Source organism: Lepidochelys kempii, chromosome 23 (genome assembly GCF_965140265.1).
Source record: "Lepidochelys kempii isolate rLepKem1 chromosome 23, rLepKem1.hap2, whole genome shotgun sequence".
In the NCBI taxonomy this organism is placed as follows: Eukaryota; Metazoa; Chordata; order Testudines; family Cheloniidae; genus Lepidochelys; species Lepidochelys kempii.
The window spans coordinates 14,751,976-14,885,898 of NC_133278.1; the positions used below are offsets into that span (position 1 = coordinate 14,751,976).

Sequence of the window (133,923 nt, forward strand, 5' to 3'; positions counted from 1 at the left end):
GTGATGGTTCTCATCCCGGTGAGAAAAAGCAAACTACGGGCCGCCTGGGAGGGCCCTTTCAAGGTCGTCAAACAACTTAATGAGCTTGTCGTGGAGCTGTCGAACCGGGCGCACCGCCGCCGGGTGTACCATGGTCACACGATGAAGCCGTATTACGGCAGGGGGAACGTGGTGTTGGCCGTGTGTGGACAGTGGGAGGAGCAGGGAGATGACCCTTGAGTAGATCTATTCCCTGAGACAGGAGCTGGCTCTTCCCTGGAAACAATCCCCCTCTCTGATCAGTTAACCCCTGGCCAGAAAGCTGAGATCAGAGGGATGCTACATCTGTACCGACAGCTGTTTTCCAACCAGCCAGGACTCACTAATCTGGCTGTTCATGGGGTACAGACGGGATCGCACCTGCCTATAAGATGTTCCCCCTTCCGAGTCACAGGGAAAACGGCTCAGGAGGTGGAGCCTGCTCCTGCAGAATTATGACATGGATGTGGTCCATGTGAGGGGAGCGCCAACACGATAGCAGATATGTTGTCCTGGAGAGGGGGGCCTGAACTTCCCCAGGTCACTGGTTAGAGTGACCGCGCTCAGTTCAGTCTCGAAGCAGGGAGAGATGTGACGGAGTAGGGAGTATTAACCTGGTAATGTTGCAAGACCCACCCAACCATCCACCCAACCACTGATCCATTCATCCATCGACCCACCATTGACCCATCATCCATCCATCCACCTACCCACACACAAACCAGCCCACCCATCAACCATCCATCCACTGACCCACCCAACCATTGATCCATTCATCCATCGACCCACCATTAACCCACCATCCATCCATCCATCCATCCACCCACCCACACACAAACCTGCCTACCCATCATCCATCCATGTATTGACCCACACAAACATCCATCCATTGACCTAGGCATCACTCCACCCACCCACCCACCTGCTGCCATCTGTCCATTGACCCAACTAACCATTGATACATCCATCCACCCACCCACTGACCCATTCATTCATCCATTCACCCATCCATCCATTAATTCATCCATTTCTACTTGCATCCATCCCAATACATACCCCTCCATTCACGCATCCATCATTTTACTGTGCTTTCATCCATTCCCCCCTCCTTCTCTCTGTGCATCCCACCACTTTTCTACCTCTTCATCCTCTTCCTGATCCATCCATTCTTCTTTTCCTCTATACCTCCATTCCTCCACCCCTTGCCTCACCCCTCCATCTGCCCTCCCCTCCAGGGACAGCGGGTGTCCTCTCCCCACTCCAATGCTCTTTGTCGGTCCCTGCCCCCCTACCTGGGCAGGGTATTTTGGTGTTGCAGAAATATGACCGGGTATTGAGGCCAGGACAGGTGTTCCCACCTTGCCGTGGTGCTGGGTTGTTGCAAAGACGCTTCTCCATTACCCGGCCCATGCCACAGGTCACTGAGCAGGGACTGGACTGCTGCCAGTCACTCCAGCCACCGTGCACTGGGCAGAGCGCAGAGTCAGAGAGAAAGAAACACGGGTCAGCATGGGAAACCTAGCCCGAGGGTTGGGGGAATGGGAAACGGGAGATTTCCCCTTTTGGGGGCACCGGCTCCCATATGGCCCCAGGACAGGGGACTGGATGTCTTGGGGGTGGGGGGGGCAGGAGGATCTTTCTCACCTGGGCAGAAGGGGAGCCCAGTGCAAGACTGGTCCTCACTGGCAGATCCAGAGCAGGGGAATCCGGGAGGGCTGAAGGAAGGTGGGGGGCTGTCGCAAACCCGTGAGCGACGCTGCTTGGGCTTCGGCCCCGCTTCCTCCGGAGAACATGTGGCAGAACAAGGACCCCATTGCCCCCAACTGCCCCAGTTACCATGAGCTACAGAGAGGGAGAGATCAGGCCTCAGTGTTGGGAGGGGCCATTCAGCCCCACCTGCCCACCTATCCCCCACCCAGTGACCCAGCCATCCCCCACCCAGCCATCCCCCCATTCCACTACCCAACCATTGCTTCCAACCCATCCCTCATCACCCCACCCAGCCATCCCTTCCCACCCATCCCCCCATTCCACTACCCAACCATTGCTTCTCACCCATCCCTCATCACCCCACCCAGCCATCCCCCCATTCCACTACCCAACCATTGCTTCTCACCCATCCCTCATCACCCCACCCAGCCATCCCTTCCCACCGATCCCCCCATTCCACTACCCAACCATTGCTTCCAACCCATCCCTCATCACCCCACCCAGCCATCCCCCCATTCCACTACCCAACCATTGCTTCCAACCCATCCCTCATCACCCCACCCAGCCATCCCCCCATTCCACTACCCAACCATTGCTTCCAACCCATCCCCCATCACCCCACCCAGCCATCCCCCCATTCCACTACCCAACCATTGCTTCCAACCCATCCCTCATCACCCCACCCAGCCATCCCCCCATTCCACTACCCAACCATTGCTTCCAACCCATCCCCCATCACCCCACCCACCCATCCCCCCATTCCACTACCCAACCATTGCTTCTCACCCATCCCTCATCACCCCACCCAGCCATCCCTTCCCACCCATCCCCCCACTCCACTACCCAACCATTGCTTCCAACCCATCCCCCCATCACCCCACCCACCCATCCCCCCATTCCACTACCCAACCATTGCTTCCAACCCATCCCCCCATCACCCCACCCAGCCATCCCCCCATTCCACTACCCAACCATTGCTTCCAACCCATCCCTCATCACCCCACCCAGCCATCCCCCCATTCCACTACCCAACCATTGCTTCCAACCCATCCCTCATCACCCCACCCAGCCATCCCCCCATTCCACTACCCAACCATTGCTTCCAACCCATCCCTCATCACCCCACCCACCCATCCCTCCATTCCACTACCCAACCATTGCTTCCAACCCATCCCCCATCACCCCACCCACCCATCCCCCCATTCCACTACCCAACCATTGCTTCTCACCCATCCCTCATCACCCCACCCAGCCATCCCCCCATTCCACTACCCAACCATTGCTTCCAACCCATCCCCCATCACCCCACCCAGCCATCCCCCCATTCCACTACCCAACCATTGCTTCCAACCCATCCCCCATCACCCCACCCAGCCATCCCCCCATTCCACTACCCAACCATTGCTTCTCACCCATCCCTCATCACCCCACCCAGCCATCCCTTCCCACCCATCCCCCCATTCCACTACCCAACCATTGCTTCCAACCCATCCCTCATCACCCCACCCAGCCATCCCCCCATTCCACTACCCAACCATTGCTTCCAACCCATCCCCCCATCACCCCACCCAGCCATCCCCCCATTCCACTACCCAACCATTGCTTCCAACCCATCCCCCATCACCCCACCCAGCCATCCCCCCATTCCACTACCCAACCATTGCTTCCAACCCATCCCCCCATCACCCCACCCAGCCATCCCCCCATTCCACTACCCAACCATTGCTTCCAACCCATCCCTCATCACCCCACCCAGCCATCCCCCCATTCCACTACCCAACCATTGCTTCCAACCCATCCCCCATCACCCCACCCAGCCATCCCCCCATTCCACTACCCAACCATTGCTTCCAACCCATCCCCCATCACCCCACCCAGCCATCCCCCCATTCCACTACCCAACCATTGCTTCCAACCCATCCCCCATCACCCCACCCAGCCATACCCCACCCAGCCATCCCCCCATTCCACTACCCAACCATTGCTTCCAACCCATCCCCCATCACCCCACCCAGCCATCCCTTCCCACCCATCCCCCCATTCCACTACCCAACCATTGCTTCCAACCCATCCCTCATCACCCCACCCAGCCATCCCTTCCCACCCATCCCCCCATTCCACTACCCAACCATTGCTTCCAACCCATCCCCCCATCACCCCACCCAGCCATCCCTTCCCACCCATCCCCCCATTCCACTACCCAACCATTGCTTCTCACCCATCCCCCATCACCCCACCCAGCCATCCCTTCCCACCCATCCCCCCATTCCACTACCCAACCATTGCTTCCAACCCATCCCCCCATCACCCCACCCAGCCATCCCTTCCCACCCATCCCCCCATTCCACTACCCAACCATTGCTTCCAACCCATCCCCCCATCACCCCACCCAGCCATCCCCCCATTCCACTACCCAACCATTGCTTCCAACCCATCCCCCCATCACCCCACCCAGCCATCCCTTCCCACCCACCCATCCCCCCCATCTCCCCATCCAACTTACCATCCATCCACCACCTGCCTCCATCCACCAGACCATCCCTACCCAGCCACCCACTCCCCACCCAGCTGTAGATCTGTTCTGACCAAGGCCACAGAACAACGAACAAAGCCTGAATTCCCATCAGCCTTGTAAATATGTAGTTAGTAGATAAGGGAACAGCAGGCGGATGGCGAACGTGTGAACAGCCGGTCACTTGTCCGGGGATTGGCTCCCAGGAACTAAGGAGCCGATCAGAGAGCGTGCGAGGGGATGTAGAACAGAGAGTGCGGGCGGCGTCTGTGTGAGGGCGTGTTTACCAGCTTGTGAATGAGTTTGTACTTTGGGTGCGTGGTTCACCCTGGACCCCACCCCCTGCCCCTGAGCCTCAGTAGTTCAGTGTCGGGCCCCTGGGTGCCAGGAGAGAAACCTCTGTGATGAGCCTGACGTCGAGCTGAGTTCTTGGGGACCGAGTGGATAAGGTCCCAACATCATCCACCCAACCATCCCTGTCCGCTCATCCACCCATCCAGGTGTCCACCCGCCATTAGACCCATCCATCCATCTACCCATGCATCCCTGCCCCACACATCCCCCCCATCCGTCTATCCACCCACCCTTACCCCAACCCATCCCTCCACCCAACTACCCATCCATCCCTGCCCCCACACATCCCCCCATCCATCTGTCTATCCACCCACCCTTACCCCAACCCATCCCTCCACCCAACTACCCATCCATCCCTGCCCCCATTCTCCCATCCATCCACCCACCCACCCAACCACCCATTCCTATCCATCCGTCCAGCCACCCAACCAGCCATCCCCCCTCCCCACCGCAACCCATCCCTGAATCCTTCTGTCCAAGCACCCAACAACCCACCCTCCCAACCCCCACCCACCCACCCATGTATGCACCCACCCAACCCCATCCACCTATCCACTAATCTTTCCACCCAACAACCCATTTCCCATCCATCCATCCAACCATCCATCCCTGCCCCCACCCCCCTATCCAACCATCCACCTACCCAGCCAGCCATCCTCCATCCATCCTGTCGCCCACCCATCCCCCTACCCACCCAACCAGATACTCCGTGACGAATGCAGTATAAAAACATCTATGGAATAGAATGAGATCATAGAAATGTCGGGCTGGAAGGAACCTCAGGAGGTCACTAAATCCAGCCCCCTGCGTGGAGGCAGGACCAAGTCAACCTAAACTATCCCTGACAGGTTTGTCCAACTTCTTCTTACAACCCTCCAATGACGGGGTCCCATAGCCCCCTTGGGAGCCAGTTCCGGAGCTGAGCGACCCTGAGAGTTAGAAAGTTTCTCCCATTATTTAACCTCCATCCCGCTGGCTGCAGATTCAGCCCTTTACTTCTTGTCCTGCCCACAGCAGACATGGAGAACAATTGTCAGTATCCTCTTTAGAAGAGCCCATGAGGTATCTAAAGACTGTTCTCAGGTCCCCCCTCACTCTCCTTCTCTCCAGACCAAACATGCCCGGTTTCTTTTAACTGTCCCTCCTAGGTCAGGTTTTCTAAACCTACGATCATTTTGGTTGCTCTCCTCCGGACTCTCTCCAATTCGTTCACAACTTTCCTAATACGTGGGGCACCCAGAGCCAGACACCGTCCTCCCGCCAGGGTCCCACCAGTGCTGACCCAAGCAGGACCACGACCTCCCGTGTCTTGCATACGACCCTCCTGTTAACACACCCAGAATGAGAGTAGCCTTTTCCACAGCCACATCCCATTGTTGACTCATATTCCATATGGGATCCGCGCGAGCCCCCAGATCCGTTGCAGCCATGTGACTGCCTAGTCCCCACGTTGTCACTACGCATTTGATTCCCCGCCCCCCACACCTTCCTCGGCGTTGTATTCTGCACTTCTCCTTCTCGGGTGTGGCCTGGTTGATTTCAGAGCAACTCTTCCCTAGCCGGCTTGTGAGGATGTCAGCTGGGACAGTGTCAAAAAAGAACCACACACAACCCCGTCCCCCCACTCCCGCCCACCCCCCCACACACACACACACCCATCACTCACTGGGGCAGATCTTGTTGGTGTCGCAGGGCACCGTCTCCGAGTTGTGGCCCAGGCAGGAGCCCCCACAGACAGGCGCCGGCTCGGTGCACCTACGGATTCGCCTCTTCACCCCCTCGGCACAAGTCACGGAACAGGAGCTCCAGGGGTCCCAGGACGACCAGCCCCCCATCACTGCAGAGCGATGGGGGAAAGGGGTCAGCATGAGATTAGGGTGAGGGTGGGGACCTGAGGCTGCCCCCTCCCGATTCCAGAGACCCCCCATCCCCATCTGAGACCACCTACCCACCTGCCCCTCCCATTTGATCCCCTCCTGCTACGCACCCCTCCCCAGAGACCCCTCCTGTCTCCTGCCCACCCCTCAGAGCCCAGCTCCGATAGGGGGTGACCAACCCCTTCCCCTCCCAGCCCCCCATCACTGCCATGGGCCTCTCTGCAGCTCAAGCAGCTGTGAACAGGAAGTTTCCATTTCCAGCTGTGGTAGGGGAAGATCATGGGGGGGGGGAGCTGGGAGGAACCAGCACCCCTAGGAGGGAAGTGAAAGTGTTGAATCTGGGTGAGAGAGAGAGAGGGAGGGAGAGAAAGAGGAAGAGAGAGAGAGAAGCCCAGGGAGCTCCCAGCTACTCCAGCCTCAGCCTCTCCCACTAGGGGGTGCTGTGGGGTACAGGGCTGGGTGACGTGGGGTGCTGTCTGCGTGAGGTGGCGGTGTCCAGCAGTGGACACCGTGGGGCTCAGGGGGCACTGGCCCTGGGGGGCGCCATGGGGCACAGGGGCACTGGCCGTGGGGGGGCGTCATGGGGCGCTGGCGGAGAGGGGTGGGGGAAACTCACCGGGGCAGCAATCCTTCAGGCTGCAGGCTTGAGTCTCCCACCTCCTCCGCAGGCCACCTGAGCACTGCCCCTGCCCCTGGCAGGTCTGGCTACGTCTCTGCACCCCTTCCCTGCAGGACACAGAGCAGGGGCCCCAGGGCGTCCAGTCGCTCCACTCGGCCTGGCTGCGGGGAGGGCAGCGGGGTCAGGGGGGTTGGGCCAGGTGCCTGTCGTAGCCTTTGGCGGATTGCTGGGCCCAGCGTTAGGGGCTGAGGCGAGGGGTGGATGGGCTGGGGTTAGGGGCGAGGGTTGGGGTTCGGGCAGGACTGGCAGGGCGCCCCGGTGTGGGGCCGGTACCCGTACTCAGGGTTCAGGGAGCAGTGGGGGGGGTCTGGGGGGGCACTCACCGGCAGGACTGGCAGGGTGCCCCGGCATGGGGCGGGTACCCGTACTCAGGGTTCAGGGAGCAGTGGGGGGGGGTCTGGGGGGGCACTCACTGGCAGGACTGGCAGGGTGCCCCGGCGCGGGGCCGGTACCCGTAGTCGGGCTTCAGGGAGCAGTGGGGGGGCTCTGGGGGGGCACTCACCGGCAGGACTGGCAGGGTGCCCCGGCGTGGGGCCGGTACCCGTAGTGGGGGTTCAGGCAGCAGTGGGGGGGCTCTGGGGGGGCACTCACCGGCAGGACTGGCAGGGTGCCCCGGCGTGGGGCCGGTACCCATAGTCGGGGTTCAGGGAGCAGTGGGGGGGCTCTGGGGGGCACTCACCGGCAGGACTGGCAGGGTGCCCCAGCGCGGGGCCGGTACCCGTAGTCGGGGTTCAGGCAGCAGTGGGGGAGGTCTGGGGGGGCACTCACCGGCAGGGTGCCCCGGCGTGGGGCGGGTACCCGTACTCAGGGTTCAGGGAGTAGTGGGGGAGGTCTGGGGGGGCACTCACCGGCAGGACTGGCAGGGTGCCCCGGCGCGGGGCTGGTACCCGTAGTCGGGGTTCAGGCAGCAGTCAGCCTTGGGCACGTCCTCACCCAGCAACTCCTTGCACTTGCCGGCCCCGAACTGCTCATAGCAAAGCCCCTCCTGGGCATCTGCGGGGGGGAGGAGGGTGAGAGGGTGAGACCAGACGGACAGACGGACGGACAGACAGGGGTGGGGGCCCACTCGGCTCAGACACACAGAAACCCCCCCATCCCGGTACCTGCAGATGGGGCCAGCGCCCAGCACAGGGCCAGCAAGAGGCCAGAGGTCACGGCCCCCTCCATGGGGCTGGGATGGACGGACAGACAGACGGACGGAGAGCGGCTGCACAGATGCCTCGCCAGAGAGCGACTGAGCCGCGGGTGTGGAGCGGGGGGGAGGATATTCCCATCAGCCACTCCCCCCGCGGGACTTCCCCCTGGCACTTGCTCTGCAAAGGGGAGGGGAACTGGGGGCTTAGGGGGACCCTGAGCCTCCCCAGCCCTGGGCTGTCTCCTTCCAGCTCCCTGGGGGGGGGCAGCACGGGGGGACCCTCATTCTCCCCACACCCAGCCAGGACCTTGGACTTTGCTCCCTGGCTTTGGCCTCTGAGGGGCCGGCCGGGCCTGGGTTCGCAGGGGGGGAAGTGTGGGGGGGTGTCCAATGCCCCCAGCCACCTCCGCACGGTGAGGTCTCAGAGATCACCAGCAATGGGGGGCGGTTGTCACCCCCCCGCCTTGTCACTTGGGGGCATTTCGTGCTACCCCACTATGGCTCCAAGTGCACAGAAAGTTCCCCCCATCTGCCTCCCCCTCACCATGCAGGGCCCCCCCCATCTGCCTCCCCACCCACCACACAGGGCCCCCCCTAAATCTGTCCCCCCCATATTTGTAACTGCCGGGCTCTCGGGCTTCCCCCTCCAGTCCGTCACCCCCCCCAAAGGAGCAAAATACCCCCCCCCATTATCAGCTCACCCTGGCCCCCACCCTCCCGACTGCTAGGACTGGCCCTGGGGGCGAACCAAACGACCAGCTCATGGAGTAGAAAAAACTCCGGGGGGCCCAGGGGAGAGCGGGCAGGGGATGAGGCCCCCGGGCACATGGTCACAAAGCCCTGATCTCCGGCCTCACCCAGCGCCTGGCTCGGTGCCCGTGGCTCAGAGCAGAGGCCCCAGGGCCACGGAGCAACAGGGGGCCTAGCCAGGCAGACTAGCCCCTTGGCTCCCGCCCCGGTCTCTGGGGGGCCCTTGGGCCAATGCGGGACGGGGCCCCCCGGGGAAGGGGGCAGACGGGGAAGTTGTTTCGGAGAAGAGCGACACCCGGTCAGCGGGGCAGGCGAGAAGGAACCGGAACCAGGTGGGGAGGGGGCCACACAGCTACATCCTGGACCTCGGCTGGGAAATCTGCTGGCCGGGGCCACGGCGGCGACAGGGCGGCCTGTGAGCAGGGAATGAGGAAGGACCTGGCTTCCAGGGTAACCAAATCCCTTGAGTCAGCAGCTGAGTGAAGCCAGACCCTGAGCAAACAAGGAAACGGGCGAAGGGCCAACCCCAGCGACAGGAGCTCAGTCCGGCTCCACCAGTCCCCTGTATGGTCAACCGCTTCCCTGACTTGGGCACCGTCCCAGGCAGCGCAGCCGTCGCCTGGACCCAGCCAACGGACGGCACCAGGTGGCCCCCGGGGCCCGTGGGGTCGGAAGAAGAGGCACTTTTTGAATGGGGGCGAGGGACTGAGCGATGGGAACGACCGACCTAGGCCGGTGGAGGGTTCTCCTCACGTGCCAACCTGGCCCAGGTCGCCCTGCACGGCGACTGGTCCCCGCGGGATCGGGGCCCCCTTGCCCCGGGAGAGTCACCGCAATGGAGCGAGGCGGGGTCAGCCACCAAGGTGGCCGGGGGGGACGTGGCTGGTGGAACGTAGGCGCCGGGGGGACGTGGCTGGTGGAACGTAGGCGCCTGGGGGGACGTGGTTGGTGGAACGTAGGCGCCGGGGGGACGTGATTGGTGGAACGTAGGCGCCGGGGGGACGTGGTTGGTGGAACGTAGGCGCCGGGGGGACGTGGTTGGTGGAACGTAGGCGCCGGGGGGACGTGGTTGGTGGAACGTAGGCGCCGGGGGGACGTGGTTGGTGGAACGTAGGCGCCTGGGGGGACGTGGTTGGTGGAACGTAGGCGCCTGGGGGGACATGATTGGTGGAACGTAGGCGCCTGGGGGGACGTGGTTGGTGGAACGTAGGCGCCTGGGGAGACGTGGTTGGTGGAACGTAGGCGCCGGGGGGACGTGGTTGGTGGAACGTAGGCGCCGGGGGGACGTGGTTGGTGGAACGTAGGCGCCGGGGGGACGTGGTTGGTGGAACGTAGGCGCCTGGGGGGACGTGGTTGGTGGAACGTAGGCGCCTGGGGGGACATGATTGGTGGAACGTAGGCGCCTGGGGGGACGTGGTTGGTGGAACGTAGGCGCCTGGGGAGACGTGGTTGGTGGAACGTAGGCGCCGGGGGGACGTGGTTGGTGGAACGTAGGCGCCTGGGGAGACGTGGTTGGTGGAACGTAGGCGCCGGGGGGGACGTGGTTGGTGGAACGTAGGTGCCTGGGGGGACGTGGTTGGTGGAACGTAGGCGCCGGGGGGACGTGGTTGGTGGAACGTAGGCGCCGGGGGGGACGTGGTTGGTGGAACGTAGGCGCCGGGGGGACGTGGTTGGTGGAACGTAGGCGCCGGGGGGGACGTGGTTGGTGGAACGTAGGCGCCGGGGGGACGTGGTTGGTGGAACGTAGGCGCCGGGGGGGACGTGGTTGGTGGAACGTAGGCACCACGGTTGTTACGCTTATAAGCAGCACACAGAATCTTTTTAAAGGGGAGAAGGCAACACGCCGCGTTACTTGAGAGTACAATTTAAGCATTGAAATCAGCACATGCTATAAGCATATTCACCCCCACCCCCTCCACACACATACCCCCGGACAGCCCCCCACCAAAGGTCCTGCAGCTGGGTCATACAGTGCTCCGGGAGTCCCCGTGACAGTACCCTGCACGCGAGCTTTTCCTGATTGTCTGAAAGACCAAAAGAACCTGGTTCTACCCCGTTGGGGGTGGCAGATTATTGCTTAAAATATCCCTTCCTTTTACAAATACCTTTGCTGATTGCAGGCAAAACAGAGGAATTAACCCCCTACTTTCCTGTGTGTTCGGTCTATGGGCTGGCCAGGTTGCAATGGCTTCTACCTTGTAAGGGTGGATTATTCCACTGTTCAGTTATTAAGTTCAGGTGGTGGCATGCCTCAGTTTCCCTTCTTATACAGCAGACCAAGTTTGTAATGTTTTTTTCTGCTGTGCAAGGCTTTAAGTTTATTCACAGGTAATAGCTGAGAAGGATCATTACCCTATGACCTTAAAGGCGTTTTCCAAAAAACATACACACCATCCATGGTTACAGGGGTGCTTATGAACATGAAATGTATCCCGATGTTTAATATTAACATCAAACCTATTAAAAGCAGCTTGTTATACCCTTGCCTTTTCTTTAGGCCATTTGTTTTTGAAGCCCTTGTGCTCAACGTCCTCTTGAAATCTTTGCACGGGGTTTTTAAATTTAATTATATCCTTGGGGTTTGGGTGAATTAAGAAGTAGGGGTGCCAGGCCTGTCAGCAGACCCCTTTTGTACCTGTCTTCAGATTTCAGCCCTGATTTTTGATTTTTTTACTTACAGTTAACCTGTCTTAGGTGTGACTCTGTTTCCTCTGGAAGGTCATACTTTGAGCCTTTTAGTTTCAGGTAGTTTGTTTGCTGACCGGGTCTGTCCTTTATCTGCGGCATCTTTGTGCTGCCAATGGTGGACAGTTCTCACCTTCCTCTGGCCAAAAAGTTTGCCCACCCCTGTTTTAAGGACCTAAACCAACACTCCTGGCTTGTAACCCTCTGTTTTGTAGGTTTAAAACGAATTGGTTTTGGTTTGGTTTGAAATAATACCCCTAAAAATCCACTTGGATCTTTCGGTCGAAGTTGCAAAACTGACCGGCACTTGTTGCCAGACCCAAGTGGTGTGTGGCCTTGGGATTTGGACGCTTTATAACGGTCAATCTGTATCTGTCGCCTGCCTGCTTGTCTGGTCCCGATCCTGCTTTCCTCACTGAGCCACCCCTTCCCATGGGCACAGGCTTCGTCCCACTCACCATTTAGCAAGGAGGGGGGACTCCTCATCTAGCCCCCACCCCACCCCTCCTGGACTTTCCCCTATGGGGGGCCAGGCCCCAGCAGACCCCTAGCCCAAGCCTGGCCGGTTTGCAGCCGCATCGGGACAGTCCCACAAGCGGCCACGCGAGGGCGCCCCTGACCACAAAACACACATGGGCCTAAACCCTGGGCCACAGATGGGCTCCTAAAAACCGAGGGGAAGCTCGGCTGGGAAGAAGCGAGGGTCACGGGGGAGGAGGGGGCAGGGCTGGGCTGGCAGGGGGCTGCGGGTCGGGAGTGAGGGGCACCGGCAGGGATGGGGGGAGCCCAGGGCCGGGCTGGCAGGGGGCTGCGGGTCGGGAGTGGGGGGAACCGGCAGGGCTGGGGGGGGCGGACCAGGGCCGGGCTGGCAGGGGGCTGCGGGTCGGGAGTGGGGGGAACCGGCAGGGCTGGGGGTGCGGACCAGGGCCGGGCTGGCAGGGGGCTGCGGGTCTGGAGTGGGGGGAACCGGCAGGGCTGGGGGGGCGGACCAGGGCCGGGCTGGCAGGGGGCTGCGGGTCGGGAGTGGGGGGCACTGGCAGGGCTGGGGGCGCGGACCAGGGCCGGGCTGGCAGGGGGCTGCGGGTCGGGAGTGGGGGGCACTGGCAGGGCTAGGGGGGCGGACCAGGGCCGGGCTGGCAGGGGGCTGCGGGTCGGGAGTGGGGGGCACTGGCAGGGTCAACTCCCTGCAGCCCCCCCCCCGCCCCCCACCGGATCCCTGAGATGTGAGGTTTCCAGCCACTCCCTGATGATCCCTGGGGGCAGGTTCCCAGACCCGGGGGGTGGGGGAGTGAATCCCTGGAAGTCATCTGGCAGCATCACCCCTGTGAATCCGACAGTCTTCTCACTATGGGTGGATGGGACAGAATGAACCCAGGTGTCCGGGCTCCCAGCCCCCACGTGCTCTAACCACTAGAGCCCGCTCCCCTCCCAGAGCCGGGGAGAGAACCCAGGAGTCCGGGCTCCCTGCCCCCAATTTTGTCACCCTCCAAGGGCTGAGCCGCTCCCTCGTGACATCATCCCCCCTCCCCATTTCGATGTGGTCTCTTTGTGGGTGGCCCCTCGTCCCCCATTGGCCGGAGCCGCCCTCCGTCACCCAGGGGGGCGTGGCCAGCCTGTTTCCTCCCCACCCCCCAGCTGCTGGTGCCGGGACTCCGAGAGGCGTCTGGGAGCCGGGGAGGCCGGAGCCGCCTCGCGGGGTCCCCCCCCCGACGGCCCCGACGGCCACCTGCCCCTGCACCCATCTGTCCGTCCATCCACCTGTCCGTGCACCCATCTGTCCGTCCATCCACCCGCCTGTCCACCCGCCTGTCCATCACCCGTCCGTCCGTCCATCCACCTGCCCCTGCACCCATCTGTCCGTCCATCCACCCGCCTGTCCATCACCTGTCTGTTCACCCGTCCGTCCATCCACCTGTCTGTCCACCCGCCTGTCCATCACCTGTCTGTCCACCCAACCGTCCACCCACCTGTCCGTGCACCCATCTGTCCGTCCATCCACCCGCCTGTCCACCCGCCTGTCCATCACCCATCTGTCCGTCCATCCACCTGTCCGTGCACCCATCTGTCCGTCCATCCACCCGCCTGTCCATCACCTGTCTGTCCACCCGTCCGTCCATCCACCTGTCTGTCCACCCGCCTGTCCATCACCTGTCTGTCCACCCGTCCGTCCATCTACCTGTCTGTCCACCCAACCGTCCACCCACCTGTCCGTGCACCCTTCTGTCCGTCCATCCACCTGTCTGTCCCTCCATCACCTGTCTGTCCGTGCATCCATCCACACACTGCCTGTCCATCACCTGTCTGTCCATCCACCCGCCTGTCTGTCCACCTGTCCGTCACCCGTCCATCCATCCCTCCATCCACCTGTCCTTCTGTGATGAAGTGGGACTTTTCTTAATGTTTCCTCTGAATAGTGTAGGGGTGCCTCAGTTTCCCCTAGGCAGTTCTTAAGTCTCTAGGGGGTGGGGTAAGGGTGTATGATCATTGCAGAGCCCTAGAGGGCAGGTGTGTGCAGGGGTCTGGACACAGAGAATGGCCGACACCCTGTTTCCTGGCCACCGATGGCCTGGGCCCTTCCCCCCTGCAAGGTGAGAGCTAAAGGGTTGGAGAACAAAGGAATCAGGTGACCTCCTGGCCCGGGAAAGGGACAAAGCCCAGAGGAGGGGGGGCTGGAGGGGGTTTCAGTTTGGGGCTGGCTGGGGACGAGGAGTGAAGTGCAGACGTGGTTGTCTGGCTCACTGCCCCCCAAAATGGACCCGGCTGAGGGGTCCTGTTCTCTGCACCTACAAGCTCTGTGTTAGACCATGTTCCTGTCGTCTAATAAACCCCTGTTTCCCTGGCTGGCTGAGAGTCCCGTCTGACTGCGGAGTTGGGGGGCAGGACCCTCTGGCTTCCCCAGGAGCCCCGGACTCGCTGGGGGAAGCGCACGGAGGGGCAGAGGAGGCTGAATGCTCCGAGGTCAGACCCAGGAAGGTGGAGCCGGGGGAGCTGTGTGTCCTGCAGACAGGCTGCTCACAGGAAGGAGACTTCCCCAGAGTCCTGACTGGCTTCATGGGGAGCAGGCCCAGAGCATCGCCCGGGGACTCCGTGACACCATCCATCCATTCACCTGTCCCCCCCATCCACCTGCCTGCCCCTGCATCCATCCGTCCGTCCATCCACCTGTCTGTCTGTCCATCCACCCACCGCACATCCATCCACCCGTCAGTCTATCTGTACATCTATCCACCCACCACACCATCCATCACCCGTCTGTCCATCCCTCTGTCCCTCCATCCATCCACCCACCATGGTGTCCGTCCATCCATCCCTCCATCCGTCCGTCCACCACCACGCCATCCGTCTGTCCATCTGTTCGTCAGTCCATCTGCGTCCATCCGTCTGTCCATCCAAACACTGTGCTGTCTGTCTGTTCACCATCCATCCCACCGGTTGCCTGTCCATCCCTCCCTCCCTCTGTCTGTCTGTCCATTCTCCCCCGGCCCGCACCTCCATGTCTCTCTCCAATTAGCACTTGGGAAGGACGGGACATGGGGGCAGGGCGAGCCCCGAGCTTGGGTTTGAAAGTTTCCATCACTCACACCTGAGCCTCCCTCCCCTCCCCCGCACTCTCCATCCCTGAATATAGTGCAGTGGGGGTTGGGGGGGGGTCAGGGGTTGGAGGTATGTGTGGTGGCCGGGGGGGCTGGGATCAGGGGTCTCAGCCCAAACTGACCTTCTGGTCACAGCTGCTGTGAATGATAGGACAAACCCCAAAGAGGAAGTTTGAGTCAGTGGGTCAGAGCAGAGGGGGCTGGGAGCCAGGACTCCTGGGTTCTCTCCCTGGCTTGGGGAGGGGAGTGGGGTCTGGTGGGTTAGAGCAGGGGGAGCTGGGAGCTGGGACTCCTGGGTTCTCTCCCTGGCTCGGGGAGGGGAGCAGGGTCTGGTGGGTTAGAGCTGGGGGGCTGAGAGCTGGGACTCCTGGGTTGATAGATGACTTGCTCCACTGGGGAGGTGCACTGAGGCCGGTCTGGTGTGTCTGTCCATCTGGTGTGTTCGTGTCCCCCCCCCCGCCAAAAACCCCCACCCCAAACCTCCGTGGTTTTCACTAACTTTCTTCCACTCTTTTCCCGACGAATTTCTCCTCCTCCCCCATTGGCGTCACCCTCCCCCGCTGGCGTTTCACGGCGGTCTCACCCCCCCCAGGTGACTTTCGCTGCTTGCCTGGGATCTCAGAGCACCCCCACAAACCAGGGCCCGGCAGCTCTGGGCCACAGACAGCCCCCCGGAGGCGGCGGTGTCGCCCGACGGGCGCTAATTGGCACTTGACCTCATTGTGCCTGGGGATTTCTTTTATTTTCCCTGAGATTTGTCCCCCCCCCCCGAGTGTACGCAGGGTCACCGGGGTATTTTGCCCCCCGCTTGTCTTTGCCACACCCAGACCTCACCCCCTGAGCCCCAACCACCTTCACCAGACCCCCCTGCAGAGTCCCATTACCGTCGCACCCAGATCCCCCCAACAAGCCCCTGTGCATCCAGATCTGCCCCGCCCCTGGATCCCCCACTAAGCCACCTGCACCCACACAGAACCTGCTCACCCCACACCTGGATTCCCCCCACATTGAGCCCCTCCACACTGGGATCCTGCCTTCCTGAGCCAGCCTGCCCACACCTGGTGCGCCTGGCACAGAGGGAGGCCCTGGGGCAAGCCCAGTCCTTGCGCTGTGTCAGGGTTGGGTGCAGCCTCACCGCTGAGTCCGTGGCCCGGGGTGGAGGTGGGGGCAGGTGCAGTGCGATCTCCCCCCTCTGTGCTGCCAGCGGCCGCTGCTCCCCAGGGCCAGGATGGAGCCACCACATTTATTTGACGAATAAAATTTGCAGAATCTTAAAATATTGTATGCAGAATTTTCTGTGTGTGTGCGCAGAATTTTTAATTCTTTGGAGCAGAATTCACCCAGGAGTACCACACACCTCCTCTAGCCATCTACCCATCCATCCATCCAATACACCCCATCTATGCCCCATCATCCCCCTACACCCCATCTACCCATCCATCCATCCAATACACCCCATCTATGCCCCATCGGTCCCCTACACCCCATCTACCCATCCATCCATCCAATACACCCCATCTATGCCCCATCATCCCCCTACACCCCATCTACCCATCCATCCATCCAATACACCCCATCTATGCCCCATCGGTCCCCTACACCCCATCTACCTATCCATCCATCCATCCAATACACCCCATCTATGCCCCATCATCCCCCTACACCCCATCTACCCATCCATCCATCCAATACACCCCATCTATGCTCCATCGGTCCCCTACACCCCATCTACCCATCCATCCATCCACATACACCCCATCTATGCCCCATCATCCCCCTACACCCCATCTACCCATCCATCCACATACACCCCATCTATGCCCCATCATCCCCCTACACCCCATCTACCCATCCATCCACATACACCCCATCTATGCCCCATCATCCCCCTACACCCCATCTACCCATCCATCCACATACACCCCATCTATGCCCCATCGGTCCCCTACACCCCATCTACCCATCCATCCACATACACCCCATCTATGCCCCATCGGTCCCCTACACCCCATCTACCCATCTCCCTACACATCCATTCTCTATCCATTCACATACCCGACCATCTCGCTATAAACATATCTGTGAGCAAATCAGACTCTGTGCCCCCTAGAGGGGCCAGGCCCGGTGCCCCATTCTTCACCCCCTTAGCCAACCAGTCCCCGTCCTGGAGCCCAACGGGAGCCCACACACGGGGTAACCAGCAGGGGGACCCCCAGGCACACGCCCTCATTGCTCAGCCTCCCCCACCCAGGGCGTGCTGATGCAGCATCAGGAATGGGGTCAGCACAGAGCAGGGGCTGCTGGGAACTGGCTCAATTATTCAAAAGCCTCATCAATATTCATGAGCCTTCTGCACCCAACTGTCAGACCCTGGCACAGGAAACCAGGCAATTGTGGGCGTGAGATTTCCACCCCCACCCTCCGTAGAGCTGCTCCCCTGCCCCCCCCCATCACCACCAGCTGAGGAGAGAACCCAGGAGTCCTGGCTCCCAGCCCACCCTGCTCTGACCCACCAGCCCCCACTCCCCTCCCAGAGCCAGGGAGAGAACCCAGGAGTCCTGGCTCCCAGCCCCCTCGCTCTAACCACCAGCCCCCGCTCCCCTCCCAGAGCCAGGGAGAGAAGCCAGGAGTCCGGGCTCCCAGCCCTGCCCGCCCCCCATCTCCGCATTTTCCCTTTGATACTTTGTTTTTGTTTTTTAAGCTGTTTCCTGCTCCTGGCCTCCCCCAGCAGTCCCACAGCCCAGAGCCTGGGAACGTGGCCATAGGGCAGAGCTGGGGGGAGCCCAGGGCAGGGCTAGCAGGGGGCTGCGGGTCGGGAGTGAGGGGCACCGGCAGGGCGGGGGTCAGGGCTGGGCTAGCAGGGGGCTGCGGGTCGGGAGTGAGGGGCACCGGCAGGGCGGGGGTCAGGGCTGGGCTAGCAGGGGGCTGCGGGTCGGGAGTGAGGGGCACCGGCAGGGCGGGGGTCAGGGCTGGGCTAGCAGGGGGCTGCGGGTCGGGAGTGAGGGGCACCGGCAGGGCGGGGGTCAGGGCTGGGCTAGCAGGGGGCTGCGGGTCGGGAGTGAGGGGCACCGGCAGGGCGGGGGTCAGGGCTGGGCTGGCAGGGGGCTGCGGGTCGGGAGTGAGGGGCACCGGCAGGGCGGGGGTCAGGGCTGGGCTGGCAGGGGGCTGCGGGTCGGGAGTGAGGGGCACCGGCAGGGCTGGGGTCAGGGCTGGGCTGGCAGGGGGCTGCGGGTCGGGAGTGAGGGGCACCGGCAGGGCGGGGGTCAGGGCTGGGCTGGCAGGGGGCTGCGGGTCGGGAGTGAGGGGCACCGGCAGGGCGGGGGTCAGGGCTGGGCTGGCAGGGGGCTGCGGGTCGGGAGTGAGGGGCACCGGCAGGGCGGGGGTCAGGGCTGGGCTGGCAGGGGGCTGCGGGTCGGGAGTGAGGGGCACCGGCAGGGCGGGGGTCAGGGCTGGGCTGGCAGGGGGCTGCGGGTCGGGAGTGAGGGGCACCGGCAGGGCGGGGGTCAGGGCTGGGCTGGCAGGGGGCTGCGGGTCGGGAGTGAGGGGCACCGGCAGGGCGGGGGTCAGGGCTGGGCTGGCAGGGGGCTGCGGGTTGGGAGTGAGGGGCACTGGCAGGGCTGGGGGAGCCCAGGGCTGATGCGCCTCCATCCCAAATCCCCCCCCCGCCGCCTTCTCTGAGGGGGTCTATTTTTAGACGCCCCTTCATGACATTTGGCTTCTGTTGCTTCCGCTCCAGGATGGAAGCAAATCGGCCCCCTCACGCCTGGCATCCAGCCAATATCTAGGTCCTGTGCCCCCAGCCCTGCCGGTGCCCCTCACACCCTATGAGCAACGGGTTGGGGTTGAGGCCCCCCGCCAACTCCTCCTTTATGTGGTGCTGGAGGGAGGGGCCGGGAGTTGGGGGGTGCTGTGGGGTGGGGTGGGGTGGGGGGAACTGGTGCTTTGCAGTGATTTAAATAGGTCAGCAATTACCCAGCATTCCCTGTTGCTGCCAGCCCCCTATGCCAGCAAATCTCCACGAGTCGCCTGGAAAGGACAGATTGGGGGCGCAGGGCCCTGGGTGGGGGCAGAAACACAGCCATCTCCTGACAATAGCAGGAAGAGCCGTGCGCTGGGGGGCACCGTGGGGCAGGGGGCTTGGCACAGGGCTCTCCCCTGGCAGCCAGGGCTGGGCACTAGGGGGCGCTGTGGGGCAGGGAGTAGGGTGGGGGTCTCGGCATGGGGCTCTCCCCTAGCAGTCAGGGCCGGGCACTGGGGGATGCGGTGGGGTGGGGGGGCTCTCCGTGCCGCTGTCCATCGAAGTGTCACCCTCCCTCTCTCCCAGATGCCCCTGGGGCGCAGTTCCCGTAACGTCTCCTCCTCCGGCCGCACCCCCTGCACCCCCGTGCCCCCTCCTCCGGGGGGGCTGCCGGCCGGCCCAGGACAAGGGTGCCCCTCCGGGCCCTGCTGCGCCAGGCTGGCCTCCTGCTCGCCGCAGTGCGTGTGCGACACCCGGCCCTGGCTCACGCCGCAGTCCCTCGCCCGCCAGGCCCGCGCCGTGGACGGCAACGACCGGCTGCTGAGCCGGGTGCCGCCCGCCCTTGCCCCGGACACCCAGGTCCTGCTACGGCAGAGCCACGAGGTCGCCCGGCCCAGTCCAGCGCCTGCCGAACCTCACGGAGCCGGACCTGTCCCAGAGCCGCCTGGCCGGCCTGCCCCGCCTCCTCACCCTCCACCTGCAGGAGAAGCAGCTCGGGGAGCTGCCCGAGGGCTGCCTGCGGGGGCTGGCGGCCTTGGAGCAGCTTTACCTGGATCACAACCGCCTGCTCTCCGTCCCCCCCTCGGCCTTGGCCGGCCTGGCCCGGCTGCTCCGCAACGCCAACCGGCTGCGGGCCGCGGGCCCCCGCTGGTTCCTGCCCCTGCCCCGCCTGGAGCTCCACGTGCTTGGCGAGAGCCCCATCCTGTGGCTGGAGCCGGGCAGCTTCCGGCCCCTGGGGCGGCTGCACAGCTCGGTGCTGGCCGGCGTGGGGCTGCGGGACCTGCCGGCCGAGGCCTTCCAGGGGCCTCTCGCTCTTCCGCAGCCGGCTGGCCCGGGTGCCGGCGGCCGCCCTGCACCGCCCGCCCCTGCTCAAGTTCCTGGACCTGAAGAAGAACCCCATCGGGGAGCTGCGGGCGGGCAATTTCCGGGGCACCCCGCGCCTGGAGCAGCTGAGCCTCGGTGCCCTGGAGGAGCTCACCGGGGCGGCCGAGGGGGCCTTCGCCGGCCTGCCCCAGCTGGCCAAGCCGGACCTGAACCCCCACCCTCGCCTGGCCTACCTGCCCCTGGCCGCCCTGCAGGGGGCGCCGGCCCTGCGCACCCTGCTGGCCACCGACGGGGCCCTGGGGCTGCTGCCCGGCCGGCTGCTGGCTTCCCTGCCCAGCCTGGCCGCCCTCAGCCTGCGGGGCAACCCGCTGCGCTGCGACCGCCCAGCCGCCTGCCCGGCTGCGGCGGGTGGACCCCGGGGCCACCCTCTGCGCGGCCCCCCCCGGGCGCGGCCGGCCGGCTGCTGCGGGAGGGGCTGGAGGGCGGTGGGGGCCGGGGCTGCCCCCCGGCGTTACTCCCCCGGGGCTGGCCCGAGAGGCTGGGGGTGGCGCCTGGCGGCTCCGTCACCCTGAGTTGCCCGGCCAGCGCCGAGCTGCCCCCGGAGATCTCCTGGCTGGGGCCGGCCCGGGGGGGCCCTGGAGCTGGTCGGGGGTGGGACTGGCCCATGCTGGGCAATACACGAGCGTGGCGCAGAACGAGGTGGGCTCTGGCAGCCGCGCCCTGGCGCTGGAAGTGCTGGGGGGTGGAGGGAGGGGGGCAGGGCGCGGAGCCCAGAGGGGGACTTGGGGGCGGGGTGGTCCAGCCTTGCGTATGAAGAAGGTCCAGTCCCATTTGGTGGTGGTGGAGTGGACTGGGGGTTGGGGGGGGGCCGGTCTCCATGGGCCCCCCCCAGGGCCTTGCTGGCCTCCCAGAGCCCCGGTCCGCGCTGGGCCTCGGCCACCATGCACATCCACAGCCCCCGCCGCAGGTGCCTCTGGGCAGCCAGCAGGTCAACCTGACGCACCTGCAGCCGGCCACGCGCTACGAGATCTGCACGACCCTGGGGGCCACGGAAACACCCACCCTGGCCACCGCGGCCTCGCCCCCAGCGAGCACAGCGTCCACCCTGGCGACCGCCATAGCAACAGCATCCTCCAGAGCACCGGCCTCCCTAGCAACCGCATCCTTCGCCACAGCAATCGCCACCTCCCTAGCAACTGGAACCTCTCTGGCAACTGCTGCATCTTCCTTAGCAACCGTATCCGCTGCGGCAACCGCGGCATCCTCCCGCGCGACCGAGGACTTCTCCCTCACAACCGCCTCTGCCCCAGCGGCCCCGGGCACGCAGCGGGCCTGCCTGAACGTGACTAGGGCGGGGCTGGGGCTGGCAGGGCGGGGGCCGGGCGGCGCGGCCCTGGCGGCCGTGACGGGCTCCCTGCTGGCGGCCCTGTGCACGGTGATGCTGGCCCGCTACGCTGGCCGGCGGCTGAGGAAACTGGGCTACCAGGCTGCCCTCGAGCCCTACCGGCAGCCCCCGGCCACCCTCCTGCTCAGCTAGATCTATGCCCCCCTCATCAGCCTGGGAGAGGCAGAGGGAGACCCCCTGCCCCTCCCTGCCCCCCCGCTGGCCCCCCACTTCGACACCTCCAAGACATGCCTTTGGCAGCCCTGAACCTGGGCAGGAGACACATGGAAAAATTTGCAAGGGGGGGGGGATATCACTGCCCCAAACCCTGCCTCCACACACACACCCCAGGCCTAGATTTGGGGTGTCAAGGGGGAGCTGCCCCTCCCTCAATCGCCCCTCCGATCTGTACACACACACACAGAGAAGTAGCACAAAGGTGCGTCTTTCCCAAGGCCTCGCAGCCAGGCGCGGGGGGAGGGAACTTCCCAGGGCCAAGGCATGCGGTGCTGGAGCCGCCGGGGGGGGGGGGGGGCTGCAGAATAAAGCTCTGGAGTTGGAAGAAGGAATGTGGGTTTTTGTCTGTGTCATTGAGGAGATGGCACCCCCCCACCATGCCCCGCTCAGAGCCACGGGGCCAGCCTGCCCCTCTAGGGACTAGCTGGCTCAGGGGGTGGGGAATGGGGCGTAGGGCCTGACCCCTATAGGGGGCGCCGGCTCCCATCCAGACTGGCTGGCTCGGGGTGGGGGGTGAGAAAGGAGATTCCCCCCCGTCCCTCCCAAGCTCTGAGGGGGCCCCTCACTCCCGACCTGCAGCCCCCCACCAGCCCAGCCCCCACCCTTAGTTCCCTGAGCCCTGGGTCACATGCCCAGGCCAACGGGCAGGGTGCCCAGCCAGCCGCTGTGGGCGGACAAGGGGGCTGGCCGGGTGCTCGTTGCTCCGGCTGCGTGGGGAGGCCCAAACCCAGAGCCCCCGGTTCTGCCTCCCGGTCCTGGAGAATGGGCCCCCCCCCAATCCGTACCCACCGCTGAGGCGTCTGGAAAACCAGCCCAATGGGCAGGACGGAGGCACCTGGCACCCCTCGGGGCTGGCCCGGTGGCTAATTCCTCGCGCCCGCCAACACCGATGCCAACTTCCCAGGCTGCCTTTGTCCCGTTGCAACCTCCAGCCATGGGCTGGGGTTTGCCCGGCCGCTGCTGGCCTGTGGGGCCCGGCAGTAAATGTCTGCCCCCCACCCCGGGGCTCTCCGTGACACCAAACAGCTGGCGCGCCTGGCATCTCTCAGGCCATAAGGCGTCCTCATGGCTCCCCCCTGACCCCTCCCCGATGGATCTCCCCCCCCTCATTGGGGGCCCCGGACCGGCGGTCGCCCCAGGCCCAGCCATGGCCCCACCATGACAAGGGGCTTGAGGCCGGGAGCAGACGGACGGGGGGGAGTCAGCAACCTCCATCCATTTCCCGCCACACTGCCCCACTGCCAGTTTATCCCTGCCCAGGGCCCCGAGCAACTCGGTCCCCACCCCGCACTGCCAACCTGCCCACCCCTCCACCAGGGTCCTGGCGCCCGGTGCCCCGCCTCCCCCCAGCTGAGAGACAACGGTGGCCGATTAGATCAGATTAGATCGTTTAAAAATAGATTTATTTACAGGGCAGGGTCACCAGGGGGAGTCATCGCGCCGAGCGCGTGCCCCATCCCACCCTGGGGGAGGACAGACGGTGGGCAGGGCCGGGGTTAACAAGGCAGAGACAGGGACACGGATGGGGAAGAACAGGGGGGAAGGGTGTTGGATCATATTAAAGAAGTTCTGTATTAAAATCACAAATGAGTTTGATTCCCCAGAGTTTAAATTCCAGGGTATTACTAATTAAGAGGTCTCTTGGTTTTTGGTGCTGTTTCTCTCCCTCTATGTGTGAAACCTGCAAGCTGCTAATTGTGTTCGTACATTCTAAGACTGAGTCTGTTCTCAAAGCAATTCACAGAGAGAGAGACTCAAAGCAATACCCTGTAACAACAGAAACATCTGTTCTGATTTTGATCAGAACATCTGTTCTGATTCTGATCTGATTTTTAGCACCCAGAGACTCCCCGCCCTTTTGTTGTATTAACCATTGTGATTAAAATAGAGATAGAGGATGTATGTGGATGGATGCTTGGTGTGGATAATAACTGAATGATCAGGGAGGTGCCAGCCTAAGAATCCAGTGTCCATCGGCTGAAGAAGGCGTCAAGTGGAAATAACCAGAGGACCCCCCCGGAGGGCAGACTGGAATCCACCCAACAGCCTCAAGGATGGGAGAACCAAAGAACAAGATAACATCTTGGAGCCGTCAGGAATGTGCTATCTGCTGATTGATTCAGCAACAGCATGATGAAGCAATTCCCATAGACTGGCATAGGAAGAAATTCCTATAAAAATAGACTCTAAAAAGTGAGAACTTTGGGGTCTGATTCTGCAAACCAACTTCCAGGAGCATCAGATGAGCATCTGACAAGGCCCTGCTCCCTCCTCATGTCCAGGCCACCTGGCCAGTGGCTTGGCATGAGCAACTCTAAGGCTGGTAACTATGATAACAACCTTGCAGAACCTGTATGTGTGTGGGTGTGTGTTTGTATGAATGAATGTGTGAATAAATATGAGATTGAATGGAATGTTATAGCTATAACTAACTGCTTACTATGATTCTTTCTGTATTTACAATAAATGTGGTATTTTGCCTTTTCCCTTTAATAAGATCCTGCTGGTTTTTATTTTATTGGTACAACAAGGGTTGCTGCCTTCGGATCCACCACAGCACAGCAGGATCCTGGGATCTGCTCCTCTTTGGCAAAACAGGATCCCAGCATCAGCTCCCACATGGTACCTGGGATCCCAGGATCTACTCTCACAAAGTGTGGTGGGATCACAGGATCCACTCCCACCCTGCATGGTAGGATCCTGGGATCCACTTCCACACACCACGGTAGGATCCTGGGATCCACTCCAACACACCATGGTGGGATCCTGGGATCCACTCCCCATTCTGGATTAGAGCCTGGGATCCTACCATAGTGTGCAATACATGGTTAGATAAATTCCCCAGGCTGGAAATCTCCAAGCCACATCAGTCACCAGCCAGGCCCAGGTCCCCACTGGCCCCCCCCGGCCACTGGCCCCCAAACTGCTCCCTCCTTGCCCCACAGGAAGCTAAACAGCTCAAACCCTCCACATTGCAGCTTCGGGACGGAGGGTGCGTCAGGGTGCGGCAGCTGGCGACCCCAATGGGGGTGGCACGGGGGGGTAAAAACAGGGCCAGGGTCTCTCCCCCACAGCAGAGAACAGCTCTGAAAACCCAGCGAGCTGGCAGAGAGAGCACGTGGGGTCCACTCATGTCCAACACATGGCAGCACGTGTTCTGCTCATGGGTTACTTGTGGTTTGCTCATGGGTTACACATGGTTTACAGATGGCTTACTCATGACTTTCCCCTATTTCACACGTGACTGACCCATGGTTTACACGTGTGCTCCTCGTAGTTTACTCACATGTTGCATGTGTTTTATTCATGGCTCATCCATGTTGGCCTCACAGCACCATGTGTGTGACTCATCGTTAGCGTGTCTCAGCTGGGGCTTCGCTGGAGCCCATTCCCCGGCACCCTCCTGGCCTCACTGTGCTTGGCTCTAGGCTCAGCCATGGCTCGTGCATGGATTCGGCCCAGCTCGGTCTCCCTGAAGCCGCTCCTGGGTGCCTCGCCAGTGTCTCACAGGTCGTCCAAAGTGCCTGATGCACCGGGCGGAGACGGCCAGAGCCGAGGGGCCTTGCCAGTGCAAATCAGCATGATTACGACAGTTCAAAAGCACCCTGAGGGGAAGGAGGTGGGTCACCCCAGAGAGGCGGACGACACTGCCTTTCAAGCAGAAAGGTGTCTGTTGGCCCATTAGTGAGACAACCGGGCCACAGCCAACAATTGCCATCCAATTACACCCCCCTCCCACCCCCATTCAGCTGACGCCACCTTCCCAGACACAGGAGTCCTGCTCCATTAATGCCAGCAGCGACAGCGTCCCCCGATCTACACCACGGGGACGGAAATTCAGAGCTCATCGCCGTGTTACTGCCTCCAATCGCTCTGTGAATCCCTCCCCTAAATCCAGGGAGTTCACTTCCCCCCCTTCCAATTCCCCCACTTCTGTTGTAAAAGCCCCCCCTCTTCCCCGTTCAAAAATAGAACCATTTTATATATTAAAAAAGACGGCCCGGCAGGTAATTACCACCGAGTCCCGTAGGTTTGTATATGATAAATGCACATAGCTCAATAATATCAATATACTCTCTGAAAAATAGAAAGGAGCCGGGAATCCCGTGGAGCACTAAATAAATGACATTCGGAAATTTCAGCCCCTTGGGATGGCCCCACAAAAATATAGATCTATATCTCGAGCAAGAAGCTCACAGCCCGGGAAAATTTTGGTATCAAAACAAGAAGACAAGGCAGCCCTTTCCCATATGATGCAGTGCAGGCCTTGCGGGACTAACAGGAAGTCAATAGCAGTGAGAAGGGCGGGACGTCCTCCTTCGCCCTGTCCACAGAATCGGTGGCCTTTGACTCACAGGAAGTAGATGAGAAGTTAATAAGGCGGGACTTCCTCCTTTGCCACGTCCACAGAATAGGTGGCCTTGGATTCGCAGGAAGTAGATGAGAGGTTAATAAGGCGGGACGTCCTCCTTTGGCACTTCCCCAGAATCAGCACGCTTTGAACAGGAAGTAGCAGAGTGGAAACAGGGCAGAACTTCCTCCTTTGCCATTTCCATGGCTGCACAAGAGGCGCTCAAGGGCCAGCAGAAAGTCAAAGGAGGAAACAAGAGGACGACTGTACTGAAAAAAGCGGGACTTCCTCTGCTGTCATTTCCCAGGCAACAAATGGGAGGCAAATGAAGGAATCCTCCCTAGGAAAGGTGTGAGGGATGGGACTCCTCTGCGGCCATTTCCACGGTGACCTTTGATCGTCAGGAAATAAATCAAGGAAACAGGCTTTGCAAGGAGGGAAACGGCCCCTGAAATCAGTGGGTGGGACTTCCCTCTCGGCCGTTTCCATGGTGACGAACAGGCAACCTTCGACCTTCAGGAGGGAACTAGGGCAGGACTTCCTCCGCCTGCCACTTCTACGGAGACTCAAGGAGGTGACCTTTGACCTCCAGGAAGTAAATCAAGGAACAAGAAGCGGAGAGCAGGACTTCTTCCTCCACCGGAACCACGGGGATGTGGTGTCAGCAAACAAAGATGGCCGACACACACACACCCCCCCATCCAGCCACAACAAACATGGACAACACGGCTACCCTTTCAAAACAAAGATGGCCGACGTAGAGCCCGCACAAAGAGGAGCTCCGAGGAAGCCATGGCATGGGGGGGGCCAAGAAAGGCTACCCACAGAGGGTTTCAAACCAGGGCCAGGAGGCCCTCGGTAATAAATAAAATCAGCCCCACAACTAGCAGCCAAACCACACCCCAAGTCCCCGGGGGACGTATCCTTCCACATCGAAAATACACCCTGAGCCATCAGGGCGGGGAATAAACACAACGACCCCAGAAGAATGGGGTCAGAGCTGCAAGGCCCCAGGAACTCTGTGTGTGTCGGGGGGTGCCGCTCAAGGCCAAGCAAGCACCAAGGGGAATGTCCCACATTGCGCCCCCTAGGGGCGGAATGGCGGCGTGCTCCGGCTCCCATTTTAAACGAGACAGCAGGCGCATCCCATCGCTGACACCAAGCAGGGCTCTCTGCCCGAAGCAGGACACGGACGTATCCAGCCACCCTGGTAAATAGTCCCGCAAGGCTGGGACAAGAATCCAGGTGCGGAATGGGCGCCCCCCTCCCCCCACCAGCTCCGTGAGCAGCAGAGAGAGACAGACGGACGGACGGACGGACGGACGGACGGACGGACTCACGGCTTCTGGGGCCCCGGGGACAACACGACCGGAGTGGAGAGTCCATCCATGCTCAGCGAGGGGATGTGGACTTGCCCGCCAGAGTTAGAGGGAAACTGTGGGGAGAGGTGGGGAAGTGACCCACTGACCATACCCCTCACTCCCGACCCGCAGCCCCCTGCTAGCCCAGCCCTGGGCTCCCCCCAGCCCTGCTGGTGCCCCTCACTCCTGACCCGCAGCCCCCCATTCGCCCAGCCGTGGGCTCCCCCCGCCCCAGCCCTGCCGGTGCCCCTCACGCCCGACCTGCAGCCCGCTGCATACCTGGAAGGAGAGCTTGGCAGGGCTGTGCGGGGCGATGGGGCTCAGGGTGCTCCAAAAGTGGATGGTGGGTGGCAGGGAGCTGGGGGTCAGCAGGACGGGGGTCTGCATAGGAGAGGGGGGCGGAAAGTGAGAGAGAGAGAGAGAGAGAGACCCCCATCCCCCATCCAACCCCAGCTCCCTCCCCACAACCTCTACCCCCCAAGGACCCCTTCCCCACCTCCAATCCCCTGGCCCTGCTCCCACCCACAGATCCTTCCCCCTAGTCCCCTCCCTCACCCACAGATCCCTCCCCCTATGCCCCAGGCCCTTCCCCCTCTGTCCCATAGCCACACTCACTAGCGCGTGCGTGGAGATCACGGTGGTGGGCGTCAGCCCGCTGCCCGCTCCCCCGCTAGGCGCCAGCAGGCAGCCGCTGGCCGCGCTGATCTTCTCCTGCCCGGGCAGGGAGGGCAGTGCCAGGTCCTTGGGCTTCCGCCCCTTCGGGCCGTGCCCCTCGCTGGGGGGCCCCCCCAGGCACCCTCTCCCCCTTCTCCTCCTGAGGCCCCGCCCCTGCTGGAGGCTCCCCCTCTGTCCCCCTGGGAGCCTCCTCGGCGGGCGGGGCTTCCTGCTTCACCCCCGAGTCGATCAGAACCAGGAGCGGGGACCCCTCGGCATCCCCCTGTGCTTCCACTTTCACCAGCACCGGCCGCAGCCCGGGGTCCCGCCGAGGTGTGTCCCCTTGGTGGGGGTGATCTGCATCCAGGGTCTCCGGTGCCACAAAGACCTGGGGGCAAGATGGAGAAATGCAGACAGTGCTGGGGCGGGGCAGCTGGGGAAAAGCTGTATATAACATCACATGGGAATGGCTCACCCTGCACTGAGATGCAGCCACCTCTGGGGCAAGGCAGCTGGGGAAAAGCCGTATATAACATCACATGGGGATGGCTTGCCCGCTGCTGAGATGCAGCTACCTCTGGGGTGGGGTGACAGGGCCATCTCACCTGCAGGGGTTCGCTCTCGTCTGCTCCTTCGATGCTGATCTCCAGCTGGGGAATCTCCTCCATCTCCCCGGGGGGCAGGTCGTGGGGCCCTGGGGGCTCGCTGCACAGAGCTGGGGGGTCCTGGCGGGGCGCTCGCCCAGGGGGGGCCGCCTGCAGCGACTGGATAGTGAAGGTGGAGTACAGACCCGAGCGCATGTACTCGTTACGGCTACTCCGGGGGACACCCCCCCCACGCAGGGACTTGGGGGGCCCGGAGCTCCCATCCCCCAGCCGGGAGTCAGCCAGGGCTGGCTCCACCCGCCGGAGCGTCCCTTCCTCCCGGGCCCCCTCCACGCCGGACGGCTCTGGGTATGAGACGAATTTATAGACAAACTTCTGCCCGTTGACCTTCCGGATGATGTTCTGGAAACAGAGAGGATAGAGCGGAGCGGGGGCTGGGAGCCAGGATGCCTGGGTTCTCTCCCCGGCTCCGGGAGGGGAGTGGGGTCTAGTGGTTAGAGCACGGGGGGTTGGGAGCCAGGACGCCTGGGTTCTCCCCCCGGCTCTGGGAGGGGGGTGGGGGCTAGTGGTTAGAGCAGGGGGCTGGGAGCCAGGACTCCTGGGTTCTCTCCCCGGCTCCGGGAGGGGGGTGGGGGCTAGTGGTTAGAGCAGGGGGCTGGGAGCCAGGACTCCTGGGTTCTCTCCCCGGCTCTGGGAGGGGGGTGGGGGCTAGTGGTTAGAGCAGGGGGCTGGGAGCCAGGACTCCTGGGTTCTCTCCCCGGCTCCGGGAGGGGGGTGGGGCCCGGACGCCTGGGTTCTCTCCCCGGCTCTGGGAGGGGGCTGGGAGCCAGGACGCCTGGGTTCTCCCCCCGGCTCCGGGAGGGGGGTGGGGCCCGGACGCCTGGGTTCTCCCCCCGGCCCCGGCGGGGGAGGGGCTCACCTTGTCGTAGTAGTACCGCAGGGCGCGGCTGAGCTTGTCGTAGTTCATGTTGGTTTTGTTCTTGCGCAGCCCCCAGAGCCGGGCCACCTCCTCGGCGTCCACCAGCTTGAACTCGCCGTCGGCCGAGGTCCAGGCGATCAGGTGCCCGTTGCTCTGCTGCGCCAGCAACTGCAGCAGGAACTGCCAGAGCGTCACCGAGGGGTCCATGACTGCGGAGGACGGGGAGAGCGTGGGACAGGGGCCTGCCCCCCCGCCCCGCCGGTGCCCCTCACTCCCGACCCGCAGCCCCCTGCCCCGCCGGTGCCCCTCACTCCCGACCCACAGCCCCCCGCCGGCCCTGCCGGTGCCCCTCACTCCCGACCCGCAGCCCCCCGCCAGCCCAGCCGGTGCCCCTCACTCCCGACCCGCAGCCCCCCGCCGGCCCTGCCCTGCTGGTGCCCCTCACTCCCGACCCGCAGCCCCCTGCCAGTCCGGCCCTGCCGGTGCCCCTCACTCCCGACCCGCAGCCCCCCGCCCCGCCCCACCGGTGCCCCTCACTCCCGACCCGCAGCCCCCCGCCCCGCCCTGCTGGTGCCCCTCATTCCCGACCCACAGACCCCTGCCAGCCCAGCCCTGGGTCCCTGCCCTGGGGGGCTGCCGAAGGGACCAGGACTCTACATTCCTACTCTCGGGTTCCTCTTTCTTCTTCTCCCCACAAGGAAATTTCAGGATTTGGCCTAAAATAAGATTTTCTGTCGTTGGACCAAACCTTGAACACACCGTGTGTGGGGCAGGGCTGCGCTGGCAGGGGGCTGCGGGTCAGGAGTGAGGAGCACCAGCAGAGTGGGGGGGTTATTTCCTCGTAGTTGGTGCTGACCCCAAGGGCAGCACTAGGGGGCACTGTACTGCAGGGAGCGGGGCGGGAAGCTAGGCAGGGGGCACTCTCCCCTGGGAGTCAGAGACAGGCACTGTGGGGTGCTGTGGGATGGGGAGGAGAGTGGGGCAGGCACTGGGCAGGGGGCACTGGGGGGTGCCGTAGGGCAGGGAGAGGGGTGAGGGCTGAGCAGGGGGTGCTGTGGGGGGCGCTGTGGGGCAGGGGGTTCTGGGGGCAGGAGGCAGGGCAGGGGTGCTCTCCCCTGACAGGCAGGGCCAGGCGCTGTGGGGTGCCATGGGTCAGGGGGCTGGGCAGAGGGTTCTGGGGGGCACTGTGGGGCTGGGCAGGGGGCACTGTGGGGTGTTGTGGGGCAGGGGGCTGGGCAGGGCGCTGGGTGGGGGACACTCTTCCCTGGCAGGCAGGGCCAGGCACTGTGGGGTTCTGGGGGGCGCTATGGGGCAGGGGCTGGGCAGGGGGCACTGTGGGGTGTCGTGGGGCAGGGGACTGGGCAGGGGGCTCTGGGAGACAGGGCGCTGGGTGGGGGGCACTCTCCCCTGCCAGTCAGGGCCAGGCGCTGTGGGGTTCTGGGGCGCGCTATGGGGCAGGGGCTGGGCAGGAGGTGCTGTGGGGTGTCGTGGGGCAGGGGACTGGGCAGGGGGCTCTGGGAGACAGGGCGCTGGGTGGGGGGCACTCTCCCCTGCCAGTCAGGGCCAGGCGCTGTGGGGTTCTGGGGCGCGCTATGGGGCAGGGGCTGGGCAGGAGGTGCTGTGGGGTGTCGTGGGGCAGGGGGCTGGGCAGGAGGCTCTGGGGGGCAGGGGGCTGGGTGGGGGGCACTCTCCCCTGGCAGGCAGGGCCAGCCCCTATCCATTGGACGTTCTGTGCGGTTTTTATCTGCCCGAGGTGGCTACATCCCAGGGCCACCCACTCACCTGTCAGCGCGGCCGCGGGGCCCGGAGACGGAGCAGCCGGCTCCATGGGACCCCCGAGCCCCCCAGGCCCGTGCTGGCCGGTTACTGGTCCCCAGTGGCTGGTTTCTGGTCCCTGGTGGCTGGTCCCTGTCCAGTTACTGGTTCCTGGCCGGTTCCTGGTCCCCAGTGGCTGGTTACTGGTCCCCAGTGGCTGGTTTCTGGTCCCTGGTGGCCGATCCCCGGCCGGTTACTGGTCCCAGTGGCTGGTTACTGGTCCCCAGTGGCCAATCCCGGCCGGTTACTGGTCCCAGTGGACGATCCCCAGCCGGTTACTGGTCCCAGTGGCCGATCCCCGGCCAGTTACTGGTCCCAGTGGCTGGTTACTGGTCCCCAGTGGCCGATCCCCGGCCGGTTACTGGTCCCAGTGGCTGGTTACTGGTCCCCAGTGGCCGATCCCTGGCCGGTTACTGGTCCCCAGTGGCCGATCCCCGGCCGGTTACTGGTCCCAGTGGCCGGTTACTGGTCCCCAGTGGCCGATCCCTGGCCGGTTACTGGTCCCAGTGGCTGGTTACTGGTCCCCAGTGGCCGATCCCTGGCCGGTTACTGGTCCCAGTGGCCGATCCCTGGCCGGTTACTGGTCCCAGTGGCTGGTTACTGGTCCCCAGTGGCCGATCCCTGGCCAGTTACTGGTCCCCAGTGGCCGATCCCTGGCTGGTTACTGGTCCCAGTGGCTGGTTACTGGTCCCCAGTGGCCGATCCCTGGCTGGTTACTGGTCCCAGTGGCTGGTTACTGGTCCCCAGCGGGTTCTCAGCTCCGCTCCGAGCGGCGCCCCCGAGCTGGCCGAGCTCCGCCGCATGCGCCGGCCGGGAAAGTCCCTGGTCCCGCGGCGCCAGCCGGGTAGGGGGCCCCGGCCCCGGGCTCCCGATGCGGGCGGCAGGTCCGAGCCGGGGGCGGGGGGGCGCCGTGGCTCGGATCCAGCGAGAAGGGGGATGCGGCGGCTGCTGACGGGGCCCGTCACATGCACCAGAGAAGGGGGAGGAGACAGAGCGGGGGGGCTGGGCCAGGACGCCTGGGTTCTCTCCCCGGCTGTGGGAGGGGAGTGGGGGCGAGTGGTTGGAGCAGGGAGGGGGGGGCTGGACCAGGACGCCTGGGTTCTCTCCCTGGCTGTGGGAGCCCAACCCCTCCCCCCCCACCCCAGAGCTGGGAAAAGAAGCCAAGCGTCCTCGCTCCCAGTCCCCTCTCCCCACTAGACCCCCTCCCCTCCCAGACCCGGGGAGAGAACCCAGGCGTCCTGGCTCCCAGCCCCACGCTGAGCTTCCACGAATTCTGCCCTCGCTCTGGGGGCTGGCTGGGGATCCCACCTTGAGGCAGAGAGGAGGGGCTGGGGGCACATGGGGGGCTCCCCCCACCCCCAGGCCAGGCCAACAGAGACACAAAAACAGAAACACAGACCCTAGTCAGAATCTTTATTCTCACAGTTCAAATGAGATGACAGGACACTGCAGCCAAGGACAGCAGGGGAAACTGAGGCAGCAGTAGGGCGACTGGCTGGGGGGAAACAGAACTGGGGGGAGAACCCAGGAATCCTGGTTCCCATGGGACAGGTAAACACAGCAGGAAAGGGATGGGGATTCCCCCAGTGCCCCCCCCACTCCCCAGGATCCCCTGCTCCCCTGCCAGTGGGTAGCTGCCTCCCCAGCCCTGCTGTGAGCTGGGGCAGGGGAGGGGGAATGAACCCAGGCCAGAGCCCGAGGGAGGGGTAGAGTCCCCCGGGAGGGGGGTCCTAGAGGGCGAGGTCTCTTCTGGGGTCCTCAGGCAGGTCCTGGAACCCTTGAAGTTCCCGTAGGCCCTGGGGGGAGGAAAGAGAAGTGGGGAGTCATGGGGGGTAGGAAACATCAGACCCCCCCCAGCTCCCCTCTGGATCTAAACAGCTTCCCCCCTGCTCCCCAGGACTAACTGCCAGGGAGATGCCCCCTGCCGAGCCCCCCACCCCATGGCACAGTGCCCCCAAGTGCCCACCCTGACTACCGAGGGCAAGCGCCCCCTTCTGGCCTCTCAATCCCTGCGACCCCGTCCCGCGTTACCTCCAAGACCATCCGGATATTGGCCTTGATTTTGGCCGAGTCCTTGGTGAGGGATTCGCTGAGCCTGCAAAAGAGAGATGCCCGGCGGGGCAGTGTTGGGAGTTGGGAGCGGGGGGGCCCTGCACATTCTGGGGTCCCCTTTCGCCCCGCATGGACCGCGACTGAGGTGGGGCCACCATCTTGCTGGGTCCTGCACAGACCCAAGGAATTCCGGCCTGTGCCCTGGTTAGCGCTCAGTGCCAGAGTGCAGCAGCCTCTGGGGTGGGGACAAGCTGGGGAGCAGCTGCATATAACGCCACAGGGGGATGGCTCGCCTGGCTCGGGGGAGGGGCGGCTGGAGACCAGCCGCATAGGGGGTGGGGGGGGATCGTCTCCCCCACTCACTCGATCAGTAGCTTGGTTTTCCTCTCCACAAAGCGCAACGCCTCCGTCAGCGTCAGCTCCGCGAAGAACCCGTAGCCGAGCGCCACGAAGATCCTGGAGGTGTCAGGCCTGTGACATGAGGAGATTTGGGGGGGGTCACAAGGTAGAGGGGGTGGGGGCCCCCAGCCACACTGGGCACCTGCGGGGGCAGACCTGGGGAACTGCAGGGAGCTGAACGGAGCACCTGGCAGGGCGGCGGGGGGGGGGGGAGTTTAGAGGATCTGATGGGGACAGAGGAGGGTTCTGATGGGGTGGGGGGAGCAGGATCAGATGCTGGGGTGTAGGGGTGCAGCTCTGGGGGTGGGAATTGGAAGATGGGGGTGCAAGGGAGGCCTAGGGGGAAGGGAGGGGGGTGAGAGGATATATGTGGGGTCCTGGGGAGCAGGAATATAGGGAGTTCCAAGAGGGACAGAATCAAGGTGGGGCGGTGAAGGGGGATCCCAGGAGGTGGGGGATATGGGGGAGGGGCCCAGAGGCTGTAGAGGGATCCGAGGAGGGGCCAGAATTGGGGTAGGGAGTGAAAGAGGGACCCAGTGGGGGCAGGAGATGCGTGGGTGGGGGGGTTCCTGGGGGCAAGGGGTAGGGGGGCCAGGATCAAGTTGGGGGGCTGAAGGGGATCCCGGGGGCCCGGGCACTCACACATCCGCATTAACAAAGAAGTTATAGCCCAGATCCACCTGCGTCTGCACCGCTCGGCCATCTCCCTCCTGCCAGGCAGAGAGGGCACGTCAGAAACCCCACAGCAGAGACCCCACAGCCCCCTCTGGCCCAAAACACCGCAGCCCCCTGGCCAGAGACCCCACAGCCCCCTCCGGCCCAAAACACTGCAGCCCCCCCCCGCCCCAAGACCCCGCAGCCTCTGCTCCCCTGGCCTGAGACCCGGCAGCCCCCTGCCCCAAGACACAGGAGCCCCCCACTGGCCAGAGACCCCACAGCCCCTCTGCTGAGACCCCCCGCTGGCCTTGCCCAGAGACCCTACAAGATCAACCCTACAAGAACACTCCAGCTGGGGGGAGGTTCAGCAGTGGGGCGGGGCAGGCGCCTGGAGGGGGGGGCAGGTCATTACCTGCAAACGCTCAATAACGGTCTTGAGCCACATGTGCTGAGTGATCTTCTCGTAAACCTCCTCCCGCTGCTGCTGAACCCGCCTGCAGCAAACAACACGGGAGTGAGGGGCACCAGCAGGGCTGCGGGAGAGCCCAGGGCCGGGCTGGCGGGGAGCTGCGGGTCGGGAGTGAGGGGCACCAGCAGGGCCGGACTGGCGCGGGGCTGCGGGTCGGGAGTGAGGGGCACTGGCAGGGCTGGGGGTCAGGGCCGGACTGGCGGGGGGCTGCAGGTAAGGAGTGAGGGGCACTGGCAGGGCTGGGGGTCAGGGCCGGGCTGGCGGGGGGCTGCGGGTCGGGAGTGAGCGGCACTGGCAGGGCTGGGGGTCAGGGCCGGACTGGCAGGGGGCTGCGGGTCGGGAGTGAGGGGCACCGGCAGGGCCAGGCTGGCAGGGGGCTGCGGGTCGGGAGTGAGGGGCACTGGCAGGGCTGGGGGTCAGGGCCGGACTGGCGGGGGGCTGCAGGTAAGGAGTGAGGGGCACTGGCAGGGCTGGGGGTCAGGGCCGGGCTGGCGGGGGGCTGCGGGTCGGGAGTGAGGGGCACTGGCAGGGCTGGGGGTCAGGGCCGGACTGGCAGGGGGCTGCGGGTCGGGAGTGAGGGGCACTGGCAGGGGGCTGCGGGTCGGGAGTGAGGGGCACCGGCAGGGCCAGGCTGGCAGGGGGCTGCGGGTCGGGAGTGAGGGGCACTGGCAGGGCTGGGGGTCAGGGCCGGACTGGCAGGGGGCTGCGGGTCGGGAGTGAGGGGCACCGGCAGGGCCAGTCTGGCAGGGGGCTGCGGGTCGGGAGTGAGGGGCACTGGCAGGGCCAGGCTGGCAGGGGGCTGCGGGTCGGGAGTGAGGGGCACCGGCAGGGCTCGGCTGGCAGGGGGCTGCGGGTCGGGAGTGAGGGGTACCGGCAGGGCCGGACTGGCAGGGGGCTGCGGGTCGGGAGTGAGGGGCACCGGCAGGGCTGGGGGTCAGGGCCGGGCTGGCGGGGGGCTGCGGGTCGGGAGTGAGGGGCACCGGCAGGGCTGGGGGTCAGGGCCGGGCTGGCGGGGGGCTGAGGGTCGGGAGTGAGGGGCACCGGCAGGGCCAGGGTGGCAGGGGGCTGCGGGTCGGGAGTGAGGGGCACCGGCAGGGCCAAGGTGGCAGGGGGCTGCGGTTCGGGAGTGAGGGGCACCGGCAGGGCTGGGGGTCAGGGCCGGACTGGCGGGGGGCTGCGGGTCGGGAGTGAGGGGCACTGGCAGGGCTGGGGGTCAGGGCCGGACTGGCGGGGGGCTGCGGGTCGGGAGTGAGGGCACCGGCAGGGCTGGGGGTCAGGGCCGGACTGGCGGGGGGCTGCGGGTCGGGAGTGAGGGGCACTGGCAGGGCCGGGCTGGCGGGGGGCTGCGGGTCGGGAGTGAGGGGCACCGGCAGGGCTGGGGGTCAGGGCCGGACTGGCGGGGGGCTGCGGGTCGGGAGTGAGGGGCACCGGCAGGGCTGGGGGTCAGGGGCGGACTGGCGGGGGGCAGAGGGTCGGGAGTGAGGGGCACTGGCAGGGCCGGACTGGCGGGGGGCTGCGGGTCGGGAGTGAGGGGCACCGGCAGGGCGGGGGGTCAGGGCCGGGCTGGCGGGGGGCTGCGGGTCGGGAGTGAGGGGCACCGGCAGGGCTCGGGGTCAGGGCCGGACTGGCGGGGGGCTGCAGGTAAGGAGTGAGGGGCACCGGCAGGGCCAGGCTGGCAGGGGGCTGCGGGTCGGGAGTGAGGGGCACTGGCAGGGGGCTGCGGGTCGGGAGTGAGGGGCACCGGCAGGGCTCGGCTGGCAGGGGGCTGCGGGTCGGGAGTGAGGGGCACTGGCAGGGCTGGGGGTCAGGGCCGGACTGGCGGGGGGCTGCGGGTCGGGAGTCAGGGGCACTGGCAGGGCTGGGGGTCAGGGCCGGGCTGGCAGGGGGCTGCGGGTCGGGAGTGAGGGGCACTGGCAGGGCTGGGGGTCAGGGCCGGACTGGCGGGGGGCTGCAGGTAAGGAGTGAGGAGCACTGGCAGGGCTGGGGGTCAGGGCCGGGCTGGCGGGGGGCTGCGGGTCGGGAGTGAGGGGCACTGGCAGGGATGGGGGTCAGGGCCGGACTGGCAGGGGGCTGCGGGTCGGGAGTGAGGGGCACCGGCAGGGCCAGGCTGGCAGGGGGCTGCGGGTCAGGAGTGAGGGGCACCAGCAGGGCCGGACTGGCAGGGGGCTGCGGGTCGGGAGTGAGGGGCACCAGCAGGGCCGGACTGGCAGGGGGCTGCGGGTCGGGAGTGAGGGGCACCGGCAGGGCCAGGCTGGCAGGGGGCTGCGGGTCGGGAGTGAGGGACACCGGCAGGGCCGGACTGGCAGGGGGCTGCGGGTCGGGAGTGAGGGACACCGGCAGGGCCGGACTGGCAGGGGGCTGCGGGTCGGGAGTGAGGGGCACCGGCAGGGCTGGGGGTCAGGGCCAGGCTGGCGGGGGGCTGCGGGTCGTGAGTGAGGGGCACTGGCAGGGCTGGGGGTCAGGGCCGGGTTGGCGGGGGGCTGCGGGTCGGGAGTGAGGGGCACCGGCAGGGCTGGGGGTCAGGGCCGGGCTGGCGGGGGGCTGCGGGTCGGGAGTGAGGGGCACCGGCAGGGCTGGGGGTCAGGTCCGGACTGGCGGGGGGCTGCAGGTAAGGAGTGAGGGGCACTGGCAGGGCTGGGGGTCAGGGCTGGGCTGGCAGGGGGCTGTGGGTCAGGAGTGAGGGGCACCGGCAGGGCCGGACTGGCAGGGGGCTGCGGGTCGGGAGTGAGGGGCACCGGCAGGGCTGGGGGTCAGGGCCGGGCTGGCGGGGGGCTGCGGGTCGGGAGTGAGGGGCACCGGCAGGGCTGGGGGTCAGGTCCGGACTGGCGGGGGGCTGCGGGTCGGGAGTGAGGGGCACCGGCAGGGCGGGGGGTCAGGGCCGGGCTGGCGGGGGGCTGCGGGTCGGGAGTGGGGGGCACCGGCAGGGCTGGGGGTCAGGGCCGGGCTGGCGGGGGGCTGCGGGTCGGGAATGAGGGGCACCTGCCGGGCTAGCAGGGGGCTGCGGGTCGGGAGTGAGGGGCACCGGCAGGGCTGGGGGTCAGGTCCGGACTGGCGGGGGGCTGCAGGTAAGGAGTGAGGGGCACTGGCAGGGCTGGGGGTCAGGGCCGGACTGGCGGGGGGCTGCGGGTCGGGAGTGAGGGGCACCGGCAGGGCGGGGGGTCAGGGCCGGGCTGGCGGGGGGCTGCGGGTCGGGAGTGGGGGGCACCGGCGGGGCTGGGGTTCAGGGCCGGGCTGGCGGGGGGCTGCGGGTCGGGAATGAGGGGCACCGGCAGGGCGGGGGGTCAGGGCCGGACTGGTGGGGGGCTGCGGGTCGGGAGTGAGGGGCACTGGCAGGGTCGGGCTGGCGGGGGGCTGCGGGTCGGGAGTGAGGGGCACCGGCAGGGTTGGGGGTCAGGTCCGGACTGGCGGGGGGCTGCGGGTCGGGAGTGAGGGGCACCGGCAGGGCCAAGGTGGCAGGGGGCTGCGGTTCGGGAGTGAGGGGCACCGGCAGGGCTGGGGGTCAGGGCCGGACTGGCGGGGGGCTGCGGGTCGGGAGTGAGGGGCACCGGCAGGGCTGGGGGTCAGGGCCGGACTGGCGGGGGGCTGCGGGTCGGGAGTGAGGGGCACCGGCAGGGCTGGGGGTCAGGGCCGGACTGGCGGGGGGCTGCGGGTCGGGAGTGAGGGCACCGGCAGGGCTGGGGGTCAGGGCCGGACTGGCGGGGGGCTGCGGGTCGGGAGTGAGGGGCACTGGCAGGGCCGGGCTGGCGGGGGGCTGCGGGTCGGGAGTGAGGGGCACCGGCAGGGCTGGGGGTCAGGGCCGGACTGGCGGGGGGCTGCGGGTCGGGAGTGAGGGGCACCGGCAGGGCTGGGGGTCAGGGGCGGACTGGCGGGGGGCAGAGGGTCGGGAGTGAGGGGCACTGGCAGGGCCGGGCTGGCGGGGGGCTGCGGGTCGGGAGTGAGGGGCACCGGCAGGGCTGCGGGTCAGGTCCGGACTGGCGGGGGGCTGCGGGTCGGGAGTGAGGGGCACCGGCAGGGCGGGGGGTCAGGGCCGGGCTGGCGGGGGGCTGCGGGTCGGGAGTGAGGGGCACCGGCAGGGCCAGGCTGGCAGGGGGCTGCGGGTCAGGAGTGAGGGGCACCAGCAGGGCCGGACTGGCGGGGGGCTGCGGGTCGGGAGTGAGGGGCACCGGCAGGGCCAGGCTGGCAGGGGGCTGCGGGTCGGGAGTGAGGGACACCGGCAGGGCCGGACTGGCAGGGGCTGCGGGTCGGGAGTGAGGGGCACCGGCAGGGCTGGGGGTCAGGGCCGGGCTGGCGGGGGGCTGCGGGTCGTGAGTGAGGGGCACTGGCAGGGCTGGGGGTCAGGGCCGGGCTGGCGGGGGGCTGCGGGTCGGGAGTGAGGGGCACCGGCAGGGCTGGGGGTCAGGGCCGGGCTGGCGGGGGGCTGCGGGTCGGGAGTGAGGGGCACCGGCAGGGCTGGGGGTCAGGTCCGGACTGGCGGGGGGCTGCAGGTAAAGAGTGAGGGGCACTGGCAGGGCTGGGGGTCAGGGCTGGGCTGGCAGGGGGCTGTGGGTCAGGAGTGAGGGGCACCGGCAGGGCCGGACTGGCAGGGGGCTGCGGGTCGGGAGTGAGGGGCACCGGCAGGGCTGGGGGTCAGGGCCGGGCTGGCGGGGGGCTGCGGGTCGGGAGTGAGGGGCACCGGCAGGGCTGGGGGTCAGGGCCGGGCGGGCGGGGGGCTGCGGGTCGGGAGTGAGGGGCACCGGCAGGGCTGGGGGTCAGGTCCGGACTGGCAGGGGGCTGCGGGTCGGGAGTCGGGGGCACCGGCAGGGCTGGGGGTCAGGGCCGGACTGGCGGGGGGCTGCGGGTCGGGAGTGAGGGGCACCGGCAGGGCTGGGGGTCAGGGCCGGGCTGGCGGGGGGCTGCGGGTCGGGAATGAGGGGCACCTGCCGGGCTAGCAGGGGGCTGCGGGTCGGGAGTGAGGGGCACCGGCAGGGCCGGACTGGCAGGGGGCTGCGGGTCGGGAGTGAGGGGCACTGGCAGGGCTGGGGGTCAGGGCCGGACTGGCGGGGGGCTGCGGGTCGGGAGTGAGGGGCACCGGCAGGGCGGGGGGTCAGGGCCGGGCTGGCGGGGGGCTGCGGGTCGGGAGTGGGGGGCACCGGCGGGGCTGGGGTTCAGGGCCGGGCTGGCGGGGGGCTGCGGGTCGGGAATGAGGGGCACCGGCAGGGCTGGGGGTCAGGGCCGGACTGGTGGGGGGCTGCGGGTCGGGAGTGAGGGGCACTGGCAGGGTCGGGCTGGCGGGGGGCTGCGGGTCGGGAGTGAGGGGCACCGGCAGGGTTGGGGGTCAGGTCCGGACTGGCGGGGGGCTGCGGGTCGGGAGTGAGGGGCACCGGCAGGGCCAAGGTGGCAGGGGGCTGCGGTTCGGGAGTGAGGGGCACCGGCAGGGCTGGGGGTCAGGGCCGGACTGGCGGGGGGCTGCGGGTCGGGAGTGAGGGGCACCGGCAGGGCTGGGGGTCAGGGCCGGACTGGCGGGGGGCTGCGGGTCGGGAGTGAGGGGCACTGGCAGGGCTGGGGGTCAGGGCCGGACTGGCGGGGGGCTGCGGGTCGGGAGTGAGGGCACCGGCAGGGCTGGGGGTCAGGGCCGGACTGGCGGGGGGCTGCGGGTCGGGAGTGAGGGGCACCGGCAGGGCTGGGGGTCAGGGCCGGGCTGGCGGGGGGCTGCGGGTCGGGAGTGGGGGGTCGGGCTCCACAGGGATCCAGTCTGTTCCCTGGTGGTGGTGGGGCGGGGCCAGGAGGGGACGGGGGCGGGGCTAAGTAGGTGGTGGGGCGGGGCCAGGCGGACCAGGGGGCGGGGCTGAGTAGGTGGTGGGGCGGGGCCAGGCGGGGCTGAGAAGGTGGTGGGGCGGGGCCAGGCGGGGACGGGGGGCGGGGCTGAGTAGGTGGTGGGGCGGGGCCAGGAGGGGACGGGGGCGGGGCTAAGTAGGTGGTGGGGCGGGGCCAGGAGGGGACGGGGGCCGGGCTAAGTAGGTGGTGGGGCGGGGCCAGGCGGACCAGGGGGCGGGGCTGAGTAGGTGGTGGGGCGGGGCCAGGCGGGGCTGAGAAGGTGGTGGGGCGGGGCCAGGCGGGGACGGGGGGCGGGGCTGAGTAGGTGGTGGGGCGGGGCCAGGAGGGGACGGGGGCGGGGCTAAGTAGGTGGTGGGGCGGGGCCAGGAGGGGACGGGGGCGGGGCTAAGTAGGTGGTGGGGCGGGGCCAGGCGGACCAGGGGGCGGGGCTGAGTAGGTGGTGGGGCGGGGCCAGGCGGGGACGGGGGGCGGGGCTGAGTAGGTGGTGGGGAGGGGCCAGGAGGGGACGGGGGCGGGGCTAAGTAGGTGGTGGGGCGGGGCCAGGAGGGGACGGGGGGCGGGGCTGAGTAGGTGGTGGGGAGGGGCCAGGAGGGGACGGGGGGCGGGGCTGAGTAGGTGGTGGGGCGGGGCCAGGCGGGGACGGGGGGCGGGGCTGAGAAGGTGGTGGGGCGGGGCCAGGCGGGGACGGGGGGCGGGGCTGAGTAGGTGGTGGGGCGGGGCCAGGAGGGGACGGGGGCGGGGCTGAGTAGGTGGTGGGGCGGGGCCAGGAGGGGACGGGGGCGGGGCTAAGTAGGTGGTGGGGCGGGGCCAGGCGGACCAGGGGGCGGGGCTGAGTAGGTGGTGGGGCGGGGCCAGGCGGGGACGGGGGGCGGGGCTGAGTAGGTGGTGGGGCGGGGCCAGGAGGGGACGGGGGCGGGGCTAAGTAGGTGGTGGGGCGGGGCCAGGAGGGGACGGGGGCGGGGCTGAGTGCTCAGTGCGGGGAGCAAGGTGGGGCCAAGGGGTGGGGGCGAGCAGTCTATGAGGGCGGGGCCACGAGGGGACCAGGGGGCGGGGCCGGAGCCGAGAGGGGGCGGGGCCGAGCGCTCCCCGAGGGCGGGGCCAGGACTCACCACAGGTCTCGCTGCAGCACGTCGCTGACGAAGGCCTCGTAACGCGGCGCCTTCCCTGCCGGCCCCATGGCGGGCGCTGCGGGTCCCGCCCCTCGGAGGTCAAAGGTCACCGAGCCCCCACACACACCCCACCGCCTCTGAGCCGCCGGAAATAGACGCGTGCGCGGTCACTTCCGGGTGGCGGCCCTCAACGGAAGTCAGCTGGGAACGCGCGCCGGGAAGTTCCGCTCTGGAAACGGAAGTTGATACCGCTCCCCTCCGTCACTTTGACCCCGGAAGCGCTTCCCGCCGCAGTGGAGAATGAAGAGCGCGCCGGACGCACACGCGGTAGCCTCGGCAACGAGGCTCGAGAGCCGGAAGTGGCGTGTTTGGCGCATGGGAGTGACGCCATCAAGGCCGGAAGTGGGTCTCAGCAGCGCCGCTCGGCGGGCCGAGCCCCCGACCCCTGACCCCGCCCCCCAAGTGCGGGGTCCCCCGAGCCCCGCCCCCGGGCGCCGCGTCACCCCCGGGGGCGGCTTCAGGGCACCGACCCCGCCCTCTTCCAGCCCCGCCCCCAAGCCGCGCCCCGCCCCCGGCCCCGCCCCCGCGGAGTGTCTCCCCTTCGGGCGGGGCGGGGCGGGGCTCTGGGGGCTCGTGCCCCGCCCGCGCGGCGCTGGCAGCGCCTGGCCCGGGGGTCTCGCTCCGCCCCTCACAGCGTCTCCCAGAGCCGGGCCCGGCCCCACTCGCCCCGCGGGCTCTCGCCCAGCCTGGGGCCCGGCCCCCTGGGCCGCTTCCCAGCCGCGCGGCCCCGCTGCTCCACCCCAGAGGTGGCTGCATCCCCGGGCCGGACAAACCCTCCCCCCTCGCCGCCATGTGCCGCGGGTCCCCGCTGCCCCGCCCGAGAGGTGGCTGCATCCCCATGCCGGGCAAACCCTCCCCGCTCGCCGCCATGTGCCGCGGGTCCCCGCTGCTCCACCCCAGAGGTGGCTGCATCCCCGGGCCGGGCAAACCCTCCCCCCTCGCCGCCATGTGCCATGGGTCCCCGCTGCCCCGCCCCAGAGGTGGCTGCATCCCCGGGCCGGGCAAACCCTCCCCCCTCGCCGCCATGTGCCGCGGGTCCCCGCTGCTCCACCCCAGAGGTGGCTGCATCCCCGTGCCGGGCAAACCCTCCCCCCTCGCCGCCATGTGCCGCCGGTCCTGGTGCCCCGCCCCAGAGGTGGCTGCATCTCCGGGCCGGACAAACCCTCCCCCCTCGCCGCCATGTGCCATGGGTCCCCGCTGCTCCACCCCAGAGGTGGCTGCATCCCCGTGCCGGGCAAACCCTCCCCCCTCGCCGCCATGTGCCACCGGTCCCAGCTGCCCCGCCCCAGAGGTGGCTGCATCCCCATGCCGGGCAAACCCTCCCCCCTCGCCGCCACGTGCCGCGGGTCCCCGCTGCTCCACCCCAGAGGTGGCTGCATCCCCGGGCCGGACAAACCCTCCCCGCTCGCCGCCATGTGCCGCGGGTCCCCGCTGCTCCACCCCAGAGGTGGCTGCATCCCCGGGCCGGGCAAACCCTCCCCCCTCGCCGCCATGTGCCATGGGTCCCCGCTGCCCCGCCCCAGAGGTGGCTGCATCCCCGGGCCGGGCAAACCCTCCCCCCTCGCCGCCATGTGCCGCGGGTCCCCGCTGCTCCACCCCAGAGGTGGCTGCATCCCCGGGCCGGACAAACCCTCCCCCCTCGCCGCCACGTGCCGCGCGGCCCCGCTGCTCCACCCCAGAGGTGGCTGCATCCCCGGGCCGGACAAACCCTCCCCCCTCGCCGCCACGTGCCGCGCGGCCCCGCTGCTCCACCCCAGAGGTGGCTGCATCCCCGGGCCGGACAAACCCTCCCCCCTCGCCGCCACGTGCCGCGCGGCCCCGCTGCTCCACCCCAGAGGTGGCTGCATCCCCGGGCCGGACAAACCCTCCCCCCTCGCCGCCACGTGCCGCGCGGCCCCGCTGCTCCACCCCAGAGGTGGCTGCATCCCCGGGCCGGACAAACCCTCCCCCCTCGCCGCCACGTGCCGCGCGGCCCCGCTGCTCCACCCCAGAGGTGGCTGCATCCCCGGGCCGGACAAACCCTCCCCCCTCGCCGCCATGTGCCGCGGGTCCCCGCTGCTCCACCCCAGAGGTGGCTGCATCCCCGGGCCGGACAAACCCTCCCCCCTCGCCGCCATGTGCCGCGGGTCCCCGCTGCCCCGCCCCAGAGGTGGCTGCATCCCCGTGCCGGGCAAACCCTCCCCCTCGCCGCCATTTGCCGCCGGTCCTGGTGCCCCGCCCCAGAGGTGGCTGCATCCCTGGGCCGGACAAACCCTCCCCCCTCGCCGCCATGTGCCGCGGGTCCCCGCTGCTCCACCCCAGAGGTGGCTGCATCCCCGTGCCGGACAAACCCTCCCCCCTCGCCGCCATGTGCCGCGGGTCCCCGCTGCTCCACCCCAGAGGTGGCTGCATCCCCGGGCCGGGCAAACCCTCCCCCCTCGCCGCCATGTGCCGCCGGTCCCAGCTGCCCCGCCCCAGAGGTGGCTGCATCCCCGTGCCGGGCAAACCCTCCCCCCTCGCCGCCATGTGCCGCGGGTCCCCGCTGCCCTGCCCCAGAGGTGGCTGCATCCCCGGGCCGGACAAACCCTCCCCCCTCGCCGCCACGTGCCGCGCGGCCCCACTGCTCCACCCCAGAGGTGGCTGCATCCCCGGGCCGGACAAACCCTCCCCCCTCACCGCCATGTGCCGCAGGTCCCCGCTGCCCCGCCCCAGAGGTGGCTGCATCCCTGGGCCGGACAAACCCTCCCCCCTCGCCGCCACGTGCCGCGGGTCCCCGCTGCCCCGCCCCAGAGGTGGCTGCATCCCCGGGCCGGACAAACCCTCCCCCCTCGCCGCCATGTGCCGCCGGTCCCAGCTGCCCCGCCCCAGAGGTGGCTGCATCCCCGTGCCGGGCAAACCCTCCCCCCTCGCCGCCATGTGCCGCCGGTCCCAGCTGCCCCGCCCCAGAGGTGGCTGCATCCCCGTGCCGGGCAAACCCTCCCCCCTCGCCGCCATGTGCCGCGGGTCCCCGCTTCCCCGCCCCAGAGGTGGCTGCATCCCCGGGCCGGACAAACCCTCCCCCCTCGCCGCCATGTGCCGCGGGTCCCCGCTGCCCCGCCCCAGAGGTGGCTGCATCCCCGGGCCGGACAAACCCTCCCCCCTCGCCGCCATGTGCCGCCGGTCCCAGCTGCCCCGCCCCAGAGGTGGCTGCATCCCCTTGCGGGCAAACCCTCCCCCCTCGCCGCCATGTGCCGCCGGTCCCAGCTGCCCCACCCAGAGGTGGCTGCATCCCTGGGCCGGACAAACCCTCCCCACTCGCCGCCATGTGCCACGGGTCCCCGCTGCTCCACCCCAGAGGTGGCTGCATCCCCATGCCGGGCAAACCCTCCCCGCTCGCCGCCATGTGCCGCGGGTCCCCGCTGCCCCGCCCCAGAGGTGGCTGCATCCCCGGGCCGGACAAACCCTCCCCCCTCGCCGCCATGTGCCGCGGGTCCCCGCTGCCCCGCCCCAGAGGTGGCTGCATCCCCGGGCCGGACAAACCCTCCCCCCTCGCCGCCATGTGCCGCCGGTCCCAGCTGCCCCGCCCCAGAGGTGGCTGCATCCCCTTGCCGGGCAAACCCTCCCCCCTCGCCGCCATGTGCCGCCGGTCCCAGCTGCCCCACCCAGAGGTGGCTGCATCCCTGGGCCGGACAAACCCTCCCCACTCGCCGCCATGTGCCACGGGTCCCCGCTGCTCCACCCCAGAGGTGGCTGCATCCCCATGCCGGGCAAACCCTCCCCGCTCGCCGCCATGTGCCGCGGGTCCCCGCTGCCCCGCCCCAGAGGTGGCTGCATCCCCGGGCCGGACAAACCCTCCCCCCTCGCCACCATGTGCCGCGGGTCCCCGCTGCTCCACCCCAGAGGTGGCTGCATCTCCAGGCCGGGCAAACCCTCCCCCCTCGCCGCCATGTGCCGCAGGTCCCCGCTGCCCCGCCCCAGAGGTGGCTGCATCTCCGGGCCGGGCAAACCCTCCCCCCTCGCCGCCATGTGCTGCGGGTCCCAGCTGCTCCACCCCAGAGGTGGCTGCATCTCCGGGCCGGACAAACCCTGCCCGCTTGCTGCCATGTGCCGCGGGTCCCAGCTGCTCCGCCCCAGAGGTGGGCGCCTCGCAGCCCCGGACGAGCCATCCTGTGTTGAACCGGGAACTCTAACATGCTGCTGTTTCTTTCACGACCAACCCCTGGTGGAGCAGGGGCCTGGACCCCGGGCCGGGGGGCTGGGCCGCGAGGCAGGTCACAAGCAGCTGGGCTGAGTGTGAAAAGGAAGTTCTTTTATATACAAGTTTTGCCACATTCCCCAAAAATATTTTTCTTTCCCCGAAAACAAAAATAATCTGCACAAAACCGCAGGGGAGGAGCAACACTTTGCCCCCCCACGTGTCTCGGCGTAAGAAAACACCCCATTTGCCCCTGCCCCCTGGGCAGCTATGTACAGCCCTGAAAGCACCAGGGGTGGGGGGGGTTAACCCCTCTAGTGCTGGTGCTTCCTCACCCCCAGGCTCTCAGCAGAAAGGGGGGCCCCCCTGTGCATATGAACATCGAGATAAGTTAAAAACCCCACAGCCGGGGGAGGAGAAGGGGTGTTATTGCTCAATACTGAGGCCGGCAGGAGCCACCTGGATACAGGAGCTAGGGGGGCCTGAAAGTGCCAAAAGGGGGTGAAAAGGGGGAGCAGGACTCACCCCACAGATGCAGTGTGCCCCAAGGGGGTGCGTCCAGCCCTGCCCCCACCAGGGATAACAGGAAGGGGGAGGAGGGTCAGACAGCCGTATTGCTCAGATGTGCCCCCCCACTGGTGCACCAGGCTGAGACATGCTCCTGCCCCCAGGCAGGACGGGCGGGGTAGCAGGGTGCCGGCTGGCTCTGAAATGCTGGCACCAGCCACCGTCCCCCTCCCTTGGAAGCTGCTGGAGGGGCCCAGCCCCCCCATCGGTAGAAGGGGGTCCCCTGAGCTGGTGGGGGGAGCTGCCCCCCAAGTTCACAGGCCTGAGATGTCTTCACAGGGCAAGTCTCTGAGGTCAAGGGTGGGAGGGACCCCAGCTCCTCCCTCCCCCACACCTTGGGGGTCAATCCACCTCCATGGAGTCGCTGCAGCAGCCCCCCCCAGCGTCGGGGGGCCTGGGGCAGGGGGCAGTGCGGGGGGGGCGGATCCGGTCCTGGCGCTGGTAGAACAGGACGTAGGCGGCTTTCGACTGCAGGAGAAAGGGAGAGTGTCAGACACAGCAGGGCATGCTGGGAGAACCGCGCCAGAGCAGGGCATGCTGGGAGAACCGCGCCAGAGCAGGGCATGCTGGGAGAACCGCGCCAGAGCAGGGATGGAGGGAGCAGGAGCAAACAGGACTAGATGGGTCCTGAGTGGGGCAGCAGGGCCTACTGGGAAGGGGGCAGGAGGCCAAGACCTTGCTGCCCCCCGGGGCCAGACTCACCTCGATCTGAGCCTCGGCCACGGGCGAGACGCTGCTGTCGTCAAAGTAAAACCACTGGCTGGAGTCCTTGTTCCGGGCGAACGTCGTATCTGAGAGACGGGAGGGGGTTGAGACCCTGCGCCCACGGCGCCCCTCACTCCCGACCCGCAGCCCCCCGGATCCCTGCCCCCTCACTCCCGACCCGCAGCCCCCCCCCGGCTCCCTGCCCCAGCTCGGCCGGCGCCCCTCACTCCCGACCCGCAGCCCCCCGGATCCCTGCCCCCTCACTCCCGACCCGCAGCGCCCCCCCGGCTCCCTGCCCCAGCTCGGCCGGCGCCCCTCACTCCCGACCCGCAGCCCCCCGGATCCCTGCCCCCTCACTCCCGACCCGCAGCCCCCCCCGGCTCCCTGCCCCAGCTCGGCCGGCGCCCCTCACTCCCGACCCGCAGCCCCCCGGATCCCTGCCCCCTCACTCCCGACCCGCAGCGCCCCCCCGGCTCCCTGCCCCAGCTCGGCCGGCGCCCCTCACTCCCGACCCGCAGCCCCCCGGATCCCTGCCCCCTCACTCCCGACCCGCAGCGCCCCCCCGGCTCCCTGCCCCAGCTCGGCCAGCGCCCCTCACTCCCGACCCGCAGCCCCCCGGATCCCTGCCCCCTCACTCCCGACCCGCAGCCCCCCCCCGGCTCCCTGCCCCAGCTCGGCCGGCGTCCCTCACTCCCGTCCCGCAGCCCCCCCCCGGCTCCCTGCCCCAGCTCGGCCGGCGTCCCTCACTCCCGTCCCGCAGCCCCCCCCCGGCTCCCTGCCCCAGCTCGGCCGGCGTCCCTCACTCCCGTCCCGCAGCCCCCCCCCGGCTCCCTGCCCCAGCTCGGCCGGCGTCCCTCACTCCCGACCCGCAGCCCCCCCCGGCTCCCTGCCCCAGCTCGGCCGGCGCCCCTCATTCCCGACCCGCAGCCCCCCCCCGGCTCCCTGCCCCAGCTCGGCCGGCGCCCCTCACTCCCGACCCGCAGCCCCCCCCCGGCTCCCTGCCCCAGCTCGGCCGGCGCCCCTCACTCCCGACCCGCAGCCCCCCCCCGGCTCCCTGCCCCAGCTCGGCCGGCGCCCCTCACCCCCGACCCGCAGCCCCCCCCCGGCTCCCTGCCCCAGCTCGGCCGGGGCCCCTCACCCCCGACCCGCAGCCCCCCCCGGCTCCCTGCCCCAGCTCGGCCGGGGCCCCTCACCCCCGACCCGCAGCCCCCCCCGGCTCCCTGCCCCAGCTCGGCCGGGGCCCCTCACCCCCGACCTGCAGCCCCCCCCGGCTCCCTGCCCCAGCTCGGCCGGGCCCCTCACCCCCGACCCGCAGCCCGCCCCCGGCTCCCTGCCCCAGCTCGGCCGGCGCCCCTCACTCCCGACCCGCAGCCCCCCCCGGCTCCCTGCCCCCTCACTCCCGACCCGCAGCCCCCCCCGGCTCCCTGCCCCAGCTTGGCCGGCGCCCCTCACTCCCGACCCGCAGCCCCCCCCCGGCTCCCTGCCCCAGCTCGGCCGGCACCCCTCACTCCCGACCCGCAGCCCCTGCATACAGTGGCCGTCGCGCAGGCTCCCGTAGTGGTTGGAGACGGCGATCAGGTCGTATTTGTGGGGCGCAGACGCCACGTCTGCCCGGGGCTTGAGAATGAAGTCAGAGAAGTCGAGGTCACTGCAAGGAGAGGAGAGGATTTACGGGGGCCGGGAACCCTGGTGTCCTGGCCCATCCACAGCACAGGGGATTCTATCTGGCCTCCAGGCAGCCCAAGGGGTGGCACTCTTTTTACACTTCCTGTCAACTGTTGGGTGCGACTGCTCCCCAGCTGCCCTTCTCCCAGAGGTGGCTGCATCTCAGCGCCAGCAAACAGTCCCTGTGTGGCGTTATATGCAGCCTTTCCCCAGCTGCCCCGCCCCAGAGCCAGCCGCAATCCTCACCGGATGGGGAACTCCACAAGTGTGTCAAGCTTCTCACGGGCGAGCCGGGTGTAGGAGAAGCGCTTGAGGTGGATGATGAGCACCTCGGGCAGCGCCCACAGGTCCAGCTTCTTGGTGGCCAGCTGGTGCCGCTTGCAGGTGGGGCAGTACCTGGGAGGCAGGGGCAGGGTGAGCCCAGGCCCTGGCGCACATAAACCCCCAGCACTGCTGCCCCCCGGCCCTATGGGCTTGGCTCTCACCAGGGGTTCTCCTCCTCCAGCGTCTCCACCGTGGTGAACAGCTCGACGCACTCCCGCAGCTTCACCGGCTGCCGCCGCTGCACGTGGCCCATGCACTCGTGTTTCACGTAGCCCTGCCGAGGGATGGGGCTGTCAGAGGGGGCCCAGAGCCCCACCTCACAGCGGGGAGTCCCACGGGTTCACACTCTGGCTGAGCCATTCCCCACCTCCCACCATCAGACCCTGCAGGAGGGAGTCCCACATGTTACTGCCCTAGCTGAGCTACCCCCACCCCCGTCAGACCCTGCAGCAGGGAGTCCATGGATTAATGCCCTGGCTGAGCTAGCCCTCGCCCATTGCACCCTGCAGCAGGGAGTGCCGCGGGTTAATGCCCTGGTTGAGCTATTCCCCACCCATCACACCCTGCAGCAGGGAGTCTCACGGGTTAACATCATCACCTCTGCCTCCTCCTCATCATAGTATCGTTTCTTCATATCCGAGTCCCAGTCGATGGCGATATAGAGCTGGGCTGGGCGAGGGGAGACACCATGTTACCCGCACTGCCGCACAGAGCCCCCTACGGGGGAGCCCCATCCCTGCCCCCCCCGTGCCAGCCAGTCCCCACCCTGCCGCACAGCATCCCCAGGCCCCCATCCCTGCCCCTCTGAGCCAGCCAGTCTCTGCCCTGGTGCAGAATTGGGACCGGCGCCCCCAGAGGGAACAGTCCCCGTCCCACCAGCCGTGGGGCGCCCTACTCACCATGCAGTGCAAAGCCCTCGCCTGGCAGGGCCGGGCGCTCGCTGGTCCCGTTGGCGTTCACCGGGCGCACGGTGAAGAGCAGCCGCCGCCGCCGGCACTTGCGTTTGGGCCGGTTGGCGGTAGGGGGCAGGGTCACCTGGGGCGGGGACGGGGTGGGGGGCCCCCCCGAGCCCCCGCTGCTTCCCTCCGCAGCCTGGCTGGCAGGGCCTTCGCCCGGCGCCTCCTCCTCTTCCTCACCTGGGGGGCAGAGCCATGAGCCAGCGCGGCCAGAGACCCCCCTCTCCCCGCCCTAGACCAGCCCCCCACCGCCCCCAGAGTCACACCATGGCCACAAGCCGGTGTCCCCCAGCAATGCCCCCTAAGCCCATCCCGCTCCCCAGTGCCCCCCACCTCGACAGACGCCCCACATCAGTGTCATGGGGCAGACTCCAGCGTTCAAGGGGAGGGGGCAGCCAGGCCGAGGCCATTATTCATCTGGGGCGGGGGGAGCAGTCAGTCTGGATCACCCCCCCGCCATGGAATGATGGGCTGGCCCCATGGCTCCAGCCCCAACTGGGGAACCCCTGCCAGCCTCTCCCAGCTCCCCTGGCCCACAATGCCGCGGGTCAGGCAGCCCCCCCAGCCAAGTCCCCAGTGCCATGGGTCAGGCAGGCCCACATACTCTCCCGCCCTCCCCAGCCCCCAATGAGCCCCCCCGGCCTTACACTCACTCAGCCCGTTGGCCTGGGGGCCGTACAGATCTTCCTCCTCACTCTCCTCCTCTTCCTCCTCGGAGCCCGACTCCGGCCGCCGCACGTAGCGCCTGCAACCAGAGCCGGTGCCTGAGCCGGGGCAGGGGAGAGAGGGAGCCCCATGGCATGGGGGGGGAGCCAGGCACCCCAGCTGTGGGAGGGAGGGGTCTCCATTTCAGGGGGGCGGGGAGGTCAGAGACCAGCAGGGGGGCGGGGCAGAGTCTTGGGAAGGCACTTACAGGAGCTGCTCCAGCAGCAGGCTGTAGAGGGGGTCCCAGGGCTGGGGTCAGGGATCAGCAGGACGTGGGGTCCCAGGGTCGGGGGGTCCCAGCGGGACACTCACCAGAGTCGTTCCAGCAGCAGGGCACAGAGAGCATCCCAGGGTTGGGGGTCAGGGATCAGCAGACCATGGTTTCCCGGGGCGGGGGGGGGAGGGGCAAGGGGCGAAGGGGGCCCAGAGGGACGCTCACAAGAGCCGCTCCAGCAGCAGGCCATAGAAGGGGTCCCCACGGACGGAGGTCCCGGCGGCCGGGGGTGTCCCGAGAGTAGCTCCAGCCGCAGGCCGTAGAGGGCTGGGGGTCAGGGGTCAGGCACCCCGGGGGGGGGGTCCCGGGGGACACTCACGAGAGCCGCTCCAGCCGCAGGCCGTAGAGGGCTGGGGGTCAGGGGTCAGGCACCCCGGGGGGGGTGTCTCGGGGGACACTCACGAGAGCCGCTCCAGCCGCAGGCCGTAGAGGCTGGGGCTCAGGGGTCAGGCACCCCGGGGGGGGGGGTCCCGGGGGACACTCACGAGAGCCGCTCCAGCAGCAGGCCGTAGAGGGCTGGGGGTCAGGGGTCAGGCACCCCAGGGTGAGGGGGTCCCGGGGGACACTCACGAGAGCCGCTCCAGCAGCAGGCCGTAGAGGGCTGGGGGTAAGGGGTCAGGCACCCCAGGGGGGAGGGGGTCAGGCACCCCAGGGGGGGGGTCCCGGGGGACACTCACGAGAGCTGCTCCAGCCGCAGGCCGTAGAGGGCTGGGGGTCAGGGGTCAGGCACCCCGGGGTGGGGGGGGTCCCGGGGGACACTCACGAGAGCCGCTCCAGCAGCAGGCCGTAGAGGGCTGGGGCTCAGGGGTCAGGCACCCCGGGGGGCAGGGGGTCCCGGGGGACACTCACGAGAGCCGCTCCAGCAGCAGGCCGTAGAGGGCGTCCCAGGACAGTCGCGCCTGCGGCACCGAGACCAGCAGCGGGTGCCCGAACAGAACCACCCCGTAGCCCGGGTCGCCGTCGCGGGGGGGCGCCCGCTCCCGCAAGTACACGGGCAGCACCAGCGCCCCCCCCCGACTCCGCCAGCCCCCCTGCTACTTCATACCTGGGGGGAGACTGCACTGAGACATGGCCCGCCACATGGTGCCCCCGCCCCCCCCTGCCCTCCCCAGTGCCCCACTACCTCGTACCCCGCGCCCCCACCTCCTCGTACCTGGGGGGCACACAGAGCCCCCCCATGTCCACCAGCCCCGCCCCCTTGTGTCTGGGGTGCTGGAGCTGAGACATCCCCCCCCACATTCTGCCCCTCCCACCCCCACTTCATACCCATAGGGGACCCCCACATACAGCACCCCCAGAACCTCCCCCGGCGCTTACACGAAGATGTCGTCTCTGTCTAGGATGCAGCTCAGAGCCTCGTCCGCCTGGTACAGCTTGTAGAAGCGATGGCTGAACACGTCGGCCACCATCATCTGTGGGCGGGGGGGAGGGGGGGGAAGAAGACCAGCCCTGAGCACCACCTGGACTGGGCCGGTGACCCCCAGTAGGGACTGGCCATGTTCCCCGCCCCCGTGAGCCAGCCAGTTCCCGCCCTGGGGCCTGGGGCCAGATCGGAGCCACAGCCCCGGAGCAAAATGACAATTTGGTGGGATATTCGCATGACCCTGGTGTGTGCCTCGGTTTCCCTTTGTTCCAAGTCTTGGGTCTGCTGGTGGGGACAGGGTGTGTGTGGGGGGAGGAGAGCACCCTCGCTCCATGGCCATTCAGCACCCCAAAAAGACCCAGCATAGACCTTAAGAACCAGTGAGGCAAGGGGGCTCCCTGGGGGCTGGAAGCACCCATCCTGTCAGTCCGCCACAGCCCCTACAGGGGAGGGGCCCCAAGTCCCATTCCCCCTCCCACAAGCCACCCAGCACCACTGAGGGGCAGGGCGGGCGCTGACCTGCTCAGCCGGGACCCCCGTGTGCTTGGCCAGAGCGATGCACAGATCCAGCACTTTGCCAGCCTTGGGCACGACCACTCTGTGCTGTGGGGGGGAGACAGCCAGCATCAGAGACACCCCCAGCACCCCCACAGGGACCCCCAGAGAGATGGAGTCCCAGCCCCACACTGTAACCACTAGACCCCACTCCGCTCCCAGTGCCAAGGAGAGAACCCAGATGTCCTGGCCCCCAGCCCCCTCCCCCCCGGCTCTAACCACTAGACCCCACTCCTGTCCCAGACCTGGGGGGTGAGAACCCAGCCCCTCTGCTCTAACCACTAGACCCCACTCCCTCCCAGTACCGGGGACAGAACCCAGGAGTCCTGGCTCCCACCCCCACGCTCAGACCTGCTGGGGCTTGCGGCGGGGGTCCATGTAGACGAAGAAGAGCTCCATGGTGCGCTCCTGGCTGACGGGCAGGGGCGCACTGAGGTAGCAGAAGGGGTCGAAGGTGACGGAGACCTTGCCGCAGGCCGGGCACACCAGCGTGGATTTGAAGAGCCCGTGGAAGATATCCACGATGATGGAGTCGTTCCGGCGCTTGTGGTTCCGCCAGGCCTCCTCCGCCACCTCCTGCAGGGCGAAGGGACAGCAGGCTGGGGCACGGGGCAGCCACCTCTGGGAGGGGCAGCCGACTGGAACGCCGCCCGCCTGCCCTTGGCTGAGTCCACCGCCCTGCTCCCTGCCCCACAGCACCCAGTTGCTTGCTGGGAGCCCCCCCAGCCCCTCACCTCGTCGGGCCGGCCAGCCGCGTCCCGCAGCTCCACGTACTCCTTGCGCTTGACGCGGTTGAGGTCCTCGTGCAGCCCATCCAGCAGGAAGGACAGCAGCTCCTGTGCGTCATGCTGCTGGTAGCCCAGGAACTGCGAGGCAAAGTGCCCCACCTTGGTCTGGGGGAGAGTGGGGGTCAGGCCTGGGGGAGTCCACCCTGCTCCCCGGGTCAGCCCCTCCCCAGGACACGGGTAAGTGGGAGATGCTGGCAGAGGAGGGAAAAGGGGGATTGGAGCAGGGGCCAGGTGCCTTGAGGCACAGCATGATGGGGCAGCGCTGTCCAGATCCGAGGGGCCGGGATGGGGCGGGGGGCGCCGGGATGGGGAGGGTGGTACCTTGAACATGCGCGGCACGATGGCGCGGTGGTGGCCGGACCAGGCCTGTTTCACCAGGTCGGCGTAGGCCTCGGCGATCTCGCCCTTCATGCCCAGCGGGTTGCTGAAGTTCAGTTCCCCCAGGTAGTGGTTGTTGAGGAAATACTCCGTGAGGGGGGGCACGTTGCTGAGACACTGCAAGGGGGGGAGCACGTGGGATCAGTGTGGGGTGGACCCTGAAATTCCACAGCCCCACACAGAACCCAGCTCCACCCTGCTAACCACCCACTCCCCTCCCAGAGTCAGGAGAGAACCCAGGAGTCCTGGCTCCCAGCCCCGCCTGCTCTAACCACTGGACCCCACTCCCCTCCAGAGCCAGAATTGAGCAGTACCTTTCAGCACAGGCATGCCCACGCCCCACCCCTCCCTAGAAGGAGCCGCTCGATCGGCTCGATCCAGCAGAGGGCGCTGCAGCACACACATGGGGCAGCCGCCCTTTCCTGGGTGGAATGTCATGAGCCCCACGGGGTCCGAACCCAAGTGGCATTTCCTGAGCCCGGGTGCAGAAGCTACCTGGAAGGCCGAGTTCATGAAGCAGGTGTTGCCCAGGTTTGTCAGGCCGCAGACCCCCGGCTGCCCCCTGTACAGCTCTTCGTCCTCCACAGAGTTCCTCCTGGGGAGCAGAAGGCGCGGGCAGTGAGGAGAGACAGCTGGGGAACAGCCACACACAACACTGTAGAGAGACAGCTCAGAGATGCAACCACCTCTGGTGTGGGGCAGCTAGGAAACAGCCACACAGAAAGCCACACGAGGACGGCTCAGCCAGGCCTGAGATGCAGCCACCTCTGGGGCGGGGCACCAGGGTTATACTGGCACCATTCCGCCCCTCCCCGTGAGAAAGGGGCACTCACATGATGTGGGGTCGAGAACTGGGCCAGGTTCCGTCCTTGTTTCGCGTCTCCATTATCACCACCTGCGGTAGACGAGGGGCCGCTGAGTTCGTTAAACCCACCTGCCTGCTCCCCGCAGCACAGCACCCCCCCTCCAGTGCCAACCCTGACTGCCAGGGGAGAGCACCCTCTGCCCAGCCCCCCACCCTGCTCCCTGCCCCACGGCACCCCCAGCTCCTACCTGCCCCGTGCTGAGGCAGGCATCCAGCACTGTCATGTGGATGTTCCGGAGCCGCTCGCAGGATCCATCCGAGTTCTTCACCCAGAGCCTGGTCTCGTCCTCAGGGGGCACCTCAAACTGGCGCCGGGCTTCCTGGAGCACCGCGTCTGTGGGGAGGGGAATGTTAGCCCGCGGGACCCCCTACTGCAGGGCTCTGATGATGGGTGGGGGGAGTCACAACAGCCACAGCAGCTCAGCCCCCCCCACCCCCGGACGCCTGGGTTACCGATGGTGTCCACGCGGCTGAACTGGGCGGTGACAGGGCTGTCCAGGTCGTTGTGCTGGCAGAGACACAGCTCCACCGGGTACACCTCCACTTTCTGCGTGCTGGGCAGCTCACCACCTGCCGGCGAGAGACGGGGCTGTGAGCCAGCCAAGGGGGCGCCATGCTGCCCTGGCACCTTCCACACCCTGGCTGCCAGAGGCAGGGGCCTGGGCAGAGAGGATCATTGGTGAGGGAGGGAGAGCTCAGTGGTTTGAGCTTTGGCCTGCTAAACCCAGGGTTGTGAGCTCAATCCTTGAGGGAGCCATTTAGGGATATGGGGCAAAAACTGGGTATGGGTCCTGCTTTGACCAGGGGGTTGGACTAGGTGACCTCCTGAGGTGTCCCTTCCAACCCTGATATTCTATCATGGTACCCTATGGACACTGAGCCTGGGGGGCTCAGGAGCTTCTCCGTGTCCTGGCACCAGCGCCCAAGCAGCCTGACCAGGATCACACGCGCTCCCAGGGGCTGGCACGCGACCCCGCCCCCCGCACCTGGCCCCATTCCCTAGTGCCCGAGGATGCCCCTCCAAGGCAGGCGCCCGGCCCTCACCTTGCGTTCGATGGGCGGCTGGTCATGCTCCAGCCCGTACCAGCTCACCAGCTTGTTCCACACGTCCTCGGGCACCAGCACATACTCCTCGGACTCCACCAGCCGCTCCTTCAGCCGGAACGACTCCAGGTCTTGGGGGGCAGGGGAAAGGTTAGCCAGCCGGGGCAGCACCAAGAGCCAACTTGCTATTGCAGGCTACCAGAATGACGACATTCTCTAAATACCCCAGGGAATTCACCTCTGGAACTCGCTGCTACGGGACAGCAAACCTCGCTCCCCTGCCAGTGCCCGGTGAGAACCCAGGCATCCTGGCTCCCAGCCACGCCCTGCTCTAATCACTAGGCCCACTCCCCTCCCAGAGCCAGGAAAGGACCCAGGCATCCTAGCCCTGCATCCTCTGTGCTCTAAACCACTAGACTCCACTCCCCTCCACTCCCAGAGCCAGGGAGAGAACCCAGGTGTCCTGGCTCCCAGCCTGGTGGTCAGGTACCTTCAAAGAGCTCCGAGTTGTTGATGTGCCCAGGGAAGGAGCTGGAGTTCTGGTCGCCCGATTCCACATACTCCTTCCACTGCTGGTACCAATGATTCTCCAGCAGGTACCTGCGGGGGGGAGGGATGGACCCAGCTGCAGCTCAGCCCCGCCCCAGATGTCTGCAGCCCCCCCGCTCCCCTGGGGCTACACCTAGGCCACTGTTTAATCTTATGCCAACACACCCACCAACCCCCCTGCCCTTGTTCCCTTTTTGCCACCTAATCTGCCCTGCTCGGCCCTGCCCCCCCCCCCATGATTGTCCCCCCCCAGATCCTCCTGCCAGAGCCAAGGGAGCAAGCGGCGGAGGGGGGCTCTTCACATCGCTCCCACCAGGAAAGAATGAACCCAGGCATTCTGGCCAATCCCTAACCAGAGAAAGTCTTCTCCGTCCCAGCTGGTTCAGGATTCTCTCTTTTCCTTTATCAAATTGCTGTCCCTCATTATGTGCAGCTGTTGTCACACACACCCCCCAGAGGTGATTGCATCTCAACACCGGGCAAGCCATCTGTGTGCACCTTATGTACAGCTGTTCCCCAGCTGCCCCACCCCAGAGGTGGCTGCATCTCAGCCCAGGGGGAACAATCATTTGCAGATGAGTCAGTAAACTCTTGCTGCCGGGGAAAGTCCTAACTTTGCTTCCTGGGGAGTCCAGGATTCAGGGACGGGACTTCCCAGTTCTGTGGTGACATCAGCTACTTCTGATTTTCACTCCCTCCCTTGCTGGGACTGTCCCAGGACAGCTCTGCCTGGCTGCAACCTACTTCCTAGCAGGGCTCCTACACTGGGGAAACGCCACATGGGGACGGGTCACCCATGCTGAGATGCAGCCACCTCGAGGGTGGGGCAACTGGAGAACACCACACAGCAAGGCTGTGGGACCGCTCTGAACCGTGAGCTGGACAATTAACTGGCCTCAACTGTAACCTTCTGGGGGAGGGAGGGTGCGAGCGGAGCTGGGGTTTGCCCACGACGCTGGGGTCCACGACTCTGAGATAGCGCGTTGACCCTGTGGGACGAGCCCCACGGCCAAAAAGGGGTCAGGAGGCTGGTCAGCCACTGGCTGGGGTAACCGGTGGGGTCAAGGCGGGAGGCAGCGGGCAGCCAGCTTCCTCGGGGCATAAGGATAGGGGATCCCAGTGATAGTAGGCTTGGGGGATTCTCGGGGGGATATAGGGGTCAGGGAACCCACAAGCATCTCAGGTAAGCTGGCATCTTCCCCCTCCCCCCATCTCTAGTCCTTCCCAAGGGTGGAAGAACCATTATGGTGGCCATGGGGGCAAGTCCCCAAACCCAACTGCCCCCCCATGGCAGCCCCTTCTCCCACCCCCCGCCCCAAACAGACAGAATCCAGGACTCACCAGCCTCCTCCCCACCCTAACTCCTCCCTTCCACAGCCGGGTCCCCCGGGGCCTCCTCCAACCACTCCCCACCATCACCCCCTTCCCGCCCGCTCCCTCCCTACTCCCTTCTCTTTCCCCCTCCCCCGCCACTAGCCCCCCTCCCCACAGCACACCCCTCCCAGGCTCCTCCCCCTGTCACTAGTCCCCCTCCCCCAGCCCCGCAGGCCCCTCCCCCCGCTACTAGCCCCCTCCCCGCCCTTCCCCGCACTAGCCCCCCTCCCCACAGCCACCCCCTCCCAGGCTCCTCCCCCGCCACTAGCCCCCTCCCCCAGCCCCGCAGGGCCCCTCCCCCCGCCACTAGCCCCCCTCCCCACCCCCACAGGCCCCTCCCCGGCTCCTCCCCCGCTCCCTTCTCTTTCCCCCTCCCCTGTCACTAGCCCCCCTCCCCACCCCCACAGGCCCCTCCCCGGCTCCTCCCCCGCTCCCTTCTCTTTCCCCCTCCCCTGTCACTAGCCCCCTCCCCACCCCACAGGCCCCTCCCGGCTCCTCCCCCGCTCCCTTCTCTTTCCCCCCTCCCCCGCCACTAGCCCCCTCCCCACCCCAACAGGCTCCTCCCCCTGTCACTAGCCCCCTCCCCCAGCCCCGCAGGCCCCTCCCCCGCTACTAGCCCCCCTCCCCACAGCCGCCCCCCCAGCCCTTCCCCCGCACTAGCCCCCCCTCCCCACAGCCCCCCCGGCCCCGCCCCTCACCATCGCTCCCCCCGCCCGCAGGCCGCGCTGCTCCGCCGCCTCCACCTCGCGCCGCTGGGCCTCGAGTCCCGGGACCCCCCCTGCCGCCGCCATGGCCCGCGCCCCGCCCCCACCCGCCGGCCCGACCGGAAACAGGAAGCGGCGACGCTGGGGACCCTCCCCCTTCCCTGCGCCGTCACCGCCCCCTGAGGCCTCGCTCACCTGCTTCCGGCCGCGCCATCTTGGGTGCGGCGCACGGGCAAGGGCCCGGGATCCGCCATCCTGAAGTGGCTAAAAGGGAAGGGACCCTCGTAGCTTTTAATCCGCCATTTTGAGTGTGGCACCGCATGGTAGGCCCGGTCGGCCATACTGAGTGTGGTGCACCGCCACGTCGAGAGCAGCAGGCGGGAGCGGAGCACGCCTTCCCCAGAAAGCCGGAGCCCCCTTCACCGCCATCTTGGTGGTGGCAAAAGTCGCCTGCAGAGACGCCATGTTGGTGTGGCATAAAATAAAACAGACCACATGGGTCACAGGTCTGGCGGGTTAAAGCGGGGTGGGGGGGCTGGGAGCCCGGACACCTGGGATTTCTCCCCAGCTCTGGGAGGGGAGTGGGGTCTAGTGGTTAGAGCAGGGGGCTGGGAGCCAGCACTCCTGGGTTCTCTCTCTGGCTCTGGCAGAGGGGCGTGGGGTCTAGTGGTTAGAGCAGGGGGCTGGGAGCCAGCACTCCTGGGTTCTCTCTCTGGCTCTGGCAGAGGGGCGTGGGGTCTAGTGGTTAGAGCAGGGGGCTGGGAGCCAGCACTCCTGGGTTCTCTCTCTGGCTCTGGCAGAGGGGCGTGGGGTCTAGTGGTTAGAGCAGGGGGCTGGGAGCCAGCATTCCTAGGTTCTCTCTCTGGCTCTGGCAGAGGGGCGTGGGATCTAGTGGTTAGAGCAGGGGGCTGGGAGCCAGCACTCCTAGGTTCTCTCTCTGGCTCTGGCAGAGGGGCGTGGGGTCTAGTGGTTAGAGCAGGGGGCTGGGAGCCAGCACTCCTGGGTTCTCTCTCTGGCTCTGGCAGAGGGGCGTGGGATCTAGTGGTTAGAGCAGGGGGCTGGGAGCCAGCACTCCTGGGTTCTCTCTCTGGCTCTGGCAGAGGGGCGTGGGTCTAGTGGTTAGAGCAGGGGGCTGGGAGCCAGCACTCCTGGGTTCTCTCTCTGGCTCTGGCAGAGGGGCGTGGGGTCTAGTGGTTAGAGCAGGGGGCTGGGAGCCAGCACTCCTGGGTTCTCTCTCTGGCTCTGGCAGAGGGGCGTGGGATCTAGTGGTTAGAGCAGGGGCTGGGAGCCAGCACTCCTAGGTTCTCTCTCTGGCTCTGGCAGATGGGCGTGGGATCTAGTGGTTAGAGCAGGGGGCTGGGAGCCAGCACTCCTAGGTTCTCTCTCTGGCTCTGGCAGAGGGGCGTGGGGTCTAGTGGTTAGAGCGCGGGAGAAGGAGCCAGACACCTGGGTTCTATTCTGCCACCTGGGTTTTTAAGAACTTCCAGCAAAGCACGTAATCCATGGGCTCACAGGTGTGGGCCTGGGCCACAGGATATCAAGCTCGATGGGCCTGTGGCTCTGATGGGGGGCCTGAGGAGCTACTGAGCTGCATGGGCCCGTGGGTCTGATCCCAGGGCAGGCGACCCACAGCTTGGATTCAGCAAGTGGGGGGTGGGTCCATAGTTAGGATCCACCATCCACTCCCCCATCTGCAGGGTGAATGAAGACGCAGGACGCCTGGGTTCCATGGAGACTTTAATAATTTCCATACATTGAGTGCCAGAACAGTCTCTCACCCCAGACAAAAAACGAGGGAGGCTCCGTCTCCCACGCAGCTCAGATACAGCCCTCCCCCCTCAAACATTGATATGTATAGGCCAGGTTAACCCTTTGCCTGCTGAGCCAAAGCCCCCCTGTCACAGAGACTCCACCTCCATCTACAGGGCTGGGGAGGACACAGCTGGCAGGGAGGGGGCTCTGTCCCTACTGAATCCACTCTGGACCACTGCAGGGCCCCCCAGGCATGGAAATCCAGTCCAGGGTCCCCCTTTCCATGCACAGATCTTAGTCTGGCAACCTCCTCCTCCCTGCCCAGGGATCCTCTGAGATCCCCTACTCTCCAAGATCCCTCTTTCTCCACCTATATGGATCCATTATGGGATCCCCTTCCTCTGCATGCAGGGATCCAACTCTAGGATCCCTCCCTCCTCCCCACCAGGGATCTGGTCTTAGCCCTGCCCCCTCCTCTCCAGTCCAGGATCCCACCCTCCTACTCATGAAGGATCTGAATGTGGGATTCCCCCTCCATGCAGGGTTCACAGCTGAGATCCCTCCCTCTTCTGTGCACAGGGATCCAGTTCCCCCCAGTAAAACCCACCACCTGCCAGGAATGGATCCCAGACCAATACCCACCCACTGACCCACCCCACTGGCACCGCCCCCACCACAGCATCTCGCTGACACTCCCCAGGCCCCAGTCCTGCCAGGTGCCCAGCAGAGAAAGAGAAAACAGACACCACCCCGCCCAGGGACTCTCACTTCGTCACCTCAGTCTTATGGTCAGAGCAGGGGGGCAGAGGGGGGAACAGGGAAATGTGGGGGACCATTCTGATCCATGAGGAGAGCTGGCTACATCTCAGCGCCGGCCGAGCCTTCCTCATGCAGCATTACGGGAGGCCGTTCCCCGCTGCCCCGCCCCAGAGGTGGCTGCAGTTCAGCTGGGGGGGGGGGGGTATTGTCATTTTTAATTACTATGGGTATGGCTCTTCCAAGGAAAGACATTCCATCCCACAAGCACTACATGCTTGCATATAAAAAAGGCTAGATATGTACATATATACACACACACACAATATATAGAGAGAGAGATGGAGGGGGCGCACTGCCTGGGGGATATAGGGTCCGCCTTTAAACTGACACTCCCACAGCAGGGTTCCAACCCCCGGCCTTTACCCCTGAGTTAAAGGCTTGGCCCTTCCAACTGCAGTTGATCCTTCCTAGCCACTAAGGGGAGCCAGGAGCACACAGAGCCCTCTGGGCGGGACAGCTGGCCGGGGTCCATCAAGGAGTGCGGGGCAGGGGGCTGCAGGATGGAGCTGGAAGGATGCAGGATCCAATCCTGAGCAGTGCTGGACTAGAGCAGGGACAAGGAGGGATTTGCCTGAGTAACGAGTAAGGACAGAGTAGTAGCTGAGTAGTGTTTGATTAAGGACTGAGTACCCACAACTGAGCAGGTGCTGGAAAGGGACCGAGTAACATGTGAGTAAGGAAGGAGTAGCAAATCAACTAAGCCAAAGTAAGGGCTAGGTTGTGGACAAGTAACATTTGATTCAGGACTGAGTAAGGATTTAATAACTTTTGAGTAAAAATAAGTAATATCTAAGGGTAAGACTGTCTAGGGACTGAGTAACATTTGAGAAACAATGGAGTAGTGTTTGAGTAAGGTGGTAGTAACATTTTAGTACGGTCAGATTACTCTGAGTAAGGACTAAATTGGGACTGTAAGGATGGAGTACTGTTTGGGAAGGACCAAGTAACAGTTGCATTAGGGCTGGTAACATCTAAGATAAGACTTAGCGGGCGGAGCAGCATTTGAGTAAAGACAGAGCAATATCTAGGCTAAGGCTGAGAAGGGCTGGGTAGGACTCACAGCTGAGTACAGGCAGGGTAACAGGAGTAGGGATGGAGTTAAATCCAGAGCAGTGACTGAGTAACATGTCTGGCCACAGTAACATTGGACTGAAGACTGGGTAAAACTAAAACCAGATCAAGTAGGGGCTGGCCGAGTATCATACGAGTAAACGCCTAGGACTGGATGGGCTGCCCGGGCCAGTAGTTCCAGTCGCAGCTAGTGTTGCTACCCCGGGAGCTCAGGCGCATCCTGTCCTGAGTCAGCAAGAGCATCCACTAGCCAGGGTGTCTGCCCCTCACTGCTGCTCCAGCTCCTCCTTGTCCTCCCCACGGATTTACGGAGAGACCGGGGGGCCCACCTCAGCCTGCATGGTCTACAACACAGGTGGCCAGCGCTGGGCGCAGGCTCTGTCTGCGATGGAAATTCCTCGCCCACACCGTCCTAGCCTTGCACCGGCCATTTTCACGGCTGTGGTGGTACCCTGGGGTTCAGCGTCACCCTGGGAGCGTCCTGCATGCCCAGGTCAAAATTCTTCCTACTCCCCCTCCCTGTGGCCTAGTGAATTTCATTTCTTGTTACTTCAGATCACCCATGATACTCGGACCCCCTTCTGGATTTATGGAGTAAGGACCAAGTAATGTGTGAGCAACCAGCTCAGGACAGAGTAAAGCTCAAGTAAGGATGGAGTAATGTCTGAATAAAGACTGTCAGGTTTGAACAGGACTGGAGTAACAGGTGAGTAGGACCTCAGTAACCACAGAATAATGTTCGAGGGAAGGCAGAACAGGCCAAGTAACACCTGAGCATGGACTAAGCACTGAGTAGAGAGTAACAGTCGAGTAGGGGCTGAGTTAGGAGTGAGAGGATGTGGAGTAACACCTGAATAAGGACTAAGTATTGACTAAGGATGGGAGCAAGGACTGAGCAGAGAGTCTGGGAAGTGACTGAGGAGGGGCTGAGCCAGGAGCATCCTAGGGGCTGACTACAGCTGTTACTTGTGTAACAGCTGAGGAGGGAACCGAGTAAGATCTCAGGAGGGGTTGAGTGAGAGCTGAGTAACATTTGAATAGGAGCCAAATAAGGCACCAAGGGACTGTGTAAGATTTGACTAGGGGTTGACTAGGGGCCAAGTAAGAGCTGAACAAGATGTGAGTAGGGACCAAGTAACATTTGTGTAAGGACTGAATGCGGTTAAGTATCATCTGAGTAGGGGTAAAGTAAGGGCTGAGTAATATGGGAGTATAGACAGTATTGTGTGAGTAGGACCTGAGTAAGGGACTGAGTAACATGGGAGTGGGGAAGAGATACATGGGAGTTGGAGGAGAGTGTCATGAGAATAGGGGTAGAGTAACATGAGTGGGGCAGAGTAAGGGCTGAGCAACTTGAGAGTAGGAGCTGAGTAAGATGGAAGTAGGGTCAGAGTAAGGGCTGAGTAACATGGAAATAGGGACAGAGTAAGGGCCAAGTACTGTAGGAGTAAGGGCTGAGTAACACAGAAACAGGGCTAGACTAAGGACTGAGTAACATGGGAGTAGTAGCTGAGTAACATGGGAGTAGGGGCAGAGTAAGGGCCAAGTACCAAAAGTAAGGACTGGGAGAAAGGTGCAGCTGGCCCCACGTGAGCCCTGAGTACTAAGTGGGGAAGGGGAGCTGGCAGCCGCCCCACTGAACTCACTGGCGTCAGCCAGTGTTCACCCCACATGCCGACCCAGCAGGACGTGGGGGCGGAGGAAGCCCTGCAGGAAGGGGACATGCTGGGGTTTGGGGAGGGAAGGGGACTCCCCAGGGACACATCACTCGAATGCGGAGGGGTTGCAGACTGTCGGGCACCCCACACACACTGCTGCAAAGGGACCTACCACATCTGGGGTACACCCCCCCGCCCATTCACACGTCTGCAACAGCAGCCACCCCCCAGTCCCACCATATCTGGAAGACTTCTGTCCCCACAGCTCAGCGGGTGTTGGGTGGCAGGAGAGGAGGATTTAGGGTGGGAGCGAGTGACAGAATATAACCCCCTGGATTAACCCCCCCACCAGGCAACCTGGGGGGTACAGAAGGGGTTGTGGCCCCCTCCCCCACAGAGGGGGCAGAATCAAACATCTCCATGGAAACATAACTCCGGGGGGCTGCCCCCCCATGCCCATCCCTCCCGGCGAGGGGCGGGGGGCTATAGATTATTTCTCTATATTTATAATATTGCCTTGAAAAAATAAAACTTAAACAACATGGGGGGGGCATCTGCCGTCCAGCCGGCGCCACCCCGCCCCAGGGCACGGCCCGAGTCCCATCCCCGAAGGCGGCGTCCAACCCAAAGGGGCAGAGTCCCGGCTGCGGGCGGGGGGGCGGGTTTATGTCAGGCCAGCCCCTGCCCCTCCCACGTCACTGTGGCTCGGCAGGGTCACAACAATAAGCTGGGCCGTCGGTTCTGCCCGTTCACTGTGGGGGGGAGCAAAAGGATTAAAGAGAGACAGCGGCCTCCCCACCGCTGCTGGGATTCCCCCCACACTGCCCCCCATCCACCCCCAGCCTATGCCCCCCATGCCGCCCATCCTGCTACAGCCAATACAGTGCCCGTGGGGCGGGTGTGTATTGGGGGTGATAAGGAGCAGGGTGCCCCATGTGCTCCCAGCTGGGGGAGGAGGTCCGGATGAGGAACCTTGAGGGGGGTGGCGGTGATGGGGGGCCAAGCTGAGAGCTGGGGGGGGCCATGGGAGGGAGGATGTGGGGGGGGAAGTACCTGACCCGAAGGCTAAAATTCAGTGTCCACTACCCGGAAGGCGGCACCCCCTGCGGGAGAGGAGAGAGCGTTCACCGCGCAGCCGGGGCCTGGGGGAGCAGGGCCGGGGGGGGAGTCTTCAAGGGGGAAGCTTCACCCCCATCCTGAGCAGGAAGGGCCCTAGCAGGGCTGCGGCAGGTGGTCCCCTCTCCCCCCTGATGGGGGGTCCCAGCTGGGGGTAGGTCAGAGATGAATTAGCTGCCCCCCAGAACAGACCAGTGTCAGCAGTCAGGTGCTGGAGGGCACGTTAAGTCGGGGCAGGGGGGAAGAGGGCTTGGGGAGCATGTCTGTGTGGGCAGAGGGGTCAGCAGGGGGAGTTGTGGGCGGGGTCCCCCCTCAGTCAGACAGGAAGGGGCTGTGGGTGGGTCGGGGGGTGTTGGGGAGGCTGCGGGGGGGGGGGCATGTCTCACCTGACTCGGGCAGGGAGGGCCTGTAGGTGGGTCAGGGGGCTGCGGGGGGGATGTGGGGAGCCATGTCTCACCTTAGTCAGGCAAGGAGGGGCTGTGGGTGGGTTGGGGACTGCAGGGGAGGCTGGGGGGCCATGTCTCACCTGTGTTGGGCAGGGAGGGGCTGTGAGTGGGTCAGTGCAGGGCTGGGGACCGCAGGGGGCCATGTCTCACCTGAATGGGGCAGGGAGGAGCTGCGGTTGGATCAGGGCATTGTTGGGGGGGCGACTGCAGGGGCTGGGGGGCCATGTCTCACCTGAGTCAGGCAGGGAAGCTGAGCGCAGCCCCGTCTCCTTCTGTAGCTGAATCTCCTTTAGTGCAAATATGGACGTGGCTGCGGAGACACGGAGAGGGGGCGGTGGCAGAGGGATCACAGGGGGCAGTTACAGCTCCCCACAGCCCTGCCCCCCACTCTGAATTCCCTCAGCTCCACCCGAGTCTGTACACCCCCAAACCACCCCCACCCAACTCATAATGTTCCTCTTTGCCCATCTTAGCGCCACCCGACTCAGCCCCCCTGCCACCTACAGCACCCCAACCTGCCCTGAGCCCCCCGGCCCTGCCCAACTCAGCCCCCGCCCTCCACCTCCAGCACCCCAACCTGCCCCGAGCCCCCCGGCCCCACCTGACTCAGCCCCGCCGCCACCTCCAGCACCCCAACCTGCCCTGAGCCCCCCGGCCCTGCCCAACTCAGCCCCCGCCCTCCACCTCCGGCACCCCAACCTGCCCCAAGCCCCCCAGCCCCACCCGACTCAGCCCCCCCGCCACCTCCAGCACCCCAACCTGCCCCGAGCCCCCCCCCGACTCAACACGACCTCCAGCACCCCGACCTGCGCCAAGCCCCCCACACGGATCACTCACTGTCCGGGAGCTTGGTGACGCGCTCGCCCAGGCAGTGGAAGAAGAGATGCCCCATGGCCTCGGCCGCTGACATCCGCTTCCGCCCCTCGAACTGCCGAGACATGCCCCCCCGGGGGGGGGGGGGGGTTAGAGGTCTGGACACGCCCCAGGGGGCAGACACACCAGCACCCCCGTCACCCCCAAATCCCCCACCCCCGATCCCACGCTACAAGCCAAGGTAACCCGGCCCCTCCGAACCCCCGTCTCTCACCTGCAGCAGTTTGCCCAGCAGGTCGGCTCCATCACTGTCCAGCCTACACGGGGCACATGGGAAATATCAGCCCAAAAGGAGACCCCATAAAACCACAGGGGGATTTACACACACACCCCCGCAGCCCACAGGGAGATCCTACCCCCCTGGTCCTCCCCCCACAGGCCCCAGGAGGATCCGGCCCCCCGGCCCTCCCCTCGCAGCCCCCGGGACTCCCCGCATGCAGCAGCCCCAGGGCCGACCTGGGCGCATGATTGAGCAGGGCCTCGGGCCGGTACTTGGGGTAGTTGTAGGATCGGAACTCCTCGTTGGACAGGATTCCCGGCCACGTCTCCTCATTGGGGGTCCCTGGGTGGAGGGCAGAGGGGATAGGGTGAGAATACGACAGGGCCCCGTGGAGCCCCCCGCCCACCCTCTGCAGCACAGCACCCCCTGCTGAGCCCCCCCACCCTCCCCTTGCAGCACGGTGATCCCTGCTGAGCCCCCGCCCACCTCCTGAAGTGAGGATGATGTGGGGATTTTCCCTTGTTATGTTGTGTGTGAGCCTCTGTGAGTTTTATTGTTTTGTATGAATACTGTGTGTGCCTCAGTTTCCCTGTGTGTTGCTCCAATGCCTAAGTGGTGGGAATAGGGGTGTGTGACTTTGGCCGAGACCCTCGGGGGGCAGGTGAGGTGGCTCCAGCTGCCTGCAGGTAGGCGATGGCCCATGCCCTTCGTAACCGGAGACCCAGGCGGGGGATGCAACCAGGTGACTCTTTGCCGGGAAGCGAGACAAAGACAAGGAGAAGCAATGGGGCTGTCTGAGGTGGGGTGCCTGGAAGCTGGGCAGTCTGCTTGGGGGGACTGGAAGAGGCGGGGAGTCCAGGGCATCTGGCCCAGGACTCCCCAAGATGGACTTGGCTGAAAGTCTCTGATTTCTAGGTTAACAAGCTCCGTTCTACGCCGTGTTCCTGTCCTCTAATAAACCTTCTGTGTTCCCGGCTGGCTGACAGTCACAGCTGGCTGCAGAGTCGGGGGGCAGGAGCCTGACCCGGGGAGGAATCGCTGCAGGAAGCGCACGGGGACGCTGAATGCTCCGGGGTCAGCCCCAGGAAGGAGGAAGCTGGGGCAGCGTCTTGCCCGGGCGACAGTCTGCTCCGAGACAGGAGGGTCCCCCAAAATCCTGTTCCAGAGCACAGCCCCCCATGACTCTGCAACACACGCGCCCCCCCGCCCGCAGCACGACACCCCCTGCAGCATGGCACCCTCCGACCATGCTCCCTGCAGCACAGCACCCCCCGAGCGCCCCAATAGCCCCCGCTGAGCCCCGCCGAGCGCCCCCTCTCACCAAGGATGCGGAAGATGAAGTGCAGTTGCTCCTCCACGGTGGAGCCGGGGAAGAGCGGGCGGCCCGTGGACATCTCGTAGAATATGCAGCCCACGCCCCTGGGGGAAGAGGCGCTGGGGTCAGGGCACCCAGAATTTGGCGGGGGGGGGTCTCCCTGGCACAGCCCCCACCCAGTTCCCATGGGCGCTCAGAGGCACGGCACCCCCACCCCAGCGCTACTGACAGCAAAACCACCTGGGCTGCAGGAGGGGACCTGCCCCCCACCAGGGCTGGCGTGGCCCCCCCCCGGGCTGGTCTAAAGCACCAGAAGGGCGGGGGCGGGGGGGTCAGTGTCACTGAGCAGGCCCCACTGGACAGAGTGGGGTGGGGAGCTGGGGACTGCGTGGGGGATGGGGAGCTCCTGGGGGAGGGGGCAGCAGTTCGGGTGTGGTATCCAAGGGGTCCCCACATGGTTGGGGGGGGGGGAGAAGAGGCCAGGCCCGGATAGGGGAGCTGGACTGGGAGCAGGAGGAGAGGAAGGTGGTCCTGAAAGGGGGGAGGGGCAGGAGGGGGAGCAGAAGGGGGCTGGGGACTGGTATGGGGTGGGAGGAGAAGCGGGGTTAGGGTGGGGTGGGCAGGAGGAGGGTCCCAGGCCAGACAAGCGTGGCACCAGCCACCATGGCACCCCCTGGCTCACCACATGTCGATCTGCGTGGAGTACTCGGTGGAGCCCAGCAGGATGTCGGGGGGCCGGTACCAGAGCGTCACCACTTCGTTGGAGTACGTCTTGGTGGGGATGGACTTGGCCCGCGCCAGACCTGGCATAGAGAGAGTGGGCTGGCACTGGAGGGCTGGGGGCCAGTCAGGGGGGTCTGGGGGTTCAGGGGCTCGCAGAAATTGGCCAGCTTTAACTCACCACACTCGTTGCTGAGCAGGTTCTGGGGGGGGGCTAGGGGGCTCACCGAAGTCGGTCAGCTTGAGCTCGCCCCGCTCGCTGATGAGCAGGTTCTGGGGGGCGGGGTGGGGGTTTGAGGGTGGTTGGGGGTTCAGGGGGGCTCTGGGGCTCACCGAAGTCGGCCAGCTTGAGCTCGCCCCGCTCGTTGATGAGCAGGTTCTGGGGTTTGAGGTCGCGGTGCAGCACCTTCTGGCGGTGGCAGTACGCCAGGCCCCGCAGTAGCTGGAAGAGGAAGAGCTGGGGGGGACGGAGAGACGCCATCAGCCTGGCCCTGGGGGGCCCCAGGAGCCCCCCCGTCCTCCCCACACTTACCTTGACATTGTGCATGTTGATGAGGTTGCCGCAGTCGTCCAGGTACTGCTTCAGGTCCTTGTCCTGCAGGAGCAGGGCAGGGTTAATGCCGCTCGGACGCCGGGGTCCCCCCGAGCCGCCCCCAGCCCCCCACTCACCAGGTACTCGAAGACCAGGGTCAGCGACTTCTCCGTGTGGATGATGTCGTGCAGGGTGACAATGTTGGCGTGTTTCAGGTCCTTCAGCAGGGACACTGGGAGGTGGGGGGGGGGGGCAGGTCGAGTGAATCTCAGCCCCACAGCCCCCTAGCCTGCTCCCCCCGGCACCTCCAGCCCACCCCCCAGCCTGCCACCCAGTATCTCCGGCTCACTCCCCGGCCCACCTCCTGGTTCCTGGTCCCTCCAGCCCGCCTAACAACCTGTCCCCCAGTATACCCAGCCTGCCCCCTAGAACACCCCCCAGCCTGCTCCCCCCGGCGTCCCCCAGCACCTCCAGCCCACCTCCCAGCCTGCCCCCCTGGCACTCCCACAGCCTACTCCCCCGACACCTGTGACGAAGTGGGACTGTTCTTAATGTTCTCTCTGAATATGGTGTGGGTTCCTCAGTTTCCCCTAGGCAGTTCTTAAGTATCTAGGTGGGGGGATAAGTGGGTGCGACTGTTGCAGAGCCCTAGAGGGCCAGTGTGATGGGATCTGCACAGAGAATGGCCGACACCCTGTCTCTTGATGGCCTGGGCCCCCCCTGCAAGGTGCCAACTGAGGGGGTTGGAGAACAAAGAGATTAGGTGGCCTCCTGGCCCGGGGAAAGAGGCAAAGGCCAGAGGAAGGGCTGGAGGGTTTCAGTTTTGGAGCTGGCTGTGGGGGGAAGAGAGGGAGGCCCAGACCCGGGGTCTGACTGCCCTGGCCCCAAGACGGGCCTGACTGAGGGGTCCTGGTCTCTGTACCTACAAGCTCTGGTTTAGACCATGTTCCTGTCAGCTAATAAACCTTCTGTTTTCCCCACTGGCTGAGAGTCCCATCCGACTCTGGAGTTGGGGGGCAGGACCCTCTGGCTCCCCCAGGACCCCGCCCCATGCGGACTCGCTGCGGGAAGCACACAGTGAGGCAGGGGAGGCTGAATGCTCCGGAGTCAGCCCCAGGAAGGTGGAAGCTGCATAAGCTTTGTGCCCTGGGGACAGTAGCTCCAAGAGAGAAGGGTCCCCCCGAGTCCCGCCTGGCTTCGTAGGGAGCAGTTCCAGTGCATCGCCCCGGGGACTCCGTGACAGCACCCCCACAGCCTGTCCCCCAGCCCGCCCCTCGAGCAGGTACCTTCGCGGATGGCCGTGCAGGGCGCCCCCTCCTCATGCTCCAGGCGGATTTCCTTCAGCGCCACCAGGTTGTCGGTCAGTTTGCTCTTGCCCTTGTAGACAGTGGCGTACGTCCCCTGTGGGGCAGTGAAGGGGGGGGGGACAGAACTGGAGGTCACAGCTGGGGGGCCCCTCCTGCCCCATCCCCTAACCAGCCACTTGCCCTCCTTCCCTGGCCCATGGCCCCCAGTCCAGCCCCCTGATCTCTGCCCCATCACCCCCCAGCCCTTCCCCCTCACCCCACAGTCCCATCCCCCATCCTCTCCCCAGCCCCATGGCCCAGCTCCTGGCCCCTCCCGCCCCCAGTCACTTTCCCCCTCCCCCGCCAAATCTCATCCCCTGGCTCGGATCTGGGGTGGGGCGGCATTAGGGTCAGGATTCCTGAGACAGAACCCCACCCACCCACCCCCAGGGCCCAGCTCCCACCTCTCCCAGCTTGTCCAGCTTCACGTAGGTTTCCAGCTTCCCGAAGCCGATCTCCGACTGCAGGCAAGAGACCAGCCGTGAGACGCCTGCCGGGGAGGGCTGGCTCCCAGCGGGGGGGGAAATGGGGGGGCCGTGGGGCAGGGGGCCAGCTGTGGGGCAGCCAGGGGGCACCGTAGAGCAGGCAGCCAGCGAGGGAACACTGGGGGTGGGGGGCTGGGGGGCAGGATGGGGGCACCATGGGGCTGGCTGGGGGACACGCGGGGGGCACCGGAGGACATGCGGGGGGCAGGCTCTCACCAGCGAGACACGGCGCAGCCGCCGGCTGAGGGGCTGGTCGAACAAGGGGCTGTTCAGTGCCAGCTTCTCCAGGCAGCCCTCGGGCAGGCGGATGTCGGCCGGCAGAGAGAGCCGCTTGTTAATGTCCTGGGGGGTGCAGGGAGGGGGGTCACGGGCACAATCAGCGACCACCACCCCCCGCCCTGCGGTCGGTGACCCCCTGCGACCTCTTCCCTCCACAGCCCTCATCCTCCCCCCGCATATCACCTCCACCCACCCCTAGATCCCTGACCCCCTCTCCCCACCATCCCCCCAACCCTCCTGCCACCCTCCCCCAGGATCTCGCCCCAGTCCCCTCGGAGCCCGGCCGCCCCCCCCACCTCAGAGGAGATCTTGCGGGCCGAGCTGTGGCGCATGCGGACCCGCACGGGGGACTGGACCTCGTCGGACGAGGTGCCGGACGCCTGGTCGCTCTCCCCGTCGGAGCCCATCTTCACGTCCTCCTGCACCATCTCTGGGGGCGGGCGGGAGGCAGAGCAGAGGGGGAGTTACCGGGATGACGGAGACCCCCAGCCAGCCCCCCCACAGCTCCCCCTGCCAGAGACCCCCCAACTGGCCCCCCCCACAGAACCCCCTGCCAGAGACCCCACAGCGCCCCCTGCTGGAGACACTGCACTGCCAGCACCCCAGCCAGCATCAACACACACAGCACTCCCCCCGCCAGCCCTCGCCACAGCGCCCCCTGCTGGAGGCCCCCACCCAGCCAGCCCTCGCCACAACGCCCCCTGCTGGAGGCCCCCACCTCCCCCAACACTGCCAGGCAGCCAGAGGCAGCAAACCCAGGCGGGCTCAGCGTGCAGTGGCCAGCACACCCTGAAAGCGTCTGGAACTCTGAGAGCGACCCCCCAGGGCTCCCCCGCCGCTCACCCGCTGCCCCCGCGTCCTGCCAGCCCGGCTCAGCTGCCCACATAATAAAACATAAACCACAGCCACTGAAAGGGGGAGGGGCTGGTTACCCCCCCCACTCCGTCAGCACTACAGCTCACGAGTTCCCCCCGCTCTGACCACTAGACCCCACTGCCCACCCAGAGACAGGGAGAGAACCCAGGAGTCCTGGCTCACAGCCCCCTCCACACTCTAACCCACTAGCCCCCATTCCTCTTTCCGAGCGGTGATCGGCTCCACAGAAGGGGAGCTGACTGGCTCAGGGGGGTCCCTGGGGTCTGCGCTGCCCCTCCATAGTCACCTAGTCGGCTGGCACGGGCGAGGTGGGCGCTCAGGCTGCGGGTCATGCCCGGGCGCGGCCGGCGCTGCAGGAAGGAATAGACGCTGCGCGAGGCGCCCCAGGGACGCCCGCTCTTCCCCGCCAGGCCTGGGGGGCACGAGACATGGGGCGCAGGGGAGCCCAGCCCACAAGAAGAGAAAGATTGGGGGAGGGGGGCAGTCACACAGCCAGGGGAGAGGATGTGGGGGTTGGGTTGGGGGACCATATAGAGAGGGGAGTAGATGGGGGGGGCGGCACAGCTCAGGGGGGTGGGAGGATAGGAGGAGGGGATCAAACAGCCAGAGCAGGTTGGGGGGCAGATGTGGGGGAATCATGCAGCCCAGAGGAGGGGGGGGCAGATGCGGGGGGTTACAGAGCCAGAGGGAAGGGGGTGCGTGGGGGGTCCAGGTCACAGAGGTCACACAGCCGGAAGGGAGGAGGACAGGGCAGGTGGGGGGGCAGAAATTAAACACAGACAAAAAAGAAAAGAAAAAGAAAATGAAGAAACAAAAATACAACAGAACAGAAACAAAATCCGGGAGAGACCAGCCGGGGGGGACGTACCCGTGGGGGAGCCATGGACACCCCCACACATCAAGCCAGAGCACTGGGGTCCAACCATCCCCATTCCTGAACTCAGCCCCCATCCTAATCGCGACCTCCCAATTAACCCTTCAAAGCATCAGTAATGCCCCCAGCATCCTGGCTCCCAGCCCGCCTTGCTCTAACCAACAGACCCCACTCCCCTCCCAGAGCCAGGGAGAGAACTGAGGAGTCCGGGCCCACAGCCCTACCCAACCTGGCTCAAACACCCCCATTTGGGGCTTTGGTCAGGTCCAATGGATGTGAGACCCGACTGTCACACCCCTACAGCAAAAGTGGGATGGTATATTCCACCTGGCCATTGGCCACCTCTATGGAGCCCACCCAATCGCTGCCTAGGCTGGTTCCCAATTGGGCCACCAGCAATGGAGAGGGTGGGGTGAGGAGGGAAGAGGAGGCAGCCTTTAAAGGGACGGCCATGCCCAGAGACCACCACATAGGCACAGCCAGGGAGGTCTTAAAGGGGCAGCCACATCCCCGGACCCTTTAGGAGTCCATCACATCAAGGGACGTCTTAAAAGGGCCATAACACCCACAGGGAATGTTAAAAAGACAACCATGCTCAAGTAACACCTTAAAGGGGCGGTTATGCCTGCAGAAAGCCTTAAAGGGGTGGCCTTGTGCACAGACCCCTTTAAGGCACCGTCTTGTAAGTGGAACACCTTAAAGGGGCAGTTAATGCCTCCAGGCCCCTCAAATGTCTTAAAGGTGCTCTCACAGCAAGAGCCAGCTTAAAGGGAAGGTCTCAGTCCGGATCTCGTCCACACCCAGCACAGAAAGGTCTCATGGGAAGGCACCGGAGTGGGCGGAGCTGCCCCGGGCACCAGGATCCGCAGCGGGCCCGGCTGGGGGAGGGGCTCACCGGTGTCACTGCTGTTGTTCTCCTCGATGTTGATCTGCTCATTGAGGTTCTTCTCGGCCGTCCGGCTCCCCCGCAAGGTCATTGAGAGCTGCCTCTTGATCTTCTTCATCCGATCCATGGTGGGGCCGCTGCACAGAGGGGAAAGGACACCACAGCCTGAAACACCAGATCAGGTACACAAGGAGGGTTGCCCTGGTACTGGGATGCAGTCACCTCTGGGGCAGGGCAGCTGGGGAACAGCCGCACATAACGCTGCACAGGGAGGGCTGCCCTGGCGCTGAGATGCAGCCACTTCTGTGGCGGGGCAGCTGGGGAAAAACTCTAGAGGAAAGAGTCTAAGGAAATGTACTAACCATGAGCCCCCTACCCTGCTCCCCGGCTAAGGGCCATGCCAAGCAGAGGTCGGTCGGGGCCGGGGCTATGCACGGAGTCGATGCTCCCACCCCAGCATGTGTCTCACGTTACACCCCGGGAATGGACAACCCGGATGGATTAGTCACCCCACAGCATGGCTATCCAGCCAGTGCTCCCCACATCAAACCCAGGGGTCAGCTGGTCTGATGCCCCCTCACATCAGACCCATGGGACAGCCAGTGACCCCCCAGATCAGACCCCACAGGTCAACCAGCCAGTGCCCCCCGAATCAGCCCTACAGGCCAGCCAGCATGGTGCCCCCCCCCCGCCCGGTATCAGACTCATGGACCATAGGGAACACCTGGGGGTGGGGTTGGACCCATATGTCTCCCACAAAGGGTCAGCTGCAGGGGGACTTGGGGTGGGGCCCTCACCAGGAAAGGGGCACAGTAGCTGATGGGTGGAAGGACTGAAATGCTGCCCCATTAACTCTTTAGACTAGCGATGGTTCACAGGCCATTTGATGTTACTATGGCGATGTCTGAACAGCTGACTCTGGGAGGAGCTTGGGGCATGTGGGAGGAGCCAAGGTTAGTGTGAGAGGCTTGGGATTCTGGAAGGAGCCTCTGGCAGGGGGTCAGCTCCAGGAGGGTTACTGACAGCACAGAAGGGGTCCCAGGATGATCCCAGCAGTTGGATGGTCCCATGGTGATGGTGAATTAGCAAAGTGTACTTGCTGCCATCAGTAGGCTCCAGGAGTAACGCCCGGCTGTGACACCGGAGGCAGTTCACATCCCTCCAATTGGTTGGGGGCTGGAGAAATACCCACAGTCTCCAACTGCTGCTCCACTGTCAGTACATGGGGGAAGGATCCGCCACGGTTGAGGGCAACAGTGGGTGAAAGTACAGAGAAGCACAGGATGGCAATAGCCAAGCATGGAGCTTGGCAGGGGGCTGTGGGGTGGGGGACTGGGCAGGGGCACTCTCCCCTGGCAGGCAAGACCGGGCGCTGGGGGGGTGCTGCAGCAAGCAGGGCAGGAAGCACTCCCCCCGGCAGTCATGGCTGGACTCTGGGGGACACCATGCTGTGGGGCAGGGGGCTCAGGAGGAGGTGCTGTCCCCAGGCAGTAGGGCCGGGCACTAAGGGCACCGTGCTGTGGGCAGGGGGCTCGGCAAGGGGCGCTCTCCCCTGGAAGGCGAGGCCGTGCTGCAGGGAGCTGGGCCGGGACTCAGCAGGGGGCATTCTCCCCCAGCTGTCAGTGCTGGCCCCACTGGGGGGCAACTCAGGCCGCCTGCTTCCCCTTACTTCACCATATGGAGGTATCCGCAGAATCCTTTTGGCTTGAGCCACCTGCTGGGGCCAGGGCACAAATCCAGCCCCATGCAGCCTTGCCCCCCAGCACACAGGGCACCTACCGCACAGGCTTATGCCAGGCCAACCCCAGCCCAGGGCTACTGAAGCACCTGGCAGCTCACCTGTCCTGGCAGGGAGTGGGGTCTATGGTTAGAGAGGGGGCTGGGTTCTCTCCCTGGCTCTGGCAGGGGAGTGGGGGCTAGTGGTTAGAGCAGGTGGGGGCTGGGAGCCAGGACTCCTGGGTTCTCTCCCTGGCTTTGGGAGGGGAGTAGGCTCCAGTGGCTTTGCACCATCTACCCATCACTGCCCTTTTGTGGGGGACTTTGAGGGGGACCTGAGCAAGCAGCAGCCCCTTCCCCTCACTCCCTGTCCCCTCTAGGTGCTCCCAGCTGGCACAGGTGAGGAGATAGCTCCACATACACCCTCCCTCCATGGCTCTGGATGCCCACAGGGGTCCTGTGAGCAGAGCCGGGTGCAGGCTCAGCCCCGGATACGGGCAGGGGAAATGCCAGAGCCCGGCTCAGGTCCCCCTGACCTTATTCTTATCCCAGACCCACCTTCGCCACCAAGCCCCAGCTCTGGGACTCCCAGGAGCCGGGCACCAGCCTCCCCCATGGGTCCCCCACGCAGCAGGGGGGCACCAGCAACAAGCCACCTCCATCACCCAGAAAGGACTCGAGGGGGCGGCAAGGCCAGGGGGAGGGGAGTTTGACTGAGCTGGCTTCCCCCGCAGCCCTGCTGGTGCCCCTCACTCCCACCCCGCACCCCCTGCTAGCCCACCCTGGCTCCCTCCACACACACACATCCAGTGCCCCTCACTCCCGCCCCGCACCCCCTGCTAGCCCACCCCTGGCTCCCTCCACACACACACATCCAGTGCCCCTCACTCCCGCCCCGCACCCCCTGCTAGCCCACCCCTGGCTCCCTCCACACACACACATCCAGTGCCCCTCACTCCCGCCCCGCACCCCCTGCTAGCCCACCCCTGGCTCCCTCCACACACACACATCCAGTGCCCCTCACTCCCGCCCCGCACCCCCTGCCAGCCCACCCCTGGCTCCCTCCACACACACACATCCAGTGCCCCTCACTCCCGCCCCGCACCCCCTGCTAGCCCACCCCTGGCTCCCTCCACACACACACATCCAGTGCCCCTCACTCCCGCCCCGCACCCCCTGCCAGCCCACCCCTGGCTCCCTCCACACACACACATCCAGTGCCCCTCACTCCCGCCCCGCACCCCCTGCTAGCCCACCCCTGGCTCCCTCCACACACACACATCCAGTGCCCCTCACTCCTGCCCCGCACCCCCTGCTAGCCCACCCCTGGCTCCCTCCAGCTCCCCACCCAGTGCCCCTCACTCCCACCCCGCACCCCCTGCTAGCCTACTCCTGGGCTCCCCTCACTCCCACCCCTGCAGTGCCCCTCCACACACCCCCTGCTAGCCCAGCCCTGGGCTCCCGCTCCCAGCTGTCCTGGGGGGCACATCCAGTGGGTCAATGGTCCAATCCAAGGAGCACCTGTCTCCACAATTACCCCCCCGCCCCAGCGGCCAGGCGCACCCCCCCGCCCCAGCGGCCAGGCGCACCCCCCCGCCCCAGCAGTAAAAGGCCAGAGATGCGGGTCAGCCAGAGGGAGGCGGCCCAGGCCTCGAAGCCGCAGCTACAGACTCCGTGGGGGGGTGAAGCTGGGGGGCTGCCTGGGGAGCGACTCACTGAGCTATTAATACCTCGGGGGACCCACTGACCTACCGGGGGGGGCGGAGCCCGGGGCAGCAGCCCAGGGACTGGGGCAGGTAGACCTGCCCTTTCAGAAGAGGGAGGGGCCATGCAGGGAGAGAGCTGCCCCCCAGACAACCCAGCACCATGCCCTGGACCAGCCCCCGGGAGCCCCATGCCTCCAGCCCCCCCATTCCCACCACCCCAAACCCCCCATCCACGCCCATTCAGGGCCCCAGACCTCTGAACCCTCCAAGACCCCCAGCCCCCATCCATCTGACCCCTCAGCCCCATCCCCCGAAAGATACCAAATCCATCCCCTAGACACTGCCCCCCCCCCGAGATACCCCTGGACCTGACCTCCATCCCGAGAGCCCCATCTCCTGAGCCAACCTCCCCCCAAAGATCTTCCCCCACCCCCTCACACCCGCTTCCTTCAGCCCATGGACCCAGCCCGACAGCCTCCCCCCCCGCCCCAGCAAAAAACCAACCAACACTAAGATCCCCTGGCTCAGACCCTGCCCCCAGACCTCACCCACTCCTCAGCCATAAACCCTCCCCCCGCATCCTACCCCTTCTCCAGCCACAGAGCCCCTTCCCCTCCCCAGCACCACATGGGCACTGGAGCCAGGGTAGTGTCCTGCTCCCCGCAGCATTGGGGGGGCAGGCAGCCAGGACTCCTGGGTTCTCTCCCCAGCTCTGGGGGGGAGGGGGAGTGGGGTCAAGTGGTTGGGGGGAAGGGGGGAGAGCCAGGACTCTGGGGCTCCATTCCCAGCAGCTGGCACCAGGTCACACTCCCCCCAAGCTCTCTGCCGGAGAGAGGCGGCCCCAGGGACAGAGGCCAGGACACCAGGCATCCAGTCCGTCTGAGGCGAGCACCGGGGGGCAGATAGGGCAGACGGGGGGAGGGGAGGGGGGGGCGCTACCAGCACCAGCCAACCGGGTCTGACTGGGGGCGGTAAGCAGCCTGGACAGGCTCTCAACTCCCCGAGTCAGCCATGCCACAGCCAGCCCTTCCAAGGGGCAAGGACGGGGTGCGATAGGAGCCCCCCCAACTCCCAGACTGATCTGCTTGGAAGGGTCAATCAGCCAGGCCGCTGCCCCCCACCCCAAGACACCAGCCAAGCAGGAGGCCCCGGATCCGCCTGCCCGCCCACCCAGGGGACCCTGGGGTAGGGCGAGGGGGCCCCGGATCTAGCCCCCCTCTCAGACACATCCAGCCTGTGCAGTGAGCATGAACCATGGGACAACAGCCCCGCACTGCAGCCCCCAACTGTGCCCCTCCCACTGCCCCCCAACACACCCAGTCCCACATGGTGGGACCCTATCCAAGGAGCATCAGCTACCACAGGCCCACAAGCCAGCCTGGGTCATGTCCCGCCCCAGCCAGAGCCAGCCCCCCACAGCTTGATATAGACCCCTTGATCAGCACCCCCCCCCCACCACCACACACACACAGGCCGATCCAGCCCCACAATCAGCTCCCTCCCCCACACACACAGCCCAATCCAGCCCCCCCCCTCCCAGCTCAGCCCCACACTCAAAATAACCACATGACTTAGATTTAACTCAGGCTGGGGCCTTTGCAGTGAACTAATCCCATCTGGGGGGGACCCCAGATGCCAAACCCCGACTTATTCCCAGGGGTCAGGGGTACACAAATCCAGCCTTGTCCATCTCCCCCCAGCACATGGGAGAGGGGGGCAAAGACGCCCCCCCTTGCTATCCCCCCAGGATTCCTGCATTCACTCACTGAAGGGAAAAGCCAGGAATCCCCCTCCCCACTACCAAGATCCACCCCAGACATGGGGGTGGGAATGTCCACCCACCCACAAACACCCTCACTGCAGCGACCAACCCCGCACATCCCTCCCCGCCCCCCACACAGGGGGAGCGACCCCTCCGCCTGTCCCAACACATGCGGGAGTGGGAGCAATTCCCCCCCCCCCTTCCCCAGATTTAGCCTGACTGCACAGGGATCTGGTGAGTGGAGAGATCCCAGGGATCTCCCAAAATGGATTCCAGCAACCCGTCTCTCACTCTGCCCTCGCCACGCTGGGGGAAGACACAACACGCCACTCCCCAAATGTCCTGGATCTATTCCAGACACCCGATCCCCTTCCCACTGTATCCCCTGGGTAGATGACTGGTGTGAATTCCCCCAATGAGCCGGAAGCGAGTGCAGAGGGATCCATTGATGTGGCTAGATCTGTAGTGAGAGGTCATAGTGGATCACAACTGGGGGAGCTCCCCAGACCAGCTAGAGAACATGGTGGGGGCTCACCCCAGATTATTCACCTTCTGCAGAGACCAGAGCTAGATCTCCAAGGCAAAGAGCCTCGGTAGATCTCTTCTGGGACAGAACCAGTGAGAGGGGAGCAGAGCAAAAGATACCCAGAGTGACAATCCAGACTAGATCCCCCCGACACCAACAAAACAGGACGCGCAGATCCCAGAACTGAGAGTAGATGCCCAAACACTGAATAATGGGGAGAGGGATACAGTAGGTGTAGCAACAGTCCCAGGCAAACAGGGCAAAATAGATTGCCAGCCTAATAGAGTGATCTAGTGAGGGCCGACTCCCAGGGAATGTCACACGGGATCTGGGACCTGGGGGTCCGAGTGGATTCCCAGCCCAAAAGAAGTGCATAGATCTCCACAAGGTGACAGGGGATTTAAGAATGTGAGGATCCCTGCAAGAGTTAGCATGAGGGGTAGATCCTTGCAGGGAGGTCAGGGTAGATCCCTGGGGGTCACAGAAGGATCCCTAGGCCAAGGCATAGAAGAACAGAGGAATCCAGTGTGGGTAGATCCCAATACCAGAACATAGATTCCAGAATAGCAAAAGTCACCATGGATCCCCCAGTCCATTAAGGGCTGGGATCTGAGTGATACAGTATGAGTATATCCCATGAGAATAACGACAGGTAGATCCCAGATGTTGCAGCAGATCCCCCAGCCAATGGGAAAGCAGAAGATTAATCGTTTTTAGGTGCACTTCATGAAGTGGATCACATAGGACAGCAAAGGTGGGTAGATCCTAGGGTCAGAGATCACAGGGGCTACCAAGCCTGGTAGAGAATCCCATGTGAGTGGATCCCATAAGGTCAGAAATCATTACAGACCCCTAATGAATGGGGAAGGTGCGGAGGGCGATCCAGTGCATGCAGATCTGATGTAGCTCAGGTGGGTAGATCCCATGGGTCACAGTTGATCCCCCCAGTCCCAGAGGGGGGAGAGAAATTCAGTGTGAGTTGACCCCATGGGACCAAGTGGGTGGATCCCGGGCACCCAGTGGACCCCAGCCCGATGGGACAGAAGATCCGTGGGATAAAGGGGGTCCCGATCCCATGGGACCAAGTGGCTGGATCCCAGGCACACAGTGGATCCCAGCCCGATGGGACAGAAGATCCAGTGGGTGCCGATCCCATGGGACCGAGTGGGTGGATCCCGGGCACGCAGTGGATCCCAGCCCGATGGGACAGAAGATCCGTGGGATAAAGGGGGTCCCGATCCCATGGGACCAAGTGGCTGGATCCCAGGCACACAGTGGATCCCAGCCCGATGGGACAGAAGATCCAGTGGGTGCCGATCCCATGGGACCGAGTGGGTGGATCCCGGGCACCCAGTGGATCCCAGCCCGATGGGACAGAAGATCCGTGGGATAAAGGGGGTCCCGATCCCATGGGACCAAGTGGCTGGATCCCAGGCACACAGTGGATCCCAGCCCGATGGGACAGAAGATCCAGTGGGTGCCGATCCCATGGGACCGAGTGGGTGGATCCCGGGCACCCAGTGGATCCCAGCCCGATGGGACAGAAGATCCGTGGGATAAAGGGGGTCCCGATCCCATGGGACCAAGTGGCTGGATCCCAGGCACACAGTGGATCCCAGCCCGATGGGACAGAAGATCCAGTGGGTGCCGATCCCATGGGACCGAGTGGGTGGATCCCGGGCACCCAGTGGATCCCAGCCCGATGGGACAGAAGATCCGTGGGATCCAGCGGGTGCCGACCCCGTCGGGCTGCGGCGGGTGGATCCCCGGGTCCCAGTGGATCGCCAGGCCCCGCCCCACGGGGTGTCTCTTACCCTGGCTGCCGCTGCAGGGGGCTCAGCGCTGCTGCTGCGGGTCCCAGTAATCCTCAGCCATGGCCGCCGGCTCGGCCGCCCGGGGCTCGGCTCCCCTCAGCCGCCCATGGTCCCCCAGAGCCCGGCGAGAAAGGGGATCGGGGGGGGGGTGCGCAGAAGTCTCCTCCCAGCGAGCGGCGCCTCCCCCTCCGTCTAGGCCACCTCCCACCCTGCGACTGGCTCGTGCCGGCCCCCGGCCCGGCCTTCCCCCCTCCCTGCGGGACGTACCACGCCGCGCACCACGGGAGGGCCACACGCAGGGAGCACTCAGGGGCAGGCCGAGCCCATCCCCGACGGTGGGAGAATTAGGGATTCGCAACCCCCATACCCCTAGGGGCTGGTGTTAAACTAAGAGGGCAAAAAAGGTGGAAGAAGGCAATCACCCCCCCCTCTTTTTATTTGGTACAGTCTCAACTGGAACGGCCCGGGAGGGCGCTACCATTACTGAGAGGGAGGACCGCCCTGAAAGCGGAGCTCTAATCCCCCTGCTTTACGGGACCCGCGGGGAGAGATCAATAATATATGAAGGGATATTATGACGCATTAATTAAATAAGCAGTCTGATGAAGGGAGCCCAGTAGCCAATCGATACTAACCCCCCAGTTTTTAGAATGGTACTTTCTCAACCGTCTTCTGTTTCCTCAATGGAAAGGTCCCCAATGGCCTTCTCCTCCTATGGGGGCTGTACCATTATAACCAGCAGCGGGGGGAGGCAATGACAGGCTTTTTCTACCTGGCAGCCAAACAGAGCCACAGTTTCATTCTCTATGTGCATCTCTAGCCTATTGAAGCACAAAGAGGAATATGGAAAGCGGGATAAGCCCTGTACTGGCCGGCTCTATTCCTCCCCACAATCCAGAGTGAGCTCGCCCGACCTCTTCTCTCGTAGCTGAGAGGATGGGCGATACCATTCAAAATAAGGGTGTCCACTTATATAATGGGACTGGGCCATAGAAACAAAGGGAATTTAAACCAGGATGTGTAACTCAATTAACCACAAGATGTAATTACAGGTCTGAGAGATGGGGAATTAAAAGGGCTGAGGAGCAGGGAGTCTCCATTCTCCCCTCCTACACAGGGAAGATAATGGTTTGACCCATTGAGAGGGGCCGGAGCGGTTGGGCGCTACCACAGAGCAAAGCGGGAGGGGGATATTTATATATCTGGACTCCAACATTTATAAACTATAAAAGAAACCAATGTATAACTTTTTCAGAACCCTATTTAAATATTAGCACTTGAACAAAGGGGTTTGGGTGAGAGGGGGCGTAATACATGGTCACACATAGAGGTTGATAATGGTTTAATCCGCAGACAGTACTGCACAACCGTTGGCCGCTACCATAAATAAAAACGAGGGGAGCAGATTAGAAAATAGGCTTCTACCAAAATAAACAGAGTAAGAGTGGCTCAGACGCGATTTATGTCAATTTTCAGGTGCCCATTTAACACCGAGAAGCGGGGTGAGAAGAGGGGGAGGCGAACCCCTTGGGGGTTAATAATGGTGTAGCCCGCGACCGTTGGACCCTACCATTAAACGCAATGGCGGGGTTCCATAAAAACGGGGAAAAGGGGGGTTAGAGAGGTGGACTATCCCTCCATTGTCCCTAAACACCCCTCCACCCCACCCATCCCCCATTATCCCCAAACACCCCTTCCCCCATTACCATCATACAGGACACCCCTCCCCCACCCATACCCACATCACCCCAAACACCCATCACCCCTCCCCCACCCTATCATACAGCACGCCCCTCCCCCACCCATACCCCCATTATCCCCAAACACCCCTCCCCATACCCCCATTGTACAGGACTCCCCACCCATCATCCCCAACACCCCTCCATCCCTGTCGCACCAGCCCCCCATTATCCCTGCACACCCCTCCATCCATCCACCCGTCTCTCGATTCATCCATCATACACCCATCACCAAACATCTGTCCACGTCTCCATCCCCATCCATCCATCCACCCCGCTACCCAATCCATCCATCCCCACACACCTCTCCAGCCATCCCTCCATCCTACACCTCTCCATCCCCAGACACCCTCCTTCCATCCCTCTATCATACACTCCTTCCATCCTTCCACCCCCACACTGACTCACTCGTCTATCCCCAAACATCCTCCATCCATCCAATCCCCCATCCCCAAACACACCCCTTCCTCCTTCCATCCGTCTCCACACACATCCATCTGTCTGTACAGCGCCTGGCGCGACGGGGCCCCAATCTTGGTAGGGGTCTAGGCAGCGCCCAGCACGATGGGACCCTGATTTTGGTCGGGGTCTGGGCAGCACCTGGCACGACAGGGCCCCGATCTCGGTCAGGGTCTGGGAAGCGTCTGACACGATGGGGGACCCTGATCTTGGTCCGGGTCTGGGAAGTGTCTGGCACAACGGGGTCCCAATCTCGGTTGAGATCTGGGCAGTGCCCAGCATGATTAGGCCCTGATCTCGGTCGGGGTCTGGGAAGCGCCTGACACGATGTGGGTCGCTGATCTCAGTCAGGGTCTGGGCAGCGCCTTGCACAACGGGGCCCTGGTCTCAGACGTGGCCTATAGGTGCTATTGCAATGCAATGACTCACCCTATAGAGTCCGTAACAGAGCAGGGAATGAACCCAGGAGTCCTGGGCTGTCTCCCAGAACCTGCTCTCCTGGCCCTTCTCATCAGTCTCTAGAGATCTTTCCCTTCCTAGCTGAGTCCCAGAGCCAGCGATGCCGCGGCCCCCGGACCATATGGCCGTGCACTGCAGGCTGGCCAGAGCGGGCATCTGTTCATTGCTGTCCTGTTGCTGTAGCTGGCATCAGGTTGGCGCCCCTGGTGCCACCTTTATACACATCCCGCATCACAATAGATAAGCAGGGCGGGGAAACACCCAGGGCTTTGGGGAGAGCTGTGCTGGAGCCCTTCCACTGCAGCAAGTGATCCCCTCGCTGCAGAGCTTGGAGATGGGATACCGGGCTAGATGAGCTCATGGCTCTGATCCAGGGAGGTGGGGGAGGAGAGGATACCAGGCTGTGAGAGGGCACCAGTTTTCAAAAATGGCAAGTAGATTTCCAAAAGTGGCTAGTAATTTTTTTCAAAAGTGTCTAGTGACGTCAAGCACCTTCTATGGTCCTGATTTTAGGGGCTTTCTGAAAACCAGGCCCTCTTTAAGGCATTACACAGTGGGCAACTACAATGATCCAGGCCCTCAAAAATTGCTAGATGCTTTTGTAAATCTTGAAGCCAAACAAGCCCAGTCTCCTACCCTCGAGAATGCATAGCCACCACAGCCTAAAGTTTCAAAAGTGGTTAGTACATGTACAAAATTGACTAGCAAATATTTCAAAAGTAGCTAGTATTTTTCCCCAAAAGTTGCTAGCAAATGTCCTAGAAATTATTAGTGCATTTTCAAAAGCGGCTAGCATATTTTTCAATAGAATATTATATTTTCAATAATGATTAGTGGCTATTTTAACATGTCTAGCACATTTTCAAGAGTGGATAGTATTTTTTTTTAAAGGAATAGTAAATTTTGAAATGTGGTGCTAGTCAGGTTTTGAAAATGGCTGGTCAGGTTTTCAAAGGTGGCTAGTACATTTTCAAAAATGACTTAGTAGATATTTTAAATGACAAGAGAGTTTTCAAAAGTGGCTAGTAATCTTTTCTTTAAATGACTTGTCAATTCTCAAAAGTGACTAATGCACTTTCAAAAGTGCCTAACATATTTTTCAAGAGTTGAGTACATTTTCAATTTTAAATGGCTAATACATTTTCAAAAGTGGCTAGTTAACTTTTTCAATGACCAGTACATTTTCAAACAGTGGCGCTTGTCAGGTTTTGAAAATGGCTGGTCAGTTTTCCAAAGGTGACTAGTGCATTTGCGGAAGTGGCTAGTCAATTTTTTTCAAGTGGCTAGTTCATTTTTTAAGAGACTAGTCCATTTTCCCAAAGTGGCTACTACATATGTCAAAGTGTCTTATGACTTCCAGTGCCCTGATTTCCATCTCTCTCTGACAACCATTCCCCTTTATAGACATTTCATGTTGTTCACCCCAAATCCTGAGTCACTCGTGCATGTGTCAGGCCAGGATTTTTGGCTGCTTGATGTGACAGTGGCTACAGGGCTAATGCCGTCAGTCACCACCCATTACTCCCGATCCTTTCTTGATTCCTCTCACCCATCCCTTCCACGAATAGGCCACACTTTCAAAGACAACTGGAGCAAACCTGTTTTTAAAAAGCAAATCACCATTGGCCTGGGGAACTCCCTGCTACAGGAAAAAACTGAGCAGGGTTCCAAGAAGGTATTCAGCTGGACAGAGAGAGAGACGTCTGGGTTAGCGCGGGTCTGTCTGCCTGGGAATGTGTGCGTTCTGTGCATCTATAAGCTACATCTCCCAGGGGCAGCCCTTCCACAAAATTGTGTTCATTTCCATTCCCCATTGCCCGCTGTCGATTTCCCTGTGTCCAGCCACACCACCCTTTTCCTCCCAATTCCAAGCGTCTGCCTCTGATTTCCAGATTCCCTTACATTCAACAACCACTGCGCGCTCGGCCAGCGAGGGCCCGTGATGCCAGATGTTCTACGGCTTTAGTCTGGGTCCCAAAGACCTCTGTGGGGTGATTGCCGATCCCGTGCAGCCGGGTGAATTGTGCACGGCTGCGTGGCCAGTGGCACAAGGCCTGACCTCAAGTCCGATCTTCAGATCCCAGCAATTGCACTGATGCATAGGGCTTTTGCCCTAACATTCCCACTCCTTCCTTCCTTCCTCCCCATCTCTTTTCAGCTCTTCTCCTGACGAAAAGGCACCGGAAAGGCTCCACCCACACCTCCAGGGGAGGGATTAGCCCCAGTTTGCAGACGGGAAAACTGAGGCATGGGGCAGCAAAGTCTGGCAATCTGGGCCACCCCTGTCCATCCCCAACCTTCACGGAGGGAACAGGATTGGCCTCTGTTCATCCCCCGCGCTGCTCAGCATTCAGATAATTGACTCCAATCCAATCTCAGGGCTGCATGGGTCGGGAAGGTTCCTCCCTCCCGATGCCCGCTTGCCCAGATGACTTCTGAGTTGTGTAGTCACCTTCCTCTGAAGCACCAGAGATTCTCCACAGTTAGAGATGGGACAGTGCTCTCTGAACCACTCCAGAGAACCCTTTGTCTAGATGCGTGGCTGGTGGGTCTGACTCACAGGGTCGCCAGGTTTGGGGGCAGGAAGGAATTTCCCCCCAGGGCAGACACCTACCCTGCAGCACAGGGCTCAGATCTCCTGCTGGTTTCATCTGGCCAGGGCAGATCTAAACTAATCAATTTCTGCCATAAATTGCAGGGACATCAGTCACAGTTGGTACCACCGTCTCTCCCATTCTCTGCTGTCTCCTGAGGCCTCAAATGCTTTGGTCTAAGTCACTGGGCTCCAGACTGGATGAGATTTGCCAGCTGGGACTAGCCAGGGCTGATCTAATGGTCCTGTCCAGCCTTGGATTAGCAATTTCCGAAAGCCAGAAGTACATTTTCCGAAGGGGCTAGCAAATTTTGAGGAAGGGCTAGCAAATCCTGACCCAATCAATGCACTTCTTTTGGGACACTCCCCACCCCGAATCGGGGAGCTACAGACTTGGCAAAGGGAACAATTGGAGAAAAATCTCTCGGGTCACATTGCGGAAAAAAGCCCCCGAGCCCTGTTTTTAAACGTGGCTTCAATTCCCAACAGTTGATTACTCTGCAAAGGAGCGTTCCCCGCAAAGGACAGCTTCATACTGGTATAACTGTGTCCATCGCAGGGCTTGTCAGAGTGAAATGTTTTCTAAGCACAACCTAACAAGGTCCCCATCCTGGCTCAGGAGGAAGAGCTGAGAATCCTGCAAACTTTCGGGAGCCGAAGATCTCAAAGCCAGTCCAGGGTGGGTGCATCAAAATGTTTCCTTTCAATTCCGAGCTTTTTTTCTTTTTTTTTTTAAATGTTTTTGCTGGTCAATTAACTGACGTTTCAGAAAGAAAAGTTGCTCTGAAGCAAAAAAAAAAAGAAAAGCCAATGTGTAAAGAGGGGAACCTCGAGTTAGAGCAGGGGTGATATTCCCTCTGGCTTTGGCCCTGGTGCGGCAGCTGCTGGGGTCCTGCATCCTGTTCTGGTGCCCACAATTCAGGAAGGACGTTGATCAGTCAGGGAGGGGTCAGAGAAGAGCTACAAGGATGATGAACGGGTTAGAAACCCTGCCTGAGAGTGAGAGACGCCAGCAGCTCAGTCTAGTTGGCTGAACAAAGAGAAGGAGAAGGGGTGACTTGAACCCAGTACCTGCGTGGGGGACAGAAATTTGGTACTAAAAAGCTCTCCAATCTTACAAAGCTCTTACGAGATTCACAGATCCTCAGGCCAGAAGGGACCATAATGAGCATCCTGTCTGCCCCCCTGTATCCCACAGGCTGGAGAACTGCCCCCCAATTAGTCCTAGGGCCGAGTGTTTAGAAAAACAGCCCAGCAGCCAGTGACAGAGAATCAATCACGACTCTTGGTCGATTGTCCCGATGGTTCACGGCTCTCCCCGTTAAACACTGGTGCCTTATTCCCAGGCTGACTTTGCCTAGCTTTGACCTCCTGCTGCTGAACTGACGGGCCCCTTATTAAATATTTGTTCCCCGCCTCGGAATCAAGTCAGCCTGTGGTAGCTGGAGTTGGGGTGTACACTGTAATGAGCGGGAGCAGGCTGCGTGTTTGAGTGGAGGCCGGGGGTCGGTAGCTCCCGTTTGCCCCATGTTGTCAGGGGAGGAGTCTTCCCAACAGGTGCTGTTAACTCGAGCACAGGCCTGTCTGTCCTGCAGCGCTCAGTAATGATGCTGCGCTGGCTGCATTTGAGGAGAGAACCCAGGAGTCCTGGCTCCCAACCCCCCCCCCTTTCCAACCCACTAGACCCCACTCCCCAAGCCAGGGAGAGAACCCAGATGTCCTGATCCCCAGCCCCATTCCAACCCACTAGATCCTGCTCTCCTCCCAGAGCTGGGAGAGAACCCAGGAGTTCTGATTCCAAGCCCCCCTCATTCCAACCCACTCCCCTCCCAAAGCTGGGGGAGAACTCATGAGTCACGACTCCCAGCCCCCTGCTCTAACCCCATGCCCCTTCCAGAGGAGGTGGTATCTTGGAACCAGGAGCACTATCCCCGTGTGGCACTGAGATGCAGCCACCTCTGGGGTGGAGCAGCAGGGGAACAGCCGCACTGCGGCAGCACACGAGGCTGGCAAGCTGTGGAAAGTTGGCCGTGAAGGGACGGGGTTATTCCAGGCATGCTTGGCTCAGGGCCTGTCGGGAATCTGGACAGGACTTGCTGTCTCTGCGTCAGCCTTCAGGAGGTTAAGTAGGTCAGCCCCGTCGGAGGCTGGCAGGGACAGCATCACGCTCTGCATCTAATTGCACCTGACGAAGCATCTTGGCTTCCAAACCAGCCCATCCGTCACTCCCCAGGAGCTCAAGGTCAGACGTGAGCACACAGGTTGTCCCTGCGCTTGTGGATAAAAAGGAGGGCTCGCCTGGTGCTGAGATGCAGCCAGCTCTGGGGCACGGCAGCTAGGGAACAGCTGAGCATAACATCGCATGGGGATAGGTCGCCTGGTAGTGAGATGCAGCCAGCTCTCGGGCGGGGAAACGCCCCCATGCTGAGCTGTTCAGTAATTTGCAAGAGGCTGTGAAGACAAGACTGTTGTCCTGGATCCCTTTCCGAGGCTGCTGTGGGGTCTAAAATGCGTCCGACATGCCAGTGGCCTCCTGTGGTTTTATATCCGCTGCTCCGGCTGGGTCATTAAGGTTCCTTTACTGACCCTCCTGCTAAATATCTGGCCAACAGGGATAAATAGAAACATTTCGCTGTAGGAAAAATCTAGAAGGAAGATACAAAAAGTGTCTTGGCATCAGCTGGCTCAGAACAAGGAGACTTTCCCCTCTAGGGGGTGCCAGCTCCCACCTGCCCCAAGGTGGGGCGCTGCCTAGCTCAGGGATGGCAGCGGGAGGGCAGGGGTATGCAGCAGTTTCATCACTGAGGCTGCAGCAGCCCCTAGCCCTAGGGTCGGGATTTGCAGCTGATTTGGCTTCCTGAATCAATGCATGTGTTTGTTTGTTTGTTTGTTTTCAAATGAGCACTTGACAACTTGGTGGGAGGGGAGTGGGGTCTAGCGGTTAGAGCGGGTGGGAGCCAGGACTCCTGGGTCCTCTCCCTGGACTCGAGGAGGGGAGTGGGGTCTCGTGGGTTAGAGCAGGGGCGCCAGGACTCCTGGGTTCTGGAAGGGGAAGGGCGGGAGTCTGAGGTTCTCTTTTCTCCCCTCTGAGCAAAAGAACTTTTCCTCTTTCCCACACCGGGAGTCGAACCCGGGCCGCCTGGGTGAAAACCAGGAATCCTAACCGCTAGACCATGTGGGACTGAGCTGCTGCTCCCTCTGTTGGAGCTGGCCTGAGGAGCGGCCGTGGGGCACTGTAGCGCCACCTAGCGGGGGAGCTCGGGAGAGACCCCACCCCACCATGGGGCAGCCCCACAACTCTCGGCTCCTCTCCGCCCATCCCTCGCCCCGCAAGGCCTCCGTGCCCCACCCCGCCGGCCCGAGGATCATTCCCCCACCCCCAGTGAAACCAGAGCGGAAGCGGAGCCGGCCTCTGAGCTCCTGCCTGCAAGGGGGGGGAGGGAAAAAAAACTGAAAAAAAAAACCACGGCTGTTCCCATACCGGGAGTCGAACCCGGGCCGCCTGGGTGAAAACCAGGAATCCTGACCGCTAGACCATATGGGAGGTGCTGGGGGAAAGCCCTGCACACAGGCACAAGTGATGCGTTCACACACCCCCTCTCAGCATCATGCCGGATTTCCAGCCTGCGCCTCCTGCCAGGGCTCAATCCTTCCTCTGAGGCTGGAGCAGCCCCATTGCAAGGAGGCCCCATGGAAAAGGGTGACACGCGTAGGGGGCACAACCCGGCCCCCGTGCTAAGGGACGTCACCCCCGTGCGAAGGGCCCTGGCCCCCATGTGAAAGGCTCCAGCTCTGTGCAAAGGGCCCTGGCCCCCGTGCAAAGGGATGTGACCCCCGAGCAAAGGGCCCTGGCCCCTGTGCAAAGTGATGTGACCCCCGAGCAAAGGGCCCTGGCCCCAGTGCGAAGGGACGTGACCCCCGAGCGAAGGGACGTGACCCCCGTGTGAAGGGACGTGACCCCCGAGCAAAGGACCCTGGCCCCCGTGCGAAGGGATGTGACCCCCGAGCAAAGGGCTCTGTCCCCCGTGCAAAGGGACGTGTCCCCCATGCGAAGGGACGTGACCCCTGAGCAAAGGGCCCTGGCCCCTGTGCAAAGGTTTGTGATCCCCATGTGAAGGGCCCTGTCCCCCGTGCGAAGGGACATGACCCCCAAGCGAAGGGACGTGACCCCCGTGTGAAGGGACGTGACCCCCAAGCAAAGGACCCTGGCCCCCGTGTGAAGGGACGTGACCCCCAAGCAAAGGACCCTGGCCCCCGTGTGAAGGGACGTGGCCCCCAAGCAAAGGACCCTGGCCCCCGTGTGAAGGGACGTGACCCCCAAGCAAAGGACCCTGGCCCCCGTGTGAAGGGACGTGACCCCCAAGCAAAGGACCCTGGCCCCCGTGTGAAGGGACGTGGCCCCCAAGCAAAGGACCCTGGCCCCCGTGTGAAGGGACGTGACCCCCAAGCAAAGGACCCTGGCCCCCATGCGAAGGGATGTGACCCCCGTGCAAAGGGCTCTGGCCTCTGTGAAAAGGGACATGACCCCTGTGCGAAGGGATGTGACCCCCGTGCAAAGGGATTGATCCATCTTTACTCTCCCTTCACCCCCCCACCCCCCCGTTTCTGTGCTCCGGGCCCTTTCAGCGTTGCCATGGCAATGGCAAAAAGAAAAGGGGGTGGGCGGGGACGCGGCCAAGGGAAGTTATCCCTGACAGACGGGCACCAGGGCCAATCAGAGGAGGACGTCGGGCAGAGGGGCGGGGATTGGGTTCTGGCTGCTGCTGCTTCCAGGGCTGCTGGGTGAGGGGGGGGGCAGAGAGATGGGGGGGCAGATATAGGGCAGAGAGCTGGGGGCCTGGGGGCAGGGGGATGGGAGGTTGGGGCCTGGTGGGGGCTGGGGTCCTGAGACAGGGGATGGGGGCCTGGTGGGAGGATGGGGATTGGAAACAGGGGATTGGAGACTGAGGCCCTGTTGGGGGGCTGGAAGCAAGGGGGTGGGGAAGCTGGGGGCCTGAGATGGGGCCCTGGTGGGGGGGTGGGGGCCTAAGAGCTTTTGGGGATGTGCCAAGGGGAGGCAGGGGGTCTGAGATGGGGGGATGGGGTAGGTGGGAGGATGAGGGAGGGGGGCTGAGTAGGTGGGATGATGGGAGCTGGAGGCAGGGGGATGGGGAAAGTGGGGGGCTGGAGGCAGGGGCAGACTGGGGGCCTGAGATGGGGGGGCTGGGGGTGAGGAGGGGGTCTGACCGGGGCGTGGAGGTGGTTCTGGAAGGGAAGGGAAGGCTGGGGCTGATGGGGGTTGGATGTAGACTGTGGGAGTTGGGGACCCAGGGCCATAGGGTGTGGTGTGGGGCAGTGGAGCACAGGGATGTGGGGAGTAACCTGGGAAGCAGGTGCGCTGGAACAGCTTTGAGAGACTGGGGCGGGGGGGGGGCTCTAAGGGTAGTGTGGGGCTGGGATATGTGGGGGCTACCGGGAGGATAGTGGGTGGGAGGTTGCGGGGCTGCGATCGGGGCTTGAAAGGTGGGTGGGGGGCTGGTGGGACTGGGATGCAGTGTGGGAGGATTGGGGGCTGGTGGGGGGCTGGGACATGGGAGGTTCTGGGTGGGGCACTGGGGGCAGGAGGCCGTGGGGGGTGAGGGCACTGGGGGCGGGCTCAATGGGGGGCTCTGGGTAGACCCAGGGGCTCATGCTCTGCTTCCCCCTCCCGCCCAGACCGACGGGACCATGAGGCGGGCAGGCAGGAGAATCTGAACTGGGCTGTGGGCCTGGGGGGGAGGCAGCAGCAAAGGCTGGGACCCTCCCCTGGCTCCCCCTTTCTCCTCTGGCGTCCGCACAGGAGGTGGCCCCATATGTGGCGGGCCAGAGGCGCTGGCAGAGATGGGACCCCTGCTGGGGGAGGACACTAGCCAGGTGAGCATGGGGCTAGTTGGCGACCCCTAGATCCACCCAGCCCCCCATCCTCGGGCTGGATGGGAGCCGCTGCCTCGGTTGATCTCGGCCCTTCTCTCCAGCAGGGGGCGGAGGTAGGGGCCGAGCCGGCGGGCTGGGGGGCCGCTGTGCAGTGGGGAGCTGAGGAGCCAGACGATGCGGACCCCATGCGAGTCCTCACACTGCCGCTCCAGGCCCAGCAAGCCATGGGGAGGATGGAGGAGTTTGTCTTTAAGGTAAGTGGCATGGAGCAGTGGTTGGGGGGAGGGGCTGGGAGCCAGGACTCCAGGGTTCTCTCCCCAGCTCTGGGAGGGGAGTGATGTCTAGTGGTTAGAGCGGGGGGGCTGGGAGCCAGGACTCCTACACAGCTATGCCCAGTCAGTTGTACCATGTTTGTGCTCTCTCTGTTCCGGTGCCAGGGGTGTGGGTCACGAGTTTGGGGGTGGTTTGGGGAAAGCCCAGCACGGGGCCCCTAGATGTAGCGATGTGGGGCCTGCTCCCCTGCTCCCCGTCCATGTGGGGATGACACTGTGCAGCAGAGGATGGGGAGGGGAGGGGAGGAGTTGTTCTGGGAGGGCCCCTCCTACTGCCTGAGCTCTTCGTCTGTGAGCATGTCCGTCTGTCTGTCCATCTCCCCCTTTGTCATTTGGCATTCCCGTCCATCTGTCCATCTGTCCACTATTGGGTGTTCCTGTCCATCCGTCCATCCATTCATCACTGAGCGTTCCCATCCATCTGTCCATCCATCTGTCCATTGATCACTGGGCGTTCCCATCCATCTGTCCATCTGTCCGTCCACCCATTCATCCATCACTGGACACTCCCGTCCATCTGTCCATCCGTCAGTCTATCCATCACTGGGCATTCCCATCCATCTGTCCATCCGTCCGTCCATCCATCACTGGGCGTTCCCATCCATACGTCCGTCCATTAATCACTGGGCGTTCCTGTCCATCTGTCCATCCATTCATCACTGGGCATTCCTGTCCATGTGTCCATCCATCCGTCCATTCATCACTGGGCGTTCCCGTCCATCTGTTCATCCATTCATCACTGGGAGTTTCCCATCCATCCATCCGTCCATCCACCACTGGGCATTCCCATCCATCTGTCCATCCGTCCGTCCATCTATCACTGGGCATTCCCATCCATCTGTCCATCCATCCGTCCATCCACCACTGGGCGTTCCCATCCATACGTCTGTCCATCCATCTCTAGGCGTTCCCGTCCATCTGTTCATCCGTCCATCCATCCATCACTGGGCGTTCCCGTCCGTCTGTCCATCTGTCCGTCCATCCATCACTGGGCTTTCCCGTCCGTCTGTCCATCCGTCCGTCCATCCATCACTGGGCTTTCCCGTCCGTCTGTCCATCCGTCCATCCATCCATCACTGGGCTTTCCCGTCCATCTGTCCATCCATCCATCACTGGGCATTCCCATCCAGCCATCCGTCCATCCCTCACTGGGCATTCCCATCCGTCTGTCCATCCGTCCGTCCATCTATCACTGGGCATTCCCATCCATCTGTTCATCCATCCATCCATCCACCACTGGGCGTTCCCATCCATACGTCTGTCCATCCATCTCTAGACGTTCCCGTCCATCTGTCCATCCGTCCGTCCATTCATCACTGGGCATTCCTGTCCATCCGTCCATCCATCCATCACTGGACGTTCCCGTCTGTCTGTCCATCCGTCCATCCGTCCATCCATCACTGGCGTTCCCATCCATCTGTCCATCCATCCATCACTGTGCGTTCCCATCCATCCATCCATCCGTCCATCCCTCACTGGGCATTCCCGTCCATCTGTCCATCCATCAATCCATCATTGGACACTCGTCCATCTATCCATCCATCCGTCCATCCATCTGTCCATCCACCACTGGGAGTTCCTGTCCATCTGTCCGTCCATCCATCACTGGGCATTCCCGTCCGTCTGTCTATCCATCTGTCCATCCATCACTGGGCATTCCTGTCCATCCCTCCATCCGTCTCTCCATCCCTGAGCATGCCTGCAAATCCATCCATCCATGCGGATGCCGTCCCTCCTCTTACCCCCGCACCTCTCAGCATCTCCAGTCTCTCTCCAGCTCTGCAGCCCCTCCATCCCCACCTGTCCCGTTCCCCTGGGCCAGTAGGGGCCGCCTGGGGGCTCGGGGTGTCCTGGCCAGGCCCTGTGCCTGCCCATGGGCCAGCTGCCCGCAGGGGCTCAGGACGTGGCACAGTGGGCTGGCAGGGGGCATTGTGACCTCAGCAGCCCAGCCATGCTGCCTGGCTTCCCTGAGCCTGCCCATGACAGCATCCCAGCTACCCCTGGTGGCAGGACCCTCCTCGGGTCTCTGCCCGGCCATGCCAGGGCCCACCCCAGAGCCAGGGGAGGGGATTGATCGGCAGGGCCGGAGGGGGGCAAAGGGGTTGGGGTTTGGTGGCAGCACGATCCCCAGCCCCACCGGGCTCGGCGCTTGGGCCCAGCCGGCCCCACCGGACCATGGGGAGCAGGGACAGGAAAGCAACCAGAGACGCCGGCACCAGCACTGAGGAGGACGAGGTCTGGAGAAAGGCAAGCAGCTGCCCGGGGCTGGGAGCCAGGACTCCTGGGTTCTCTCCCCAACTCTGGGAGGGGCGGGGGGCGGGTCTAGTGCAGGGGAGGGCAAACGTTTTGGCCTGAGGGCCACATCTGGGTATGGAAATTGTATGGCAGGCCATGAATGCTCATGAAATTGAGGGTTAGGGGGTGGGTGGGCTCTGGCTGGGGGTGTGGGCTCTGGGGTGAGGGTGGGGATGAGGGGTTCGGAGGGCCGGAGGGGGATCAGGGCTGGGGCAGGGGGTTGGGGCACGGGAGGGGCCAGGGGGGCAGGTTTACCTCAATCAGGTCCCGGAAACAGTGGTATGTCCCCAACTCTGGCTCCTACATGGAGGCATGGCCAGGCAGCTCTCCGCATTGCCCTGTCCACAGGCACCGCCCCTGCAGCTCCCATTGGCTGTGATTCCAGGCCAATGGGAGCTGTGGGGTGGCGCTTCTGGTGGGGACAGCATGCGGAGCCCCCTGGCTGCACTTACGCACAGGAGCTGGAGGCGGGGATGTGCTGTTGCTACCAGGAGCCGTGCGGAATGGGGCAAGACCCCAACTCTGCTTCCCAGCTGGAGCAGGGCAAGCCCCAGACCCCCACTTCCCGGTGGGAGCTCGAGGGCCAAATTAAAACGTTGGGAGGGCCAGATGCAGCCCCCGGGCCATCGTTTGCCCACCATTGGTCTAGTGGTTAGAGCGAGGCGGGGGCAGGGCTGGGTGCCAGGACTCCTGGGTTCTGTCCCCAGCTCTGGGAGGGGCAGGAAGGGTCTAGTGGTTAAAGTGGGGGTGGGGGCTGGGAGCCAGGACTCCTGGGTTCTATCCCGGCTCTCTCTGCAGGTGTGGGAGGGGCGCTGGAGGGTCTTCCCGCACGATGTGCTGCCCGACTGGCTGAAGGACAACGACTTCCTTCTCCACGGGCACCGCCCGCCCATGCCTTCCTTCCGCGCCTGCTTCCGCAGCATCTTCCGCCTGCACACGGAGACCGGCAACATCTGGACACACCTCATTGGTCAGTGGGACCCAGGCGTCCGGAGGCGGCGGGGAGGGCTCAGCAGGGATGCTCCAGCTGTGTTTTCGATGGGCACATCTGTGGCGAAGTGGGACTGTTCTTAATGTTTCCTCTGAATAGTGTGGGAGTGCCTCAGTTTCCCCTAGGCAGTTCTTAAGTCTCTAGGGGGTGGGGTAAGGGTGTATGATCGTTGCAGAGCCCTAGAGGGCAGGTGTGTGCAGGGGTCTGGACACAGAGAATGGCCGACACCTTGTTTCCTGGCCACTGATGGCCTGGGCCCTTCCCCCCTGCCAGGTGAGAGCTAAAGGGTTGGAGAACAAAGGGATCAGGTGACCTCCTGGCCCGGGAAAGGGACAAAGCCCAGAGGAGGGGGGGCTGGAGGGAGTTTCAGTTTTGGGGCTGGCTGGGACATGGAGTGAAGGGCAGACGTGGTTGTCTGGCTCCCTGCCCCCCAAAATGGACCCAGCTGAGGGGTCCTGTTCTCTGCACCTACAAGTTCTGTGTTAGACCATGTTCCTGTCGTCTAATAAACCTCTGTGTTACTGGCTGGCTGAGAGTCCCGTCTGACTGCGGAGTTGGGGGGCAGGACCCTCTGGCTTCCCCAGGACCCTGCCTGGGCGGACTCGCTGGGGGAAGCGCACGGAGGGGCAGAGGAGGCTGAATGCTCCGAGGTCAGACCCAGGAAGGTGGAAGCCGTGTGAGCTGTGTGTCCTGCAGATAGGCTGCTCCCAGAGAGGAGACTTCCCCAAAGTCCTGACTGGCTTCATGGGGAGCAGTTCCAGAGCATCGCCCGGGGACTCCGTGACAACATCTCAGCGCCAGGCGAGCTGTCCCCATGTGGCGTTATGTGCGGCTGTTCCCCAGCTGCCCTGCCCCAGAGGTGGTTGCATTTGGACTCTCCTCTCCTCCCATTACAGGCGCCCTCTTCTTCCTCGTCTTGGGCATTGGCTACATGTTCAGCCCCAACATGAATTACAGGGCCCCCGTCCAGGAGCGGGTCGTCTTCGGGACGTTTTTCCTGGGGGCCACCCTCTGCCTCTGCTTCTCCTGCCTCTTCCACACGGTGTACTGCCACTCGGAGAGAGTGTCCCGCACCTTCTCCAAGTGAGCACCCAGCCCCGGGGGCGAGGCACTGCCAGGCCGGACGCCTGGGTTCTTCTAGCCACCAATCAGGAAAGGAAGTGGAATCTGGGGTGGCCCGGTCGGGGCTGGGAGCCAGGAATTTTTAGATCTCTCCCCAGCTCTGGGAGGGGAGTGAGGTCTAGTGGTTAGAGCGGGGAGATGGGGGGCAGCCAGGTCTCCTGGGTTCTTTCCCTGGCTCTGGGAGGGGAGTGGGGCCTAGTGGTTAGAGCGGGGGGGTGGCAGCTAGGTCTCCTGGGTTCTTTCCCTGGCTCTGGGAGGGGAGTGGGGCCTAGTGGTTAGAACGGGGAGCAGCCAGGACTCCTTGGTTCTCTCTCTGGTTCTGGGAGGGGAGCGGGGTCTGGTGGGTTAGAGCAGTGCCGGGCCTGGGAGCCAGGACTCCTGGGTTCTCTCCCCAGCTCTGGGAGGGGAGTCATGTCTGCTGTCCCCGCAGGCTGGATTACTCGGGCATCACACTGCTGATCGTGGGCAGCTTCGTGCCCTGGCTGTATTACTCCTTCTACTGCTCGCCCCAGCCCCAGCTCATCTACCTCATCATCGTCTGCGCGCTGGGGGTCACAGCCATCACCGTGTCCCAGTGGGACCATTTCGCCACACCCCAGTACCGCGCCGTGCGGGCAGGTGAGCGCCTGGATTGGAGGGGCTGGCCCTGGGGCAGGGGGCAGGGCACAGGGTGCTGGCAGTGGGATAAGGGGCTGGGCACAGGAGGTGGCCGGGGGCTGGCAGTGGGGGCAGGGGGTGGCTGGACAAAGAGGGGGGCTGGGAGGGCAGGGGGCTGGGCATGGGCTGGCAGTGGGCGCAGGGCACCGGGGGCCGCTGGCAGTGGGCGCAGGGCACCGGGGGCCGCTGGCAGTGGGGGCTGTGGGTCGGGCACAGGGGGCACTTGGAGGCGGGCACGCACCCTGACCCCTCTCTCTGCCTGGCGGCAGGCGTGTTTCTGGGTCTGGGGCTCAGCGGGCTGGTGCCCACCCTGCACTTCATGCTGGCCGAGGGGCCGGTGCGGGCGGTGACGGCCGGGCAGATGGGCTGGCTCTTCCTCATGGCGCTGCTCTACATCCTGGGCGCGGTGGTGTACGCCGCCCGCGTGCCCGAGCGCTTCTTCCCCGGCAAGTGCGACATCTGGGTGAGTCCCCCCTGCACAGCCTGCTGGGAGCCCGGACGCCTGGGTTCTCTCCCGGGGCTGGGAGGGGAGGGGGGTCTAGTGGTCAGAGCAGAGTGGGGCTGGGAGCCTGGATGCCTGGGTTCTCTCCGCAGCCTTGCTCCAGGCTCTGTGTGTCCCTAACCCGTGCCCTGGGTGGGGCAGGGCTGATCCTTACCCCCATCCTGGGGGAGGTGGGTGCCCAGGGAGGGGGGCGGGGCCTGGTTTGCTCCTGCCAGGGGAGGTGGGCGGAGCCAGGCTCACCCCTCCCCCTTTCTCCCCCCCTCCCCGCAGTTCCACTCCCACCAGATCTTCCACGTGCTGGTGGTGGCGGGCGCCGGCGTCCACCTCCACGGGGTCTCCCAGCTCCAGGCCTTCCGCTCTTCACTGGGGGGCACCTGCACCAAGAGCACTGTGCTGTGACCCCCCCCGGACCCACTGGATCCCGCCCCGGGGGGCCTGGCCCCGGGCGACCAGATCCCACCCCGGGGGACGTGGCCCCGGGTGCCGAGCGACCAGATCCCACCCCGGGGGGCCTGGCCCCGGGTGCCGAGCGACCAGATCCCACCCCGGGGGGCCTGGCCCCGGGTGCCGAGCGACCAGATCCCACCCCGGGGGGCCTGGCCCCGGGTGCCGAGCGACCAGATCCCACCCCGGGGGGCCTGGCCCCGGGTGCCGAGCGACCAGATCCCACCCCGGGGGGCCTGGCCCCGGGTGCCGAGCGACCAGATCCACCCAGAGGATGTGGCCTGGCCCCGGGTGCCGAGCGACCAGATCCACCCAGAGGATGTGGCCTCAGATGCCAGTGGAGGAGAGCTGCCACGGGAGGCGTGGCCTCCGGCACCGACCAACCAATCCCAGCCTCAACCAGTCAATCACGCCAGGGGAGGTTGCCGCCTTTAACACCAACTGACCAATCGCAGCACTGGATTCAGGGCCTCACTCGCCAACCAAGCCTGTCCTCCAGCAGCCGATCACATGACAGAAGGCGGGCCCTCAGATGACAACTGACCAATTGGCCCACTAGGAGTGTGGCCTTGGACCCTGACCAACCAATCAGACCATGGAGTAGTGATAGCTGATCCTGACTGACCAATTGCCCCAAATGGGGCGTGACCTAAGACTCTGACCAACGAATCACACCACATGGGGTGTGGCCTCAGACACCAACCAACCACTCATGCCATGGACTTGTGATGTTACACAGTAACCAACCAATCGCACCATGGAGATGTTACTGCGATCACTAACTGACCAATCGCAACGTGGGAGGCGTGGCCCTATGACACAGACTGATCCATCCCACTTTGGGTGGGCCAATCAAGCCAAGGGGGCGTGGCTTCTTTTAAAGGGGACATTACCTAATATTTTTGTTGTGCCTGCCCCATATTTTTCCCCTGTTGCACTGTGGGGGGGGGTGGTATTTAGCAACTCACTGCACCTATTTTTAGCTTAATCTCCCACCCCAATTTCTCAGTCTCTGGCCCTTTAAGAAACTTGGGCGTGTCCCCTCTTGGAAAGGCGTGTAGTTCTTGTTTGTGGAGGACTGGGGCGGGGGCGGGCGGAGGGGGGGGCAGAGAAGAACTCCTGCCCCTTTAAGAGTTGCTCAGGGGGTGGGGTTGATCCCGAAATATTCTCTCCCCTGCTTGCCCCAAGCCAGCCTGAGTGACTGGGGACAGGCCTGGGAGCCAGGACTCCTGGGTTCTCTCCCCAGCTGGGGGAGGGGAGTGGGGTCTGGTGGGTTAGAGCCAGGGGCTGGGATCTGGGACTCCTGGGTTCTCTCCACGGCTGGGGGAGGGGAGTGGGGGCTAGTGGTTAGAGCAGGGAGGGGGGCCTGGGAGCCAGGACTCCTGGGTTCTCTCCCCAGCTGGGGGAGGGGAGTGGGGTCTGGTGGGTTAGAGCCAGGGGCTGGGATCTGGGACTCCTGGGTTCTCTCCACGGCTGGGGGAGGGGAGTGGGGTCTGGTGGTGGGCTTGGTGCCATTCCATCCATGCTGTGGAGCCCCAGCTCTCGCCAGCACCTAGGGGAGCACCAGAGAGGGGGCATGGAACAAAGACAGGGTGGAGAACTGGAGGGCGGGGTAGGGGGCTTTGGGGAGCTGTGGATCAGGATATGGGGGACTTGGGGCAATGCGGGGGGATTTGCAGAGTGGGGCAGGTGGGGCATAGGGCAGTGCGGGAAGGAGGTGGCTGTCTGGGGCAAAGGGACGCCACCCAGTGGGGTTGCTGTGGAGATGGGGGAACACATCTGCCAGGCCCCCCCAGCACGGTACCAAGTCAAAGCACAGCTGTGCCCCCCACCCTTCCCCAGCCATGTCTCAGAGCCACCCCAGAGCCCTGTTGCTTTTCATAGCCTGGTTATTTTTTTTTTCCTGGCTATTGTAATAAATTCCTAGAAGCTGGAAACATTATAAGGAAAATAAGTTCTCTCCTGGCCCCCGGCCTGGCTGGAGTCTGCACGGCAGACCTTGGGCGGCTTTATGTGCAGCAGTTCCCAGCTGCCCCGCCCCAGAGGTGGCTGCATCTCAACGCTGGGAGACCCACCTGTCCTTTTGCTGTGTTATGTGCAGCTGGTCGCCAGCTGCCCCACCCCAGAGGTGGCTGCATCTAAGCGCCAGGCCAACCGTCTCTGTGCAGGGAGTGGGCACTGCTGCAGAGAACCTGCATCTGTAGTCTGTTTCGTGTCTGTGGCTGACCTGCCTGGAGGGGAGTGAGAGGTGGAAGGAAGTGGGTGAGCATCACGGAGGCGGTTGTCTCCTGCCCAAGCTGCAGAACGAAGCCGGGGCGCCATGCAGCAGGGCGAGGGGGCTGGGCAGGGGGTGCTCTCCCTTGGCAGGCAGGGCCAGGCGGTGGGGGGTGCTGGGGGGCAGGGAGCCATGTAGGGGGCTGGGCAGGGAGTGCTCTCCCCTGGCAGGCAGGGCCGGGCACTGGGGGGCGCCATTGGGCGGGGCAATGTGGGGCCAGCACCCTTGGTGCAATCGCTACAAACACAGGAACTGCCCCCCCCCGCCTCCCCTAGCGCAGGAAACCACAGGGACGGAAGTGCCTCTTGGCTTCGGGGACTTGGTGTCGAGCCACCCGCGCCCTGGGGGGCCGAGGGGAGCAGGCGGCAGGTGCAGGGGGGCCCAGGGATGCGCTGAGTGACCATGGATGAGGAGGGGCTGGCGGAGCAGGAATCATGGTAAGAGGGTCACCGGGGGATGGGGGGGAGGGAAATGTACCAAATCCTGCACCTTCCTCACCCCACAAAGACAGGGGCGGATGCTGCACAGAGCAGGGGATTCCAGATTGTCACCTCCCAGGGGCAACTGAGGCACAGAAAAGGGGCACTGACTTCTCCTGTAACTCAGGAGACCCCACTCCCCTCCCCAAGCTGGGGAGAGAACCCAGGCATCCTGGTTCCCAGCCCCTCCTGCTCTGACCAGTAGACCCCACTCCCCTCCCAGAGCTGGGGAGAGAACCCAGGAGTCCTGGCTCCCAGCCCCCGCTGCTCTAACCCAGTAGACCCCACTCCCCTCCCAGAGCTGGGGAGAGAACCCGGGAGTCCTGGCTCTCAGCCCCCCCCTGCTCCAACACAGCCCAGAATAACTCACCCCATTTTGCGCCTCCCCAGGCTCGCGACATCCGGGGTAGCCAGGGGAATTACAGTTCCCCATAACGTAGCACCAAACTTCAGATAAGTTTGTTGGGGGATGTCATTCTTGATGTGTCCCCACAGCACTGCTGGAAGGAAGCTCGCAGCACCCCAGGGGAGCAGGGTCTGTGGGTGCCCATTGCACTGCTGGAAGGAAGCTCACAGCACCCCATTCTTGTAACCCCCTTCCCGGTGTGTTTGCAGGTCCCCGGTGCATCGGGAGCGATCCCAGACCTCAGGGTCCCTGTCTGAGGGCTCGGGGGTGAGTGGGGGAGGGCAAGGCTGGAGTGGACGTTGGAGCTTTGGGGTGTGGGTGGAGTGGCCATGGGGACAGAGACAGGGGTTCTGGGAGATGGGGTAGGGTAACTGTGGGGATGGGGGTCTGGGAGATGGGAGGGCTGAGGGGATGGTGACAGACGGTCTGGGAAATGGGGCGGGGTGGCTGTGGGGATGGGAACAGGGGGTCTGGGAGATCTGGGGGTGGGGTGGGGTGTCTAGGGGTGGGAAATCTGGGGTGGGGTGGCCGTGGGAATGGGCACAGGAGGTCTGGGAGATGGGGTGGGGCGGGGTGGCTGTGGGGACGGAGACAGGGGGTCTGGGAGATGGGATGGGGTGGCCGTGGGGATGGGGGTCTGGGAGATGGGGCAGGGTCCCCCTGAATCTGGCTCTGACCCCCCCTCTCTCTGGCAGAAGAAACGGAAGCAGCAGGGGGTGCCTGGCATGGGGCAGCAGGGGCCTGAGCCCCAGACCTCTGATGACAAGGTGAGACCCTCCCTCTGCCAGGACAGACCCTCCCCCGACTAGCTCCCCGTCATTTTATCCTTATCTGCCCACTAGTAGCTCTTCCCCCCACGCTGTCCCCCTTCATTCCCACTGATTCTCCCCCCCACACACACACCCCCACACACGTGGGGATGGTTGAATTCTGGCCTGGCCCCTTTAAATCGTAGCGGTAGGCGGGGCTTCTTTGGCTAGTGGGTGTGGTCAGCTTGCTGGCAGGGGTGCGGAGTTTCTCTGTGGTTGGTTGTGCTATGGCAGGGGGCGTGACTGGAGGAACGGGGCGTGGTGATTGGCTGCAGGGAGAAGGGTCCTGTACATAGGGGAGAGGTCCTCACCCCGCTCTGCAATTGGCTGAGGCGTGGAGTGGGGGGCATCTCCTTGACAGCAGATTGGCTGAGCAGACAGACGTGGTGTCACAGTGGGACCCTCCCCCATCCCCTCCATGACCCCTTCCCCATGCCCTGCAGTGGGGAGCCCAGGGCTCAGCCGGCAGGGGGCTGCGGGTCAGCAGTGAGGGGCACCCGCAGGGCTGGGCTGGGCTAGCCGGGGGCTGCGGGTCAGGAGTGAGGGGCACCCGCAGACAGGGGGCAGGGGGGATTTACCAGGGCTGGACTAGCAGGGGCTGCGGGTCAGGAGTGAGGGGCACCCGCAGGGCTGGGCTAGCCGGGGGCTGCGGGTCAGGAGTGAGGGGCACCCGCAGGGCTGGGCTAGCCGGGGGCTGCGGGTCAGGAGTGAGGGGCATCCGCAGGGCTGGGCTAGCCGGGGGCTGCGGGTCAGGAGTGAGGGGCACCGGCAGGGCTGGGCTAGCCGGGGGCTGCGGGTCAGGAGTGAGGGGCACCCGCAGGGCTGGGCTAGCCGGGGGCTGCGGGTCAGGAGTGAGGGGCACCCGCAGGGCTGGGCTAGCCGGGGGCTGCGGGTCAGGAGTGAGGGGCACCCGCAGACGGGGGGCAGGGGGGATTTACCAGGGCTGGACTAGCAGGGGCTGTGGGTCGGGAGTGAGGGACACCGGTAGAGCTGGGGGGAGCCCAGGGCTGGGCTAGCCGGGAGTGAGGGGCACCAGCAGGCATGGGGGATACACCAGGGCTGGGCTAGCAGGGGCTGAGGATCAGGAGTGAGGGGCACCGGAGGAGCTGGGGGGCAGGGGGGATACACCAAGGCTGGTCTGTTTCTCTCTTTTCCTGCCCGGAAGCCCCTGGATTGTTTGCTGGTGGCAGGAAGCCGGGTCTATAAATAGTTCCCAGGGGCCCATTGTCTGGGTCCAGCCCCCCCAGTACTGAGCCGGGCCTGGTGATGCCCCCCCCCACCGCTTTCCTCCCCAGGAGCCCTGCACCAAGCGGGTGAAACCTGTCGCCAAGACCCTGTCGGCCCCGGGGCCCCCCTCGGCCAAGGTGACACCCCTGAAACGCCTGAGCCAGTCGATCCAGGTACCCAGGGATCCCCCTCATCCCGGCACTATGGGGGCCAGGACACACAGAGCAGGGCTGTCGCCAGCCCCTTCCAGCAGAGGGAGGGGGTGAGATGGGGGGGTCCCCTGAGGATGGGGATGCGGGGCTGGGCGGGAGGGGGCACCCTGGGAGATGGGTGAAGGGGGGCGGGGTCCGTATTCCACTCTCAGCCAATCACTGTCCATCCTGCCCCCTCACACCCCAGAGGTCCATCAGCTTCAAGACGGAGCCCCGCCCCCCAGGCTACATCCCGCCTCCCCGGGCTGGGGGCTGCCGGCGCCGCAGCAGCAAACTCTGGAGCGAGACCTTCGATCGGGTCAGTGAGGAGCTCTCGGCCCGTGAGGTGAAACGCCAGGAGGTGAGGGGCGGGGCCAGGCACAGGAGGCGGGGCCAGCAGGCAAGGGGAGGAGCCTGGGGAGTGGGGCATGAAGGAGCTGGAGGAGTAGCGAGGCTGGGGGTGGGGCATGAAACACGGTGGGGGAGGAGCCAGGCTAGGGGCGGGGCATGGAGTAAGGTGGGGAGGAGCTAAGGGCAGGGCTGGGAGCAGGTGGGGGAGGAGTCAGCCAGGGGCGGGGCATAGAGCAAGGTGGGGGAGGAGCCAGGCTGGGGGCGGGGCTGGGGCTGGGGGAGGAGCCAGGCAGGGGTGGGCCTGGGAGCAGGTGCGGGAGGAGTCAGATGGGGAGGGAGGAGCCAGGCCGGGGAGCAGGGTCGGGGGGTACCACGGGGGTATCTGCGGGCTTAGCCTGACCCTGACCCTCCCTCCCCAGGTGATCTTCGAGCTGATGCAGGGGGAGCAGCAACTGGTGGCAGATTTGAACCTGGTGAAGAAGGTACCTCCCCCCCCCCCCGCTAGATGAGCGGTGCTGGGGGGTGGGGTCCCAGCAGGGTGAAGTGGGGGGCTCAGCAGGGTGCACTGTGCTGCGGGGGAAGCAGGGGGGGGCTCGGGGGGGCTGGTGCTATGCTGCTGGGCTATGGTGCTGGGAGGTGGGGTCCCAGCGGGGGGCAGAGAGGGGCTCAGCGTTGTGGGAGGCTCAGCAGGGGGTGCTCTGTTAGGGGGGCCACTGTGCTGTGGGGCAAAGCGGGGGGCTCAGTAGGGGGTTCTGTGCAGCAGGGGATTGGGGGGCAGAGGGGGGTTGTGGGCAGCGGGACGAAGCAGGGGGGCTCTGCTGCAGAGGGATTTGGGGGGCTGTGGGGGGCGCTGGGCTGTGGTGGGAAATTGGGGGACTGTGGGGGCCACTGTGCTGTGGGGGAATTGGGAGGGCTGTGGGGGGCGCTGGGCAGTGGGAGGAAGCGGGGGGTGCTGTGCTGTGGAGGGATTTGGGGGGCTGTGGGGGGCGCTGTGCTGTGGGGGATTTGGGGGGCTGTGGGGGGCACTGGACAGTGGAAGAAGCAGGGGGTGCTGTGCTGTGGGGGAATTGGGAGGGCTGTGGGGGGCGCTGTGCTGTGGGGGAATTGGGGGGGCTGTGGGGGGCGCTGGGCAGTGGGAGGAAGCGGGGGGTGCTGTGCTGTGGAGGGATTTGGGGGGCTGTGGGGGGCGCTGTGCTGTGGGGGAATTGGGGGGGCTGTGGGGGGCGCTGGGCAGTGGGAGGAAGCGGGGGGTGCTGTGCTGTGGGGGAATTGGGAGGGCTGTGGGGGGCGCTGTGCTGTGGGGGAATTGGGGGGGCTGTGGGGGGCGCTGGGCAGTGGGAGGAAGCAGGGGGTGCTGTGCTGTGGAGGGATTTGGGGGGCTGTGGGGGGCGCTGTGCTGTGGGGGAATTGGGGGGGCTGTGGGGGGCGCTGGGCAGTGGGAGAAAGCGGGGGGCGCTGTGCTGTGGAGGGATTTGGGGGGCTGTGGGGGGTGCTGTGCTGTGGGGGATTTGGGGGGCTGTGGGGGGCACTGGACAGTGGAAGAAGCAGGGGGCGCTGTGCTGCAGAGGGATTTGGGGGGCTGTGGGGGGCGCTGTGCTGTGGGGGATTTGGGGGGCTGTGGGGGGCACTGGACAGTGGAAGAAGCGGGGGGCGCTGTGCTGCAGAGGGATTTGGGGGGCTGTGGTGGGCACGCTCACCCCCTGCCCCTTGCAGAACTACTACGAGCCGATGCTGACGCTGGCCATCCTGCCCGAGGCCGAGCTGCGCGAGATCTTCGGGACCCTGGATTCCCTGGCGCCGCTGCACGAAGGTACAGGCTGCAATTCCGCCGGGCGCCACTGGGGGGCAGCGCGACACCGGCTGGGTGCGGGGGAGGCTCCCTGCCCCATGGGTGGGGGGTGGGGGGGAGTCCACTTTGCCGCTATTTCCCCCCGTCCTGGCGCCCCCGCAGGAGGCTGCTCGCCCTACGGCCTGATCCCTGCACTGACCCCCCCCTTTTGCAGACTTGCTGGGGCGGCTGCTGGGTCTGAGGCAGGAGGACGGGACGGTGCCTGAGCTGGGACCCACCCTGCTGGACTGGGTAAGGGCTGGGGGGAGAGGCTGGGGTCAATGGGGGGGTGACATTTATGGGGCTGGGGATGTTAGGAGGGGGGAGCATGGGGTTGGGAGTGGAGCTATGGGGAGGAGGATGGACATGGGGGGCCAAGGGGAAGGACAAGGGGTTTGAGGGAAGGAGGTGGGGAATACTGGGGAGGGGCAGGAGGAAATGAGGGAGGGTGGGGAACCAGGAATGGGGAGACCCCCCCCCCAGGAGGGAAGAGGGTGGGGGGAGGGGTTCCCCCGGCTGGGCAGTGGGGCTTTGTGTAGTGTCTGGGGAGGGGGAGGTGTAACTGGACCCCCCAGCCCAGCCTGGGAGCGGGGAATGTGGCCCCACAGGAGGGGGGACGGGGACCCCTGGCCTGGTGTGTGCGGGTATCAGGAACGGCAGCCCCACACCCCAGCGCTCCCCCTCTCTTGGCGTCTCCCCCCCACAGCTGCCCGGGCTGCGGGCCTACGAATCCTACTGCTGCCACCAGGTGTGGGCCAAGGCGCGGCTGGACCGCCGCAAGCAGGAGCCGGCGGTGGGGGAATTCCTGCGCCTGTGCCAGGAGTCGGCCTTCAGCCGCAAGCTGGAGCTTTGGAGCTTCCTGGACCTGCCCCGCAGCCGCCTGGTCAAGTACCCCCTGCTGCTGCGGGAGGTGCTGCGCCAGACGCCCCCCGAGCACCCCGACCAGGCGCCCCTGCAGCGGGCGGTGAGAGCCAGGGCACGGGGGAGGGACGGGACCCCCTCCCACTGCGAGGGGTTGGTTAATACCACAAAGAGGGGGAGGTGGGGGCAGAGGGTGCCCATGCGCCCCACAGGGAGGGGGTAGCAAGGTGGGGGGGGACAGAGGGTGCCCATGCGCCCCGCAGGGAGGGGGTAGCACCGTGGGGGGGGACAGAGGGTGCCCATGCGCCCCGCAGGGAGGGGGTAGCACCGTGGGGGGGGACAGAGGGTGCCCATGCGCCCCGCAGGGAGGGGGTAGCACCGTGGGGGGGGACAGAGGGTGCCCATGCGCCCCGCAGGGAGGGGGGTAGCACCGTGGGGGGGGCAGAGGGTCCCCATGTGCCCCGCAGGGAGGGGGTAGCACCGTGGGGGGGGCAGAGGGTGCCCATGTGCCCCGCAGGGAGGGGGTAGCACCGTGGGGGGGGCAGAGGGTCCCCATGTGCCCCGCAGGGAGGGGGTAGCACAGTGTGGGGGGCAGAGGGTCCCCGAGCACCCCGCAGGACAGGCGAGGACCCCGCTGACCAGTGACCCATGGGGGGCAGGTGGCGCTGGCCCAGGACCTGGTGGGGCTGATCAACAGGAAGACGGGGGAGGCCGAGTGCCGCTTCTACCAGCAACGGCTGAGCTACCCCGAGGGGGCTCCCCGGCACCCCGGCATCGACTGCTCCAGCCTGCTGCTCTGCCACGGGGACCTCCGCAACAGCAAGGGGCAGGTACCAGCCTCCCACCGTGGCCGCCTCCCCTCAGCCAGGGCTGGGCGCTAGGCGGCATGGTGCCGTGGGGAGCTGGGCAGGGGGACTGGGGGGCAGGGGGCTGGGCACTGGGGTCGCCATAGGGTGGGGCGCTGGGGTGTGCTGGGGGGCTGAGCGCTGGGAGGGTGCCAGGGGGCAGGAGGTTGGGCACTGGGGGGCAGGGGGCTGGGGTTGCCATAGGGTGGGGCACTGAGGGGCAGGAGGCTGGGCACTGGGGGGGCAGAGGCCGAGCACTGGGGGGCAGGGTCTGGGGTTGCCATAGGATGGGGCACAGCAGGGGGTTGGGGGCAGGGGGTGGGCACTGGCAGGTGCCCAGGGGCTGGGCATTGTGGGGTGCCAGGGGTCGGGGAAACTATCTCCAAGCTTGGGTTACAGCGAGAGAACCCAGGAGTCCTGGCTCCACGCCCCTCCCTCCCCGCTCTAACCACTAGAGCCCACTCCCCTGCCGGAGCCGGGGCAGGAACCCAGGTGTCCTGACCCCCCTCTCCCTGCAGAGGCTGCATGTGTTCCTGTTCCAGGAGGCGCTGGTGCTGACCCGGCCCGTCCTGCAGGGGGAGCAGGTCGTCTTCCAGCTCCAGGGGCCCCCCCTGCCCGTCGGCCAGCTGGAGGTGCAGGACCTGCCTGACGGGGGGGGCCCGGCTTGGGGGGGCCCTGCGTGAGCGCGGTAGGTGCCCCCCTGCTCTGCTGGGATTCCCCTAGCCCATCCCCCACTGGGATCCCTGCCCCCCAGGTTGACGCCTGCTGCTGGAGGCTGGAGCTGGTTGGGGTGGGGGGCCAGCTTGGGGGGGGGGGGACTGGCTTGGGTGGGGGGCAAGCGAGGGACAGTCTAACTGGGGAGGGGCTGACTGGGATGGGGGGCTAGGGGCTGGGGCTGGCTGGTAGCGGGGCAGCCCCCCGCTTTGACCCCCCTGCCCTCCCTTCCCCCCCAGGCAGGAGCTGCCTGCGGGTCAGCGCCGGGGCCCGGGCCCACACGCTGCAGGCGGCCGACGCCTTCGACAAGCAGCAGTGGTTGAGCCGCCTGCGCCAGGCCCTGGCCGCCCGCCCGCCCCCGGAGCTCGACGGCAGCCTGGGGCCCCTGGCCGCCCTGCGCCTGGACTGCGACCCCCCCATGGAGCACACCTGAGCCGGGCTCCCCCCGGCTCCAGGTCACCGGCACGCGGAGCTGAGAGCTGAGCCGTCCGGACGCCCGGGTCCCTCCGTCCCGCCGAGCCAGATTCGTCTTTCTCCATCTCTCCCCGGACTCCTGGGTCCGCCCCCCGCTCCCGTATTTATTGCGGCCCAGGGCCTTAACCCCGCGTGGGCTGCTCCCGGGCCGTCTCCCCTCCCGCGGCTGGAAGACGAAGGTGCCCCTTGGCCGCCCTGGAGTGGGAGTGGGGGGGCCAGGGGCTGCCCCTCTGCGGGGGGCCCTTGCGTGTCCCCCTGCCCTGTGCCCCCACTGGCCTTTCTGTGACCAGCTGCCAATAAACCTGTGATGGTCGCGGCCGGGCCCCGATTCCTCTGTGTGTCCCCCAGCCGGGTAACAGGCTACTGCTGCTGCCAGCCGAGGGAGTCACCCCGAGCTGCCCCCCCCCAGCTGTGCCTGTCATGGGGGAGGGGTCCCTGCCTGCCCCCGGGGGAGGGGCCAGAGGGGGGACACTGGGTCCCCCTACACTGGGGGTGGGGCCTATGGGAGGGGTGGAGCCACGGCGGGAGGAGGGCCCCAAACTCCTGAGTCTGGCTGCAGAGGCTCCGAGTGGGGCTGGGGTGGGGTGGGGAGGGCTGAGGCAGGCCCGGGATCCTGCCACCCCATTGGCCAGCTGTGGAGCGAGGGCGTAGCCAGGCAGGGGTCCTGCCACCCAATTGGCAAACTGTGGAGAGAGGGCGTGGCCAGGAGGGAGCCTGCCAGCTGATTGGCCAACAACTACTAAGGGGCGTGGCTTGAGGAGGAGTCTCAGTTCAGAGAGGCGGGAGGGGGCGGGTTTTACAACTTGCCTCGTGATTCGATTGGTCGGGGGGGGGAGACGGACCCGCTCGGCCCCTGATTGGCGAGGGGGCGGGGCCTGAGGCGAAAGCCGCTCGACTGTGATTGGCTGGAGGCGGGTCCGGGGGTGTCATGGCGGCCCCCGCGTGGTCCGAGCGGGTCCGGGAGCTGCTGAAGCGGATGAACAATTTCCACGAGCCCGGTGCGGGGCGGGGCCTAGCGGGGCGGGGCGGGCGCGTGGCCATGGTAACCGGCTCCTGAAAGCGGCGCCTGCTGCAATCGGCCGACACGAGATGAGGCCCTGGCCGCCCCTTTAATTCTTAAAGGGGAGGTGAGCGAAGGGGGAAATGTCAGCCGTCAAACAATACTGGCTACGGACCTTTAATTCTTAAAGGGGAAGGAGGGGTGGAAAATGAGCCGACAGAAAATAACCTACTGCCCTTTAATTCTTAAAGGTGCGGCTGTGAGGAGAGAATTGAGCCGACAGAAACGAATGGTCTGTTGTTATTAAAGGGGCGGGCAGGAATTCGCCGGCGGGAATGGCTGGGACTCACTCACGTGCTTCACTACTTAAAGGGGCCGGGCGGGGAGCTGGGAGACTTGTGACCCCCTTTAACTGTTAAAGGGGCAGGATTTAGTGGCGGGAGGGGGCCACAGAGCTAATTAAAGGGACAGGTGGGGGGGCTCAGGGGGCTCTAGCCACGGGGAGCAGGTGGGGGCGCCATGCTGTGGGAGAAGTGGGGGGAGGCACAGTCCTATAGAGGGGCTTGGGGGGCACTGAACTGCAGGAAGAATTTGGGGGGCTCGGTGCTGCAGGGGACGCTCAGGGGGTGCTGTGCGGGGGCAGGGGCTGCAGGGGGAGCACTGAGCTGCAGGGTGTCTGCGTGGGGGGGTCTAACCGTGGCCCTCTCCCCAGGCTCGTCCCGGGACCAGTGCCTGCCGTTCCTGGTGGCGGGGCAGCGCGTGGGCTCCGTGCCCGCCCCGGTAGCCCAGCGGCTCCAGGGCTACCCGGCTGTGTTCAGCGTCTGCCCCGGGCCCGGCCACGTTGAGCTCCACCCACACCTGGCGTCCCCCCAGCAGCGCACGGCCGCCGTGGGGCAGGTGCTCGCGGAGCTGCGGGACCCTGGGGCTTTCCCCTGCCTGCGTGAATGGAGAGACGAGGTGAGGCCGGGTGCCCAGCCCCCGCGGGGGAGTGGAGGGACTCCTGGGTCCCATCCTGGCTCTGGGAGGGGAGGGATGTCTAGTGGTTAGAGCCCCTAACCACTGGGGGGTGGGGGCAGGGCAGGGCGGGGCAGGGATCCCGGACTCCTGGGTTCTCTCAGCTGGCCCCCTTGTCCTTGCAGCACTATGAGGTGATGCCCCGGTTCTGCGACCCGCCTCTGTTCAGCATGGAGCGCGCGGCCACCGGTGAGTCCTGCTGGGGAAGCCTGCGGGGCACAGCGGGGGAAGGGAGAGGGGGGGATAGTGGGGGTGTGGAATGGGGTGGGCAGGGCAGACAAGAGGGAGGGGGTGGAGTGGGGAGGGGAGGGGGAGGACCTGGGGGGCAGAGTGGGGGTAGAGTGGGGTGGGCAGGGCAGACAGGAGGGCGGGGGGGTGGAGTGGGGAGGGGAGGACCTGGGGGGCAGAGTGGGGGTAGAGTGGGGGTGTGGAATGGGGTGGGCAGGGCAGACAGGAGGGCGGGGGGGTGGAGTGGGGAGGGGAGGACCTGGGGGGCAGAGTGGGGGTAGAGTGGGGGGTGTGAATGGGGTGGGCAGGGCAGACAGGAGGGCGGGGGGGGTGGAGTGGGGAGGGGAGGACCTGGGGGGCAGAGTGGGGTAGAGTGGGGGTGTGGAATGGGGTGGGCAGGGCAGACAGGAGGGCGGGGGGGTGGAGTGGGGAGGAGAGGAGCTGGGGGGCAGAGTGATGGCCTGGGGTTGCTCCTGCTCCCCCAGGGTGGGGAATCCCACGCCCCCGACTGACCCTCCCCCCCCCTCCTCAGCACTCCTGGGGGTTCGCTGCTACGGCACCCACCTGAATGGCTACACCTGGCGCGGGGGCCGCCCCTGCATGTGGCTCGGCCGCCGCGCCCCCACCAAGCCCACCTACCCCTGGCCGGCTGGACAACCTGGTGAGGGGGGCACCGCAGGGGAGGGGCACGGCCCTGGATGCAGGGGGCAGAGCTCCAGCGGCGGGGGAGGGGGCAGGGAATCTCCCTCCCCCCCATAGCAGGGGGATGGTTCTGACACAGCTGGCTGCACCCATGGGTCTGACATGGTGGGGGTAATGCGTGGGGGGGGGGGGGGGGCTCTGGTTCTGCCCCTGGCAGGGTACAGTGTGTGTGTGTGTGGGGGGGGTGCATGGGTCTGACCTGGGGGAGGTACCATGCTGGAGGGGCCCGGGGAGAAGTACCCCACATGCAGGGCACCACCCTCACTCCCTGCTGTCCCACAGGCGGCGGGGGGCATCGCGGCGGGGCTGGGGGTGATGGAGACGCTGGTGAAGGAGTGCCAGGAGGAGGCCTGCATCCCCCCCACGCTGGCAGCCAAGGCCCGGCCTGTGGGCACCATCAGGTAACTCGGGGGGGTGGGGGGTTAACCCCTCAAGCCCCTCCCCCTTCCTCTCTTCTCTGACCCACCCCAGCTCCTGGATCTGCCAGGGTGCTGAGCCCATCTCCAGGGGGGCAGTGGGGGGGAACCAGGCAGGGTCCAAGTGGGCACTGCTCCCCCCCATTGACCCCCTTCCCTCCCCCACAGCTACACCTATGAGGACCATCGGGGCATCTTCCCCGAGTGCCAGTTTGTTTTCGACCTGGAGCTGCCCGAAGACTTCGAGCCCCGTGTGGGCGACGGGGAGATGCAGGAGTTTTACCTGTGGGGCCTAGATGAGGTGAGCAGGGGGCGCTCTCCCCTGGCAGTCAGGGCCGGGCGCTGGGGGGCGGCACAGAGGGTGGGGCTGGGCAAGGGGCTCTCGCCCCTGGCAGTCAGGGCCGGGCGCTGGGGGGCGGCGCAGAGTGTGGGGCTGGGCAAGGGGCACTCGCCCCTGGCAGTCAGGGCCAGGCGCTGGGGGGCGGCGCAGAGTGTGGGGCTGGGCAAGGGGCTCTCGCCCCTGGCAGTCAGGGCCGGGTGCTGGGGATGCCGTGCTGCAGGGAGGGGGGCATGGGCACCCCCCAGGCAGTTAGTGCTGCCGCTCCTGCCCTGTGGCTGCCCCGCCCCCAGGGAGGTTGTGTTGTTTATCACATTTCTTAGGGAGCCCCGGGCACTGTTGTGTGTGGCCGTTCCCCAGCTGCTCCGCCCCAGAGGTGGCTGCCGCTCAGTGGAAGGCCACCCGCCCACAGCTGCTCTCACCCCCACAGGTGAAGAACGCCATCGCCTCAGGTGACTTCAAACCCAACTGCGCGCTGGTCGCCCTGGATTTCCTCATCCGGCACGGCCACATCCAGCCCCACCACGGTGAGGGGACAGCCCTGGGCTTGGCTACCCAGGCCTGCGGGGCGGGGGGCAGAGTCCAGGGCTGGGCAAGCAGGGGGCTGAGGGTTGGGAGTGAGGGGCACCGGCAGTATTGGGGGGGAGCCTAGGGGGCTGCGGAGCAGGAGTGAGGGGCACCAGCAGGGCCTACGGGGCAGGGGGGTGGGGCTGCGGGTCGGGAGTGAGGGGCTTCCACCAGCCTCAGCCCCTGTTCTTCCCCCAGAGCCCCACTACGCCGAGCTGGTCGAGGGGCTGCACCGGACCCTATGAGAAGTCGCCGCTCGTCTCCGCTTCTGCTGCCCCCGCCCAGCGACCGCCGCTCCTGTGCCCCCGGCCCCTGCCTGAATAAAGCCTGCCTCCCCCCAGCTGCTGGGTGCGCCTGGTTCTGGGGGAGCGCAGGGAGACACGCACACGGCGCAAGGGCCCGTCCCCTCCAGCAGGGGGCGCAGGGAGACACGCGCACGGCGCAAGGGCCCGTCCCCTCCAGCGGGGGGCGCAGGGAGACACGCGCACGGCGCAAGGGCCCGTCCCCTCCAGCAGGGGGCGCAGGGAGACACGCGCACGGCGCAAGGGCCCGTCCCCTCCAGCGGGGGGCGCAGGGAGACACGCGCACGGCGCAAGGGCCCGTCCCCTCCAGCGGGGGGCGCAGGGAGACACGCGCACGGCGCAAGGGCCCGTCCCCTCCAGCAGGGGGCAACAGGGAGACACAGTCATTTTTCTCCTTTAATTAAAAAAAAGTTCATAGTCCCCCCTGCAGGGGGAGTCTCCGGGGGCGGGGCCTCACTCAGCCTCGTTGAAGCGGGTCAGCATGGTCTTGTGCAGCGTCTCGCGGTACGACTCGGCGGCCGAGACCCCGTAGGAGCTGCCGCGGGCACCCAGGCCAGAGCCGCGCACTCGGGTCTGCGCCTGGGGAGGGGGAGACCTGGTGAGATCAGGGACCTGCCCCTCGGAACCACCCCCAGCCCCTGCCCCCCCAAGGGCCGCAGGGCTCCCTGCTCGCCCTGCCCCCGGTACCTCGATGGGGGTCACGATGCCTTGCTTCTTGCGGCCCAGGCCACTGCCCTCCTTCCAGCCCATGGCCTGCAGCATGCGGCTCCCAATGTTATCGCTGCCCAGCCCGTCCCGCGTCGGCTGCTCAAAGTCTCTGCGGGGAGAGCAAAGGGTCAACGGCCGACGCACCTGATACCGACAGCCCATGAGGGGACAGGGACACAGCCACCTCTGGGGTGGGGCAGCTGGAGAACAACCACACATAACAATGCATGGGGACAGCTCGGCCAGCGCGCTCAGATGCAGCCACCTCTGGGGAGGGGCGCTCCTAGAGGGCAGAGCTCCGCCCAGAGTGGGCAGGGCAGCATGGCGGCGGGGGGGCTTACACAGTGGCAGGCATCACAGCGGAGTACTTCCTCTTCTTGGGCTCCGGGGGCTCGGGGACGCCGTACTTCTCCCTGCGCTCAGCCGCGCGGTCCCGGTACTTCATCTGCCGGGGGAGGGCCCGTTAGAGCCAAGGCCAGGCCCCACCCCCCACTGTGCCCCCCAACCTCTCCCTGGAGTCAGCGTGCCTCCCAGCCCCACCCCCCGACTGTACCCCCCAACCCCTCCCTGGAGACAAAGTGCTCCCCCCGCCCCACCCCCCCTCTGTGCCCCCCAACCCCTCCCTGGAGTCAGCGTGCCTCCCAACCCCACCCCCCCACTGTACCCCCCAACCCCATCCTGGAGTCAGAGCACCCCCCCAGCCCCTAGACCCACCCCCACACTGTGCCCCCCAACCCCATCCTGGAGTCAGAGCACCCCCCCAGCCCCCTGCATTCTTCCTTCCCCACTGTTCTGGTGCAGCATGGCCCGCCCATTATCCCATCCGCGCCCCCGGCTATACCCCGCCATGCTGGCCCCCCTGCCCTGGGGGCCCACAGCCCAGCCCCCTGCCCACCTCCATGTCGTTCTTCTCCAACGCCTCCAGCTCCTGCTCCGACAGGTGGGCGCGGCGGTGAATCTCCAGGTTTTGCTGCAATGAAAGGAGAAGGTAGGTAGGGAAACCCCCGTCGCCCCCGGGGGGGAGAAGCTGAATGGGGGCTGGCGCCCCCTCTGGGGGAAAGGCCCTGGGCCCCATTCCCCGCCCCCCACCCTGGGGATGGATGGGAGCCAGCGCCCCCTAGACTGGAAGAGTCCCGTGCCCCATTCCCCGCTCCCCTGAGCCAGCCAGTCCCTGCCCCGGGCTGGATGGGAGCCGGCACCCCCTGGAGGGGCCAGGCCCCGTGACGCCCCCCTCACACCTTGTGCAGCCCAGAGAGCTGCTGGTGGCGGATCAGCGCCTCCTTGCTGGGGAACTGCCGGCGGCAAAGCAGACAGGCCAGTTTGTGCCAGTCCGTGAGCTTCTCCTCCCGGTCAGACGCCCGCTCCGGCTCCTCCTCGCTGTCGCTCTCCCCACTGTACGCGGCCACCAGCCCCCGCGGCGGGCTCTGCGGAGAAACAGCGCTGTGGGGCCGGCCGGTCATGGGGGCCCCTCACCACGACACGCCCTGCCCTCCCCGAGCCAGTCCTGGCTCCCAGCCCGCCCCGGCTCTAACCCACCGGACCCCACTCCCCTCCCAGAGCCGGGAGGGGCCCCAGGCTCCTGCAGCACTGGGCACTTACCAGCCTATCGTCGCTGGCCAGCTTGGACAGATCCATGGGCGTGTGCTGCCTCTCTGCCAGCGCCCCCTAGGGGAGAAGCACAGTGGTTGAAATCAGCCAGGGGCCCTGGCAGGTTCACCCCGCACCCACCTCCCCTGTTGGACCCCATGCTTCATGTGGGGGCATCAGGGGCAGGCCGGGGTTGGGGGGGCAAGGGCCTGCCCGGCCAGCCTAGAGCCTTGGCTCTTCGAGGAGGAGGCAGGGTTGGGCAGCTCAGGGCCGGGGGGCCTGGCACGGCACCGGCACCTGTGGGCATGGAGGGATGGGAAGGGCTGTGGGGCTCCTGGCAGGGCCGGGGTTTTCCCCCATGCTGGCCGTACCTTCTTCTCCAGGATGGCGTAGCCGGCGTCGGCCGTGGCCGACTCGCGCCGCTCGTCCTCCCGCAGCGAGCTGATCGGCTGGAAGCTGTTCTTGAAGTTCTCCTTCTGTTTGTTGAGGCTTCGGGCCCAGCGCTCCATGTCCTTGGCGATCTGTGGGGGGGCAGGGGGCTGTCAGTGGGGCGCTGACCCCATGTTGGGGGGCAGGGAGGGAAGCTCATAGACAGGCTGCAGGATTCTCCTTCACTTTCTGTCCCAAGCTTCTGATGCTGGTCCCCAGCTGCCCCACCCCAGAGCTGGCTGCATCTCAGCGTCGAGCAAGCCATTCCCATACAGCGTTACGTGTGGCTGTTCCCAGCCACCTCACCCCAGAGCTGGCTCCATCTCAGCACCGGACGAGCTATCCCCATGTGGCGTTACATGCAGCTGTTCCCCAGCTGTCCTGCCCCAGAGGTGGCTGCATCTTGCCAGTGAAGGCTGGGCTAGCAACACCTCTTGTGCATCTAGAGCCAAACTGCTTAACAGGCTGGATGGAAAAGGGGATCATGCAGCTCCCTTCGGGGGGGGGGGGGTCAACCTCTGCTGAGCAGCGGGTGGGGAGAGGCAGCGCGGGGGAGGCCCTGTCCTACCCAGACGCCCGAGGGGGCCAGGGCACAGCGCTCCTGGGGGGCAGGCAGCACCCACCTGCTGAGCTGTTTTAGTCTTGTGTTTCTCCTTCTTCTCCTTGCCCTCCTTGCCGCTGCCCCCAGAGCCCTCCTTGTGGGCGTCGGCACCCTGGTCAGAGGCTGGCACGTAGGTCCTGCGCTCGCCATCCCAGTACAGGTACTGCTGGCTCTGTGCATTGTAGTAGTACTGTGGGGCCGGACAGATGGGGGGCGTCAGGTGCTGCAGGCTGTGCCCCCCCCCGCCCGCACCCTTCCCCCCCAGGCTGCACCCCCCTCAGCTCACCTGGGAGTTGGGGTCGTAATAGAGACCGGTCAGTGGGTCGTAGTAATAGCCGGAGGTTTCGTCATACTGGTAGGTGGATACGTCTGGGACGGCTGGGGGGCGCAGAGCGGGGCTCAGCTGGGGGCGGGCCGAGAGGGCCAATATCCCAGCCCCCCAACAGCCCCCCCAAAGCAGAGTTACCCCTCCCGACATAGCACAGCCTCCCCAACAGCCCCAACATCCTCCCCACACCAGGGCCCTCCAACCCCCTCCCCTGCCCAACGTGGCACCCCCCCCCAGAGCCCCGCACATCCCCCCACTATGGCGCGCACACACCCCCCGGAGCCACCACACTGGTCCCCGTGAAGCATGGCCCTCCAACCCCCAGAGACCCCCCAGTGTAGCACAGTCCCTCTCAGCCCCAACAAGGCCCCTCCCGCCGATGCACCCCCCAGCCCCCCACTCACGGTACTGGCCGTAGGGCTCCTGCGGCGCGGGGGTGGGCAGGGGCAGGCCGGTGCTGGGCACGGGGGAGAGCGGTGCTGCTCGGCTGGGCTGGGCTCGGCGTCTCCGGCTTCAGCACGGCCGGGGACACGATGGTGTAGGGCTGGCTCTGCGGCAGGACGGCAGGCAGTGGGGAGGCCGCCAGGAGAGCACCCCGACCCAGAGCAGGGTGGGGACACCCTGGGGAGAAACCCCCTCACAGCCCCGGGCAGAACCCCCAACCCAGAGCAGGGAGGAGAGACCCCCTCCCATACAGGCCCCGCTGCCCCCAAGCAGAGAGGAGAGACCCCTTCTGCCACCCACTACAGCCCCTGAGCCGGGAGGGCAGAGCCCCGCCCTCCATACAGCCCCGGCCCGCCCCCGAGCCGGGAGGGCAGAGCCCCGCCCTCCATACAGCCCCGGCCCGCCCCCGAGCCAGGAGGGCAGAGCCCCGCCCTCCATACAGCCCCGGCCCGCCCCCGAGCCAGGAGGGCAGAGCCCCGCCCTCCATACAGCCCCGGCCCGCCCCCGAGCCGGGAGGGCAGAGCCCCGCCCTCCATACGGCCCCGGCCCGCCCCCGAGCAGGGAGGGCAGAGCCCCGCCCTCCATACGGCCCCGGCCCGCCCCCGAGCAGGGAGGGCAGAGCCCCGCCCTCCATACAGCCCCGGCCCGCCCCCGAGCAGGGAGGGCAGAGCCCCGCCCTCCATACAGCCCCGGCCCGCCCCCGAGCAGGGAGGGCAGAGCCCCGCCCTCCGTATGGCCCCGGCCCGCCCCCGAGCAGGGAGGGCAGAGCCCCGCCCTCCATACGGCCCCGGCCCGCCCCCGAGCAGGGAGGGCAGAGCCCCGCCCCCAGGCCAGGCCGACAGCCCTACCTGGGCGGTGGCAGCAGTCCCCGCTGTGGTGCCTGTGGTCTCGGCCCCGCCGGGCGGCTGGTACACGACGGGCACGGCGGTGGTCTGGGCGGCGTGGGGGAAGCTCTGCAGGACGGGCACTGGGTCGACACCCGGCACACCAGGCTCTAGGGTCGGCTCCACCCCTGTGAGGGCAGGGGAGAGCGAGGGTGAGGGGAGGTCCCCAGAGACCCACTGCCCAGGCTGGAGCCATTCAGGACTCCTGGGTTCTCTCCCCGGCTCCAGGAGGGGAGTGGGGGCTAGTGGTTAGAGCTGAGGGGCTGGGAGCCAGGACCCCAAGACACTCCAAAGCTTCTAAGTGAAAGGGGGGGGAGAACCCCACAGAACCCCATGGCGGGGTAAGAGGCTGCCACAATTCAACCTGACCACGACAGGGGATCCAAACCCTGCCCCCTCCCAGCCCCCAGGCAGTGGGAGCGTAGCGCCAGGGGCCGGCCCCATGTCCCACGCCCGCTCTCACCAGTGGCTGCAGCCTCCCCGTTGGCGCCGGGCTGGGCCGGGGAGCCCTTCAGGTAGGTGTGGGAGTAGAGGGCCGGCTCCGCGCCGTAGGCCTCCTCCTGCTGGTAGTAGGCGTAGTCGGCTGGCTGCTCCTCCGAGGCTGCCCAGGCCCCCTCACTTCCCTGTGATGCCTGGGGGCAGAGGGCAGGGTGAGGGGACCGGAGGGCACCACCAGCCCCCACCCCTCGTCTGCCGTGGGGGCAGGGACCCAGCCAGCAGAGCACCCCCCCGCAGTGCCAGGCATGGGGGCATCCTGCCAGCCAGCCCCATCCAGGCTGGAGCCACATCGTCCACACTCCTGCAGCAGGAAGTCCCAGGGATTAACGCCCCGCCACACACCCCTGCAGCAGGGGGTCCAGGGGATTAACACCCCCCCACACCTCCCGATCTGCCCCCCCCCGGCGAGTTACTCACGAGGCCCCGGGCAGGGCGGGGTTACCTGGGAGATGGCCCACTGGGCCGCAGCAATCGCAGTGCTGGCAACAGAGGCGGCGCTGATTCGGTTACTGTCGGAGGAGCCCATGTCCCTGTGGGGGTGGGGGAGAGGGAAGGGACCTGTCACTCTGTGGGATTGGGTGGGGGCCCCTCATCCCCCCGCCCCTCCCGCCCCTGCACTCACCGCTTGGAGCCCTTGGCAAATTCCACGTTGATGGTCTTGCCGTCAATGTGCAGTGGGGGGTGGAGGGCCTGCAGGATCTGCAGCAGCTGGGCCGCCTCCTGGGGGGGGGGGGGGGGACAGATGGAGTGAGAGGGGCCCAGACCTGCCCAGGCCTCTCCAGCCACACAGCCCTGCCCCACCCCGCTCCCCTCCCAGAGCTGGGGAGAGCACCCAGGAATCCTGGCCCCCAGCCCCCCATGCTCTAACCAGCAGACCCCGCTCCCCTCCCAGAGCCGAGGAGAGAACCCAGGAATCCTGGCCCCCAGCCCCCCCTGCTCTAACCAGCAGACCCCGCTCCCCTCCCAGCACCAGCAGAGCCCCGGGGGCCTCGGTGGCTCACCACGATGGTGGCCAGCTGGATGAAGGCGAAGCCGCGGTTGAGCTGGGTCTGCTTGTCTTTGATGACGCGGACGTTGGAGGCGGAGAGCACCGCGTAGGGCGCCAGGGCCGCCAGGATCGACTCCAGGGTGCTGTGCGGGTTCAGGTTCCGCAGGATGATGGCTGGGAGGTGGGGGGGACAGCGTGAGGAGGGACTGGACACCCCCCCCCCTCCGGCCCTGCCCAACAGGCCGCCCCCCATAAGATCCCACCCACCAGCAGCAGCCAGGCTCCGCCCCCTTAGAGCCAACCCAACTGTTAGGCCCCACCCCCTTGGGGCAAACCCACTGCCAGTCAGGCTCCAGCCCCCACCCTCTTACAGCCCGCACCCCATCAGCCAGACACCCCCACTTAGACCCCCCCCCCGCATTGGTCAGACCCGAACAATTCCTCCCAGGTACCCTCCATCCACTCCACTCCACCCCACCAACCTGGGCACCGATCCCACTGCCCCCTCACCCCACACCTACCCCGTCACCCGATACCCGCTCCTGGCAACCGGAGGGCTCCCCCCGCCCCACTCCCTGCCCCCTACTCCCCCCCATAGCCCACCCCCCACCGCTCACCCCCCACTCACTGTCGTTGGCGTTCTCAGCGCAGGGCTCTGATGCCTGGGCCAGGGGCTGCGTTGCTGACAGCACCGAGGCCTGGTAGGGCTGCGGCAGGGGCAGCAGGCCCTGACTCAGCTCCCGGCCCGACAGCGCCACCAGCTGGTCTAGCCGGCTCCCTGGGGGCAGCTTCTGCTCAGCCTCTGGATGGGGCAGAAAGTATTATTAACCTGCGGGACTCCCTGCTGCATGGTCTGATGTGGGGGAGAGGAATAGCTCAGCCAGGGCATTAACCCGTGGCATTCTCTGCAGCAAGGTCAGATGGGGGGCTAAAACCAGCACTGTTTCTAGCTCACCTGATTTGGGTACGCCACATTTAAAGCATTTCTCCCTTCGTTTGAAATTCTGCACTCCACACTGCAACAGGAATTAACAAGAGACTCTTAATGGAGAAAACCCTCTGCTGAGGCCCCTGCCATGCTCGGCCCTGACTGCCCCCTGCCCAGTCCCCTGCCCCTCTCCCCGCAGCACAGCGCCCCCAATGCCCAGCCCTGACTGCCAGGGGAGAGTGCCCCCTGCCCAGTCCCCTGCCCCTCTCCCCGCAGCACAGCGCCCCCAGTGCCCAGCCCTGACTGCCAGGGGAGAGTGACCCTGCCCAGTCCCCTGCCCCTCTCCCCGCAGCACAGCGCCCCCAGTGCCCAGCCCTGACTGCCAGGGGAGAGTGCCCCCTGCCCAGTCCCCTGCCCCTCTCCCCGCAGCACAGCGCCCCCAGTGCCCAGCCCTGATTGCCAGGGGAGAGTGCTCCCTGCCCAGCCCCTGGCCCCACTCCCTGCAGCACACTGCCCCTTAGCTCAGTGGCCATTACCGTAGGATCACAACCCCACTCCTGTACCTTGCTGCAGAGCCAGTCCTCATTGATCTTGGGCTTGGGGTCGCTGTAGTGCATGGAGACTTTCTGGCCCAGGATGCTGAGGGAGTGCTGCCGGGGGAAAGGCAGAGTGGTGAGCGCCAGCAGGTGGCGGGGGGCACCCGTCACTGCCTCAGCAGAGAGAGAGAGAGAGATTTAAACCCTTCTGCTGAACGGATGAGGGAGGGGAGGGAGGGAGGGAGGGAAGGGCCGCAGGCCCGGAGAGGTTTGGGTCTCGGCTACGTGGCTACCACAAAGCTAACCTGTGCCGGCCCAGCATTTGGGGCTGCCGGCACGGCCGGCTCCGAGCTACCAACGGCTGCTAGGATGGAGGGAGTGGATGAGAAAGAGAGAGAGAGAGAAAGAAAGAGAGAGAGAGAGAGAAAGAAAGAGAGGGCAGCCATGATCCAAGACACCCGCGCGGCACAACACCTGACACCGCTGGGAACCACCGATGCGTGCCCTGCTAGCCAGCGGCTCCTCCGGCAACCTCTGGGCCACCACCTCGGCACAGCCCCCACCCGCCCCCTCGGCCTATCTGCTCTGCCTACGGCCCTGCCGGAGCCTGATCCGACGGCCTCTCGCCGCGCTGCCTCGATCCCCTCCTGCGCAGCGCCCCACCCCGCAAAGCACAGCGTCTCGGCCACGCGTGGCGGCTCCCACTGGGGACGCCCGCCCACGCACTCGGTCCGGCTAGGAGAGGAACGGAGCCGCGCAGGTCGAGGGGTGTTGTGAAAGCCAATTCCAATCCACCAGCTGGCCAGGGAGACCAAGATCTCAGGGCTATGGGGCCTGGAGGTTGGTCTGACAGGTGCTCGCTCTTCTGCCGGCGGGCCTCCTCCAGGTCCGGTGGGCACAGGCTTAACGAAGGCTGATGCCGGGCGCCCTCCCTGCCCTAGCTCCTGGCGCTGGCACTGCCATGGGAAAGCTCGCAGCCTGGCCCCCCGTGGGAGACTGGAGATGGAGTGACCCCCTGGAGGATGGGAGGGGGGCCAGATGCCAGTGTCTGGGCCCTGCGGCACGAAAAGGGCTGATGCCATCACTCAACATCCACTTCTGCCATGCACTATGTCGCACTGCCTTCCAGAGCGGGACACAGAACCCAGGAGTCCTGGCACCCATCACTGCTGCTCTAACCACTGCACAACACTCCCCTTGCAGAGCCACAGAGAGAATCCAGGAGTCCTGGCTCCCAGCTCCCCCTGCTCTAACCACTAGCCCCCACTCCCCGCCCGAAGCCAGGCAAAGAACACATGCATCCTCATTTCCAGCCACCCACCAGAACACACTTGTCGGAGACACGGAGAGAACCCAGGAGTCCCGGCTCCTGGTCCCCATGTTCTAAACACGCTCCCTCCTAGGGCTGGGAAGAGAACCCAGGAGTCCTGGCTCTCAGCCCCCCCCGTTCTAACTACTAGACCCCACTGCCCTCCCACTGCTCTGCCTCTAAGCACTAGTGAATCCTTAAGGGGGTGGGGGGGTGATGCTCTCCCTGAGGGGCTGGAGCAGGCCCAGGCGTGTGGGTCAGGCAGTAACAGGAGCAGTACTTGTGGGGGTCAAGTGCGGCAAAGCAACCTGATTGGCTTCCATCCATCGGGTAGCGTCCTGCAAGTGATTAAACTCGACGAAGGCGAAGCCGCGGCTCTGACCTGGAGGACAGCATTCAGATACAGACGCAGTGTGTTAGTCAACAGATCCAGCCAACATCACGCACCCTCTCGCTGCACCCCCTGGGGCGGGGCCGGGGGCGCGGAGGGGGGCACCTCCTGGGAGTGTGGGGGCAAGGGCAGGGGAAGCACCAGCCACGCAGCCAAGGGGCTGCTAGCATAATAGAGCCCTGGAGTCCTGGCGCCCCCCCAACCACTAGACCACACTCCCCTCCCAAAGCCCAGGAGAGAACCCAGGAGTCCTGGCTGCTGGACCAGCTTCCTCTCCACTTGCTCATGCTGCCTCCCCAGAGCATCGCTTTCCCCTAGGGAGAACAGGCTCCAGCCCCCCCCCGCCGCTCAGTGTCCTAGGACCCGGCTCTGGTCACAGGCACCCCTAGCATCATGCTGGAGTACTGGTGTGAGCACAGTCTGCAGGGCAGAGTGCCCCCTGCAGAGCTTCCTGCCCCATAGCAGGGCGCCCCCCAGCGCCCAGCCCTAAGTGCCAGAGTGAGCACCCCCTATAAAGCTCCCCACCCCATAACACAGCCCTGACTGCCAGGGGAGAGCCCCCCGGCCTGCAGCACAGCGCTCCCCAGTGCCCGGCCCTGTCTGCCGGGGGAGAGCGCCCCCTGCCCAGCCCCCACACTCCCATCCAGGTCTCCCAGTCAAGCACAGGTTTTGCTCTGTCCCATCGCACAGATCCCCTTTGCCTTTAGCTCGGCCTGGCTGAGGGTTCCCAAGCTAGGGGGCTGGGAGTAAGGACTCCAGTGGGGGTAATCATCGGTCCCTGCCCCCCCCCCCACCTCCACTGAGCTATGTGGGACGAACACAGCAGGCCCAACCCCCAGACGAGACCCCCTGGGCTGGATTATTGGCTCCCAGCCCAGTGCAGAGGCTCTGGATCCCAGCATGCGGTGCTCCCAGCACTGGGCCAGTGCATGCTGGGAAACATCTCTGCAGGGGGCTGTGCCTTGAGCTGGCTGGAGGGGCCCCTGGAAAGTAGGGTTCCTCTCCACAGCGCCCCTGTGAGGCCTGGCACAACACAGGACTAATGCAGAGAAAAAAATATAAATATATACACACCCTGCTTTGGAAGGAGAGAGAACACTGGCTGCGTGTGAGTGAGTGAGTGTGCAACACACACCAAGGAAATACCTTCGAGACAACAGCCAACTCACCTGTTCAGCCCAGCCCATCCTGGCCACGCGCTCCCCAGAAAGGCTGGCCCAGTGCCGGCGTTCCCTAGCGCTGGCTCACTCTGGGAGGAGAAGCGGGCCGCAGCAGAACCCAGCCGCGGCCTCTAGTACAGCTCCATTCCGGCCAGGGTTCACGCCCAGCAAGGAGAGGGCGAGAGGGGCACGCGCCTGGCCGTGGATTCCTCCGCGCTCTCCAAGGACAGGGAGAGAGAGCAGCGAGTGCGGGATCTGCATGCAGACTGACCAAACCGGCCCTGCTCTGCACGGACCCACGGGCAAGGGACTGGTACCAGCCAAAAGCCTGGTGCGGGTTGGGAAGCCGGCTGCACCAGGGCCTGGGTAGTTTCTGCCAGCGAGAGAGACACACCGACCGCGCGCACCGCAGGGGGAACCGCCGCAGGCTCCTAGCCAGAAAGGGGGGCAGAAGGCAGAACTGTGAACAGGAGCTCACCTGAGGCTTTGTTCCGCATCAGCCGCACCTCGCGGGGCTGGATCCCATGCGCCTGCAGCTGGGCCCGGATCTGTGGGGGAGCACACACAGAAGGGACACAGTCAGCACCATCCACCTCCAGGGTATGGACAAGGGGAAACTGAGGTAGAAGGCGCCACTCATGTGAGATCATGCATTGATCCATGGAAAAGCAGCTCCCAGCACCCTCCCTCCCCACAACTACGAGACCCCGCTCTCCTCCCAGAGCCGGGGAAAAGAACCCAGGCATTCTGGTTCCCAGCCCCACCCCACCCAGACCTACATCGTTCTCGGAGGCGGACTGGGGCAGCATCCTCAGCATGACGATGCTGCTGGCCTTCTGCTCCTCCTCTGGCTCGGGCCGGTAGTCCTGGTCGCGGTAGTCCCCGTCGCCGGGGTAGCCCAGGGGCTCGGTGGGGCTGTCCCGCTTGCGCTGAGTCTCCGACCCTGAAGAGGCCTCGTAGGAATCCTGGCGAGAGAGGATGGGGTCAGGGGAGACCGGCACTCGCGTCCCATCCCCATCCCCGGCAGAGAGGCCCGCCCAGCCCCACAAGACTACAGCCCCTGGGTCCAGAGCTCACCTCGGCGCTCTGCTCCTCGGATGAGTCATACTCGTTAGCGGCCTCGTGGCTGCTGAAGTCACGGGGGTACGAGCGGTAATCCATGTCCCGATAGTCGTGGTCTCGCTGGGTCCGCCCATCCACGCTGTCGTCCTGGGACCGGTCAGCAGCGCCGTATCGGCCCGTCCGGTCCCCACGGCCACCTCTGAATCATAGAATATCAGGGTTGGAAGGGACACCTCAGGAGGTCATCTAGTCCAACCCCCTGCTCAAAGCAGGACCAATCCCCAATTAAATCATCCCAGCCAGGGCTTTGTCAAGCCTGACCTTAAAAACTTCTAAGGAAGGAGATTCCACCACCTCCCTAGGTAACGCATTCCAGTGTTTCACCACCCTCCTAGTGAAGAAGTTTTTCCTAATATCCAACCTAAACCTCCCCCACTGCAACTTGAGACCATTGCTTCTTGTTCTGTCATCAGCTACCACTGAGAACAGTCTAGATCCATCCTCTTTGGAACCCCCTTTCAGGTAGTTGAAAGCAGCTATCAAATCCCCCCTCATTCTTCTCTTCCGCAGACTAAACAATCCCAGTTCCCTCAGCCTCTCCTCATAAGTCATGTGTTCCAGTCCCCTAATCATTTTTGTTGCCCTTCGCTGGACTCTCTCCAATTTCTCCACATCCTTCTTGTAGTGTGGGGCCCAAAACTGGACACAGGACTCCAGATGAGGCCTCACCAATGTCGAATAGAGGGGAACGATCACGTCCCTCGATCTGGAGGGAATGAGGGGTGTAGGTTCAGCACCGTTGGCTGCCAGGGCAGAGCACCCCCTGCTGAGCCCCCGCCCTGCTCCACGCCCAGCCCTGCCTGCCAGGGCAGAGTGTCCCCAGCCCTGCTCCCCACAGCACAGCGCCCCTCAGTGCCTGGCCTGCCCAGCCTCCTGCCCCAAAGCACAGCGCCCCCCCAGCAGCCCCAGCCCTCCCGATACAGGGGCGCACGGGCCCATTGGCGTGGGGAGATGGTACCTCCGTTCATACTCCATTTCCTCCTGCAGCGGGTCAGTGCTTCGGAACAGGCCAGGCTCTTCGGTGGGCACTCACCACACAGCACTGCCACCAGCCGTGTCCACAAGCCCTGGAGGCAGAGAGAGCGGGGGGGAGTTAGCATGGCCGTCCACAGGGCGCGGGGAACGAGACCCATGAAATCAACCAAGTAGTGCCAGACAGATGGCATCAGGGGCTGAGCGAGGATCTTGACACAGCCCCTGCTAGCCCAGCCCTGGGCTCCCCACCAGCCCTGCCAGCGTCCCTCACTCCCGACCTGCAGCCCCCTGCTTGCCCAGTCCTGCCACTGCCCCTCAATCCGAACTCATGGCCATGCCAATCCTGGTCTCCCATATACACATGTGAAGGAAGAGTCTAGTTGTTGGTTGTTTGTTTTTGGTGGGGAGGTTGGGAGCCTGGACTGGGTTTTCTCCACGGCTCTGGGAGGGGAGCGGGGTCTAGTGGGTCAGAGATGGGGGGAGTGGGAGTCAGGAATCAATGCTCCAGTCCCAGCTCTGTCACCCACTTTCCCTTTGGCTCTCAGCATGGCCCTTCCCCTCCCCAGCCTCTTCTCCCTGGCAGGAGCCGAACTGAGGAGCTAAGGATCCCATTAGCGCTTTTGGCCATGGCACTGCTGTGGGAGGTCCGGCTCAGCTGCCTGTCCATGCTGCTGAGGCCTAGATCCTTCCCGGGAACGGCCTGCACACCGGGCTCCTAGAAGTAAGTATTCCTAGAAGCCTCTGGCTGGATTAAAATGCAGAAACGGTACCTGAACCCCCCCAACACCAGCACTGTCTCACAGCAGTAGCAACAGGAAGAGACCAGAGTAAGACTTTCTGGTTTCTGCGAGGCTTCACCGTACAGAGTTTCCTGAGTTATTTTAACTTTAAACAATGTGACACACCAAAATGAAGTTCTAAAAATAAATAAATGGCACCAAGATGCAACCAAAGAGGTAAGACGCCAGCTACATCCCGGCTTCCTCACTGCACTATCAAACCAGATTAGATCGTGTTCCAACAGGTGGCCAACTGACCAGCTTCCCAAACCTAACGAGCACATGATGCATGCAATCCCAGAGTAACACACACAATTCTTCCCTTAGCAGCAGGTAACGTAAGGGTAGCAGCCAGCCAGTCCCACTGCCCTGGGGCTGGATCCGACCCAGCAACACCAAGAGGGGAAAGACCCTAGGTCCCATTCCCCACCCCCCTTGAGCCAGCCAGCTTTGCAAGCACGCGGCCCCACACAGCATAGGCTGCGATTTATTTAATTCATCCCAGCAAGTAGCAGACTCAGCACCCCCAGGCTACGGATCCTACCTTCACTGGACACCTGCGAACTTGCTGGGCTCTTAGGCAGCGAGAGGAGGAGTCCGATGGAGGGGGCGGGGGGACACTACCCAAGCTCCACCCACAACCCCAAAACATCCCCCCACACAGATTGATTCCTCCAGGGCCTGGGTTGCTTTGCTCCGAGTTACATGCAGGGGCTGGTCTCCCCATATGCTAACAGTTGCTATTGATTATTTCTATTGCAATGAGTTCTGAGACGATGCCCACTTCCCTCTGCAACTAGCCAGAAGGTCGGGCATCATTGCACTGGCCATGGTGTGGCACATACACACAGCCCCGCTGCTCAGCGTGCACACACACACACCCCGGGTACCCAGCTCTCTACACCCTGCTTGCCAATATACAGCCCAGCTGGAGGTCTCTGTCGCAAGACACAAAGCCTGCCTGTCTACCCAAGATCAACTCTCTTGCACTGACTCCGTGAAATGGTCACAACCGATACCGAGAGGGCAGGAGCCTATGGAACTGGCTCAGAACCCTGCCAAGCACTCTGCGGTTCGATTCTCCACTCAGACTGCTGCAGGCTCGCCACACCTCCAACCAAATGAGCCGCGCTTTCCGGAGCTGAGCGCAGGCTGCCAGGGACGAAGCTGGACGGGAAGTGGGAGTCTCTCTCCCCCTCGGCTCCAAGCCTGCAACACCGACCCGCTTTCCCGCTGAGATCACGCTGACAAGGTACCCCCGCAAAGGGGGGTCCCAGCTGTGCTGTGGGTGAGGCTGCCTGCAGCACCTCTGAACTCCAGGTCATCCATCTCTCTGGGGCTCAGGTCCTCCTTTGCCAAACAAGCTGTTGAACCTTGCAGCAGCTGGGAAAGGATAAAGCTGCCAGGGCTTCCCAGGTCTGAGCCAGCACGGGACAGAGGACAATGGAGATCCCACCAAACCAGGAGTGACAAAGCAGGAATTTGATGCCTATGTGTGCCTCAGTTTCTCTCCATACTTTGCACTGCTACCCAGCAGGGGGTGAAAGGGTTAACACGTTGCTCTTGGATCAGAGCTAGAAACATGTATCAAGTAAGAGCCTGGAGTGGAATGAAGGGGTCTGGACTGGTTGAAACCGACCCATATCCAGAGCAGGACCCCTGGGGGTGCCAGCCCACTGTCTAAAAGCTGGGGCATAGCACCCATCCTGGGCTTCATGACACCAGGCCCTTCTGCTGATGTGTGAATCCCAGGGAGATGAAGCCAACAGCCTGGGGTCACACGGAGACAAAACGCGGAGCCTGTGAAACTCATTGCCACAAGGTGACACTGAGGCAGGATTAAAATCAAGGGTGGGGCAATTCTAACAAGGCTTCAAAACCGCAAAGCAAGCCCCACACACAAGCTGACCTGTCATAAATGGGAGCTAAGAGGAGACAAGTCATCCCATCACAATTCCTTGCCTCTTTTCCCCGACAGCATCTGGTACTGGCCCCTGGCAGAGACAGGATATGGGGGAGCCGGAGAGGAGGGAACATGGCGTAGGGAGCATCCTCTCCTAGGCACCTGTCTCTGCTCCCCCTCCAGGCCTGACTAAACCCCGGCTCTGCACTGACCTGCCACATAACCTCAGCCAAGCCAACCCTCTCGGCACCTCCACAGCCCTTCTCAGACTTTCCCCTGCCTAGCTAGCAGACAGGAGCTGTCTGTACAGCGCCCGGCACGGCAGGGGAACCCCAACCCCGGGCAGGGTCTGCATAGCGCCTGGCAGAATGGGAAGGAGGGAGCCCCCAATCCCAGTCTAGACTCCACCCTCTGCTGGCCCTATCGTGACCAGATCGGGGTATTTTTATCTGAAGTCCAGCTGCCCACTTGGCCGGCCACCCCCCAGCCAAGGTGAACCCGCGCCTCCTCGTCGCTCCCTTCACCGGCCTCACCCACCAGCCGCCTTCCCCCTCTTCAGGGCTCCCCCCAAACCCCTCGCCTCTTCCCCACCCCCAAAACCACCAGGCCAGGACCCCTCCCCATTCCCAGACTCTCCCCCCCAACTCAAGCCCAACCCTCACTCCAGACTCCCCCTCCCCGTCAGTTCCTCCCTCCCCCCCGGCTCCTCCCCTAGACGCCCCCCACCCACATGCTCCTCCTCCTCCTTCCCCAACACCTCTCCCCACAGACTGTCCCAGCCACCAGCCCAGCCAGCTCCCCAGGCCACGCCCCCGCCCCACAAGCTCCTCCCCCAAAGCCCCCCACAGGCTCCCCCAGCCCAGCCCCCCCGCCAGCTCCCCAGGCCACGCCCCCACCCCACAAGCTCCTCCCCCAAAGCCCCCACAGGCTCCCCCAGCCCCCAGCCCAGCCCCCCCTCTCCGCCAGCTCCCCAGGCCATGCCCCGCCCCACAAGCTCCTCCCCCAAAGCCCCCACAGGCTCCCCCAGCCCCCAGCCCAGCCCCCCCTCTCCGCCAGCTCCCCAGGCCACGCCCCCGCCCCACAAGCTCCTCCCCCAAAGCCCCCACAGGCTCCCCCAGCCCAGCCCCCCTCTCCGCCAGCTCCCCAGACCACGCCCCCGCCCCACAAGCTCCTCCCCCAAAGCCCCCACAGGCTCCCCCAGCCCCCAGCCCAGCCCCCCCTCTCCGCCAGCTCCCCAGGCCACGCCCCCGCCCCACAAGCTCCTCCCCCAAAGCCCCCCACAGGCTCCCCCAGCCCAGCCCCCCCCCGCCAGCTCCCCAGGCCACGCACCCCTCCCCCCACAGGGTCCCCAGACCAAGTCCCACCCCTACCGGCCCCTCCCCCGCGCTGCCGCCCGGCCCCGAGGCGGCGCTGACCTGGGCCGCGGCAGGCCGCTGGCCGGGCAGGACACTCCTCGCGCGCGCGCGCGCCCCCGACACGCAAGATGGCGGCGGCGCCAGCGGCCGAGTCCTGGCGACTCCCGGCGGCGGAGAACGTGGCCACGCCCCCCGCGCGCCGGCTCCCACCCCACCCCGCGCGCCCATTGGCCGGGGTGCCCCGATCCCATTGGCCGGGAAACCTGCCGCTCCGCGCGCGCCGGATGGGTGGGACCGCGTCCAGTCGCTCCCACAGGCGCTCGCGGCAGCGCCCGGAGTCCCCTTGAAGACCCGCCTCCACTGGCAGGGGATTGGTTGGACTGTGAGACGGCCCGCCTCTGCTGGCAGATGAATGGTGGGTGGGCATAAGGCCCTGCATTAATCATTGGTGATTGGTGGAAGTGGCACAGGGTCCGCCTCTGCTCGCAAGGGATTGGTGAAAAGGGTAGAGAGTCCGTTTCTGCTCGCAAGCGATTGGTGCAGCCTCTCACTGATCCCGCCTCCAGGTCATGACTCAAAAAAGTGACTCATGGCTCACTGTCCTGACGTCATATAACGTCACGACGTGACGACTATGTTTGTGTAATCGGTGTGCGTTGGGCAGTGACGTCATCACAGCGAGCTGTCAAGGCGCGCGGCAATAGCATCCGATGACGTCACTGATCTAGTTGTGATGTCATCATGGGGCCAGCCCTTCTTCGGGGGGCTTCAGCACCTCGGTGACGTCCACACGCGACAGGCACCTCACTGCACCCGCGGGTAGGAGCCGGACACTGAGCAGGGCCCTGGGAAAACATGAGGGGGGAGACACGAGTATCGCCCAGGGGAAATATGGTAGCGCTGCGGGAGCCCTGTAGAGGGGATGGGTATGGTTCAGTCCAGAAATGGGGCAACATGGTACACTCCAGGGGGCCGGTACAGATATGGTACTGTCCGGGGGGGGAAGGGTGCAATGGTACAGTCCAGGGGGGCCAATATGGTACAGCCCGCGAAGACCAGTATTTAGCCCCGCGCGCGGCCCGCCTACTTCAGCCCCGGTCCCTTTGTGGCGCGCACGGGCGGCGCGAGATCCCTCCCAGGGCGGGGTTTCCGGTTCCGCGCGCCGCTAGTGTCCTAGGCCCCCACCCCACCCCACGGGGTACGATGGCGGCGCTGGGCCGGTGCGCGCGGAGCTTGCTGCTCCTGCGGGGCTCCCCGGCGCGCGGGGCTCGCGCGGGCTCCGGCCCGGGGGGCGGGGCCGCGGCTGCCGTTGTGACCCCGCCCCCCGCCGCGCGGGCCCCGCGCCAGCAGCAGCACGAGGAGGAGGAGGGGGACATGGTGGCGGCGCTGCGCAAGGTCAGGGGGCGGGGGGGCGCCGGGGGGAGGGGGCAGTGGGGGGGGCAGAGGGCGGGGGGGCGCCTGGGAGAAGGGGCAGTGGGGGGAGCTGGGAGAGCTCGGGGGGGCAGGGAGGTGGGGGGTACCTGGGGGAGAGGGCAGTGGGGGGGGCAGAGGGTGGGGGGGTGGAGAGGGCAGTGGGGGGAGCTGGGGGGGCAATGTTGTGGGGCAGGGGGCTGGAGGGGGCAGAGGGCGGGGGGGCGCCTGGGGGAGGGGGCAGTGGGCGGAGCTAGGAGAGCTTGGGGGGCAGGGAGGTGGGGGGCAGAGCTTGGGGGGCAGGGAGGTGGGGGGTACCTGGGAGAGAGGGCAGTGGGGGGAGCTGGGGGGGCAATGTTGTGGGGCAGGGAGGTGAGGGGCTGGAGGGGACAGAGGGCGGGGGGGAGCCTGGGGGAGGGGGCGGCGGGAGGAGCTGGGGGGGCAGAGGGCAAGTGGGTGCCTTGGGGAGGGGGCAGTGGGGGGGAGCTGGGGGGGCAATGTTGTGGGGGGGCGCCTGGGGGAGGGGGCAGTGGGGGAGCTGGGGGGGCAACGTTGTGGGGCAGGGAGGTGAGGGGCTGGAGGGGGCAGGGGGGCGCCTGGGGGAGGGGGCAGTGGGGGGGACAACGTTGTGGGGCAGGGAGGTGGGGGGCTGGAGGGGGCAGAGGGTGAGGGGGCAGTGGGGGGAGCTGGGAGAGCTCAGGGAGGTGGGGGGCAGATTGCATGGGGCGGGAGTGCATTCACTGGGGGCAGGACCTGGTGGATGGAGGGCAGGTGGCATGAGGATGGGGAGAGCATTGGAGGGGCTGGGGGGTGTGGGGGGTAGGTGGGATTTGCGGGGGGGCTGTAGTTTGGGTTCTAGCCTAGGAGATCCCCAGGATTCAATTCCTGGCTTGCAACAGCTTCCTTGCATGATCTTGGGCCTGTCTGTGCCTCAGTTTCCCTTCTGTACGGTTGGAGGACAAGGATTGTGAGGTGTGAGGATACTATGGGGGGGAGCCAAATAAATACCCTGGAGCTGGGGAGCCAGTGGGGGCTGAGGGAGGGTTGGGGGAGCA

General features: G+C 65.2%; 10 protein-coding genes and 2 non-coding genes across 18 annotated transcripts in view; 4 read left to right on the top strand and 8 right to left on the bottom strand.

Moving 5' to 3' along the window:
• Positions 1 to 8,435, bottom strand: part of CFP (complement factor properdin) — a 13,138-nt gene extending 4,703 nt beyond the window's left edge. Inside the window, exons 1-6 of the mRNA XM_073322373.1 lie at positions 8,254 to 8,435; positions 7,999 to 8,143; positions 7,088 to 7,251; positions 6,261 to 6,431; positions 1,663 to 1,860; positions 1,311 to 1,484 (exon numbers count right to left, since the gene is read on the bottom strand). Of these exons, the coding sequence (XP_073178474.1) occupies positions 1,311 to 1,484; positions 1,663 to 1,860; positions 6,261 to 6,431; positions 7,088 to 7,251; positions 7,999 to 8,143; positions 8,254 to 8,317 (916 nt within the window). The 5' untranslated portion in view covers positions 8,318 to 8,435. The remainder of the gene's footprint in view (positions 1 to 1,310; positions 1,485 to 1,662; positions 1,861 to 6,260; positions 6,432 to 7,087; positions 7,252 to 7,998; positions 8,144 to 8,253) is intronic.
• Positions 8,436 to 27,997: 19,562 nt separating this feature from the next.
• ELK1 (ETS transcription factor ELK1) lies at positions 27,998 to 32,649 on the bottom strand. The gene is made up of 5 exons (XM_073321816.1): positions 31,669 to 32,649; positions 29,887 to 30,095; positions 28,968 to 29,369; positions 28,324 to 28,750; positions 27,998 to 28,089 (listed from the first exon to the last, which is right to left on the bottom strand). The coding sequence occupies exons 1-4, from the start codon at positions 31,712 to 31,714 to the stop codon at positions 28,379 to 28,381; spliced, it is 1,029 nt and encodes a 342-aa protein (XP_073177917.1). The 5' UTR covers positions 31,715 to 32,649; the 3' UTR covers positions 27,998 to 28,089; positions 28,324 to 28,378.
• Positions 32,650 to 33,100: 451 nt separating this feature from the next.
• On the bottom strand, positions 33,101 to 42,653 carry UXT (ubiquitously expressed prefoldin like chaperone). Its single transcript, XM_073321807.1, has 6 exons — positions 42,202 to 42,653; positions 35,222 to 35,303; positions 34,795 to 34,862; positions 34,117 to 34,224; positions 33,733 to 33,796; positions 33,101 to 33,497 (listed from the first exon to the last, which is right to left on the bottom strand). The coding sequence occupies exons 1-6, from the start codon at positions 42,267 to 42,269 to the stop codon at positions 33,432 to 33,434; spliced, it is 456 nt and encodes a 151-aa protein (XP_073177908.1). The 5' UTR covers positions 42,270 to 42,653; the 3' UTR covers positions 33,101 to 33,431.
• A 3,860-nt stretch (positions 42,654 to 46,513) lies between these two features.
• Positions 46,514 to 60,309, bottom strand: USP11 (ubiquitin specific peptidase 11). Its single transcript, XM_073321480.1, is given in 22 exon segments — positions 46,514 to 47,449; positions 47,684 to 47,772; positions 49,219 to 49,334; positions 49,598 to 49,747; positions 49,837 to 49,949; positions 50,274 to 50,344; positions 50,575 to 50,811; positions 51,279 to 51,376; positions 52,460 to 52,615; positions 52,617 to 52,655; positions 52,928 to 53,022; positions 53,493 to 53,576; positions 53,880 to 54,104; positions 54,263 to 54,421; positions 54,638 to 54,811; positions 55,190 to 55,289; positions 55,528 to 55,589; positions 55,748 to 55,893; positions 56,013 to 56,126; positions 56,600 to 56,734; positions 57,094 to 57,203; positions 59,426 to 60,309. Coding segments are annotated over 22 exon segments (2,745 nt in total). The 5' UTR covers positions 59,572 to 60,309; the 3' UTR covers positions 46,514 to 47,323.
• A 1,455-nt stretch (positions 60,310 to 61,764) lies between these two features.
• CDK16 (cyclin dependent kinase 16) lies at positions 61,765 to 82,266 on the bottom strand. Of its 6 annotated transcripts, XM_073322296.1 has the most exons (18): positions 82,023 to 82,264; positions 74,508 to 74,635; positions 73,025 to 73,150; positions 72,159 to 72,292; positions 71,800 to 71,925; positions 71,503 to 71,559; positions 71,039 to 71,153; positions 69,890 to 69,984; positions 69,753 to 69,815; positions 69,554 to 69,677; positions 69,183 to 69,303; positions 68,507 to 68,604; positions 67,422 to 67,527; positions 67,180 to 67,222; positions 66,930 to 67,020; positions 66,325 to 66,402; positions 65,584 to 65,633; positions 65,195 to 65,282 (listed from the first exon to the last, which is right to left on the bottom strand). In XM_073322296.1, exons 2-17 carry the CDS (start codon positions 74,623 to 74,625, stop codon positions 65,596 to 65,598), a joined length of 1,533 nt encoding a protein of 510 aa, XP_073178397.1. In that variant the 5' UTR covers positions 74,626 to 74,635; positions 82,023 to 82,264; the 3' UTR covers positions 65,195 to 65,282; positions 65,584 to 65,595. The 6 variants fall into 6 exon arrangements, with proteins under 6 accessions (XP_073178393.1, XP_073178396.1, XP_073178394.1 ...); XM_073322292.1 differs by lacking the exon at positions 65,584 to 65,633 and having other exon boundaries at positions 61,765 to 65,282; positions 66,243 to 66,402; positions 82,023 to 82,265; XM_073322295.1 differs by lacking the exon at positions 65,584 to 65,633 and having other exon boundaries at positions 61,765 to 65,282; positions 82,023 to 82,262.
• An 8,115-nt stretch (positions 82,267 to 90,381) lies between these two features.
• TRNAE-UUC (transfer RNA glutamic acid (anticodon UUC)) lies at positions 90,382 to 90,453 on the bottom strand. The gene has a single exon. It is a non-coding gene; the product is annotated as a tRNA-Glu (tRNA).
• Positions 90,454 to 90,744: 291 nt separating this feature from the next.
• TRNAE-UUC (transfer RNA glutamic acid (anticodon UUC)) lies at positions 90,745 to 90,816 on the bottom strand. Its single transcript has one exon. It is a non-coding gene; the product is annotated as a tRNA-Glu (tRNA).
• A 1,755-nt stretch (positions 90,817 to 92,571) lies between these two features.
• On the top strand, positions 92,572 to 100,251 carry LOC140902327 (adiponectin receptor protein 1-like). Its single transcript, XM_073322300.1, is given in 9 exon segments — positions 92,572 to 92,644; positions 92,967 to 93,091; positions 93,093 to 93,164; positions 93,266 to 93,418; positions 96,590 to 96,761; positions 97,679 to 97,865; positions 98,335 to 98,522; positions 98,831 to 99,024; positions 99,334 to 100,251. Coding segments are annotated over 9 exon segments (1,245 nt in total). The 5' UTR covers positions 92,572 to 92,619; the 3' UTR covers positions 99,463 to 100,251.
• Positions 100,252 to 100,265: 14 nt separating this feature from the next.
• On the top strand, positions 100,266 to 110,408 carry LOC140902326 (rho guanine nucleotide exchange factor 3-like). Its single transcript, XM_073322299.1, is given in 14 exon segments — positions 100,266 to 100,350; positions 102,058 to 102,219; positions 102,877 to 102,934; positions 103,363 to 103,434; positions 104,772 to 104,876; positions 105,103 to 105,255; positions 105,665 to 105,727; positions 106,959 to 107,055; positions 107,249 to 107,325; positions 107,780 to 108,037; positions 108,594 to 108,764; positions 109,298 to 109,429; positions 109,431 to 109,467; positions 109,733 to 110,408. Coding segments are annotated over 13 exon segments (1,452 nt in total). The 5' UTR covers positions 100,266 to 100,350; positions 102,058 to 102,184; the 3' UTR covers positions 109,927 to 110,408.
• Positions 110,409 to 110,823: 415 nt separating this feature from the next.
• LOC140902328 (uncharacterized) lies at positions 110,824 to 114,571 on the top strand. The gene is given in 9 exon segments (XM_073322301.1): positions 110,824 to 110,965; positions 111,680 to 111,924; positions 112,107 to 112,170; positions 112,742 to 112,848; positions 112,850 to 112,870; positions 113,194 to 113,312; positions 113,496 to 113,628; positions 114,095 to 114,191; positions 114,430 to 114,571. Coding segments are annotated over 9 exon segments (903 nt in total). The 5' UTR covers positions 110,824 to 110,895; the 3' UTR covers positions 114,477 to 114,571.
• A 345-nt stretch (positions 114,572 to 114,916) lies between these two features.
• On the bottom strand, positions 114,917 to 131,645 carry RBM10 (RNA binding motif protein 10). Its single transcript, XM_073322359.1, is given in 25 exon segments — positions 114,917 to 115,112; positions 115,221 to 115,350; positions 115,583 to 115,686; positions 116,137 to 116,211; positions 116,480 to 116,665; positions 116,841 to 116,906; positions 117,200 to 117,349; positions 117,881 to 118,048; positions 118,145 to 118,236; positions 118,591 to 118,633; positions 118,635 to 118,736; positions 119,479 to 119,642; positions 119,978 to 120,146; positions 120,455 to 120,542; positions 120,635 to 120,732; positions 121,014 to 121,174; positions 121,629 to 121,802; positions 121,956 to 122,016; positions 122,492 to 122,578; positions 124,082 to 124,155; positions 125,803 to 125,872; positions 126,104 to 126,289; positions 126,402 to 126,585; positions 127,405 to 127,513; positions 131,519 to 131,645. Coding segments are annotated over 24 exon segments (2,775 nt in total). The 5' UTR covers positions 127,422 to 127,513; positions 131,519 to 131,645; the 3' UTR covers positions 114,917 to 114,986.
• A 967-nt stretch (positions 131,646 to 132,612) lies between these two features.
• Positions 132,613 to 133,923, top strand: part of NDUFB11 (NADH:ubiquinone oxidoreductase subunit B11) — a 7,380-nt gene continuing 6,069 nt past the window's right edge. The window contains exons 1-2 of one of the 2 annotated variants that reach the window (XM_073322361.1): positions 132,638 to 132,710; positions 132,795 to 132,853. In XM_073322361.1, coding sequence (XP_073178462.1) covers positions 132,662 to 132,710; positions 132,795 to 132,853 — 108 coding nt within the window. In that variant the 5' untranslated portion in view covers positions 132,638 to 132,661. Of the gene's footprint in view, positions 132,854 to 133,923 lie in introns of both variants that reach the window. The other variant, XM_073322360.1, reaches the window with a different exon arrangement.

What these genes read in the sequence shown, in the direction of transcription:
- CDK16 (XM_073322292.1), bottom strand. Translation starts at nt 74,625, where the DNA reads ATGGATCGGATGAAGAAGATCAAGAGGCAGCTCTCAATGACCTTGCGG. An exon ending in CGCCCGTGCCAGCCGACTAG is followed by an intron (nt 72,293 to 73,024) that starts GTGACTATGGAG and finishes GCCCGCCCCCAG; the next exon opens with AGATGGTGCAGGAGGACGTG. An exon ending in GCTCAAGCTGGCCGACTTCG is followed by an intron (nt 69,304 to 69,553) that starts GTGAGCCCCAGA and finishes TCTCTATGCCAG; the next exon opens with GTCTGGCGCGGGCCAAGTCC.
- ELK1 (XM_073321816.1), bottom strand. Translation starts at nt 31,714, where the DNA reads ATGGAGCCGGCTGCTCCGTCTCCGGGCCCCGCGGCCGCGCTGACAG. An exon ending in CCCCGCGGCCGCGCTGACAG is followed by an intron (nt 30,096 to 31,668) that starts GTGAGTGGGTGG and finishes CGTCCTCCGCAG; the next exon opens with TCATGGACCCCTCGGTGACG. An exon ending in TGCGGTACTACTACGACAAG is followed by an intron (nt 29,370 to 29,886) that starts GTGAGCCCCTCC and finishes CTCTGTTTCCAG; the next exon opens with AACATCATCCGGAAGGTCAA.
- UXT (XM_073321807.1), bottom strand. Translation starts at nt 42,269, where the DNA reads ATGGGGCCGGCAGGGAAGGCGCCGCGTTACGAGGCCTTCGTCAGCGAC. An exon ending in GTGCTGCAGCGAGACCTGTG is followed by an intron (nt 35,304 to 42,201) that starts GTGAGTCCTGGC and finishes TGTTTGCTGCAG; the next exon opens with GCGGGTTCAGCAGCAGCGGG. An exon ending in TTCTTTGTTAATGCGGATGT is followed by an intron (nt 34,225 to 34,794) that starts GTGAGTGCCCGG and finishes CTCATGTCACAG; the next exon opens with GCCTGACACCTCCAGGATCT.